The 141,535-nt window shown below is 46.2% G+C and overlaps 35 protein-coding genes across 35 annotated transcripts in view; 13 read left to right on the forward strand and 22 right to left on the reverse strand.

The window, feature by feature from the left end:
- Nucleotides 1–1,769: 1,769 nt before the first annotated feature.
- On the forward strand, nt 1,770–6,359 carry SAMD00019534_089110 (hypothetical protein; the record flags this gene model as incomplete). Its single annotated transcript, XM_012895800.1, has 4 exons — nt 1,770–3,294; nt 3,363–4,154; nt 4,215–5,168; nt 5,254–6,359. 4 exons carry the CDS (start codon nt 1,770–1,772, stop codon nt 6,357–6,359), a joined length of 4,377 nt encoding a protein of 1,458 aa, XP_012751254.1.
- A 692-nt stretch (nt 6,360–7,051) lies between these two features.
- SAMD00019534_089120 (hypothetical protein) lies at nt 7,052–11,705 on the forward strand (the record flags this gene model as incomplete). The annotated part of the gene is made up of 4 exons (XM_012895801.1): nt 7,052–8,489; nt 8,561–9,346; nt 9,498–10,433; nt 10,591–11,705. The coding sequence occupies 4 exons, from the start codon at nt 7,052–7,054 to the stop codon at nt 11,703–11,705; spliced, it is 4,275 nt and encodes a 1,424-aa protein (XP_012751255.1).
- A 573-nt stretch (nt 11,706–12,278) lies between these two features.
- On the forward strand, nt 12,279–17,019 carry SAMD00019534_089130 (hypothetical protein; the record flags this gene model as incomplete). The annotated part of the gene is made up of 4 exons (XM_012895802.1): nt 12,279–12,330; nt 12,417–14,030; nt 14,120–15,847; nt 15,917–17,019. 4 exons carry the CDS (start codon nt 12,279–12,281, stop codon nt 17,017–17,019), a joined length of 4,497 nt encoding a protein of 1,498 aa, XP_012751256.1.
- A 138-nt stretch (nt 17,020–17,157) lies between these two features.
- On the reverse strand, nt 17,158–19,124 carry SAMD00019534_089140 (hypothetical protein; the record flags this gene model as incomplete). Its single annotated transcript, XM_012895803.1, has 6 exons — nt 17,158–17,361; nt 17,448–17,740; nt 17,858–17,915; nt 17,981–18,196; nt 18,317–18,725; nt 18,787–19,124. Coding segments are annotated over 6 exons (1,518 nt in total), but the record flags the coding sequence as incomplete, so codon positions are not given.
- A 679-nt stretch (nt 19,125–19,803) lies between these two features.
- SAMD00019534_089150 (hypothetical protein) lies at nt 19,804–20,614 on the reverse strand (the record flags this gene model as incomplete). The annotated part of the gene is made up of 3 exons (XM_012895804.1): nt 19,804–20,267; nt 20,384–20,461; nt 20,548–20,614. 3 exons carry the CDS (start codon nt 20,612–20,614, stop codon nt 19,804–19,806), a joined length of 609 nt encoding a protein of 202 aa, XP_012751258.1.
- A 1,360-nt stretch (nt 20,615–21,974) lies between these two features.
- On the forward strand, nt 21,975–23,473 carry SAMD00019534_089160 (hypothetical protein; the record flags this gene model as incomplete). The annotated part of the gene is made up of 2 exons (XM_012895805.1): nt 21,975–23,119; nt 23,197–23,473. The coding sequence occupies 2 exons, from the start codon at nt 21,975–21,977 to the stop codon at nt 23,471–23,473; spliced, it is 1,422 nt and encodes a 473-aa protein (XP_012751259.1).
- A 290-nt stretch (nt 23,474–23,763) lies between these two features.
- SAMD00019534_089170 (hypothetical protein) lies at nt 23,764–25,754 on the reverse strand (the record flags this gene model as incomplete). The annotated part of the gene is made up of 5 exons (XM_012895806.1): nt 23,764–23,948; nt 24,022–24,434; nt 24,509–25,359; nt 25,477–25,553; nt 25,631–25,754. 5 exons carry the CDS (start codon nt 25,752–25,754, stop codon nt 23,764–23,766), a joined length of 1,650 nt encoding a protein of 549 aa, XP_012751260.1.
- A 792-nt stretch (nt 25,755–26,546) lies between these two features.
- On the reverse strand, nt 26,547–28,498 carry SAMD00019534_089180 (hypothetical protein; the record flags this gene model as incomplete). The annotated part of the gene is made up of 3 exons (XM_012895807.1): nt 26,547–26,975; nt 27,107–27,375; nt 27,508–28,498. The coding sequence occupies 3 exons, from the start codon at nt 28,496–28,498 to the stop codon at nt 26,547–26,549; spliced, it is 1,689 nt and encodes a 562-aa protein (XP_012751261.1).
- Nucleotides 28,499–28,648: 150 nt separating this feature from the next.
- Nucleotides 28,649–30,463, reverse strand: SAMD00019534_089190 (hypothetical protein; the record flags this gene model as incomplete). The annotated part of the gene is made up of 3 exons (XM_012895808.1): nt 28,649–29,341; nt 29,396–29,755; nt 29,843–30,463. The coding sequence occupies 3 exons, from the start codon at nt 30,461–30,463 to the stop codon at nt 28,649–28,651; spliced, it is 1,674 nt and encodes a 557-aa protein (XP_012751262.1).
- A 106-nt stretch (nt 30,464–30,569) lies between these two features.
- SAMD00019534_089200 (hypothetical protein) lies at nt 30,570–33,649 on the reverse strand (the record flags this gene model as incomplete). Its single annotated transcript, XM_012895809.1, has 3 exons — nt 30,570–30,585; nt 30,665–33,338; nt 33,412–33,649. The coding sequence occupies 3 exons, from the start codon at nt 33,647–33,649 to the stop codon at nt 30,570–30,572; spliced, it is 2,928 nt and encodes a 975-aa protein (XP_012751263.1).
- Nucleotides 33,650–36,727: 3,078 nt separating this feature from the next.
- On the forward strand, nt 36,728–38,387 carry SAMD00019534_089210 (hypothetical protein; the record flags this gene model as incomplete). Its single annotated transcript, XM_012895810.1, has 2 exons — nt 36,728–36,991; nt 37,056–38,387. The coding sequence occupies 2 exons, from the start codon at nt 36,728–36,730 to the stop codon at nt 38,385–38,387; spliced, it is 1,596 nt and encodes a 531-aa protein (XP_012751264.1).
- Nucleotides 38,388–38,727: 340 nt separating this feature from the next.
- On the reverse strand, nt 38,728–39,108 carry SAMD00019534_089220 (hypothetical protein; the record flags this gene model as incomplete). The annotated part of the gene is made up of 1 exon (XM_012895811.1): nt 38,728–39,108. One exon carries the CDS (start codon nt 39,106–39,108, stop codon nt 38,728–38,730), a length of 381 nt encoding a protein of 126 aa, XP_012751265.1.
- An 18-nt stretch (nt 39,109–39,126) lies between these two features.
- SAMD00019534_089230 (hypothetical protein) lies at nt 39,127–39,303 on the reverse strand (the record flags this gene model as incomplete). Its single annotated transcript, XM_012895812.1, has 1 exon — nt 39,127–39,303. One exon carries the CDS (start codon nt 39,301–39,303, stop codon nt 39,127–39,129), a length of 177 nt encoding a protein of 58 aa, XP_012751266.1.
- A 1,290-nt stretch (nt 39,304–40,593) lies between these two features.
- On the forward strand, nt 40,594–43,306 carry SAMD00019534_089240 (hypothetical protein; the record flags this gene model as incomplete). Its single annotated transcript, XM_012895813.1, has 7 exons — nt 40,594–40,669; nt 40,724–40,924; nt 40,996–41,082; nt 41,159–41,705; nt 41,770–42,179; nt 42,255–42,844; nt 42,917–43,306. 7 exons carry the CDS (start codon nt 40,594–40,596, stop codon nt 43,304–43,306), a joined length of 2,301 nt encoding a protein of 766 aa, XP_012751267.1.
- A 109-nt stretch (nt 43,307–43,415) lies between these two features.
- On the reverse strand, nt 43,416–45,452 carry SAMD00019534_089250 (hypothetical protein; the record flags this gene model as incomplete). Its single annotated transcript, XM_012895814.1, has 1 exon — nt 43,416–45,452. The coding sequence occupies one exon, from the start codon at nt 45,450–45,452 to the stop codon at nt 43,416–43,418; it is 2,037 nt and encodes a 678-aa protein (XP_012751268.1).
- Nucleotides 45,453–48,787: 3,335 nt separating this feature from the next.
- SAMD00019534_089260 (hypothetical protein) lies at nt 48,788–51,325 on the forward strand (the record flags this gene model as incomplete). The annotated part of the gene is made up of 3 exons (XM_012895815.1): nt 48,788–49,938; nt 50,018–50,114; nt 50,183–51,325. 3 exons carry the CDS (start codon nt 48,788–48,790, stop codon nt 51,323–51,325), a joined length of 2,391 nt encoding a protein of 796 aa, XP_012751269.1.
- A 999-nt stretch (nt 51,326–52,324) lies between these two features.
- Nucleotides 52,325–53,275, reverse strand: SAMD00019534_089270 (hypothetical protein; the record flags this gene model as incomplete). The annotated part of the gene is made up of 1 exon (XM_012895816.1): nt 52,325–53,275. One exon carries the CDS (start codon nt 53,273–53,275, stop codon nt 52,325–52,327), a length of 951 nt encoding a protein of 316 aa, XP_012751270.1.
- Nucleotides 53,276–54,498: 1,223 nt separating this feature from the next.
- On the forward strand, nt 54,499–55,932 carry SAMD00019534_089280 (hypothetical protein; the record flags this gene model as incomplete). The annotated part of the gene is made up of 1 exon (XM_012895817.1): nt 54,499–55,932. The coding sequence occupies one exon, from the start codon at nt 54,499–54,501 to the stop codon at nt 55,930–55,932; it is 1,434 nt and encodes a 477-aa protein (XP_012751271.1).
- A 1,561-nt stretch (nt 55,933–57,493) lies between these two features.
- SAMD00019534_089290 (hypothetical protein) lies at nt 57,494–59,116 on the reverse strand (the record flags this gene model as incomplete). The annotated part of the gene is made up of 4 exons (XM_012895818.1): nt 57,494–57,790; nt 57,878–58,056; nt 58,244–58,825; nt 58,930–59,116. 4 exons carry the CDS (start codon nt 59,114–59,116, stop codon nt 57,494–57,496), a joined length of 1,245 nt encoding a protein of 414 aa, XP_012751272.1.
- Nucleotides 59,117–59,892: 776 nt separating this feature from the next.
- Nucleotides 59,893–60,899, forward strand: SAMD00019534_089300 (hypothetical protein; the record flags this gene model as incomplete). The annotated part of the gene is made up of 2 exons (XM_012895819.1): nt 59,893–60,814; nt 60,889–60,899. The coding sequence occupies 2 exons, from the start codon at nt 59,893–59,895 to the stop codon at nt 60,897–60,899; spliced, it is 933 nt and encodes a 310-aa protein (XP_012751273.1).
- A 3,489-nt stretch (nt 60,900–64,388) lies between these two features.
- Nucleotides 64,389–74,787, forward strand: SAMD00019534_089310 (hypothetical protein; the record flags this gene model as incomplete). Its single annotated transcript, XM_012895820.1, has 6 exons — nt 64,389–64,430; nt 64,509–64,607; nt 64,693–64,992; nt 65,063–65,269; nt 65,352–74,617; nt 74,685–74,787. 6 exons carry the CDS (start codon nt 64,389–64,391, stop codon nt 74,785–74,787), a joined length of 10,017 nt encoding a protein of 3,338 aa, XP_012751274.1.
- Nucleotides 74,788–74,992: 205 nt separating this feature from the next.
- SAMD00019534_089320 (hypothetical protein) lies at nt 74,993–75,775 on the reverse strand (the record flags this gene model as incomplete). Its single annotated transcript, XM_012895821.1, has 1 exon — nt 74,993–75,775. One exon carries the CDS (start codon nt 75,773–75,775, stop codon nt 74,993–74,995), a length of 783 nt encoding a protein of 260 aa, XP_012751275.1.
- A 255-nt stretch (nt 75,776–76,030) lies between these two features.
- On the reverse strand, nt 76,031–77,567 carry SAMD00019534_089330 (hypothetical protein; the record flags this gene model as incomplete). The annotated part of the gene is made up of 3 exons (XM_012895822.1): nt 76,031–76,405; nt 76,475–76,770; nt 76,829–77,567. 3 exons carry the CDS (start codon nt 77,565–77,567, stop codon nt 76,031–76,033), a joined length of 1,410 nt encoding a protein of 469 aa, XP_012751276.1.
- An 858-nt stretch (nt 77,568–78,425) lies between these two features.
- SAMD00019534_089340 (hypothetical protein) lies at nt 78,426–89,207 on the reverse strand (the record flags this gene model as incomplete). The annotated part of the gene is made up of 6 exons (XM_012895823.1): nt 78,426–78,487; nt 78,647–79,071; nt 79,138–81,246; nt 81,332–87,159; nt 87,245–88,946; nt 89,008–89,207. The coding sequence occupies 6 exons, from the start codon at nt 89,205–89,207 to the stop codon at nt 78,426–78,428; spliced, it is 10,326 nt and encodes a 3,441-aa protein (XP_012751277.1).
- A 1,885-nt stretch (nt 89,208–91,092) lies between these two features.
- SAMD00019534_089350 (hypothetical protein) lies at nt 91,093–91,590 on the reverse strand (the record flags this gene model as incomplete). Its single annotated transcript, XM_012895824.1, has 1 exon — nt 91,093–91,590. The coding sequence occupies one exon, from the start codon at nt 91,588–91,590 to the stop codon at nt 91,093–91,095; it is 498 nt and encodes a 165-aa protein (XP_012751278.1).
- Nucleotides 91,591–91,734: 144 nt separating this feature from the next.
- SAMD00019534_089360 (hypothetical protein) lies at nt 91,735–93,867 on the reverse strand (the record flags this gene model as incomplete). The annotated part of the gene is made up of 2 exons (XM_012895825.1): nt 91,735–92,395; nt 92,540–93,867. The coding sequence occupies 2 exons, from the start codon at nt 93,865–93,867 to the stop codon at nt 91,735–91,737; spliced, it is 1,989 nt and encodes a 662-aa protein (XP_012751279.1).
- Nucleotides 93,868–95,929: 2,062 nt separating this feature from the next.
- Nucleotides 95,930–99,793, reverse strand: SAMD00019534_089370 (hypothetical protein; the record flags this gene model as incomplete). The annotated part of the gene is made up of 2 exons (XM_012895826.1): nt 95,930–99,714; nt 99,778–99,793. 2 exons carry the CDS (start codon nt 99,791–99,793, stop codon nt 95,930–95,932), a joined length of 3,801 nt encoding a protein of 1,266 aa, XP_012751280.1.
- Nucleotides 99,794–100,347: 554 nt separating this feature from the next.
- Nucleotides 100,348–102,955, reverse strand: SAMD00019534_089380 (hypothetical protein; the record flags this gene model as incomplete). Its single annotated transcript, XM_012895827.1, has 6 exons — nt 100,348–100,560; nt 100,639–100,906; nt 100,988–101,490; nt 101,556–101,876; nt 101,947–102,685; nt 102,750–102,955. The coding sequence occupies 6 exons, from the start codon at nt 102,953–102,955 to the stop codon at nt 100,348–100,350; spliced, it is 2,250 nt and encodes a 749-aa protein (XP_012751281.1).
- Nucleotides 102,956–103,322: 367 nt separating this feature from the next.
- Nucleotides 103,323–104,480, reverse strand: SAMD00019534_089390 (hypothetical protein; the record flags this gene model as incomplete). The annotated part of the gene is made up of 1 exon (XM_012895828.1): nt 103,323–104,480. The coding sequence occupies one exon, from the start codon at nt 104,478–104,480 to the stop codon at nt 103,323–103,325; it is 1,158 nt and encodes a 385-aa protein (XP_012751282.1).
- An 838-nt stretch (nt 104,481–105,318) lies between these two features.
- SAMD00019534_089400 (hypothetical protein) lies at nt 105,319–106,422 on the forward strand (the record flags this gene model as incomplete). Its single annotated transcript, XM_012895829.1, has 1 exon — nt 105,319–106,422. The coding sequence occupies one exon, from the start codon at nt 105,319–105,321 to the stop codon at nt 106,420–106,422; it is 1,104 nt and encodes a 367-aa protein (XP_012751283.1).
- An 862-nt stretch (nt 106,423–107,284) lies between these two features.
- SAMD00019534_089410 (hypothetical protein) lies at nt 107,285–109,626 on the reverse strand (the record flags this gene model as incomplete). Its single annotated transcript, XM_012895830.1, has 3 exons — nt 107,285–107,406; nt 107,478–108,585; nt 108,655–109,626. The coding sequence occupies 3 exons, from the start codon at nt 109,624–109,626 to the stop codon at nt 107,285–107,287; spliced, it is 2,202 nt and encodes a 733-aa protein (XP_012751284.1).
- A 3,386-nt stretch (nt 109,627–113,012) lies between these two features.
- On the reverse strand, nt 113,013–116,286 carry SAMD00019534_089420 (hypothetical protein; the record flags this gene model as incomplete). The annotated part of the gene is made up of 3 exons (XM_012895831.1): nt 113,013–113,428; nt 113,510–115,036; nt 115,104–116,286. The coding sequence occupies 3 exons, from the start codon at nt 116,284–116,286 to the stop codon at nt 113,013–113,015; spliced, it is 3,126 nt and encodes a 1,041-aa protein (XP_012751285.1).
- A 1,056-nt stretch (nt 116,287–117,342) lies between these two features.
- On the forward strand, nt 117,343–117,507 carry SAMD00019534_089430 (hypothetical protein; the record flags this gene model as incomplete). The annotated part of the gene is made up of 1 exon (XM_012895832.1): nt 117,343–117,507. The coding sequence occupies one exon, from the start codon at nt 117,343–117,345 to the stop codon at nt 117,505–117,507; it is 165 nt and encodes a 54-aa protein (XP_012751286.1).
- A 1,037-nt stretch (nt 117,508–118,544) lies between these two features.
- SAMD00019534_089440 (hypothetical protein) lies at nt 118,545–130,257 on the reverse strand (the record flags this gene model as incomplete). The annotated part of the gene is made up of 8 exons (XM_012895833.1): nt 118,545–118,729; nt 118,796–119,935; nt 119,997–122,745; nt 122,813–122,931; nt 123,018–125,003; nt 125,072–125,617; nt 125,687–129,305; nt 129,379–130,257. The coding sequence occupies 8 exons, from the start codon at nt 130,255–130,257 to the stop codon at nt 118,545–118,547; spliced, it is 11,223 nt and encodes a 3,740-aa protein (XP_012751287.1).
- Nucleotides 130,258–131,297: 1,040 nt separating this feature from the next.
- The window catches only part of SAMD00019534_089450 (hypothetical protein), a gene marked incomplete at both ends in the record, with an annotated part of 13,182 nt that continues 2,944 nt past the window's right edge, over nt 131,298–141,535 (forward strand). The window contains 11 exons of the mRNA XM_012895834.1: nt 131,298–131,568; nt 131,652–131,951; nt 132,032–132,323; nt 132,408–132,709; nt 132,783–135,013; nt 135,083–136,488; nt 136,566–139,717; nt 139,804–139,902; nt 139,983–141,260; nt 141,347–141,439; nt 141,510–141,535. The exon at nt 141,510–141,535 is cut by the window's right edge and continues 121 nt beyond it. Of these exons, the coding sequence (XP_012751288.1) occupies nt 131,298–131,568; nt 131,652–131,951; nt 132,032–132,323; nt 132,408–132,709; nt 132,783–135,013; nt 135,083–136,488; nt 136,566–139,717; nt 139,804–139,902; nt 139,983–141,260; nt 141,347–141,439; nt 141,510–141,535 (9,450 nt within the window). The remainder of the gene's footprint in view (nt 131,569–131,651; nt 131,952–132,031; nt 132,324–132,407; nt 132,710–132,782; nt 135,014–135,082; nt 136,489–136,565; nt 139,718–139,803; nt 139,903–139,982; nt 141,261–141,346; nt 141,440–141,509) is intronic.

The raw sequence follows: 141,535 nt of genomic DNA on the forward strand, positions 1-141,535 counted from the left end.
TCGCTCGACGATTCCTTGAGTTGATCCCTCTTGGACTACTGGAATAATACTTCACCTGACCACCAACAACATCTGGACAACAATAACATGTTGTTCAAACAACAACAAGAATGTTTATTATTATTGAGAGAATAAGTGTTGACCAAACTGGAATACTCAAAGGTGACGAGTTGTCATTGAAATAGGCAAACCATGCAGTGCCTCCATCGATATTGCAAGTGGAGTTTAGAGCATAGTCATCACCGCTAGCACCGCCATCGACCACCATACATTTCGAGTCATAGTAGTAGGTCGTATTCATTTGGGTACGGTCAACTGATAAAACGGTGTACTGTCCAAACCACCAACTGTAGAAGCACTGATTGGCCGGTTGGACTTCTACAATACTCTCTTCGGTACATTCATCCGACTTGTACCAAGCAATGACAAAGGATGAATCGGGGATGTAGGCATGGCTAGAGCATGTAGATTGTTGATAGTGTGCCATCGAACTAGGATTAGATTGGTTCAGGCATTGGTTGTTTGGCGTTGTGATCGTGATGCTGGGTCCAGTGCAGTTGGCAGCGTCAAAGGATTCTGTGACAAAGTTGTTGTGATCACATGAGCTTATCATGAAACTTGAATTAAATCCAGGAATGGAGACACAAGTTGATTGGGGGTAGATGATCATGCTGGAATACTGTCCCTGGCATGGTGTACCATAGGTAGTCAAGATGACATATTGGCCATGGGTTACCAAAGACAAGGTGAGCACCAGAACAACGATTGCTAATAAATAGATATTCTTATTATTATACATTGTATTTGATGTTGTTGTTTATTGTTGTTGAACATACAGATGTTTCTACATCTTATCTATTTTACTTGATCACCATTGTTGTTGGTTGAATGGTTGACCATCAAATAAACATACTTCACTTCTCTCAACAAGTAAAGAAAAATAGAAAGTCAGGGGTCAAATTTATCTTTGGAGTCTTCAAAGTGTGATTTTGAACTGAAACCATCCTGGTCTAGATCAATGTTCAACGATTGTTCACCTGGCTTTAGACCAAAGTTTACCAAGTTTGGTTCACGCCTGGTAAGTATACTTAGAGGAGGGAGTGAAGTTAGTTAGGGCCTTTGATTACAATCAAGTACACCTATTAAAGTCATGGACCATGACTTGGTTTGATGAAGTGATCATTGTTGGTCTTCGCAATTATAAAACTTTGTACAAAGTTTAATTCAATGATATTATGAAAGTTGAAGAGAATAGTGATGGATAAAACAACGACTAATCTTAACTGGATGGTCATCCTCAGCTTTTAATGTCGCGACATGAATGAGAAAGAAACAAAAATAAACTTATCTTTGATGGCCAAGAATGACCCATTTTTTGAAAGGTCGCTGCCGTTTCACATGATCAGGGAGAGATCAGGGATAAAAAGATCAGGTACGAGTTCAACGATCTATTCTTGATTGTGGTGACACCAACAGTCTGAAGATATTTGATCCCAACAATGGGTCCTCCCTCGAAACAACAATGAAAGTCAGGTCTTATTCGACTTGTCAAACAATCAATTTCAGTCATTCATGTTACAACAATGAATTATATATTAATACTTATTCTCCTGATCGGTTGTAGTAGTCCACTTGTTATCAATGCGAGTATGTAATGTTGGTAGTTGTTTGATTGAGGTTGGAACTATTCCTTACTCCCACCCCACCCACCCAATCACACAGACTCCACAACCAATTTTGGATTCATCAACATTGATGAACTGTACCCGATGTTTAAGGACTTTACCTTTGGTCTCACTTATAATACATCGGATACATGCACAACGGTCACTTTGAAGGATAGTCGTTCAAAGACTTTGTTGGTCGAAGCTTGTTTGGGTGTTGGCACTGGCACACCCTGCAACGCCTCGCTCCAAGATGATGTAGCCAAACTATCATCACCAATCACTGCACTGTGTGATGGTACCAAGGACATGGGTAACTTCTCATATCCAAACCCATATCAATTGGATGTTGCCGATGTCACTCAAACACTATATCTCAACCCGCAGAACGAAGCGTCGGCCATCACATGCACAGGCTACTCATTCTATACTCTAAACAACTACATCAAGTATCAAGGCCTGTACATCATACCCGACCACATCGAAGCGTTCATCGATCAGATCGTGCCCTACGGCGCCGCAGGCAGCCCCACCGCCAAGGGTGCGAAGTACTTCTACGCGCTCACCTGGACCACTCACATGGCTCGCGACCTCGTCAAGTCGTTCACTATCGACCCCCCACCTGCCAAGCCAACACCGGTCCCCAATTGCGAATGGTCCGGCCTCCCACCAACAGTGTTCCCAGGCATCAACTTCACGCTCACGCCATTGAGCATCCCCGGCGAGCCTGCCTACACCATGTTGGACATTACCTACGCCAGCCCATTGGGCAACTTCTTCGTCGAGCAGGGCCTCTTGAATGATTGGGGTTCGGGCCTATTCTACCCTCTCACGCCAGTGATGATCAACAAGCCTGCTAGCGAGCGATACAAGTATCGTCTGTTGCAGACCAACATCTTGGTTGGCTCACCTTGGAATGTGAGCACATCCGATCACTACTACACAGTGACCCCGACACAGTTTGCCAATCCCGATCATACAATGTACACTGACAGCATATCGGTGGCATCGCCCGCCTCTCCCCTTCCCTCAGAGACTAGATATGGACGCGCATTGTTTGTGTACAGAGCCACATTCACAGGCAACTTCCAACAAAAGGTCGTGGAGATACAGGTGTACAACATACAGGGCTCGGACACCATTCGCGTGGCGGTGTTCAAAGAGAACTTCACCAACTTGGCGACATTCAGCGGTTCCTTCTCGTATGACTATGCATGTGCCATGGCGTCGGATGTTGGATGCCACTTCAAGGCTTACGTGGTGACACGAAGTGATGGATCATTCAGCTCCAACTTCCTTGGCGTCAAGGCGTCGACGTCGATCCTCACGCCCGACACCTCACAGAAGCATGTCAGTGCCAACTTCAAAGATCGATCACTCGTCAATGTTATGTCATTCACCGAGGTTTCGATAACAGAGGAGTTGCCCAACGTATACCTGGATGTGAGACCTGAAGGACTTCAACGATTCTTCACCAACAACTACTACTATCCATCATTCTACAGTGGCAGCCTCAAATATGCAACCTTCTCCGTTCCCTTCACCTTCCCCACCGACACGCCCACATGCTCGTTTGAGTTGGACCGTGACGGAGACTTGATGCTCACCAACAGTACCCGAGACCTAACAAGTATGTCCATCCTCACTCAATCACTCAATCAATCATTCTAACTTTGTACGCACACCCAACATAAATAGTGATCGACCTTACTCCACCTTTGGTCCACGTTTCATTGTTGCCACCAACGACATATGTACCAGTCTATAGACTACAGGTGACCGTCAATGACCAGATTGGAATTGGCGACAACACGTGCAAGATAACAGTTGGCGGATATACTGATTCAAGGTATCGTGGTGATTACTACACAATCAACTCAAGTAATCGTGTTGCAGGCAATCATTCGATTGGAACATATATAGTAGACATCAACTACTCTTTGGCACACTACTGTCATGCCCCTCTCACCATCGATTGTGCTGATATCAATGGCAACATGATGAGAACAACTTCAAATGATTATTGCTTGGACAGGCCATGTAATGCTTTGACCGGAGTGTTCTCGGGCCTTCCATCATGCGATGCATTGACCACTCCACCAGTATACTTTAGTACACTGAGCTACCTCGGTCACTCAATCAATGGAGATGGCACAGTTGGCATCACAGCCATAGTGTCTGACGCCAACAAGTTCAACAACGCCACACTATGCATGTTTGATGACTTGGACAACAAGATACCAAGTGCCAATCAATCATGTATCCAACTCAATCTACTCAATACGATTGATGTCAATGTTGGAAGCTACGTCTTAACAGGTGTGATCACTCTGGCACCGGCTCAATCAACCAAGACCTACTACTTCCGTGTCACCTACAGCATTGATCCAGCACAACCATCAATCATCCTATCATCACGTGACATCACACTCATTGCATCCCAACTCTCACAAGGATATCCAAACAATCAAATGACCATCAGGAACATTGGTAAGTATACCCGAGCCCTGGAATTGCTCCATCCATCACTCACTGACCCATAATCTAAAGACTTCCAACCACTTCCAGTTGATGTAACTGTCAAGATTGTCGAGGATCAGTCATATGATTTGACAATTCAGTTGAATAGATTACCCGCGGGTAATCCATTGACCAATGTCAAGAATATAACGGTGGCCGTACATGATGACTTTGCAGTGAGGCCACGTACAAACTATACATGGATCAATGACAAGGTGTCACCGGGTACAACAGCAATGCCATTGAACATGACAATAGTCAAGTCATGGGGCAGTAGGATGTTGGCCTACATCTCATCAATGTGTGATTACAACAACAACTGTGAACAATATCCAATGTATGGATACTACGACTACATCAACCTCACCAAGACACAAGCAAGCATCTCTGGCAACCCTCTGAGCGACACTTCAATCATGTTTGGTAATGGCATTGGCAGTGGCAGAGTCACGATTGACGCGTCAAGGATGACACAGACTCCATTCAACTTCACCTTCACCACGACCAACCCCATGGACTGTTTGACAGCCAGTCCCATCTTGGTAGTCTCGGAGATGGGCTCACAGGACTGCTTCGACTTCCACCCCGATCACTGCACCTACTATGGCAACAACACATTCATGTTCAACGGAACAATGACATTACCATTTGCCTGGGGTGTTAGAGGTGTGACCGTGTCTGTTTGGAATATTGTCGATCACTTTGGCCACACGACTGGATTCAGAGTTGTTGATCCTGCTCCCACTATAGTGATTAGTGCGTCCTATCATGTGGACAGTGCAGTGATTGATTATTATTATAAAACTATCAATATCACTGGTGTTGGACTTGGTGGAAGTGAATACACTGTTAAGGACCAGGAGTACACTGCATCATATCAAGATTCCAACACAGCCATCATAGAATTCGGTCAACTTAAGCCAGACCTTGACAAGGACAACTACATCGTAATCAGTGGAACCAGTTACCTCCTCGACTTCTTCTGTGAGTATCAATCAATCTATTAGTGCACTGAATGATCATGATATATGATCTACCGTGATTACTAACTAACATCAATCAATCATAGATTGTGACTCATCAAACTGTAAACATGGAAAGTGTATTGAGAACACTTGCCAATGTGATCCCGATTGGAGAGGTGAGGACTGCTCGATCAGTAGGCTGTACACATGCCCAAACAATTGCAGTGGCAATGGTGATTGTGTTGATCAGAACTGCATGTGTCACAATGGATTCGCCGGCCCATCTTGCAATCTCAAAATGGACGAGGTCAAAGTGGACGTGAGCTTCAAGGAAGATTTGACCAATGCCGTCTCAACACTTGGTGTGGCTGGGGATCATGACCCCAAACTCACCAAAGACACCATGTCAGTCTCCTACAGCATATCAATCGCGGCGATACTTGAGCTCAACTACTTGGACCAAGTGGTCAACAACATCACACTCAATTGGACTTTGGCAAACTCGGATTCCAACTCGACCAAGTACACGATCACTAACATGGGCGGTATCCAACACGCATCCAACACAATCACATTGACAATTGACAAGTATTTGGATGGTGGACAGACGGTGTGGGCCAACAAGACACTCAAGTTCCAGCCCAACACAATCAAGTACACGGTCAACTTTGATGGATACAACTTCACCAGTCAACTCAACTATATCCAGATCATATTCCAGACAGTGTCGATGGGTGATTGTACCCAACTTCAGAATGATACGGAAATCTCTTGGGGCAGATCATCACGTGACGACATGCACTACTTCATACTGCCACAGCATCAGATGCAATGTTATGGACGATTCCCAACATCAGTGATATCAGACGATCGCGTAGTATCCATATCAAACAAGATTGTGTCTGTTGGCGAGCCATTGCGCGTGGCCACCTCAGTGCCATTCTTCAAGAGGTCAGCGGCAATCGATCCGGACTTCTCCGTATTGGTATTATACAGCCAGGCCAACAGCAATGGTAATGGCATGTGTGAAGCCAGTGGCGGGCCCAAGCCTTACATCATCCCACTCATAGTTGTCGGATGTGTATTATGCCTCGTGATCATATGTTTAGCATTATTCTTCAAGTTGAAGAAGAACATGTACATCCGACAAAAGATACACAAGATGAGGGCCAAGCGCACCTTTGGCTCCAACAAACTGGATAGAATGTAAGACCAGTCTAGGCTAGCCATAGACGAAACAGTAACAAGTAACCTTTGGTTCATTGATTAATGAACAGGTTGATTAGCGCACCCTTTGTTTGTTATTTTGTGGGCCTCCTTGTACCCCTTCAACACAAATTTTTTGATCAAAACTCATAAGTTTGGGTGTTTTTTCGATGATTCGTTGCAAATCGGTGCAACTTTCGAGGGGGTTGGGCCTTGATCATGATCAAAGATCGGTGTAGGGTCACGTCACATTATCATACCCATTAGTCTATTGATGGTGAGATAAATGGGACAGACGTATTGAATAACAAAGTGATAGATCACCGGCGCCGAATGATCGTTCATTCATTCAATCAGACAAACATTCAAACATTGTCTTACAAGACAATTAATCAATCAAATAATGAAGACAAATCATCTGTCATTGTTATTGATATCATTATCATTGACACTATTTATTAGTGTCACTTGGTCTCAGACTCCAAGTATGAATCATGTGATCATCATTCCTGGCTCACTCACTACCACCACTCACTCACTAACAATCAATCGAATCAATCATAACCTACAGACATTTACTTTACAAATGTTGAGAATTTATATCCTTTGTTATCATTCCCCGATGGAATTGTATTAAAGTATTCTTTGTTGGATATATGCGATAACTTCACATTGTTTGATGTGCTCAACAATGTAATGGACGTACCAGTGGTCAGTGGCTGCCTGACAGGTACCTGCACTCCAATTCCCGCCAATTATCTGGCAAAACTCGAACCTCCTTTGACCGCCTGGTGCAACGGCTCCAAGCTCCTGCTTGACATAATCAACTACACCTCGCCCTACAATTACAAACAACCAAACGTAGTCGACTCTGGCAACTACAGTCCTTGGGACAGCTCCAAGATTGAGTTTGGCACTCCCATGTGCAGATCATTCTTCACGGTCACGCTGGAGGCCGACATGCGCTACCAAGGCATCTACGAGGGTGTCTCCGATGGTCCACGCGCTGGAACAACCACGCCACTTGTCTACATTGGCGGGCAATCAGCTCCAACGATCAAAGGCTCGATGTACTATCTAAATATTGAGCATGGACCAGTGTATCAGAGTGTATTGGTCGAGAGTTTCTCAACCGGAAACGACTTTGTCCGACCCAACATGATCAATCCATGTCCGGCAGCCCAGCCACTCGTGCTGCTCCCATCCAACGCGGACTCCAACCTGCTGATCATCAACAAGGAGCCATACACTCTGATCGACTTCACTCATACCAAACAGATCGATTCATTCTACATGGGCGACTCTCGCACACCGATAAAGGTGGTGCCAATGTGGTCTGGCGCGATAAATCACACGACTTACCACTACCAAGCACTGTTCCCCATCACCTACCCATACAACCAGCCATTCGTGGTCAACACTAGTCTTCATTTCTTGACGTACAACTCGCCCATGTCCCAACCAATGAGCAACTCCACGACGATCTTCACTGACAACATCCATATGGCCACTCTCAATGCACCATTGTACGCACGTCTTGGCAAGGTCTGCACAATGTTGGTGTACTCGATCACTTTCATAAATGGATTCCATGACCAAGTTGAAGAGATATGGATCAAGTTGCCTGCTGGTCGCATTGCCTCATTCAAAGAGTCATTCGCAGGCAAAGGCTCTTACACTAGCCCTTTCCTCCTCGAAGACGACTGCCTTCTTACAAGTTGTGTTCTCACATCATATGTCATCACATACACTGGCGAGGTCTACTTCTCCTCCTTTAGCATCACCAAAGGTGACACGATGATGATGGACACAGGAATAATCCAAAGATCGATTGGCTCAACGGTCCAGACAAAGATGGGAGGCAAGGTGATCATACCATCACTTCTCGTAAACAAATGGAGTCTTGGCGATAATCTACCATCAGAGTCATTGGCCATCCCTGTACCAAATGGATTGCTACCAGTCAACAGTTTGATATCAAAGTGCTTGGAATATCCAGCATTCTTCAGTGGCTATCTCCAGTTTGGCACGTTCACACCAGCCTTCAGTTTCCCATCAGACACACCAACATGTAACTACGCATTCGCAGGTGGCAACTCAAGAGTCTACGACATCCCCTCTCATAACATTAGCAGTAAGTCTGATTGATCACACACATGGAATCATACCGTCCCATAAATTAACATTCACCACTCTTCAACACAGACTTGGACCTCACGAGCCCTTTGGTCCACGTTACAATGTTGACTCCTTCGGTTGGCACTGACAGGTATCGACTGTTGATCACTGTGAAGGATGAAGTTGGAATTGGCGAGAACACTTGTAATGTCACAGTTGGCGAGAGAGACAATGCCCTAACTGTCTACGCGCTGAACTCTGGATCAAGGGCATCAGGCGATCATTCGGTTGGCACTTATCTAGTTGATATCGACTACTCTGAAGCACACTTCTGTCATTCGCCTATTACAATCATGTGCACGGACATCAGAGGCTACACAACATACGCCAAGTCCAACGAGTACTGTGTAGACAGACCTTGCAACGACCTTACCAAGATCTTTAGCAACTTGCCCTCATGCGAGTCGACTGTCACCCCCATCTACCGCAGCCGTCTAACATACTTTGGTTACGTATTCATAGTTGAGACAACAATTCAAGTCAATGCAATGTTGTCTGGCGCATTCAAGTTCAACAATGCCACAGTGTGTATGTTTGATGACATGGACAACAACATGCCAAGCAAGAATATGTCATGTGTTCAATTACATCAGACTGGATTGATGATCAAGACTGGATTGGTCATACTCTCGGCCAACATTACATTCCCAGCACTCAGTGTCACCAAGAACTACTACTTCCGTCTACAATACAGCATCGACTCCACTCAGCCCACCCTCACACTCTCATCAAGTGACATAGCCTACTTTAGCCAAGTAACTGCTACCGACGCACAGTCCTATTCCAACAACCAAGTGACCATCAGGAACATTGGTAAGTTACAACAACTCAAACATCCACTCAATCATGGAACCATTCCCAATCATTCAATCACTCCAACCAGCCCAACTATCACTCAAACGTTCTTGGAACCATTCCAATCACTCAATCAACCATACTGACATCACTCAATCAATCAATCTAGGATACAAGCCATTGCCAGTTGATATCATAGTGAACATTATTGAGAATGACGCGACTTCTGACCTCACAGTGCAGTTGACAAAGACAGTTATCAACCCATCGGACAACATCAAGAACATCACAATCGTCGTCTTTGACAACTTCTTGCCACAACCAAAATACAACAACACATGGTACTACAACTCCACTCAGCTGCCCTTCAACCTGACCAGGATCGTAACGTCCGGCTCGCAACTATTGGCCTACGTGTCGTCCATGTGTGACAACAACGAGAACTGCGAGTACTACCCCATGTTTGGATACTTTGCTAACATCAACATCTCTATGTCTGGCACCACCGTGATCAACGACAATGTACTGACCAACCCCTCGATCAAGTTTGGCAACATGGCAATCGATGTCTCCAAGCCCCACCGCTACTCCAACTACAGCATCTCATTCACTAGCGCCACCACTATCCAATGTGGTGCCTACTACCCCATCCTGTTCCTCACCGAACTGGGCTCGCTGGACGACCTGCAGTTCCCAGCCTCGTCATGTTTCTCCAATGGCAATGCCCTCACTTTCAATGGATCCCTAACAGTGCCCTACTCCTGGGGTCTGCGCGGGGTCGTCGCCTCGGTGTGGAACGTTGTGGACAGGTATGGATACACGACTGGTGTGATCTTTGACTCGCCGGTGCCCACATTCACAATAGACACGGTAACCAGAGTGGACCATGCTGTTTTGGACTATTACTACAAGACCATCAATATCACTGGTGCTGGATTCGTCGGTGCAGACTTCACACTCAATGATCAATTGATACCGTTCACACCATCATACCCTGATCTCAACACTGCCATCATACCATTCAATGACGCCATCTTCAAACCATACCTTGACAAGTACAACTATGTCAAGATCAATGGAGTGCCATTCCTCCTTGACTTCTTCTGTATGTATCATTCCAATCACTCGCGTCTGATCATATATCTTGATCATAGATTATTCAGTGCACTCATATATCTTGATCATATATCTATATCATATCTTGATCACCCAATCAATCAATCGACCATCTAACTCACACTCACTCAATCCATCAATTATAGATTGTGTCTCATTCGATTGCAGCGGACATGGAACATGTATCGAGGACACATGTCGTTGTGATCCAGCATGGGTTGGTGTAGATTGTTCTATCAGCAGGAATTATACTTGTCCAAACAATTGCAGTGGCAATGGTGATTGTGTTGATCAGAACTGCATGTGTCACAATGGCTACGCAGGTCCAACATGTAACCTGCACATCGATGAAGTCAAAGCGGACATGAACTTCAAGGAAGAACCATCCACAGCCACAACAATATTGGGTGTTTCCAACGAGGCCAATGACACCAAGCTCACACCAGACTCGATGTCCGTATCCTACAATATATCGATTGTGGCCATTCAAGAGATGAGCTATAATGACTCGGTGGCCAACAACATCATACTCAATTGGAAGTTGGCATCGACCACGTCCAACTCGACCAAGTACACTATTTCAAACATGGGAGGTATCCAAGATCCATCAAACACAATCACATTGACAATTGACAAGTTCATGGATGGTGGACAGACCACGTGGGCCAACAATGTGCTCAACTTCCAACCTAACACAATCAAGTACACAGTGAGATTTGATGGATATAACTTCACCAGTCAGCTCAACTACATCCAGATCATATTCGAGACAGTGTCGACAGGTGATTGTGTCCAACGACAGAATGAGAACATCACTTGGGGAGCAGCATCACTTCAAGATATGCACTACTTTGTCATCCCACAACATCAGATGCAATGTTACGGCAGATTCCCAACATCGGTTATCTCAGATGGTCGCATTTTGTCCATTTCAAACAAGATTATCTCGGCCGCGGAGCCAGTGCAGATCGCCACAGCCGTACCATACTTCAAGAAGTCGGCGGCGATCGATCCGGACTTCTCAGTGTTGATCTCATACAATCAAGCTAATGGCAATGCTGGACAATGTGACATCATTGGGCCAAAGGATGGAATGAAGCCATATGTCATCCCACTGATCGTCGTTGGCTGTGTGATCTTTGTGGCTATCGTTGGACTGGCAGTGTTCATCAAACTGAAGAAGAGTTTCTTTGTCCGCCACACCCTACACAAGATGAGATCCAAGAACAACTTTAGTTCTAACAAGTTGGACAATTTATAATCCACTCCCATCACAAATCAGGAATCATTCCACTCACTCAATCAATCAATCAATCACTCGGTCCCCCCCTGGTTGGACACAACATTTTATTATAGTTATAATTAAAAACATGATATCCTGGTGTACTTATTAGGTAATATATGTATTCATTTATTCTTTGAAGTTAGGTGTTTTGAAGGGGCAAAGCATGTTAGCCCTTTAAAAAAAAAAGACGTCTTGTGGTGTGATTTTGATCGATCAAAAAAGGTTTGGACCATGACCTTAAAGTACACCCTACTTCTAGGTTAGATATTGATGAGACAGATCGGAATTGTTTCTGACCTAACCGTATTGTAGTGAACGAACACATGCACACGCTAAGACATAAACATACATCATTGCAACACACACAACATCAATAGGTCTTACTTATTGGACTTACTTTCATACTTTCTTATTTGTAAATAATAATAGATATATATAAATATATATCTTGATAATCACCATCCATCGATTGTTTGATTGGTTGATTGATCAACATACATACTTTCAATTATGAAGAGGTTCATAACATTATGTGTGCTTGTTGTCCTGATGTTGACACCAAACATTCTTGCAGGTTTAACTCCAGTACCAGGTGGCGGAGGTAAGTTATGACATCGAGAAAGGCCGAACAAGTCCACTCATCACATACTCACACACACTCAATCAAACACACGTGATCAACCACAGGCGTCACACCTATAACACCAGTCAACTTTTTGGACATTGAGTCTTTGTACCCGATGCTTCATGATCCTGCCACGCTGAACTTGACAAACACTGGACTGGAAAGATGTGACTCAATATTGCTTAATGACACATATAACTTTAGTTACAAGGCTGTCAATTGTATATCTGGAACTTGCGATCCAATCATAAGGTCGATCGTCAGCCAGTTCACTCCACCAATACTACCATTATGCAATGGTACCACAACAATGGAGAACATCACCTATGTCAGCAAGTTCAACACAGACATGAAGGAATTCTCTATTGTGGCAACACAACAAACTACATGGAATGATTCCCTGGTGGAGACCTATGCCCCCACCTGCCACGTCTTCATGACCACCATCCTGAGCGCAGACATTCGCTACCAGGGCATATACGAGTATGTCCCGTCCGGCCCCATCGAAGTGAAGGCCAAATACAGCCTCTCAAACAGCCTGTTGTCATTGCCCACCCCTGGCTCCGGCTCTGGCTCCAGCCCCAGGTCACGCGGCACCAAGTTCTTCCACAACATCGAACACTTGTACAGCTACCCCAGTGGCGACATTGGCTACAGGAGTCAGCTGGTCCAGACCTTCCCAATGGGCGGCAAGTCAGCCATCCCATTCCCCATCACCCAGTGTCCGGCCCCACCAGTCCCAACGCCATTCGCCAACAACGCCGACTCGTACATCATCGACATCGACCAGGAGCCCTACTCCTTGTTGGGCTTTGGATATACCAAACCGCTGGGATCATTCCGCATTGACACCGTGCCCAAGGACATTGTGCCCCTGTGGTCTGGCGCCACCAATCACTCAAAATACATCTACGCCGCACTCGTGCCCAGCTCATTCAGCAAGCCCACTTTCTCAGTCAGCACATGCCTGCACTACACAAACATGACCAACAATAACCCGGCACCCACAGACAACAGTGGCGCCAACTTTGTCGACAAGATAACGCCCACGCTGGGCAACGCCGACCCCTTGCGCACCTACCCCAGCCTGCGCGGAGCCGGCAACACGCTGTTTGTGTACTCGGTCAACTTCACGGCGGGCTTTGAGAAACAGGTGGCCGAGATCCAGATCTACGACGAGCTCAAGGCCCGCATGATAGTGTCGTTCAAGGAGTCGTTCGACAGCTCGTTCACCCGCGCCTTTTCCTGGCCCTATGACTGCTACCTGAACATCGGCTCGTGTTCATTCTACTCCATGGTCTTCACAACGGGTCGCCAGGTGTTCAGGTCCGCCTCCGTCCTGATGGTGATACCACCCCAGCACACAGTCACCTTCCCATCCATCTCCAATGGCTTCGTGACAAAGTTGAACAACCTTATATTGCCAGATTTGTCAATGACTGGTGTGATGATCAATGAGCAACCAGTCACTCAACAACTCACCGTTGGCATTACATCACTGTTTGGAAATATTGTTGCCACGAAGGATCTCCAATACCCAGACTACTTCTCTGGATCACTCAAGCAAGTGACCTTCAAGCCACCCTTCACCTTCCCATCAGACATGCCCACCGCTGACTTTAACATCAACGGTGCCAATCAACAAGTCTACTCAACACCAAACCGAGATATTGCAAGTATGTTAGTTATCTGATCAAGTGATCACTCACATACTCACACGCCCAATGGAATAATTCCACCCCCACCCAACCCCGACCCCACACAGACCTGGACCTCACGTCACCATTTGTCCGCGTCAAGATGCTTCCACCATCGTCCTCGATCAAGAAGTATAGATTGTTGGTGACAATGAATGATGATGTTGGAATTGGAGAGAATACTTGTAGCGTGACAGTTGGCGATGTGGCTAATAATGGTGCCGTGTACTGGATCAACTCTGGATCAAGGGCATCAGGCAATCACTCAGTTGGCACCTACATCATACCCATTGAGTACTCGGAGGCACACTTCTGCCACTCACCAATCACTCTTACCTGTGCTGATATCCGTGGCACCACCCTGTCTGCCAAGTCCAATGAGTATTGTGGCAACGCGCCCTGCAATGACATCACGCAGATCTTTAGCGACATCCCGACTTGCAATCCATCCGTGACGCCCGTGTACCGTACCCGTCTGTCATACTTTGGCTACTCATTCAATGGCAGCGACTCTATCAACATCAACGTAGTCGTGTCTGGCACCAGTACATTCAATAGCGGCACAGTGTGTCTGTTTGAGGACTTTGACAACAAGATACCCACCAACGGCACTGGCTCTGGTGGTGACACTCAATCATGTACAACACTCCAAAGATCTTCCATTGTATTAAATCCTGGAACGATCGTGCTCAGAGGCACAATCATAATTCCCCGACTCAATGTGACCAAGACCTACTTCTTTGGTCTGCAGTACAGCATCGATCAAGCACAGCCCACGATCACATTGTCATCGCGCGAGATTGCCTATTTTGGAAACAATGTGGCACAAGGACTCCAAACCTATGCAAACAATCGCGTCACAATCAGAAACGTAGGATACCAGCCATTCCCAACCGACGTCATTGTGAACATTATCCAAGAGGCAGCGCCAGGCACAATCACCATCCAGGTTAGCAAGCAGGATACCGGTCGCGTGGACCGTCTCAAGAACGCGACGTTTGTGATCCGCGACGACTTCAACCCTCAGCCCCTCGAGGTTGTCTCAGTGACCTACAATCCACAAACAATACTGCCCTACAACGTGACCACGCTGGTCACATGGGGCAACAACGTCCATGTCTACGTGTCGTCCATGTGTGACTTTAACGATAACTGCGAGGAATATCCCCTGTTTGGATACTTCGCCTTCATCAAGATCACGGCGACCCGTCCCGATGTCGTGATAGCCAACACGCTGAACAATCCATCGATCAGATTCAGCAACATGACGATCGATGTCTTTGCGGAACAGGCGGTCAAGTTCAACGTATCGCTCGCGCCAACCAACACCATGGAGTGCTCTCTCAACCCAATCCTATACATCACAGAGATTGGATCGTTGGACTTCATTAAGTTCAAGGTGAGCGACTGCAACAAGGTTGGCGGCACATTCTTCTACACTGGAGAAATGAAGTTGCCACGCTCTTGGGGTCTGCGTGGCATCACGGCCTCTTTCTGGAACGTTGTTGACAAGTATGGTTACACGACTGGATTCCACAGTGGTGAGGTTATGCCAACGATCATTATGGGACAAGTTGTTCATGTGGACGAGTCTGTATTGGATTATTATTACAAGACAATCAATATCACTGGAGAGGGATTGGTCGGTGCTCAGTTTATGCTCAACAATCAGCTGGTTACACCAACATTCCCTGATCCCAACACTGCCATCATCCCATTCGGTGCCTTCCAGCCCTTCCTTGACAAAGACAACCACATCACCATCAATAACGTCGAATACGTCCTTGACTTCTTCTGTGAGTATCAATCAAATGATAATATATCTTGATTGATTGATCAATCGTACTAACGTCCCACAATCATAGACTGTGACTCATTCGATTGTAGTGGACATGGTACATGTATTGAGGAAACATGTCATTGCAACTTACCATGGAGCGGTGAGGATTGTTCGATCAACAAGAACTACACATGCCCAGAGAACTGTAATGGTAATGGTGATTGTGTTGATCAGAACTGCATGTGCCATAATGGTCACGCAGGTCCAACTTGTAAACTAGACTTGGAGGAGGTCGATGTGGACATGGACTACAACGAAGATATGTCCACGGCCATCCTGGGCGTGTCCAAGGTCAATGACACAAAGCTCACCCAAGACACAAAGTCCGTTTCCTACAACATATCCATTGTTGCCATTCAAGAGATGAGCTATGATGACTCGGTGGCCAACAACATCACATTGGATTGGAAGTTGGCATCGACCACTGCCAACTCGACCAAGTACACAATCACCAACATGAAGGGACAACACGCATCCAACACAATCACATTGACAATTGACAAGTTCATGGCGGGTGGACAGACGGTGTGGGCCAACAAGACACTCAACTTCCAGCCCAACACAATCAAGTACACAGTGAGCTTTGATGGATATAACTTCACCAGTCAGCTCAACTACATCCAGATCATATTCCAGACAGTGTCCATGGGTGAATGTACCCAACAACAGAATGAGAACATCACATGGGGTGCAGCATCACTTCAAGACATGCATTACTTTGTCATCCCACAACATCAGATGCAATGCTATGGCAGATTCCCAACATCTGTCATCTCAGATGGTCGTGTGATGTCCATCTCCAACAAGATTATCTCTGCCGCGGAGCCCGTGCAGATCGCCACCGCCGTGCCATTCTTCAAGAAGTCGGCCGCGATTGATCCAGACTTCTCCGTGTTGGTGTCATACAATCAAGCCAATAGCAATGCCGGCAAGTGCTCTGGAAAGAGTGATGACGGCAGGAAACCCTACGTCATCCCACTGATCGTCGTTGGCTGTGTGATCTTCGTAGCAGTCGTAGGAGTTGTACTATACATGGCATTGAAGAGGAACATCTATGTGCGCCACAGACTGCACTTGATGCGTACCAAGAGTAACCTTGGCTCCACCAAACGACTGGACAAACTGTAGAACATCCCAACCAAATCCCCTACCCCAACACCAACTTGGAACCCTTCCACCACACCCGATCGATTACTCCAACCAACCAACCAATCAATCAATTGAATCTTGGTATTTTTGACACATTATTTTAATGCCGACTTACACAGCAAAGGACTTTCTCCTTGATTTAAAGATTAAATAGAGTACTATACATGCAGCAAAGGCATTACAGAAGGCACTGAGTAGGAATGAATGGAAGAAGCATTGCTCGCCAAAGCACTGATCATTAGTCTCGTCAGCCTTTGAATCATACAACTCTCCACTAATGTATCCAAATGTCAATGATCCAGCCGCAGAGGCAATGGCCAACTAGAATGAATGATTGATTGATTGAGTGAGTGTTGTGTTAGCGGTGGTGCTATGGGATAGTCCCGCCATCACATAGGATCACTTACCAATCCAAAGTTAAGTCCAAAGTTGCGAACACCAAAGCGAAGACTGGTGAGTAGGACCATGGTGGAGACTAGACCACCGTAGCCAATACCGGTGAATATGGTGGCCACAATGTAGAGTGAATCGGTGTGGAAGGCATAGAACATGTGAGTGATTGATATTATGGTGGCTGAAAAGAATAGGAACCAGAACCTTGATATCTTCCTTGAGAATAAATCAGACATCAGACCAAATGTAGATCTTCCAGTGAGGTTGCAAGCTGCAAACACAATCACCAAGTCAGTTCGTAAGTTCTCTGGATGATTGATTTGACAATGTGAGTAAGTTGTCCATGATTGGAAAGTCACTTGATCGTCCAAATGGTCACGTGACCATTGTTAATCACTTCAAGTGACTGGTTGGCAATGTTTACCTTTCTTATTTAAAGACTTGCCAACTGATCCAATGTTGTTGAGGAACATCAAGCCACACTAAATAAGTTGATGGAAGTGGTTAGTCGATGGTCCAAGCAATGCTCGGAAGACGATATACATACTCCTGCAACAAAGAAGTAGATGGTGAACATCAACCAGAATTCTGAAGTCTTTAGAAGGTTACGTCCACTTATGTCTCGCTTGCCATCAAGATAGTTTGGACTGTTGGCATCGTCAGTTGTGTCCTCTTTCAGTATTGGTGACTCCTCTACATCCTCCTTTGTCAATAGATTATAGTTTGTATTATTGGTACCTGAAGTAGATGCTGTCAAGTCCTCCTTTGCACCCTACGTTATATGGAATAAATTAGTAAGTGTCACGTGATCAGATAATTGTGTCACGTGATCAGATAATAGTGTCACGTGATCCAGCAAAATGATAAAGATAATGATAGTTACAATGTATCGAAGAAGGAATGCACCTAGGAATGAGACGATGGAACAGAGAATGGAGAGGAAGAGAATGTATCCTTGGACATCCTTGTGAACGCCAAATGTGTTGCGATAGATGATGCCAAACATGCCGGAAGATGTGGCAAACAGACCGACAAGGCCACCACTGATCTTGCCACGGTGTTTCAATGAGAAGTTGTGGATGTTGGAGATGATTGCCGCTGTGAATGAGGCATGTGATGCCTGACCCACCATGAACAAGAAGAAGCTGAGCAAGTATGGGTTGGAGGGGAAACGGTCCACCAGCATAAGATAGAAGCCAAAGTATCCAATGATGTAGTAGACTGCTGCGATCAATGAAGTATAGAAAGGGCCATATAAATCAAACAAGTATCCGACTGTGACTCCAAGGTATCTTTGGGTGATGGCAAGGGTTAGGGTAGGCGAGGGTTAAGGGGAAGGGCGAGGCAACATACATTCCAACATCTCCAAGAGATATTGAGGTGTTGATTTCGGTTTGATCAAAGTGTAGTTGAGTCTTGACGTTGTTGGAGATGACACTGAAGCCATAGAGTGTGCCTGATATCAGCATGGTCAGGATGCCCCAACCCAATGTAATGTATCGCATCTTGTTATCATTGTCACGAAAGATAGGCGGACGATAGAACATCTTGGCATGAAGCTGCTCTGACGCTGCAGATGTCTCGACCAATGGCTCCAACGCAGGTGTTGTCTCATCAGTCCACCCACCAGTTGACTGCTCGAGCACTACTCCACCAACATCACCACTATCAGTGTCTTCATTATGATGTGAATGATCAGAAGTCAATGACACTTCAACATCATCGTCATCTCCACCAGGTGTGCTGCTCTCTCTTTCGATTGGAGTGACCATCGTCGTGTGTCCTGCTGTTGCTGTTGCTGTTGCTGAACTTGGTTGTTGGTATTATTATAACTTATGATGTTGTGGACAGACTGAATGATGATGAGTTGTGTTGTGAGAGCGAGAGAGAGTCTGTGAGTGGGACTGCCCCTGATTATCGGGTGTGACTGTTCGTCACAAATTATTATTATTTCAATTCAATTTCAGAGATATTGAGCTGATGACCCCCAACCGATCAATCAAAACGATCAAACTAGCTAGCTGTAACTCCCCCACAACACTAATGATCAAAAACTCTCTATGTCTGTGTTCCGAACCATCAATCATCTAAATTCACTATGTTCTGCTAAGGCTATGTATGATCCTCTGTGAATCAATCTTGGCCACCTAAGGACTTTCGTTTGAAGTCTATCGAGGATGATGGCCACTAAAATAGTTGTTTCCTAACCAATCAATCATTCTTCATTTTATCGAGTTGTATTATACATGTGCATGTTGTATCCATTTGCAGTCAGACAGACCTGCGTCGACTTGATTGATGTTGTTGATGCTGATGCTGATGTTGATGCTGCAGAAGATGACCATGTAGTTGATGGGTCTGTCCAGACCATTACTTGATGTTACGCATGATACGACGACAGTCATTGGAACGTATTTCGTTGAGCGCTGACTCTAGTTCGTTACAGAGATGCTTGAGATTGTTTGGATCGGTCTGCAAGAGGTGCTCTTTCTTGTCCTCTGTGCCACCGGACTGCGTCGTCAGCTTGAGCAGGTAGATTGGATTGATGGTCTGTCCGCGCAAACTTCTGTTGGCCACCTGCACATCGAGACGCCACTCGAGGTTGGCGTAGTGATCAAAGTGTGGATAGAGCTCCTGCAGGATCTCTCTGATCTCTGTCCTGTTCTCCAAGTAGACCTCTTTCAGATGGTCGACAAGCTCGTCGGCGTACTTTAGTGCGCTGAGTGAGTCTCTAAAGTCTGCGTCTGTGAGCAAGAATCTTGAACACTCAACAAACAAGTGTGACAGTCCCTTCACGACGTTCTCGACCGTATCGGGTGTTGCTCCTAACTTCTCTGTAAGTTGATTATGTGGTGGGTGATGGTGATGTTGTTGTCGTTTATCCCGATAAGGTAAGTATGTGTGATTGATCCCATGTCCATGGCTATTCACTCATGATTCGTATACATACTTGAAGCTGCAATGTATAGTTTCTTATTATCACCTTTACGAATGAACTCTAAAGAGATGTTACAGAACTCCTTGACAACTATGATACATATCAAATGGTAAGTATGTTGATATGATTGATTGATTGAACGATCCAATGATATTGCTGAATCGCCTCACACTCACCATCGAGTTCAATTGTCTTTAAGAATTGTAGATCATGTCTATGATTGTTATCAAGTACTATAATCATTTTATATGTGTATATGTATATGTATATGTATATGTATAAGAAAAATTCAAAGTAAGTATTACAAGTTCAAAAATGAGGAACAAGATACTTTCAAAAGTTCTTGCTTAGCACTCTCCCAGCTTGAATAATCAATCACTTTTTCCAAAAAACTCAATGTTAGAGATAAAGACAGATACTAGTATACAAATAATAATAACCAGAGTATTATACTTGTTGAAGTAATGTAATGGTCAACAAAGAGAATACGTCAAACAAACCAGACAACAATCCAATATCGAACTACATTTGTGTTCATCCACTCACTTGTTTGTGCGATTGATAATTTGTTGTGATACATCTACAAGATTATCAAATTATCAATTCAAGGACCTAACTTGTTGATGTTGTTGTTGTTGCTATTGTTATTGTCGACAAGTACCCAGAGTGAGTGGTTACTCACTGACATGGTATTTGAACATCATCATATTCTTGATGTGACAAGAATAATGAAGATAGATTAAGGTAAGTTATAAATTACCACCTCTCTTTATCTTTATAATAATATAATAATTATTGATTGCGAGCTATAAACAGCCAAAGACAATTCCAGATTATTCACTCCTTACTTTATTCATTCATTCATTCCTAATGGATTCCACTCGGTCCATTATCCCCATTAAACCTAACAAATCTAGAGGTAAAACGACGTCGTGATTGTTTTTTTGGTAATGATGATGTTGTTGTAATAATGAACAACTTACTTTTTTTGGATACAAGTAATAACCGCGTGAGTAGTTTGAAACGATCTACCACTCGACATCCACAAAACTAAGTCACACACTTCCACACACTGTTCTTGCTGATTCTAGTGTCGTCACCCAAATCGACAGCAGATATTTTTGTGCATGCCATTGGATCTTTGGTGTCTGTACAAGGCGTGGGGTGCGTGTCAATGCAGAATGATGTCGTGACTAAGGGTGTGTGTGAATGCTAGCGTCAAAGGTACAAGTCCTTGTTGTCTTGTACTGCAGACCATGGACAATGTGTCTGGCATATTGACAACCTTGTTGTTGATTGAGTGCACAAGGTGAATGAGAAGGTTGAGGTCATGGTCCGGCACCAATGACGCAGTACAAGGTCACGATTCATATAAACTTGGCAATAATAATACTCCAACGCTCATTCTCTTTATCCCTTAACAGTCAGGTGGTTACCATTATCTCTCTCTCTCTCTTCTACTACCTCCATGCAATCAAGTTGACACTCATTCATACTATATCAATCTCTTTATTATTTATATATATTATATGTATAAACATTGATCGATCGATCAATCAATCAATCAATCAATCAATCAATCAATCAAAAGATGGTGATGATGATGAGGAATGCAAAGACAAAGAATAATACATATGGAAAGCTTGTTATAATATTGTTGACAGCATGCGTTGTCAGTTTATTGTTCATGTTTCATTTGAACACGAGTTGTGATGTACAGTCACAGCAGCAGCAACAACAACAACGTGTAGATATAGACAAATCGTTGGAGACAGGTGCAGGTGCGAATCAACAACATACACAACTGGCTTCAACTCCAAATAACAACAACAATGATATAGTAGTACCTGGCATCAACTCAATGAAACAACCTACACCAAAGTCTTCGGACCATCCAGATGGGCCACTGGTGGCCAGCGATGCCTTCCAGACCTTCCTCACATTCTTGTACTATCATACAGAGTACACCAACGTGACACCAACCTCACCATCCAAGCACCAGTATGGAGAGTACGTGCGTACAATCACCCTGCCCGAGCCAGGTTTCGAGCATCCCGCCGTGATGGAGGTGGACAAGATCAAGGCGCTCATTGACAAGGTGCCCGAGAAGGATAAGGACCGCAACAATTCGCTCAACTTTTTGGAACGTCGCCGACTCGAGTCGGACGTCGTGCGCGAGTTCTACGAGTTTGAGGGCCGCATGTTCTCTTTGGAGCGCGCCAGAGAGGAGCTGAAACTATACAACACAATGCCATTCTTCGAGACTCCAATCCAGCCTCGACTGCCCAAGCCCATGATGTCGGGGCCATACCTCTTCCTGCACGTGCCCAAGACTGGCGGCAACTCTGTTCTTCACCTTTTCCGTCTGACATTCGCCAAGAAGGCTGTGCAGCAATGGGTCCACCCAGGCCACAACGAGAAGCATTTGATCCGCGGTGCCAAGGCCGTCGTGGGCCACTTCAACTATGGTCTGCATACTTATCTTGATCAGCCAGACCGCGACACTGCCAACTACATGACAATGCTGAGGGATCCAGTCGAGAGAGTCATATCACATTATTATTATCATCGCGAGAAGATACAGGACGAGGGTCATGCCCTGGCCATGAAGTTAAAGTTTGAGGAATGGCTGGAACAATCCCCAAGAGGTGCCAACGAGCAAACCAGAGTACTCTCTGGCATGTCCACCGAAGCCGAGAAGAATGTCTCAATGGAATCATTCAGGATGGCATTATATCATTTGAGAAAGTAAGTACTGGATGGAACTATTCCAATCACTTGACCACATACTCACACTCCAATCAATCAATCAATCAATCTAATAGGATGAAGTTCGTTGGAATCACAGAGAAGTTCAAAGAGTCAATTGTGATGATGAAGTATTATTGTGGCTTGGGAGCAATGAAGGAGGTAAAGATCAATAATAGAAAGAAGAAGCAACCTGATGTACCAGCGGATGTGATCGAGTTGATCAAGAAGAAGAACTGGATGGACATTTACCTCTACGAAGAGGCCTTGAAGATGTTTGATCGACAGACAGAGATAATAGGTGAACAACGTATCAAGGATGAGATCAACAATCCAACCCTGTGGCGTAGATAACATCACAAACATTGGATATTGATGGGATGGATGTGATAGATGGATGTACTTGGAGAATTCATTTGACTCCAAGTTGACTCGAGTCTGTCTGTCTGTCTTTCCGTCGCCTGGCAAGCCTACAATAAATGGATGTCCAACCCAATCAAAGGACACATGTATATCATATACCAAGGGTACGCTGGGGAAATGTTCACTCGTTCATTCATTCATTTTAGGATGGATGGAGATGATGTGGATGGTTTGATTGAGTTTTGTATGTATGTATGGTTGTTGACGCAGGTTTGGATGGATTAGACAACGGTGGCGTCCAATACATTGGAAAGGATGATATCTTGTACAGAGCTGAACACCTTCTCGAAGGACTTGGTGTCAGTGGCGCATGTGAAGTGAGAGTAAACGAACTTGCTAGACTGTTTCCTCTTGCTCAGGAACAAGTTCTTGATATAATTTGATGCTCGCTCATATGTTTGGTCCTCTGGATATGTGTGGAGATGAAGTTAGTTCATATCCATGTTTGATTGATTGAGTGGAGTGATTGATGATCATACCTTTGTATTCTGGGAAACATGTTTGCATTGATATACGCTTGAGCTTCTCTTGGAAGAGATCGATCTTATTCAGGAAGAGGATCACTGATGAGTTGGGGAATGAGGCGTCGTTGCACACTTGGTCAAAGAGTGTGAGTGACTCTTGGAGACGGTTGGCTGATCCGTCTTCGACCAACATCTGGTCGTACTCATTGATGGCCGCCACGTATACAATGGCAGTGACATCCTCAAAGAAGTGTATCCACTTCTTTCGCTCGCCACGCTGTCCTCCAACATCCACAATCTTGAACATCACATCTGCCACCTTAAAGTCTGTCTCTATCACTCCAGTTGTCTGGCTCCTCGAGCTCAATATATCAAAGCTAGTTGGTGTGTAGTCTGCCTTGATCAATCTTGACAACTCATTCAAATAGCTATATGATTGATGGAGTTTGAATAATGAGTTAGCATTTGAGTTTGAGTGAGTGGGATGATTCCGGCTACATACTATTTAACTGAATCATTGATATGGTATCTCTGGGCCTTGATAATAACATCTGTTTGTACAATAGAGTCGGACCATATCTTGTTGATTAGTTCGCTGATGTGTGTGGGGATACCCTTGTCCTCGACAAGGGAGGCATTGGCCTCGAAGCTGGTGCTCAGTTGTCCCAACTCGGATGAGGAAGCAGCAGCGTCGTTCAGGTTGAAGCTGGTATTGGGAGAGATTGATGTTGATGATATTGATGATGATGAGCTGGTGAGCTTTGGTGTATTCATGGGTGAGTGATTGTTGCTAAGACGCAGTGAGGGGCGCGACGCTTGGTACACTTGGAACCAGCTGGCAAACTGCTCAATGGCAGCGCGGGTCTCTGGCGCCACCTGGATGCCATGCTCCTGGATCGTGTGCACGAGGATGGCCATGCCATCAATCACATTGCGATGTACCAGTCTGCGGTAGAAGTCCTTCTCCTCGTCCGTGAAGCCCTTGGAGTGCAGGATCTTCATCTGCTTGACGACAGTGGACTTGCCCGACTCGCCAGTGCCCAGCAACAACAGCTTGATAATGGGCACGCGACTCTTATGTCTCATGTCGTCCTGGATCATCTTTTCGATCTGCTTGTGCTTGGCCAGCTTGGACTCGTCGGTCTCCTCTGCGTAGGAGGCGGCCTCCTTGATCGACTCGATCCACTGCACCTGCTGATCCTTTGTTCCCGCAGATATAATCCATGACTTGCCCTCGAATGTCTCAATATTGAAGCAATACTCTCTTGGATTATTGTTCTTTGTGTGTACATACTCTGCACAACGGCAGTTATAAAGTGGTATCTTTCCTCTTGGTGAGTTGGTTGATTCTTTCTGTTATATGTGTTGTCGATGTGATTGTGTTAGTGAGTGTGGTGTATGGGTGATTGATTGATTGGAATCATTCCAGTGGGGTGGAATATTTTGTCCAAATTGGGAATGATCACCTACACTCTCATCAACATAGTACTCAATATAGTTGGATCCTATCTTTAGGACGAATAATCTGAGTTTCCAATTCTTGATCACTATATGATAGATTGAATGATTGATTGATTAGTGTCAGTGGAACCAATCCAATCAAACTTATGATTATCAATATTACCATGTCCTTTCTTTGACAAGTATCCTCTAAGTATTGTTCCCTTGGCTGTGCTAAACTGTGATGGTGATGAAGCAGCCACAGCAGTGGCCAATGAATTACTACTATTATTTGGACTAGTTGACATTGTAAATCTATCTATCTCAATCTTATCTCTATCAAAAGTAATATATATTATAATATTATTATTAGTTATAGGATATGACTTTGACCTTTTGTTAATTGTGAGATGGGAAATGCAACACAACTTGATGATGATGGGAGATGGGATGGGGGGACTGACAAGACTCGCAACACCTGTGATTGGCGATGACTTTCGGATGACCAAAGATCGTGGATGGTGAGTGGGGAGGGGAGGGAGTAATGTAATGAGGTGACAGCGACCCTTGGTACCTGCGACCCTGCTTGAGCTTGTTGGCTTGATAGTTGTAAGGATACTTGATTGATTAGAATAATAGCCCTGGCTAACTAACCTTGGCTGTCTTTCCTAAGACATATCTCTCAATCATTCATTCAATCAATCAATCACACACTAGCAATCCAATCACACAATCACACAATCACACCTGATTGCCTAAAGGACCGCAAAAAAACGACAATCAAAAATAATATCATCGACCTGACTTGGACCAACTTTGTGGTTATCGTGTGTGGGAACCCTTGATGGGCGCGAGTATCTACCCGATTTGCATTACAATCACATCTGTGTTGAGTGGGCCAGCCGTGTGGGCTCATCCGCATTAATCTTGGGTTGGACGGGGGCATGTGACGCGGACTGGCCTGATTGATGTGACGTTGACGACACATTCATTGGCAAAAGGGAATGGCGTGCGTGAATGAATGAATCATGTGCCAGTCAAGTAGGGAAGGGTTGGACAATGTCGCAGACAGTATTATTAATTGTTGCAAAGTTAACTAACTACTTTCTCGATGCTTTGCTGGTACTTGTGTCTTTCTTCTTCTTTGATGAAATCTCGGTTTGTTGATGATGATGGTTGATGTTGTTGTTCATGGTGTTGGTGTTGGTGTTGGTCGTGCTACCACCATTGCTTGCGCTGGATACGCCCTTGGACACCACCACCGCTGAAGAGTTGTGGTTGTCCAGGACCATTTGCTTGTCTGCCAAGGAGTACAGGTCAATCCCAACTTCCATGCCCTCCAAGATCACCGACAGCATCCTATCGTCGTACACCGTATCGCCTCTCATCTTGTCAATGTCGTCACCAAACTCATTCGTCAATCTTTCAATGAAGAAGTCACGGAATGTCTTGTTCGTCATCTGATTATGTTGCATTGCATTCAATTGATTCACATTGTTGACACCACCATTGGCATCATCTTCCAGTCTCTGTTATGTGTACCATATTGTTTGAATGGAATGAGTCAGTAATGGTTTATGGGCATGGGATGGGACCTGTCCCAGCCAGGCCAAAGGCCAGGCAAGATCAAAGATCTCGGCGCCCAATCAATCAATCTTACGTTGGTATGTTGTTTTAGGAGTAGTTGATCGGCTGCATTGGCAGACGCTTGATTGATCTTGCAGATATCCTTCCAAAGTGTGAGATCACTGTAGGACATGTCACCAAAGGACAGTTGTTGTAATAGATGTGATAGTGGCATCCTTTCATTCTGGTGATGTGACAACACTCTACGCATCAGTAGCAGTACCTTTGTCGACAGTGATGCCGTCCTCTCCAAGAACTTATTCTTCTCCTCTGTTGTCTTCTTGTTGACTCTATTCTTTGTGGCTATGTAATGTCGCGCGAGTGGAAGTGTGTTTGGGTGAGTGGCGTGCGGCAAATGAGTGGCGCGTGGGAGTGGCGTGCGGCGAATGAGTGGCGGCCGCCACACCCCCACCACGCGATCGGCAAGGTACTTACGATATTCGAGGTTCTCAACTCGGTTGAGTAACTTGGTGACATCATCTAGATCGGATATATATTGGACAGGGTTGAACTTCTTGGGCTTGGTCTGCTTGATTAGCTCCTCTTCATTGATGATCACTGGCTCTTTCTCCTCTTCAGAGTCTGATAGTTTATCGAATCTTTGTTTGTCGTCGTCTTCATCATCATCATCGCTATCTTTATCGTCATCATCTTCATCGCTATCTTGTTCGTTATCGCTGTCTTTCTTGTTCTTGTTTGATGGCTTCTCCTGCACCTTCTTCACCTCCTTCTTCTCCTCCTTCTCATCCTCTGAGGATGATGATGTTGTGTCCATTTTCTCGTCACTGTCTTCTTGTTTGCTCGTGCTTGTCTTTGTCTTTGTCTTTGTCTCTACCATCTTCTCTGGCTCTGATTCTGACTCTGACTCGGATTTGTCGGATTCCGACTCTGACTTTGGCGACTCCACTGTCTTCTTCTTGTTCTTCTTGGTGTCCTCCTCTGACTCTGACTCGGACTCTGATTCAGACTCCTCCAACACAGCCACAACCTTCTTTGGTGTGGACGACACTGCAGCCTTCACTGGCACCGCCACCTCCTCCTCTGATGATGAGCTTGATGATGATTCGTCTTCTGACTCGACCTTCTTCTTTGTTGCTGGTGCTGACTTGACAACAGCAGCCTTCTTCTTATTCTTTGCAGATTCGTCCTCTGATGAGGATGATGATGATGAAGATGATGACTCATCCTTTGTTCTCTTTAATTGTTTCTTCTTTGGCTTGACATCACTCTCAGATGATGATGACGAAGATGACGATGATTTACGTTGTTTCCTCTTCAAATCATTCTTTGCCTTTGTCTTTGACTCTGACTCACTTCCACTACTACTACTATCGCTACTGCTTATACTGCCGCTACTTATACTGCTGCTGTCATCCTCCTCCTCATTCACAACAACATCCTTATTCTTCTTCTTTGTCTCAACCATGTTGTACAATATCTCTATCTTGCTTTACAACAATCAAATGAATGAAACTTCGAAAAGAAGAAAAAACGAACGAATCGATTGTTTTGTTTGTTTGATTGCGTGTGTGAGTGTGGTTGCGAGGGTATGTCTGTGAGGGCATAGACCACTAACTCACTCCATCAAGAATACAAGGTCATTCTTGGTGAGCAGTTGGCTATCTTTCTCTTTGGCAAGCTTCCAATCACCACCTTCGATTTGAGACTTGGTCTTGCTCATTTGGACAACGCGCTCTTCAATGGTGTTCTTGATGATGAAGCGATGAATGAAACATTCGCGTTCTTGACCAAATCGATGTGTTCTGTTGACCGCTTGTGCCTCCACTCCAGGGTTCAACAATGGTTCAACAATGAATACATGTGTGGCCTCAATGATGTTGAGTCCATTGGCTCCCTTGTTGATTGGTAGCAGTAACACCTTGATGGTGGGCTCCTTCTTGAAGCGACTGATCGCGTCTTGGAACCTGCTGTTGCCACTGGACTTGTTACCTTTGTTGCCTTTGCTTGACTTATCGCCACGTTCGAATAGTATACCATTCTCTTGTAGGGCTCTGGCGATCAGCTCCAACACATCAGACCACTGTGAAAAGATGATGGTCTTGTCATCTGGAGTGTCCTTGGCAATCTGCATCAATGCTGTCAATATGGCTTCGATCTTTGTTCCATACGAGCCCTTGATACTCATATTCGGCACTGAACTCTCAATCGCTTCAATATATGATATCTCCTCAATGTTGACTCGCACCCTACACACAGGACACTGCATTGTCTTTGCATTGGGCGTGCGCTCAATCATGTACATTACACACTGGGATGGCATGTTAGTATGGATAGTCGACCATGTGCTTGTGCGTGTGCTTACCTCATAACAGAATGAATGTCCACACATCAGTACAACTACTTCTTCTCCCAAGGCTTCTTGGCAAATTACACAAATGGGTGCCTCTTGGTCGGATGAGGATTGTTCTGGAATTGGTCTGATTGATGATGAGCTTGGTTCATCGTCATTGGTCTCCATCATCGTAGTGGATGTAGGTGTAGTCGTGGTCGTGGTCGTTGTGGTCGTGGTTGTGGTTGTGGAAGTAGTCGATGTTGTATCTTGGTCTTTGTTCGAGTCATCCTCCACCATTGATGACGAACATGTTGGCAATTCCAATGCTGTGGCATTCTTCTTCTTTGCCTTGGAAAGGTTTGTAATATAAGAGAGCTGAGTATAGAATTTCTGGAATGAGTTGGGAGAGGGCAAGGATGAGGGTAACGGTTGGGGTTAGGGTAAGGACAAAGGTTTTGATGTTGCATTAGGACATACTCTATAGTTCTCCGATGCCTTCTTTCTCTCGTTGGTGAACCTCTCGATGAATGGACCTACTTCCAGTGGACGAAGTATGAACATTTGTTGATGCGGCGCAATGATCTCGCCTGGATAGCACTCTCTGATTCGGATGATTGCTGAATCAATCTCATCGAATGAGTTGAGGTAGTCCTTTGACGATGACCACAAGTCCCTCGCACATTTGAGTTCCTTCTTCATGTGCTTGATGGTCTTGATGTGATGACCACCCTCGCTGGCTATACCATCATCGAGTGGACGTACCATCTGCATGATGATCTTGAGTGCCATCTCCACCTCAGACTCTACAATGTTCGTTGTCTTCTTGCCAGCGCTCGCCAAGAAGGCGTCCTGTGCGATAACTGATGTGACGTCATGTTTGTCGTCCTCGTCCATGTCCACATCGTTGTCCCCCTCATCATCTCCATCGTCCAGTGATTGAAGCGCCAACACTTGATCCATCCGTTCACGCTCTGACTTGTGTTTGATCGAGAATAGCTTCTCCTGGTAGTCAATCAGAGACTCGTTGGCCTTGCAATGTCCACATTGAGGACCCTTCCTAAGGCGTCGATCCCTGCAATAGGCGCAGTTTGTCGACATCTCAACGTCCTGTGATGTGAATGATGATGAGAGCGGGGTGAGTGCGCTCAAGAACTTAGCGCGCTCACGGAACATTGCGTAGATAKATGTGACGATAGGATGTAGATCAGTCCTGATGGCTCCTTGAACTTGTTGAGGAGAATGTGTTGGTTGTGCTGGAAGACATGTGGCTGCGACAACTCGTTGGTGATCTTGTCAAACAGGTCTGCGCGCTGGCCCTTGTCCACGATCAGTTGAATGGCCGCTGTCCACCACTCACGTCCACGCGTGCTGCTGTCAAACTCCTTGAGCAGCTCCACTGTGGCCTCATTCTCATTCTTGAATACCAGGTCGTCCTTGACCATGTGCGACTTCTTTCGCTCTTGATACGCCAGTTTGATGGCCTCTGCCTCGGCGGCAAAGTCATCATCGCGCAACGCCCTGGCCGTGAGCTTGCCCTGCTTGACCAAGTAGTCCAGGTTGTGTAAGACATGCAGCTGCTGGTACCATTCGGGTTTGAAGTACTGAGTGTTGGACTCAATCATTGATAAGGACTCGCGATAGAGTGTGGCAGCGAGGTTATGATCGCCCTTGATGAGGTGTCCTGCCGCCAGACAGTTGATCGTGTGCACCAGCTCCTTCTGGGCGTTCTTGCACTCGAGCGATGCGTTCTCAATCAGTCGCTCGAGCAACTGGTCCATAGTCATGGTGTTCCTCGAGATGCTCTGGACGCCGCGACTGCCAACCTGCGGATGCTGGCACGTCTGTCTCAGGACAAGCAGTGGCTGCAGGATCTTCTGGATCACCTGAGGTGAGGTGTGGGTCGCGTTGGGGTTGCGACTGAACACCTTGTTGAAGAGTGTGCGCGCTGCTTCCGAACACTCATGAGCCTTGCGTCGATAGTACAATCGCTCGACGACACTGAATGTGAGCAACTTGGTGTCGCGATCGTATTGTGGCGGTATTTTGAGTTCGTTCGCCACCATGCTCTTGGTTGTGCGCACCATGAGCTGCTGAAGAAGTTCGATGAGGTAGTCGATGGTGCCCCGATCGCCACGATTGAACTTTGATTCGATGCAGTGACTCCACCAGAAGCGATCAGAGAATGGCGTGAGGCGCAGGAATTGGACCAGGGCAAAGAGGTCGCTGAGTCCGCGCTGGATGGGCGTGCCTGATAGGCCCCAGCGATGTCTACATTGTAGAGATACAGCCATCTGGAGATACTTGGAGTTGGTTGACTCGACCATCTGCACCTCGTCCAAGCATATTCTCCACCACACAAGACACGCAAGCGGAGTCTTTGGCGTCTCAACGCGGACATAGCGAAGGCGGTTCTGTGTGCGTGTAGGGTTGATGCAATGCAGTTCGCCAGAGAGCACGTCGTAGGTGGTCAGTACAATGTCGTACGAAGCCAGTTCGTGTGGCGTAACGTTGTCCTTGTAGATGCCGTGATACTCTAGCACGGTGAGGCCGTTCGTATGTTTCTTGATCTCGTCCAGCCATTGCGAGTAGATGGGTGTTGGTGTCACGATGAGCGTGGTCTTGGACTCGATAAGTGTGTCGCGGTACCACATTGGTCGCAGCTCGCTCTGTATCCTCTCGCGTTCCTCCTCCTCCCTCAGTTGCTCCTTTTCCGCAACCATCGCATTGTACCTCTTTCGATTGGCGTCCGTGCAGAATGTGCAGAAGTAGTGGTCGTTGGTCACGCGGTATTGTCGTCCCACGCATGCCACACTCTGCCATCGTGCGCAAGTCGTGCATTGCACCCAGATGCCCTTGTCGTGCGAATCCTCATCTTTGCCACATTTGCAAGCCACGACCTCTCCGGCATCGTTGACGTACTCCTTGATGGGAGGAGGAGTTGGGATGAACTCAACGTCCATCACTTCGAGCTTGGGCTTGGTGCCCGCGTTCAGGACACGCGGTGCCGGGTCTTTCTTGGCATTGGCGACCAAGAGTGTGAGTAGTTGTACAGTCTTGCCAATGCCTGGCTCGTCCGCCAGGATGCCACCTGGCACCTCCAACGATGTGTTTGACACGATGGGCTCGTGCGACAGTCGGCCAACGTACTCATTGTAGCAGAACTCCTTGTTGTTGATTGAGATTGACTTCCAGAGTGGATGAAGTTTCGAGCCTACGCGGTTGATTGTCATGGTGGGCTTGATCTCCCTGTCATACATCCACTTGACTGTCCGCAGCTGATACTGCTTGAGCTCTGATATCACCTTGCCTTGAAACATGTCTGTGGGCATTGTCTGTGCACCAGGGCGCAGTCCAACCTTGTTATAAATGATCTTTGGGTCGAACACAAATGGAGTTGATGTTGTGCCACTGTTGCTGTTGTTGTTGTTGTTGTTGTTGTTGTCATTGCTTGAGAACAGAGATGGATAGGGGAATGTGAATGAAGTGTCATCTGATGACGATGATGTACCAATCTGATTGAGTGACTGTGATGTGTTGTTGTCATCGTCCTCTTCGATGATGGCGGCATCATCACCATTACCACCATCAACATCATTGATGTTGAGGAAGTAGTTGAACAATGTTTTGATACACTTGTTGTACTTGTACTGGAATATCATTGATTCCTCATGTTGTTGTTGTTGGTCCGTCTGTTTGTCCTCTGACTGTGACGATGATACAACTTGTTCAAATGCATCATTGGTAATATATATTTGAATTGAAAGATTGAGTCCAGTGTTGTTGTTGTTGCTAGTGTCACATGTGATCATGAATAGTTTAACATAGCCAATTGAGTGAAGATAGAGGAGATCAGATATCACAGCACGAGGGCATTGTAGAGTACATTCAAGCAACTTCTGATTGAGATGATTGCATATGAAGCCCGAAGCAGGGTCAATATCAACATTGTTCACAAACAGATACAGTCCACTGTCTAAATGAGAATGACAATTGACCCAATGAGTTAGTATCTGCACTCACTCACTCAATGAATCAATAATACATACATTGAGTAAGTGATGTGGCAGCACTAAGTGATATGTGACCAATGGGTATGTCAATGTTGGGAGTGAATGCAGTGTTGTTGAGCGAGGCTTCTTGGATTGAGTTGAAGACATTGACAAGACTTCCATTGATGAATCCATTCTTTTTGTTTGATATTCTATACTTTTGAGTCAATGGTAGTATTGATGGAACCTCCACTGACTCCATCGTTGATGTAATATTCTCATCATCTTCGCACATTGGTTGTTGTTGCTCCACACTCACCTCATCATTATCATGATGACCAAGTTTAATTCTCTTATTCATTTCATCATCAAGTTCATGTTGATCAATGAGAGATTGTGATGTTGTTGATGTAGTTGATGTTGTTGGTGTTGTGGATGTATTTATCTCGCTCCATGTATTATTTACTAATTGTTTAGTTGATAATTTAACTGGTTTACTTGATTTTCTTTTATTTATTCTATTATTATCATTATTAATATTATTATTATTGTTTTTGTCCTCCATGGATTAGTATAGTATTAATATTAGTATTTTTATTATTATTAATTATTTGTTTCAAGTAGTTGGGAGCAAACCAAAATGAATCAAATGACCCTCCTTCCATCCATTATCCATCCACACACATATTGATTCGAGAATGATTCTAGACGAAGTTCATTTCATCAAGCCCTCATTTCACAACCCAAACGCTAACATAAGTTACCCTACCCTTGTCCTTCCTTACCCACCACGCACTAATCTACATTGTTCTAGAACAATATATATTATGGCTAGCGAAAGGCATTTAGATATGATGACGTTTACCTGGTGCTCGGGTCTACCCTCTTAAGAGATATATTGAGAGTGGCGCGTTCCCAAAGGGCATCGAGATGTTGCAGAGAGTGGCGCGTTCTCGTTCTCCATAGTACATTCAGCATCAACCAACAAGCAGTGGGACCCGCAAGCAAGGATGGCGTTACCGAGACTGGTGCAGCGTGACGAGGATGGTCAACAATTGATTCATCGCGCTGATCCTTGACAGGTTGGTGATCGGGAAGGAGCTTGTCTGGGACTGGGACATCAATCATCTTATCAGACATCACAACGCCACTGTTCACCTACATCTTGTCGCAGAGACGTCACATGTTCAGCCACCCCACGTTCTGATCAACGCCTGCTGCTCGGGCAACTAGTATGTCGTCGAGCAGCTTCTTGAGCACGAGAGCCAGGGCCATGCCTCTGACTACCGCAGCACCCAATCGAACATTGCCAGGTTGCTAATCAAACATGGCTACAACGACTGGCACTCGCTTCCTCATCGTTGGTGATCTTGTCAAACAAATCTGGGAAGTTACGTTACCTTGTGCAACAACAAGACATCTTGACTTACTTACTTACTCAATCTGGTGCACCACAAACATGGTTCGAGCACGCCCTTGGCTTGGCTTGGCATGGTCGGACGGTAATGTCGAAAAGTAATACTTAAGTGAGGGAACTCGAGCGAGAGAGAGAGAGAGAACTGTTTGAAGACATGTCTCATATCTAATATCTTCACAACCCTGGTAAGGGTGCGCGTCTGGACACCAAGATTGGCAAGTAGCTCCGACTGCTAACGGACAAGCCTATACCATTGGTGCGAGGGTGTTGGTGACCAACCATGCCATTTGCCAAGGGAACAGGTCTTTATCTATCTTCTTCGCAGATATATGTCAAGATTGGTTTGATTAATGAAGGCAAGTAATGTTGAACAAGGAATGGATGAAGAGGGAGAGGTGCGCTATTGATGGTCTGATAATCTCATTGCCAAGGTGACATCTACAGATACAGATAGGAGGTGGTGATGGTCAACAACTAAACCCATGGTTGTCATTAAGTGACAAGCCCATCCCGACCCCATCCCCGTCACATCAACGCCCTTCAATCAAATCAAAATCCATCCACCCATCAATCAATCCAATCACACGCACACACAGACATGACCTCTCTTGATTTTGATATCCAAGTCCATCGCGGCTGTCCAAAAACAGAGAGTTGTTCGCGATGACTTGCCAGGGATGGGATAGATGGTTGGCATCTATGTAGACCTAGTCCAGATCGCATGGGTATAGGCCCGCACACTCGTCAAAGGGTCACTCCCTTTGATCATTGATGGATGCGGATACAGCACCTCGAGGCAACACGGACCATCCATTCACTCTATGGCTTTGACTCGCTATCAAATCGACACAACGATATGGGGGAATCCGCCTCGCTATGTTGATTGCATTAATAGTGGTCCAGATACCAATCTCGAGGCATCGATGCCTTTGCAAAAAACGAAACGAAAAGCGGGGTTGTTGCCCTTCCGTCCGCGAAAAGCCTCGTGTACAGGCCTGCGGGTGGTGGGGGGTGATCAGCGAATGGGAGCGAGGAGTATGTGGAGATTGACATCTTGATTGATGCAAACACAATCAGATACATCTGTGGTTGTTCATCCATCCAGTGAACTTTGCGCATTAGCCTATTGGTCGCCTGTTTGATCTGCCCCGACCAGCCAGTCAGTCAGTCAGTCTGTACCTTACTTAGTTACTCGCAGCCCAACGAGGAGATATCTGGAATGTCATAGACAGAGTTTAAAGTTTGATTGATTCCAAGTCGGGGCACGAGGCATGTCTGGTCAGCGCCAAGATCCACACTTGTTGTAAGTGTGGCACACACAAATGCCTCCTTGTTGGCTAGCTTGCTTGGTCAATGAACATGAGAAGGTGCGAGCAGTGAGCAGGTCAGCACAAGGCACGGCAAGGCACGGCATGGCCTTCACCTATTCAAAGCAACAAGTACTGCTCATTCTCATTTTTGCAACCTCGATCAATCAATTCATCTTCCTCCTCCATCTCTCTGATCATTCAACACCTCTGTGTGTGTGTGTGTGTGTTCTTGGTTGTTCTTGTTGTCTTGTCGTTGTAGACACATGTCCACAAGCGGTGCAGTACAGTCCACCTCAGCACGCCATCATTGATCGCTATCACCATCACTCCACACGCCATCCATCAATCCAGCTGCCTGTCTGTCTGCCGGTCTACCTGGCATCCATCTACTACCACTTGATCCAATTCAAACTCAACTTACAACAATCATTCCATCAATATTAACATCAATCAGCTGATACACACTTGACCGGTCACCTGACACTATCACCTGACATCTTTTATTCCATCAACGTATACCTAACGGCCAACAAACAACTTATACATATACATTTAACTACGGCAAACGTAATCTCCTCACGTTGACCAAGTTATGGATGGAATATTGTCAGTTATAACATCTCAATCAACTTCATCGCCATCCAACATGGATGGCAACAGCAACAGCAATGCACGTCCAATATCTCCCACATCAACAACATCAACAAGTACAACAAACAATAAGAAGAAGAGAGATTGGAGCTCAGGCTCGCAGTCTCCGCCAACAAATGTCCAGTCTACACAACAACTGGGCATAGATGATCAAAACAGCAACAACAGCAGTTCAACCAAGAAGTTGAAAGATTCAATACACTCCTCTCCTTCCAGGAGTGTATCTCCCGACTATCCTCCTCCTCCACCTAGACAACATGTATGTTATGGTTCATTCGTTGGAACTTAAGTCCACGCTCACACACTAACACCTGACCTCGTAGTCCATGAGCAAGCTCAACTTACTATTGGACTCAGTGGAGAGCGCGCCTGTGGCTGTGCCAGGATTGAGTCCAAGCAGCAGCGGGCGCACATCTATGAAGACGCCGCGTGAGCTTGGCCAATCAACGCCATCGTCCACAGTCGGCCTGTACAGTCTACTCTCACAGCCATCGAACGACAAGAAGGATTCATCCAAATATGACATGCCAAACCTTTTCATCACAAAGCAGCAGCAACAGCAACAGCAACAGCAACAGCAGCAGCAGCAACAGCAGATAAAGAATAGCCACTCATCATCCTCCCTCCTCCCATCACCATCCACCGTACCTCCCACCTCCTCCCTCTCCACATCCTCCTCCTCACTTGTACATAGCTCTGCTCGTGTCTCCACGAGCAGTCACGACGACGACAACACACCAATATACATCACCAAGAGGGAGTTCAACGAACTGCGCGAGGAGCTGCAGTCCCTCAGGTCCAAGGTGGCGACGCTCAGCAGCTCACCCCCCAGCACCGTATCTCCGCGGTCCGGCGCCATCACGGCCACCGGCTCCAAGGGCAGTGGTAGCACCAGCTCGCCACCCCAGTCGCCGCTGCTGCAGTCCACCGTGCAGGAGTGTGTAACTCGCGAGTGGATACGCTTCAACAACGAGTTCCAGGCAGGCTACAACGACCAGGCGCGCAAGATTGACGGCGCTCTCAAGTTCATCTTGGAGTTCAGCACCAAGAACGAGTCGTACATGATTGGCATTGAGGAACGCATCCACCTGCTCACCCAACGTATGATGGATTTCGAGAAGTTCCTGATGATGCCCAAGCATCCGGGCTCGTCCGTCGACTACCCCATCTCGCCCATCATGCACCCGGCCAAGTACCCACCCGGCATGGGCGGCCACCCCTCGCACGAGACCTCGTCACCAATGTACTTCATCGATCACTCCCCAAGACACCCTCCACAGTACCATCAGCAGCCGCCACACCTCTCGCTCAGCGGCAAGGAGCCAGCCAGCCAACCACAGCCACAGCAACCATCAACGGCAGGTGGTTCCAAGGGCGGACCGACTCTCGCCAAGGGTGGACCGACCGAGTCGCCCAGCCTGACCAGCCAGAAGAAGGTGGTTCAGCAGCGTCTGCAGCAGAGACTGGATGCGCAGCAACAGGCTCAACAACAAGCCCAGCCACCACAACTCTCGCCGACCAACCCTCCCTTGAAGCATCCACCGCCCCCTCACGTGCCCAATATGTACCAAGCCTACGAAGGACCATTCGAGGGCCGACCCTCCTACTACTACCCCAACGGACATCCTGCCTATCCTTATCCCTACACCTTCTAGAACAATCATCAGTCCGTCCATCCATCCACCAACCAATCTTCCGCCGCGAGGCTCCATGTAGAAGTGCAATGTAATATAGCCACTCATCATCCATTATCTGTTTCCTGTCTTATATCTTGTCTTTAATGTTTTGTTTGAAAGGGTGTATCCATGTCTACTTGGATGGTGGCGGCATTGATTTGGATTACTTTGAATGCATTGTGTATAAGGGTATCAATCCAACAAGCACTGGCAATCAGTTTAGCTTGGTTGGACGTCATTACTATTCACAATTGCAATCATTCATCCATCATCAAATATGCCTATTCCCAGAGTTATCCGGATGACATCCATTCATTCATTACTTGTTTGACTTGTATCTCTTTGTTAGGTATTCTCTTAACTCCTCGGGTATGAATTGGAAAGGTCCAGGACCACCAACATAGGAGAACTTGTTGTTCTCGAGGACGTAGAGACGCTCGGGCACAGCATCGTAGACTTGATTGAAGTTGTCGTCGATCAGATCAACCAGATAGGGAATGGTCACATTGGGACTGTACTCTTGGAGCGCCTTCACAATGGTCAGTCTCTCCTCCATTGTCTTTGGTTGTTTGTAACATGTGCTGATCGAGTCGCCACCAATGACCCAACCGTCGGCAGGATGCATCTCTGCCAGGTACACGATGTAAAAGTCGATGTCGAAGCCCTTGAACTCTTCGTAGATCTCTTGGAACAAGGGCATCTTATCGCGGAATGGGGGTCAAGTGTAGCTTCCGCAGAACAGAACGACGGGTCGGCCATTACGCTGCAACAGGTCATAGATCGACACGTTGCCAGTGGTGTACACCTCCTTCTTGCCATCGCCGGTGCTAAACTCTAGTAGATTGGCATCGGGACATTGATCTCCTTCATTGAGCACAGGCTTTGTTCTACCCATATGAGTTATGATGTGATTCCATTTAGATGGTTGCCAAAAGTTACTCAAGAACACATTGGCCAACTCCCATTTACTTGGATGGAATCCTTTCTTGTATCTTTCGTCAACAGTGTCGAATGCATTGCAACTGCCACTTGTACATGTTGAGTTGTTGTTGTTGTTAGTTCCTCCTTTATCTTCATCCATTGTTTGTTTGTTTGTTTGTTGAGATAGATATTATCTCAATCTCTATCTCCAACTATAATTACTTGTTGAAACAAAGGATTGAATGAGTTGAATGAATGTGAATGAATGAGTGTGAGTTATTATTATCCCAACCAATTTGTTCCTTCAAACCCACCACATCCTTTCAGATCTCACACATCATCAAGCACTGTTCATTCAATCAAAACAATCTGTTTTATTTGATTGTGAAAGTGTCTGTGCTACCAAGTTGGTGGGTTTGATAGTTTGATGGATTGATTGAATAAATGAATGAATAGTCGATGGAGTCAATGATGATTGAACATAGTTATCTGTTTGGTCATGGTCAAGTTGATATCTCCCCACTTTCACCAATTAAACATTTTTTTTTTGACAAAATCATTCCAAAAATAAATCAATTGACTTTGATGACGGGGTGGTTCCAAATCCATCTAACAGCCCAGGATCAAGACGAAGGTTTTTGTTTGACACTTCTGACAGCCCAATAATTCTCTCACTAGCTCAATTTAATTTAAAATCATTATTTTGACACTAAATGTGGTCTAAAATCACCAGTGTTCACACGCTTGGTGAATCTGGTGAAAACATGTCACTCAGCCTGACTGACACCAACCATTGTACATCCATCCATTCATTCACACCTACTTTATCTTTATCTTTATTTATCTCTCTCTCTCTATCTTTGTTGTATCTTTACATTTCTACTTTGTATCTGTTTGACATATTATATCAATCAATCAATCAATCATTCACTATACATCTTAATCGATCGATCAAACAAATCGATCAATCAAATTAAAAAGAGTGATGAATAGGAGCGGAGATAACTTGGACCCGATCAACATTAATAATAATAATAATAGTAATAATATACAACCTTTCAATGATTCAGATTCAAACACTTCATCATCTTCACCCGGTTCTCCACTGCCATCTGTAGTGATTGATGAACTACGTGGAGGACCAGGTGGTGGTATAATACTCAACAATAACAACAATGACAACAACAATGAAGACCTTGGCATTGAGATGGAGGACAAGTCTCAATTATACGTTGATCGTGACCATGTATTCCAATCTCCATTAATGTCACCCTACGATGAGGTTGTCCTCAATGAGACCGCGCCATCCCTTAACCAATACCTTTCTGAATCAGCCAAAGGTATGTATGATCATGATCATGAATGACCTGTACATCAATCATCGTCTAACCCAGCCCTCGCCCTCGCCCTCACCCTTACCCTAGCATCCGAGTTCATTTCCAAGGCACTTGACATTATTGAGCACAGAAATGCCGAAGAGAGGAAGCAATGGGAGGCTGCCAACCTGGATTTCTATACCAAGCTCTATGAGAAGCACTTCAATGGAGAGAATGTGACAGAGATCAAGTCTTTGCTCTACACCACATGGTCTCAGGGTATGTCCTCCAGCTCTATCCCATCCATCCCGTCCACACACCCATTAACATACATTCAATCAATCATACAGAGGTGGAAGATCATTACGCAAACTATGTCGGTACCGAAGGTTATGAAGTAATCAAGTATCTTAGATTGGCATACCAAGCATTGTGCGGTAAGTACTCATCCTTGAATGATTGATTGATCAGTGGCCATTGACATGCTTGCTAACCTTTGGTGCACATATGTAGAGGGTGACACGAGACCAACTTTGACCCAATCTTCAATCACAACAAAGGAGAGAGGCGCCAAGAAGAAGGGAAAGGCAGTGGATGGAATGGATATTAATGCCAGCGGAAAACCACCAAAGCCTCCAGTGTCCCAGGTGATCAAGAAGTTCTTAAGACGCAAGTTTACGATCATCGAGCTAATCACCACCTACAAGAAGGAGTTCCTCAAGAATGACATCAGTGTGGGAATATCATCGGGCACGATGATCATTCCCCAGTCGATGGCCTATGCCATGCTGGCTGGCCTGCCACCCATCCTTGGTCTGTACACCGCCTTCGTCCCATCATTCGTATATTGCTTCTTTGGCAGCTCCAAGCATTTGGCTGTCGGACCACTTGCCCTCATGTCCATCATGGTGGGAGCGGCCGTCCAAGGTCAGAACCCAACCGATGAGCAATACGTCCCCTACGCAAACCTCCTCGCCGTAATGGTGGGAATCAACTACCTCATTATGGGCTTCCTACAACTCGGATATCTAATCAACTTCCTTTCCAGACCTGTCCTAAGGTATGTTCATGTTTGATTGATTGAATGATCAACATACTCACTCATACTCCTCGCGCTATTATAGTGGATTCACATCGGCAGCAGCGATCATCATTATACTAAGCCAGACTAATTTCTTGTTTGGTATCAAGGGTGGCAATCAAGAGTACGCATGGAAGTATGTGTTGGAGATTATCAAGAATCTACCCGATACCAATTGGATATCTGTTGTTCTTGCCATAATCTGTTTCGCTTTGCTCTACATCTTTAAGAATCATTTCAAGATGATTCCAAAGACTACCATCCCTATCCCTGCACCATTGATCCTTGTAGTACTTGGCCTACTGGCATCATACTTTATCGACTTGGAGGGCAAGGGATTGTCCGTGGTCGGTCCCATCCCATCAAGCTTGCCAACACCCTTTGGCCAGTTCAAGTACTTTGACACCAACGTAGCCCTATCACTCTACAAAGAGGCTATAATCATACCAATTAGTAAGGTTACACTGCGATACCATTGATCAATGTGGTAGTCACAGACATACTAACAATCATTCAATCAATCAATAGTTGGATTGATCGAGACGGTCAGTGCTGCCAAGGCCGCTGCCAACAAATGTAAATACGAACTAAGCTTGAATAGCGAGCTGATTGGACTTGGCATGGCCAATTTGTTTGGTTGGGTGTTCCAAGCCTACCCATGCGCAGGTGCCTTTGGAAGAACCTCGCTGCACGTATCGTCTGGCGCCAAGACCCAGCTGACCACAATCATCTCAGTGGTGGTCGTCGGCCTCACTCTGCTCTTCTTGACTCCAGTGTTCTACTACCTTCCCAAGGTCGTCCTGGCTGCCATCGTCATCTTTGCAGTCATGCAACTGATCGATTTGGGCGAGATTCAACTTTTGTGGAGGATCAACAAGATTGACATGATGCTGTTGTTGGTCGCCTTTTGGACAACGATCGTCTTGGGAGTCCAGGCCGGTATCTCCACAGCAGTGGTACTCTCACTCATTCTTGTAATCTACCAGAGCTCGCGGCCCAACACATATATCTGTGGACGTATCCCTGGAACCACAACCTACAACGATATCGAGCTTTACCCAGAGGCCATCACCGAGAACAACGTGGTCGTCTACCGATTCGATGCACCCATTCTCTTTGTAAGTTGGTTGTGATTGATTGATTGATGACAACCGAATCACCACACAGACTAACCATCCACATCAATATAGGTCAACGCTTACTACCTTCGTAAGCAATTGAAGAAGATTTATAAGAACGAGGACGAGACAAAGAACCCGAATGTTTCGGCGATCGTTCTGGATTGCTCATCAGTATCATACATCGATTCGACTGGTATCAAGTATCTGAGGGAGTTGAACAGGGAGCTGAACGACTGTCAGATACCATTGGCATTCGCCGACGTCAGAGCCAATGTTGTGGAGCTTCTCAAGATCTCTGGAGTGTATCGCGATCTTGGAGGTGACCACTTCTTTGTGCGAGTGCACGACGCTGTGATGACTGCGCGAACTCTAATCATTCGTCCACTCGTCGAGCCAAAGCAAGGTCTCAGCCTAACATGCTTCAAGAAGCGTGATGGTCAATACACAGAGTTGTATTAACATCATAATCATTCAATAAATATTACATCGACGACGACACGATACTGGATACTGCTTCAAAATACACTTTATTTTGTTGATGTCCAATGAGTCTACAATGCTACACTAGTTAGGCTAGGCCACTGCCGAGGGCTCCAGCTTCAGCCTGGAACTGGGATGCTCCTCGACGCTGCCAAAGGTATTCCTGGGACAGTGATCGCTTCCTGCCAACCAGCACCGCATCCAACTCTGTTGAGTTGCCAGGAGTGCCGGCTGAGCCGTAGATGTTGTTGGACACGGGTGGCTTCAACTCCATCGAATACCTTCGCGGATAGAATTGGTCGGGGATGAGTGGCAGCGAGATATCGCCCAGAGGACTGGCGCCCAGATCTCCCAGGAACGTGGTGCTGTTCTTGCGGTCAAACAGGAAGCTGTTCTTGCGCTCCGGTGTCACGATGCTGTTCTTGCGCGAGTCCTGCATGAAGAAGTTGGAGTAGGGATTGCTGTTCTTGCGGTCCTCTGTCCACGGTTCGAAGTAGTCAAAGGGTGTCAGACTGAAGTGCGGCTTTCCATTCATGCCGCCGCTACTCAGTGGCTGTTGTTGTTGCTGTTGTGAGTTGTTGTGTTGTGAGTGGATGGCGATAGAGGGTGAAGAAGTGTTGTGTAAAATGTTGTTCTTGTCAAGAACATCGTCTGATGATGATGATGAAGACGATGACGATGACGATGATGGTGGGCCAAGTAATCTGGAACCAGCGCCACTGGATGATGGCTCGATTGTGATGGAGTACTCGGGCACCTTGATGTTGCCAGGTGCCTGTGAAACAAGATTCAGGGGTATCGAGACGTTGTGATGAAGAGATGGCTGAGGCGGTGTCTGTGATGACTGTCCATCGTTGCTGCCGCTGGCAATCGGTTTGATGTTGATCGATGGAATGTTGTATTGTGGTGGTGGTAGGATGCTCTCTTTGCTTGTGGATGCCATCTCCTCAGTACTCTTACATAGTTGTTGTTCATGGCTGATGCCACTGCTGCTGCCACTACTGCTACTGCTGCTGCTGCTGATGCTGCTGCTGCTGTTGACGCGTGGTTGTAACTTTGGTGTTATGTTGCTCGATGGCGGAGATGGTGTTACCCTCGACTCCTTGCCCTGGCCTATATGTGTTGGACTATCTACAGAATGTTGTTGTTGTTGTTGTTGTTGTGGTTGTTTGTCTTTGGCAGCAGCTGTTGTCTGTTGTTTACTCTTGCCATCCTTCTTCTTTTCCTTCTCGCGATCGCTCCTCTTTGGTGCACTGTCATTGTTGTTGTTGTTGCTCTTCTTCTCTTTGGCCGACGAAGAACGCTCACTCTTTGGCGTCGATCGATCATAGTCGCTGGAGGGCGATGATGTGGACGAAGAGTGTCTGGAGCTGGCCGACAGGAATCGCTGTGGTATGTTTGGTGTGAAGACGATCATTGGCATTGGCGACGCCGATGATGGCGGCGGGATCTCACTATGTGAGACGATCTGCGTGTTGGGATGATACTGAAACAGTGTCTTGTAGAACTGCGCCACGATCCTTTGCATGTGTGACAGGCCTTCGTACTGACTGTCGTCGTCAGAGTTGTAGGTGTGTCCAGCAGCTTCGTCTACAAAGCTAGGTTCAACAGCAACATTCTTTTGTTGTTGTTGTTGCTGCTGTTGTTGTTGTTGCTGTTGTTGAAGTTGCTGTTGCTGTTGTTGTTGCTGTTGCTGCTGTTGATGTGCCGCGGTCATCATGTGAGGTGGTTGTTGGGAATAGTATGGCGCAGAGTGCTGTGACGTGTGCAATAGATAGGGGTTGCGGTGAAGTGCTGCTCCCTGTGGCGGTAGATGAAGATGTGAAGCGGCGGCAGGCGATGGATAATAAGGTATTGCCGGGGGTTGTTGAGGCGGCCCAGCAGGGTATGATGCTGTTATACAATATGGCTGGGTGGGCGACATGCCCGGCGGTAGCTGCATGCCATGTTGCTGCTGCTGTTGTGGCTGAGGCGCCATATAATAGTGATGTGGATGTTGATGTTGCTCCATTTCCAGAGGTTGTTGTTGTTGATGATGTACAGGTATGTGCTGCTGCTGTTGTTGCTGCTGTTGCTGAAGATGTTGCTGATGTTGAATATGTAGCTGCTGTTGCTGCTGTAGCATTGATGCGGTCGATGCCTCGTGATGCTGTTGCTGCTGTAGCTGTTGTTGATGTACTAATGGATGAGTTTCATTAGGATAGCCGTATAAATAATATGGCGGTGGATAATAATATGGTGATGATGTTGTTGATGCTGGATGTGGAGGTGGCGAAGCTGAAGTTGTTGGTGCCGCCGCAGTTGCCCCTGCTGGCGATGTGAACAACGAGTTGTGATATCCTAAGGAGTAAGGTGATTTGCTTCGAGAGATTGAATGATTATGATGATGGTCTAAGGCCAATGATGATGATTCTCCTCCAGCAGGTGATTGATATTGTTGTTGTTGATTGTCCTTGTTATTATTAACTAATCTGTTTGGAATATAATGATACTGCAGTAACCAAATGAATGTTTGATTGTTTGATTGATTGACAAGGATAAAGAGGTTGGAGTGAGTGAGTGAAGGTGAAGGTGAAGATGATGGTGAAGTGTGAGGGATAGGATGGGGATTGAGAAAGAGAGAGGTGATGGGTAGAGTTAGTCAGGGATAAGTTCAGCCCATTATATGTCATATGCGACCAATCTTGGATAAGATGTCACTATTATCCCATCCAATCATTCATCCAGTCCAGCCAGCCATACTTCCTCCTCATTCATATCATTCATATCATTTCATTCACTTCACATCCATACATCCAAAGCACAATGATGCCGTATATGCATATCATTTTACTTGGGTGCGAAAGTGATATAGTGAGTGATCACGTGATTGAATGAATGAATGAGTGGAGTAGTAGAGTGTTGTGTATGTGTGATGCATGTATAGAACAGACATCCAACCTCATAAACACTCGCGCGCGCGCTGTTTTAATATATGACTGCTGACCGTCTTACTGGATGGGATGGCTGACTGGATAGTTAGGTCAGGTCAATCCGGGGATTGACCTAACTAAACTCTAACTCAATCCAATCCAATATGCTCACACACACACACACATATCCATCGCATTTAAGTTTAAAAAGTAGGTACGTACACTATTGTAATCTAGATTGCTACCGATGCTGCTGCTGTTGTTGCTGCTACCTGTTGTTGTTCTATCGATGCTGTTGTTATTGTTGTTATTGTTGTTGTTATTGTTGTTGTTATTGTTCTTTGTTGATGTATGTGTAGTTGTAGTTGTAGTAGTAGTAGGAGTTGTTGTTGTTGTTTGTGGTGTTGGAGAATGAATCATGGTGAGAGGCATAAGGAGGTGCAGTGCAGCCGATGGAGGAGCAGCTGCTTGCTTGCTGGCTGGATGGCTGGCAAGGTGTCAACAACAGTTGGTGTCTTCTCCCACACTCTCTCATTTAAAAAACACAATTTTGGTTGTGTTTGTTTCTTCTTGTATCTCTATGTGTGTGTGTTGGTTGGTCAGACCTTTGTGTATGTGTGTGTGTGTGTGAACGTGTGGGTGTGTGTGGATTGAGGGGGTGTTTGTCAACCAATTACTGTTGCTCTTATGGTTTGTCTTGTGTTGTTTGTTGTTGTTGGTGTTGTCGTGTTGTAGAATGTGGGTGGTTGATTGTGTGTGCCGTGAATGAATGAATGAATGAGTAAGGTACGACCAAACGTCACTCTCTCTCTCTATCTCTCCACTAAATCTCTATCTCTTTCCAACACTCTTGTCTTATTGTTTTGTTTGTTTTGTTTGTTTGTTTATGTCTCTCTCTCTAAGTGAGAGCCTGTATGTGTGTGTGTTTGTTGAATTGTCAAATGGGGAGGCATGTGATGACAAATTAAAAAGGAGAGACTTTATTCATTCATTCTTGCTGTTGTGTGTGGTTCGAACATTCACTCTCTCTCGGTGCCAAGTGACATCCACCTGACCTGATGTGCCTGATGATTCTGATTGATTTGTATCAATCAAATCAATCACCTGACCATTAAACAACATCACCAGAATACATATCGAGCCACCTCTGATTTCTTTTGTTTTTTTTTTGGAGCAGTGATTTGATTTTTGTCCTTGGCTAGGGTTGGATGGACCTGCAAACAAAACCTCATCACCATCAGGGTAACACCAAAAATATTATATAATATAATATATTTAACTAGATAGGTAAAAAATAATATCCATGTCTTTGTAGACTTCCATCCTGGTTGGGCTTGATGATGTTTCAACTTTGCAGCTTCAACATTAATTTATAATGTGTCCAATTAATTCTAAATATCAAAGTCATTAAAATAATATAAATCTTAATCTTAATCAATATCCGGGTTTTATTTTCCTTTAATCATTCAATAAATCAATCATTTATTAAACAATCAATCAACATAAAGTTGGAGAATTAATAAAGGTTTGGAATACTTCCTTGATGAAGTAATCAATATGGAATTAAACCAGACAGACATCAGTGTTTTGATCAAAAAAGGGAAGTTGGAGTTGAATTAAATATAAAAATAGATAAAAAGATTTGTTTACACACCTTTCCCTGTTGTGGGGGTTCAAACCCACTCAAACAAACAAACACACACACAAACATTATTATTTCTTTTATTTGATGAACAAGTTGACTTCAGAAGTTGACCATTCATTAAATAATAATATAATATATAATATAACATTTATATCATCAATATATAAAACAAGAAGAGAGATTAGTAGATTGTAGATTGTAGATCAGATAATCATACTTTAGTATACATTCATTCATTCATTCATTTCATTCAATCATTCAATCATACAATCAATTACAATCATATAATCAATCAATCAAACAAACAAACAATCAATGGATAATAGCTTCCAAGGAGAGGATATCAATGATATCAATGATATCACTGATATGCTTGACTATGCAGTGGACTCATCGTTGGCATGCGATGATTCAATCTTCCATTCAAGTTGTGAGGATATTGGTACCTTTGGTCATACATCGATCATAGACTCACAGCTACTACCTCAACAACAACAACTATTGGAAGATACCTATATCAGTCAACCAGTAGATGTAACATCATCCTCTTCATCATCATCATCACATCATCAACTACATCATCAACATCAACATCCACAACAACAACAACAGACATCATTATATAGTATGAGTATGGATCAACTTCAATTGCCACTACATCATCAACATCAACATACTCAACAACATCATCAACTACCTCAACATCATCAAATACCTCAACAACAACATCAACAACATTATAACAACAACAATAATAATAATAATATTAATAATGGATCGACTCAATCATCATCATCATCACAATCATATACATCATCATGTGAGGATATAATCAATCAAGTTACATTATCATCTATTGATCCAACTACGACACCTGCAGCACTGACAAGTTATATATTGTCAATGGTTCAGAAGCTCAATGTACAGTATTACAACACATTATGTCAGAGCCCAATGCAACTGGACCGTCTGATAATGTCGCGCCTACACACCGAGATGAATGCCATTCACTCTCTGATGAACGAAATTGTCGGCCAGTACAACCGACAGCCCACGACCGAGTGGGAGGGGCAGTACCGGTGGCATCAGCGACACTACGTCACACTACTACGACTCTTTCAGCAGTACCTTCAGAGTGGCATGCAGCAGACACATTCACAGTCATCATCGTCATCTTTATCATCATCATCATCGTTTGGCCATGGCCATGGCACTGGCACTGAGCATCCATCGCCCAACACATCATATATCACCGCAAGCTCCATCTCTCCATTTGTAGGTCTGTTGGCATCTTCATCAATCAATGCACAGCTGCCGGCAGCTGGTGTGGCGGCAGCGTCATCCATCGATCCCCTATTCAAGGGTAGCACCAACAACAACAGTGGCAGCAGCACTAGTAGTAGTAGTAGCAGTAGTAGCAGTAGCAAGAAGAAGAAGAAGACATCACATGCTGCGCAGGACAAGTCGAAGGAGAGTAAATCAAAGGTGGACAAGAAGGAGCGTGAGAAGAAGGAGAAGAAAGAGAAGAAGGACAAGTCAAAGGAGTCAAAGGGGACACCAGACAAGAAGGACAAGGATAAGGATAAGGACAAGGAGAAGGAGAAAGGGAAAGAGAAGAAGGAGAAGGAGAAGAAAGAGAAAAAAGAGAAGAAGGAGAAAAAGGAGAAGAAGGAGAAGAAGGCTGACACTTCAAAGATTGCTGCGTCGACGCAGCCAGCCCCAACAACAAGTAGCAGCTCCACTACACAGACACAAACACAAACACAAACACAGACAACACAGACACAGACAAGACTGACAACCAGTGACTTGCTCGAGGGTCAGGCCAAGCCAACCCTCGAGCAGTATCTGGCAGGTCGCAACCTTACCGATGCAACATCCTCCACGTCGTTGACAATCGATCAGTCCACATGGAAGGATGAGAAGGGCGGCCTGTCCGCGACGGACAAAGTATCAGTATTTCTCAAAGAGCTAGGTGCCTGCTCATCCTGGGCAACCATTCGCGAATACCTCCTCGTGCTCGATGGCAAGATCAGCAATTCATGCAAGAAGAAGTATGCTATGAGATTGATTGATTGATTGATGAAGTCCATACATGATACTAACAGCTCCACTCATTCAATCACATTCAAGGCTTCTCGAGGAAGGAGGTATCAATCGACTACATACATGTTTGAAGTATGCCAATGAGACTGTCACAATCCCACGTGACATCATCTTGATATTGAAGGTAGGTATTCATTATGATGATGTCCACTCAATTGGACGCGCTCACTAATAACCTGCACATAACCATAGTCTCTTCAAGGCTTGCCAGCAACATTGACACATCTTCAGGGTGGAGGAACAATTGGAAAGACTGTTCGTGGATTCAAGACACATGTCAATGCAAATGTGAAGGACTTGGCTAGCGAGCTGGAGAGGTCGTGGCTGGGCTTGGTCAAGAAGGACTCAAAGCAGAAGCCTTCGACATCGGATGAGGAGAACACAAAGAAGAGGTCACGTGACACTTCATCGACAAACACCAACAGCAGTAACTCAAACACCACTCCCACCAAGTCCACATCATCAAAGGATGGAGTCATTGAAGATGTATATCTGAGCAAGATATCAAAAAAGACAAAGGTCACGAACAGTTCATCAAAGACGACGCCCACCAAGTCTACACCACCTGCATCCTCTCCCCCATTGACATCAAAGCAGAATGCCTTGGCATCCAATTCGAAGCAGCACTCTGCCAGTGTATCAATCTTGGACATGACGACTGGCCTCGATCGACCTGTGCTCAACCTGGACTCATCGCCATCAAAGACCAATGGACGACACACAAAGCTGCTCAAGTCGCCAAGGAGTCGGCCCATGGTGCCCTGGCACCAACCTGCCATCCTGGACAAGGACGACCTTGGCTACCTGTTTCGGCCGGGTCTGGAGAGCACTGAAGCGAGGACACAGGTGGATAGGGAACAACAGGTAATTCGTGCGACATACGCAACGACCAGCATGATCCCCGACACACCAATGGAGCCTGACATCATTGAGGAGTACGACGAGTCAAAGGTACCCGAGTACTTTGACGACAAGAATGTCAATGGCAGTGACACTGTCATCAGTGGCGGCGGCACCAATGGTGGTGGCGGCGGCGGTGGCGGTGGTGTTGTGTCCAACATCGATGAGCTCATCTCCTCCATGCCTGGATTCGCTGGTGTGGTCATCAACAACAACTTCCCATTGCCAATGCAGCAGCAACAACAGCATATCCAATTACAACAACAACAACAACAACAGCTACTACATCAACAGCATCAAATGCAACAACAACAACCATACAACAACAACTTTGATAACAACATGGCATATGGCGGAGGAGGCTACAACAATGGCAGTCCAATGGTTGGCTATGGAATGATGGTTAACCAATTCAATAACTATGGTTATAACTAGTGCGAGCCTTGTCGACAAGGAGACATGTATATTTGACATAGACAGCAACAACAGGATAATCAGGCAATCACTTTCGATCGATCGAATGATGATTTATTGATTGATTGATTGAGCGAGCGAGCATTTAGTACAGTAACTACCAAACAATCAAACAAACACATATTAAATACCCATCCATGTGTACTTGTGTACATGGATGGGAATGTGGCAGAGGTAATATCCTTCCACATGGCGACTACTATATATATATATTGCCAGCTAGCTAGTTGGCAATGGAGAGTGGCTACCACCAGAACCAATAGGATGGCGTGTTAGAAGTCTGTTGAACTGCAAGGCCTGGTTGAGAACTATAGATTGCCCGGCTGACATTTGACAAGTCATTGGATGAGGTCTGGCCACCATTATTATTTTGGTTAATATTGGATAATGATCCAAGTTGTGAAATGGTTCCTATGTGTGATTTATTGATTGATTGATTGATTAGTTATCAATCTTAGGATGACAGGTGCTATCCAATACTTACTCATAATAGTCATATTGTATATTTGATTGTTTGTTTAATTGATTGATTGATTGATAGATTAAATGATTTCCATTTCTGGTCATTTATATACATGTGGAGTGGTGGACTCTATTTCTTTGATCTGATCATTTAATCAATCACATAATCAAACAAACAATCATCTATTAATTAATTTAAACATGATTCACCAGAGATATAGATCAACAAGACCCATGTATGGTATTGCTTCGAGGTTTGTAAGAGGAGGTTAAGATACTGGATGACCGAGGCAAGGTCACAAGTCTGGAGTGACCTCGACTGTTTGGTTTGACCCTTGGTCAATCGAGGGTCCACACCCCACACTCGTGTCACACACTCAATCAATCACAAGTGATGTGTCAAGGTCACATGATCACCAAACACACACACTCGGACACACATGAACAAACCTGGAAACATGAGTGAATGAATGGAAGGAAGGAAAGAATGAAGGAATGTTATTGTAATAACTTTGCCTTGTGAGGGGAGTTGGTAAGCCATTGACGGAAGCTGAGGAATGGTCGTTGACAGACTTGTTCCACTACTTCGGGGTAGGCTTCTAGATGGTAGATGTAAAGTCCTTCACTCAGACCTTGGAACATGGATTGCACAGACTTCATATACTCGACGTATTGGTCGTCGTTGTCAGGGTTGGCCAGCGCCGACGTGGCCATCGAAAAGAATTGCTCGGGCTTGAGTGATACGGCTGGTATGGGCTTGTCCACGACCTCGCTGGCTATCGCCGCCATGTCTTCTAAAGACAATGACTCTGTAGACAGACGGTATCGCTTGCCCGCGTGATCGGCAGGGGCTAACAACACACGGGCCGCAACAGCTGCAATGTCCTCACGTGCTATCCATCCACATTTGAGTGCGGCGGGCAAGAAGTACTGTATCTTGCCAATCGACACGACTCCGTTGTATCCATCAAAGTTGATGCGAAGATGAGTCCAGGTGAGGTGCTGTGACTGTGACTCGATGTACTGTTCCGACTGACGGTTCCACTCCTCGTGTGCGGGGATGTCCGAGGCGGGCAACTCGCCATTGTGTATGCCTGCGTGCAGGATGTGCTTGACGCCCAGTCGGATGGCCAGGTCGACCCAGACCTTGCGCTGCGCGACGACCGCGCAAGTGAAGGGTGTGAGCAGGAACAGTGTGGTGCAGCCTTGCATCGCCGTCTCCAAGCTTGCGACGTCCTTCCACTTGGTCAAGCAGGGCTTGACGTATGAAGGGTGTGGTGGGTTGGCCAGAGCATTGGCCAACTCAGTCTCTGTATGATAGCCAGCTCTAATCTCCAAGTTCTCTGGCGTGGCGTCCTTTCCAATGATCGACACCAACTCTGTGATAATGAAAGCGCCTACAAGACCAACTGCATCCGATATAAGTATTGTATTCTTTGCTGATGACATGACTTTGAATATCTGTAAAATGAATGATTGAATGATTGAAATGAAAATGAATGATGTAACGACGTTTTGATGGGGTCTAGTAGTTCCCCCAGGACAGGTCCAGTGGTCCCCTGGGACCACATTGTAGATGACCTAATTAGGATCCGTCATGGAGTATGAATGCCTGCACCAAGATATTAACAAGATGTATCAGTTATAGTCTCAGGTTGAGAACTTGTCCATTGTTTGATGTCTCGGTAGAATGTGATGATGGACAATGGTGTGTTGCTGTAGTCATCTTTGGGCCATCGGAGGTTAAGGATATCGGATACTAAGTATTTGGCAAATTGGAGAGAGTTGGCCATTGGTCCCCAATGAGTATCATTGTTGCATTTTTCTTTGATGAACCAACCAAAGGCAGTCTCCGCCCATTCTACGCTAAGTTTAGAAGAGACCTTGCCCAAAGGTACAGACTTTAAAAGATGAGGAGATGGAGGATTCTTATTGTAGTGATGGCCAGCGTATTGTACTCGGATATCATCTTGGGTTTCATCTGATGACTTCCTGAGTACCAAGTGTACCATCTTACCAACTGGGTTGGCAAAGTCAGTAGTCTCTCCAATCCAGTCGATTACAATGGCATAGTGGAAAAGTGGATGATTGTTGTCAGCAGGGTGATCGAGCGAGTACTTGAACACCAATAGGTATGCTTGCTTTGCCTTGGATTGATCAATTACAGCAAAAGGCGAATGAGGAATAGAGAAATGTAGTTCTCTAAAGCTTGCCATGTACTTGGTTTGGTTATTAAGATATTCTAATCTATCGATTGTTTCAATGATGTTACCCATAATATATATATTATGTTGTTTGTATGTTAGAATGTAAAAGTATGAGATGGGACTTCAACATTATGATGTACTTGAACAACAACTAGTTGTACATGTATAACTTGTGTCTTTGAGTGACCTCTGACATCTCAACTTGAATCTGGAAGTGTTACCCCTCATTGGCTTGACTTCAACAACAAAGTTTAATCAAATAACTTAACTCAATCAATCAAACAGATACACACAGCAATGACAATGACAATAATATGTAGTACACATAACTTGAGGACTGAGTTTATGTGCTTTGAATGTAAGCAGCTGGCATGTCCTTTGTGTATGGTGAAGAGTCATAATGGTCACAAGTTGGACCATGTCATTGGTATTAGACAATGCATTGTAAAGAGGGATTATCAATCAATGTGGTGTACACCAAGATTGGATCAGTTGTGGAGTACACTGCAACAGTGTGCCAAGTCATACCAATCGTTACAACAGACTCATGGCGAGATCACTGCACATTTTGAACAGTTGATCAAGGTCATCATTGCACAGGAGCATAGGATCAAGACGCCCATCAATGATCAGATGTCACAGATACAATCGACGATCAACTCGATCATGAGCGAGATCAAGGACATCACTCATATTGTAAACAACTTCAAACAACAACAACATGATCAAACTCGAGAAGATGATGATGATGATGCCAAGGATGTCACAGATTTGGTCCAATCAATCAGTTCATTTACATCAATCAATCAATTCATGTTCGCTCATGCATTGTTGAACGACGAGACTCAGTCTGGAACCATCCCACCTTCAGTCATGAATGATGATGACCTCCTGTTGATGATCAGTCGTCACTTCCAACAAATGCAACTGACACCTCAAAATGATGGAACGACGATGTCGCCTGATATACCATGGCATGTGAATGCCGATGTGACCAAGCTCAACAATATCAAGAAACAGATCGAGTCTTGCTTTGCGCTAATCTCACCAGCACATGCAGCGTCAATGGCCAACGTAAAGCATGAGATGGATGGCTACATCATGTCATTGAGGTGCGATGAGGTCTCACTGTACTCACTCGAGGCGGCCAAATGGACGACGATCAAGAGTGCCTTCAAGCGATCTCTCAACGGCGTGACGACGTCTGTTGTCTACGCGCGTGGAAGCGTCTATGTGTTTGGCGGTCGCAAGTCCCAGACTTCATACTCGCGCTACTCACTCTCAGAGAAGCAGTGCTACCAGGCCGAGATGACCGGCATCAGCGGGAGCAGCATGATATCCGTATGCTACGACGGCGACAAACACATCTACCTTGTTGGCGGCTACGACGAGGACAATGGCCAGGTGCTGGACCGTGTGGACAGCTTCAACATTGACACGCAGGAGTTCAAGCAGGTGGGCCATCTGCCTGTGGGCGTGACGATGACATGCACATACTTCCACGACGACCGTGTGCATGTACAGGCGTCTGGACGCCTGTTGTCATTCGACGCGCACACTGGCAACACCGATGTACTCCTGCCCGATATGGGCACCGACAGCTTCGATCCATGCTGCTTTGATGGCGTGGACAACATGTATATTCTGGCCAAGGACTCTTTGATCAAGTTTACACTGTCGAACAAACAATCGATCAAGTTGGCCAAATGTCCAATCGATCGTCCACAAGGTGATATACACAGGATCATCTATGATACCAGAATCTCCAGCATCATGTACCTTGGAGGCACTGGAAAGAACTATCAATACTCAATCAAAGATGAACAATGGGTCCAAATACCTGATAATGATCATGTTGGTGATCGTTGTTGGTTTGGTGCATGTTTGATTCGTGATTGATAATCACTCTATCATTGAAAATATGGTCTGTGGATACCTTGTGCGCTACTTTGTCGTTCCTTCACATTACGTTGTGATATCATACTTTATTTCTTTAAATACATTTAAATACATATTTATACTATCTTAATTCTCTTTGGCATCCTCTGCAACGCTTGGAACTCTTAACTACCTCGAAGGGGAAAGGGACCTTGATGGGCTAGACTGGGGTGGCGAGCCCATATATGAGATTATGTACTTTGATTGTAAGCAACTGGCATGTACTTTGTGAATGGTCATGTGGACCCTTTAGCCACGGTTGCTCTCCACTGGGCTGCCGATTTTCTTGCCCTTGCAGGGGAGTCACTTGCAGTAGTAGTGAAACTCGGGGATTGGGGATTGAAGGATCTGTTCCTAATACATTGTTGTTCCCATTTGTGTTTATACTTGTTAATATCTACATCACCAATAACGGCAACATTGACAATATTTGAGGAGGTCTTTCCATAGTAAGGGAGTGCCCACCAGAAGCCATCTTGCAAGTTTCTGCCAATGATTGGATATTTATCTATCGGATCGAAATGGGCCGCAAGGAAATCCAGGTCTTGGTAGTCAAGAGGGGCCATTAGGAAATGGTGTTGAAGTGAAGAAGCTAAGGGAGCAGATCCAATCCAGAAGAGATAACCAGGGAATAGATGGGGACTATTCTCAAATGTGATCCTGTCTGCGTACCAACGCTTGGGGTTTGTAGGATAACAGGTGGATGGCCCCAATCGAATTTCTTTCTCTTCATTTGGAAAGGAACTAACGACGAACCACACCACCTTGATATCGAGATCCACTAGACGTCGATCATAGAAAGGATTATTTGAGTGAGTGGCTCGAAGGAATCCACTCTCCTTGATCTGGTCCATTGACTCAGTGCAGTGGTAGAATCCCGGTGACTCCTTCATCATCATCTGGTGATTGAACAGTCTGAGAACATCTTCATATTTACTGTATGTGTAATTGGACTTGGGAGGTGAGGTGTCGACTGTTGATGTGATGGCTGGGTCATTATTGTTGCTATTGAACTCATCTTTGTTGTTGGAGACCGTCTTATCAGTCTCCTCAACCCACTTGATGTTGGCAACTGTCTGGTCTGCATACGAATGCCTAGGCGAGGCTGCTTGCATCTTGGTTGTCTCAATAACAGACTCTGATTCGGACTTCTTGGTGGCGGTTGAATCTCCTAAGTCACTTTCTCGGACCTGGTTCACTCGACAATAGGACAATTATATATATTATTATTTGTTAATTTATCTTTGATCCTGTTGGGGAGAATGACGATCAATCAACTCATTCATCTCGGTACAAGTACAAAAAAAAACATGTAAAACCATTAAAAAAAAAAGGTGGCAAAGGACTCATCCAGAGAAGGGAACCCTAGCCCTAATACCAAAACAGAATAAGTAATGTAATAAATAATGGGAGTGTTTATTGATTGATTCATTGGTTGTAATAAATAGATATATGAACAGTGACCATCATTGATTGATGGGATTGGTGTTGAGGTGGAGTAGCCAGCCAGCAAACCGACTGATTAATAACCTTCCTCTTCATCATCAGGGATAGAGTTATATATGGCCCTGACGATCTCGAGGATCTTGTTGAACGATGGTCTGCTCTTGGGGTCTGTCGAGCAACAGGCCACCGTGAGCTTGGCGAATGCCGATGGACAGTCGGGCGGCACCTTGTTCAAGAACAGCTGCGACTCAAAGGCAAACATCTTTTGAGGCTTCCTCTCATCTGGCACAGCATTAGTGATCAACTCCACCAACACAATGCCATAAGAGAATACATCCACCTTGTAATCATAGTCCTGGCCCATGAATATCTCCTGTATAATATGATTGATTAATTGATTGAGTTAGGGAGGTGAGTGAGTGGAATGGTTCCAGGGGGTTGGCAAGGGTCAAAAACTTACAGGGGCCATCCATCGATCACTACCAACAAAGGTCAATCTCTTGTTGACGGTATCCTCAAAGACACGGGCCAGACCCAGGTCGCAGAGCTTGGCTCGGTAGTTCTCTGTCAACAAGATGTTTTGACTCTTGAGGTCACGATGCAGGATACCACGTGCCTGGAGGTAGGTACAGGCTTGGGCTACATCAAGGGCAATGCCAAGTTTCTGGCGCCAAGTGAGTGGAATGTCGCCAAAGATCAGCGCGTCAAAGAGGTCACCGCGCTTCATATACTCGGTAATGATGTAGATCTCCTCGTTGTGCGTAGTGGCGCCGAGGAATTGAACGATGTTGGGGTGGCGCACCTCCYTTGAGAATCTGGAGCTCACGCTCAATCATGATCTTGGTGTCCTCCGAACACTCGAGGATTCTCTTGATCGCGCATGGTGTGCCCAGGTAGGTGCCGAGTGACACCTCACCATACTTGCCCGTGCCAATCACGTCCTCCAAGGCCAACTCCTTGAACTCAATGTGCCACATGTCCTTCTGGACGTGATGTGATGGTGTTGATGGAGTGGGTGGTGTGACAGGGGCGACATGTGCCAAGACTGGCATCTGTTGTTGCTGAACATGTTGTATCTGTTGCTGTGGCTGTGGTTGTACTTGTTGTGATTGAATGGGTGAGCGATTGACGTTGTTGTTGAAGGCTGGGATTGGTTGGACAACAGGCTTTGGGGCAGCGGGTGGTGGGGTGATGGCTGGCGCAGGAACAGGTGCCAGCTTGGGTGCCACCTGTTGCTGTGGTTGAACTGGTGCAATGACTGGCGCTGGTTTGAAAGCTGACTGTGGGGCAGCAGCATTGACAGCCTCAAAGTAGGCCTTCGAAGGCAAAGTCGAGTATTTACCAAGGTTAATGGCGCCTCTAGCCTTTGCAGGTCTGTTGTTAATCGATAACATAGATATTGGTTCCTCTAATAATATTTGATTGATTGATTGAGTGAGTGAGTCAGTGAGTGTGTAGGGGAGGGGCTGGAATTATTCCAGTCTAAGGCCAAGGTTCAATATTGATACATACCTGATGTTACTGACGGTGAAGAGAACTGTTGTTCACCAGCTTTGCCAACTATTTCCAACTCAGTGGCCTTCTTCCAATTACGTCTCGCACCAAAGTTGACGTACCATCCACCGACATTGTTGCCCTTCTCCACAACACCAAGTGCGCCAGTTCCAAGTTCTCTAACTTGTGCTCCTATCTCCATCATATAAACAAATAAATAATATATAATAAATAAATAAATAAATATACAGATACAAAGTAAAATATATATATATTATATTTACAAATAAATAATATTTATGTTTGATTGATTGATTGCTTGATTGATGAAGATGTTGATGATGTATCATACACAAGGTTAATCCTTGACTCTTGAACAGAATGATTAAAGGAGGAAGTAGAAAGAGGATATGTTGAGGGGTATGGGTGCGAGGATGGCTGGTCAATGGGTATTTGGCCAACAACATCAATGGAAATTTGCTGATGTGCGAGAGAACCAATAAAGAGCCACCCATCATCAACTTTGATCAAAATATCTTGTTTTGATCGCTCAGATGGCCTAACCCCATCTTAACATTTGCATCAAACATGATGAACTTCTGACTATGTTAAGAGAGATAATAATACTGAATGACTTAATGTTTGTTTGACTGAGAGATTGAAACATTGATTGATTGATTGACACTTGATGAAGAGGCTCAAGTTGGGCCAACAACATCATTTTGCAAAGTGACTTTCCAAGTTGTTGCTTTCGCCACAACCCCTTGTTCGTTCAAGTTCAAGTCCAGTTAACTTCCAACATTCAATCATCAACATAAACACATAACTTGATCAAGAGATATACATATATATAATATGATTAGTAATATATTTGATTTGGATAGTATTGTACCTCCTCCAACACCTCAACAACAGGATGATGAGAGTAGACTTAAATATATGAATGATTGTCATACTTCATTCACCAATTTGACTCAAAAGATGACTGTACTATCAAACATTAAAGAGACACTTGATGACATTGCAACAGACACTGGACTCAACTCTGATGATCCTGCTCTGCCAACATTGAACATCCTTCGGATATTGTTCTCAAAGGAGAGATTGAACAAGTTGGAGTACATGACACGCCAGACATCCAAATTCAGGTTGGCTTTCGTTGGTCCCTCTGGCTCGGGCAAGACCACATTGATCAACACTCTATTAGGTACCCAATTGCCCATTGTGTCAGCAACTCGTATCACCGTACTACGCTACGCCCCCCTTGCCGAAGCATCAATCAGACTCTTCAAGCTCCTTCCGGGTGATTCAAAAGAGTGCGAGGATGAACCTGTTGTAAGTCTAGCCACAGTGACCAACGCAAGGCAAGCGACCAAGATGGCCGATCCATATCTTCGTTGTCCGCTTGAGGATGGTGCCAGCGATGGTATGATTGAGTGGATGCAGAAGGTTGTGGTGATCAGCTATCCCATACCCATGCTTGAGAGCGGTCTGGAGGTGCACGACATTCCAGGCTCAAAGCTAGATAACCTAAAAGAGATGCGGTCCAACTTCTTCTCGGTTGTCCGTCCCAACGCCGCTGTCTTTTGCTACGCCAACCCAGCATTCTCAGACGCTGAGGTATACTCATATCAAGACTTTGTCGACAACATGCAAGTCAAGTTTGGTGATGGGTTCAATGCGGACTCACATCTCTTCATGGCAAACACCAAGTTCAATGTGGCAGCCTACAAGAACAGTCATCACATTGAACACATCAATGATGTGACTGATGAACAACTGATCAATGAGGAGATTACGATCTATCAACACTTGAAGGAACGTTCAGTGTTGGATGGATGGGCCAGGCCAGAACAGTTCTCAATGGTCAACTCAATGGACTACTTGGCATCCAAGAGTGGCAGTAAGAGGGTGTTTGGAAGGTTCGTCGAGCGCCTTACCAGGTGGACCATCTCAATCAGACACTCAATCATTAAGTTCATACTTGATGAGATTATTGAACTGTGCCAACGGTTCTACGCATTGGTCATTCCAAACAGGAGTGTAAGAGAGTCCTCGTCATCGTCTCCATTGGACTTTTCGAAACAGGTGAACCAATTTCTAAACGATCTGGAGACTCAAATCAAAGAAACATGTATGATGTTCCCCAAACTACTGCTTGAACAAGGTGAAGCATCCAAACAGGCAGCAATGAAGGCAGCAGTCGATATAGTTCTCGAACATTATGAAAAGCAAGTAGGTGGAACCTTTAGGCCACTTGAAACCCTACGTGTCAATGCGAGTTCCCGACTCGAGGTAGTTGGAGCATTCATGTCCAAGATCTCACCTTGGTACTTTGAAAACATAACAAATCCAGTGATCAATTCAATTCGTGAGCGATTGGACACCCAATGCAAACAAACCATTCAAACACTGAAGAACCAATACATATTGGAACTATTTAAAGATCACTCATTGGAGAGATTTACAACGGACATTGGAAATCTGCTTCAATCTGTTCATATTCGACTTGGGACACATTTATCGAGTGAATATTATTTTAGTTTAGTCGAGCCATTATTAATTATCGATGACAAGTTCAAGATGAAGACAATGGAAGGTATACTAAAGTACAGTTTAGTTGATTGGCGATCCCTTGAAAGAATATTCGTTCCTATCCAGGATTTCATGAAAGAGTTGATAGTGCCCATCTCAAGATATACAAGATTCCTCAATCGTTTACAATCCCGAGATGATCTGTCTGACCTTCCCCACAAGGTTGGCATTCTACATATCAAAGCATTGGCCAATCAATTCAAACTTAACAACCCAACACTACAAGTCACCGACTTATCAAACATCGCTTCAAACCAAACATCTGAGCAACAAACATTCACAGGAGTATTCGGTGGCCATCAAGTCTTCATCAAACAGTTCGCACACAGGGTCCCAACCACCCCCGAGCAGTTGTCCTTCTTCCAAGAGGCATACTACACATCATTGCCAGTGGCAAACAACCTACCTCTTCTGGGCGTGTATCACGACACATACAGCACTCAATTGGTTTATCAAAGACATGACACCGACCTCAGGAGTTACCTCGTCAACAATCCCATAACATACCATAAAGGACTCTTGATCGCCCTACAAGTTGCCAAGGCCATCGATGAGATACATTCATCTGGAATCATTCATAATGACATCAGGTTGGAGAATATTTTTGTAGTCGATCAAGACTTGACCATCAAGCTTGGCAACATTGGTTGTCCAAACAAGACTATTGCAATCAAAGTGCCTAGACACGACCTTTCCAACTTTGGAATGGTGTTGGTCATGATTTCAAATCAAGTCACATTGAAGGATACACCAAGGACCAGTCAAATGGAGAACACAGTGTTGGAATGGAATAAGTATATCTTGAAGTTTAACGAAGATATTCGAGTGTTTGATGAGCGATTGTCTCAGCTCAACAACAATTCCAAAGATGGACATCCGACTCCAACCCAATTGATCAGTGATCAATTGAGGTCAAGTGCAAGTGGAGGTAATATTAGATCAAGCCAATCACCAACAACTTCATCAATCAATCAAATAACCAAGTTGGGTGGAGTTGAGTGGAGTATGATCACAACCAAGTTTGGTGATATTATCCGTGATCTTGAAGAGCGGATAGCCTTGTTCCAAGTGCTGGATGGTCAACCTTTGGTTGATTTGTTAATTGAAGATTAATAATAAAATAGTTCAATCATTACATGTGAACACAAAGGATTGATGAAGAATTTGTAATCGTATCAAAGTTGTAGGAATGATACCCAATAATAAATAAAATAAATATTTTTTGGGTTGGTCAATATTGGAACAACTTACACATGATCTAGAACACTCAGACTTTGAGATATTGAGAGAGTGGTGTTGTCGTTTCCGGTCTACATTATTGATCTCGGGAGGGAGGGGGATCATGAAAGTATAAGTAGAGAATGAAGAGTATCACGATCATTATTGAATCAACAAAGATAATATGAATAGAAAATTATTATTATTAATATTAAATATATTTATATTTATTAATATTAGTTTTGAGATATCCAATGCCTCAAGAATTATTCCTGGATCACTACCTTTTTTCTATTGGTTAAGGTCAACTGGAAAATTATGTCCAAGGGATCCATGCCCATCATGGAGGATTGATCGGGTCAATCTTGAAGCAAGTGGTCATAACTTTGTTGAAGTGCACTAATTGAAGTTTGAATCGAATATCAACTCCACAGAGTTATTTGAAGCAGATGAAGATGATCGTATTGTTAAAGGTACTTGGCGCGTCGACATGGTTGATAATGAACGAGTGGTCGAGTTTTCAGTTCGTCAAGCCTACACAAAGATGGACATTGATCAAGAACCCATTCTCCCTGGAAATCTTAAATACTTGTTCTAGTAAGTCTTAATCAAAAAAAAGATAATCAATCCCATTTTAATTAATTAATTAATTAATTAATTATTTCTATTTATTTAGTTCTAAAACTTCACCAGAAGAGTATGAATTGGAAATGGTAAACAATGAGAATGTTAATGGAATAATTTCATATCCATTTTATAATCCTTACTTGGACAATCCGTATATTAATAAAATATGGTTGGAACATAAACTTGGAAAATCATTATTGAATTATAGATAATTGTACAAGCATCAATGGACACTTCACCAGATGGCACTCCAAGAATACTATCAATCTTTATCAATTTAGAAGACCCTCCACTTGACTATGGTAATGTACCAATTTGTACTTTACCAGCACTTCACAAACTTAGTGAACTAGCACAGGTTTTCAATCGTACTCAGGAGAGATGTGTAGTATGGGATGGATATGTGATGGCTGGAGAATGTATCCTCACCAAACCAGTATGTCCAAAAGGATACTACCTAGTATCAATTCCATCTAAACCCCTAGGATGTCCAAGACACTACTGTGATCCTGATTTCCTCAGACATACCTGGTATGATGAAAATAAGTAAATAACTTACTTACTTAAAATGATTGATATGTTCGAACTTTAATTGATTGATCGAAGTTCACAAGTTGGAGGTTCGCAATAAAGCTCCACAAAGGAAATTAAAAAATTAATTAAAATTTGATTGGTGGGGGTTGTTTGTTTGTTCAAGATGGAGTAGTGAGTTTGAATGGATGATGATGGGTGTGAGGTGAATGAAGTGTTGTAGAGGGACACGTACACACTCGTAAATTAACTTTGAACACAGTGAAAGAGATAAAGAGATAGAGATAGAGATAGAGATATAGATAAGAAGTATAGATACTATCTTATCATCCTTATATATATTATATATTCATATTGTACATACTTTAATCAATCAAATCAAATCAATCAATCATAGCATATCATATAACTGGTCTTGTGATTGTATTATTGTTGTTGTTGTTATTTTAGAAGAAAAGAGATAGAGAGATTGATAGGTTGATTGATTGATCGAGATCACAAGAGAAATGAAGACAAGACAACAACATGTGGCAAAGACCTACAAAGTAGTATGTATCTCAATTGATTGAATGATTGAATGAATGAGATAACTAACAACATTGATCAACAACAACAACAACATATAGGAGTCGGGCCAGAAACAGTTGATCGAACTACTCTTGAATGCTCCCGAAGATAGGATGTTTCAGTATATCATGCCAATCCAAGAATGGCCATTTGATATTGTAAGTTCAATCAATCAATCAACCGATCAATGAATGATCATGTGTTCATTCACTCACTAACTCAATCATTATACAATCACAACAGGATGACATCAGTCATTGGAATGACCTGTTAGAGCGCTTTCAAGATATAACTCATCGAATCATTCATAAATATACACCTCCGTCCATTAGTGAGCTCATGCAACAGCAGCAACAGAGTGCCCACAACAAGAATGCGTCACAGCCACATGGACCTCCCTCATCCTATATTCCCGTTCTGATGCCACTGCCCGAGCAGGCCGCCGAGTTCAAAGTCGACAAAGACAACCTGATGCAGTTGCTCAAGTTCCTCAAGTTGTTGCTCTCCAATTGCAACAACAGTCATCTCTTCCACTCATCCGAGGTATGTTATATGTTTGATTGATTGATTGAATTACACATACTAACTAATACTTGAACGTACATAACAACAGGAACTACTTCAACTATTCTCATTCAATGACTATGACGTCAACAGTGAGATATTGAAGATACTATATATACTTTTGTCGGTGCCGAAATACATCAGAGAGAACGAATACTTTATCCACAATCATTTGAATCCTAGACTGAAGGTCTTTGCTACAGGCTTCCCCGAGAATCATCTCGACCTCCTCTCCTGCTGTTCCAACGAGCTTGTTGTAAGTCCTCGCTCACTCCCTCACTCCTCCTCGCAATCATTCAACCATACTTACTCACTCAATCAATCAATCAAACATATAGATACCATCATCTGTTACAAGCTTTAATGTAGAGTTCTATGAACGTACGGACAATATTGGTACATACGCCACAGCCATTGACAATGCGAGTAAGATATCTGTGAGACTGGACAACGTCGACAGCAACCCTGACTCGGCGTTTGATATTGCCTACAAGGGCCTGTTTGCCAAGTACTCATTGTTTGAGGAGGATCAGTTCCACATCTTCTATCGCATCTCGCTGGCCAAGCAGTTTGGCGTGGTGGAGCAGCGCCACAAGTGGCTGCAGATGCGTCTGATGTCCATCAACGCGCTCTATCACACCACCGAGCAGGCCTACCACACACAGATCATGGTGGAGGAGCCCGACTTTGTAAACGAGCTGCTGGAGCTGCTCCGACGACACATGGTCGTGCCACAGGACGTGCTGGTCGCGGCCGTCTACGCACTCTCTTCCATCTCACCTTCGTTCCTCAACGGTGTGCTGTCCAACACACTCAACTCGGCTCTGTCGCAGGGCTTCTTCCAGTCGATCGTGCGCAAGTGTGTGGCCGTCATCACAGGCAAGGTGCCCGCCGAGCACCCATTCAGCGTCAACTTTATCAAGTCAATATTCAACCTATTGTTCACCATCTCCTCGCTGAACAAGGCGATCTTGCACAATTCGGGCATCTTCCAGTCGCTGCTGCCCATGCTCAAGCTGCACACCACGGTGGTCAGCACGATCAACTTCCAGCTGGCGACGTACCGCATCGTCGAGATGATGCTCTTCTTCAAGACACTTAACATTGAGATCTTTGGCGAGTCAGACAACTTGCGCGAGTTCATTCAGGGTCTCGGCAATGAGATTGACTACATGATCGCACATCCATACGTCGTCGACAAGAAGGAGGACATGGTGGTCGAGTGCAGCATCGCTCGGCCCACCTATGGCGTCGACAAGCATCGCTTCAAGAAGCCACCATTTGCCATCAGCAGCAGCAGCACCGCGCCAGCGTGGAAACCCAAGCAACAGTTGGGTGGCGCATTCGACGAGACTCAAGTGGACAAGCGACTTTTCGAGGCCAACTACCCACTGCTGGTGACCAACAGGAAGATGTCACTGGTGGTTGAGATGTTGCACACGCTGATACCAATTGTCAGCTCGAACGGTGTGCCAAGGACCATACTCAATCAGATCATCGACGGCTCCATCGCCGGACTGAAGCGTATCTTTGAGAACCACAGCAGCTTCTCGCCAATGATCCTGCTGCAGGCCATCATGCTGCCGACTCGCCTCATCCAGAATGAGCCGACCTGCTTCACGGCGCTGCAGAGCAGCGGCCTGATCGGTGCGCTGTTTGACTACATCACCAACAACGAGCTGCCCAGCGAACTGATCTTTGTGATCACCAACGTGCTCAACTCATTCTGTCTGAACTCGGCGTTCAAGCAGGTGTTGCTCGATTCACACTTCCTCGAGAAGTACATATCAGTGTTCTCCAACCCCAAGTACTCGATCAACAATCGCACATCCAGTCCAGTGGCCGTAGGCCTGGTCGAACTCATCCGCCACCACAACGAGATGCGCCCAATCATCATTGACTCGTTTGTCAAGTTGCTCGATGATGTCCTCGCTCTGGACTTTGAGGGGGACAAGACCACGGTCAAGACCGTGTGTACTACAGTCGTCAGCCTGCTGACCGTGTTCTTCCGTGACGGCAGCGCCGTCGACAATGAGCGTGCGTTCATCCAGAAGGGCGGTCTTGACAAGCTGGTACAGATCTTCTCTCACCCAAGCTGTCCTACCAAGAGCTTTGTTGTCTTCAAGGAGCTTAGCGTGAACAACACATCGGCTGTTCTAAAGGAGATCATCAAGCAACTCAATCTGCAGTTTGGCGAGTTGGACCAGCTGTGCGGCTGGCGCACATCGCGTATAGTGCGCGATTGGGTCGAGCAGGAGGTGCAGAACAAGGACAAGATTCATCGCTCGATCCGCATCATTGGCTCATTGGTACAGATACTCACTAGTCTCATCCGCGACCATCCCGAGGACATTCCCATCTCTGTCCTGGACGAGTGGGCTGTTGAGGCCGGCATTGCTGCCAGCTCCTCACTCAGCGCGCTCCAACGCGCACTCTATTGGGAGATGGTCATTGGAAACAATTCACTGTTATCGGCTCCCATCTCAAAGCGATCGGCACTATCACCCAAGCAACCTGTTGCCGTGGTCGCCGAGCCACCCGCGCCCGTCGCTGCCGCTGGCGGTGATGTTGAGATGTCCACCGCTTCTTCTTCATCATCTTCGTCCGTCACCAATGTCACTGAGCAACACGAATTCCTGTTCAACAGCCAGATCGCAGACTTGGAGTATCTGTCGCACTACTTTGTCGACTGCCTCAATCCCCAGAACAAGCGCGAGTCACTCACCGAGGCCAAGTCTGAGGTGTTCATCAAGAACATCGCCACCAACCTGTTCAATTGGCTTGCATGGCGCCCAGAGGATGACGACCCTTCCCTGGGTCTGTGCACCAAGTACACCGGTCACGTGATGGAGGAGATCTCCAAACTGTTGTTTGCCCACCTCATCAACAGCCTGCACAGCCTGGGTTTCTACGAGAAGTTCTTTGCCATTGTACATGAACTGCTGGCGCAATACCAAGGCGAGTCAAGCGATCTACACACACCACTCACAAACTGTGGCCGCATCATCAATGTCACTGTTCACGCTCTGACACTCAAGGCTCAGACCGCGCCAGTCAAGTTGATGGCCGAGCGCGTGCTGCCCACAGTGCTGGGCGAGGTGGCCAAGATCTGGGGCATGCCCCAATTGGCCCAGTACCCTCTGAAAAAGGACGTGCTCGAGGCGATCTACAACTTTTTGAACAAGCCAGAGGACCAGCCACTCGTAGAGAGACGGCCGGCCAAGCCAGCGCCGCAAGTGTTTGTACCAAGCGAGGCGGCTGTGTCTCTCCTGCAGGACATGGGCTTCCTCCGTGAGCACATCGTCAAGGGCATGAAGACCCTACAATCAAACAACGTGGAGCAGGTCACAGACTGGATGTTGAACCATCCATATGTCCCAGAGGACGAGCCACCCAAGGCCACCGAGGCCGCACAGCCAGCAGTGGCAACACCACCAGCACCCAAAGAGAAGGAAAAGACGTCCCTCGAGACATTGGCGCTCGAGATCAAGCCGACATTGTTGGAGCGATCGCTCTCGTTGCTGACTGGCAGCGTTGTCGAGGACTTGCCACTATGTGAGAGTGTCTACCGAATGCTGGTCTTTATCACCAAGGATTGTAAGACACCAGAGGCCAAGGAGATGATTGTCGACCGCCTTATGAAGGAGGTTCAGCTTGCCTTTGGAGACTTCTCGATCGCAAACGCCAAGCAGCTCGTGGCCTACTTCAAGATTACCCAGCGCCTGAACGAACTACCCGACGTCCACGGCATGTACATAGACAAGGGCTTCCTGATGATTCTCGTTGGCTACCTCGCAGACCTACTGCATAACAAGTCAACAGTCATCTTCCCCACCACCACCATCAGCGACGACAACAACAACAACAACAATGCGGATACACAACAGCAATGGCAGAGCTATTTGAACAGCTTGTTGCTGCTAATCATTGACATGGTCAGACTTGGCTCGATCAAGCCCAACACGTTTGAATTTGACGAGGAATTCAAGAAGGACGAGTCTGTGGACCCCGAGCTCAACATGCTTCTGGACAGCTGCATCAGCCTGCTCAAGGTGCCGCCATCGATCATCGATCTGACCCTGCTGCGGCTGACCAAGGAGCTGACAAAGAGACACGCGCTTGCCCTCCAATTCCTCGAGGAGGACGGTCTCACCCTTCTCTTTGCCAAGGTTTACGCCCCAAGCAACATTCGTGATGCGCAGCCAATCGCCAACGCCATTGTTCGACAGATATTGGAGGACAAGGGCACTATGCTCAGGGCCGACCATACATTGATCAAGAACACACTTGGCTCAAACAGGAGCACCAAGGGCATGGCCACAAAGACATTCTTGACCTCGTTAGCCAAGAACGTTGCACAGAACCCCGTGGTGTTCTTGCGTGCCAGTGCTGACCTGTGCCGTCTGAGCCAGAGCAGTACCCTGGCGCTGGCAAAGACCCCAACGATCACAACCACCGACAGCTACGATGCCACCCACATCTTTAAGGTGTCCGAATTTTTGATCAAGGCACTGCTGGCCAAGGACTCGGTTCCTACACCAGCTCCAACCACAACAACAGGCGGCGAGCAAAAGAGACAGAGCACAATGAGCACATCGCGAGCTGCGGCCAAGGCAAAATTTGACAACAAGGTGCAGCTTGAAGTAAACGAGTCCAAGACATTGTACACCAAGGCCAGCATCTTGAACTTGTTGGAGGAGCTCAATATCAACAATAGTGTATTCCTTCAAAACGTTCTGACATATCCCGAGGAGGACATCTTGCAGTATACCATGGACAACTTCTTGGTACCCGCGCCTAGTGACGGCCCCGCCATGCACACGCACCACGCCTCAATTCGCTTCATCCTCTCGCTGTTTGGCAGCCAGATTGGCCGTAACCTAGTGATTGATTTCATCTCGAGAGACCTGACCAAGGCAAAGGGCGAGTACATTCTCACGCACGACAAGGCCGTCCAGAATCGTATCGTTTACCTCGTCAACCTCGTGGCGGTCATTCTCAACCTGCAACCACATGCGTACACCAACGAGCTGTACCGCCTGATGGTCGAGCATGACATGATCAACCTGCTGCTAGAGGTGTTGGGTGCCATCGACATGAGCACCAACAACGCGTCGGTCATGGTGATCACCATGCTGCAGACAATCGGTCATCTTACCAAGTACGCATCCAACCCCGACAAGGACAAGGAGAAGGACGAGGGTCGCCTCAACATCTTTGAGCTTCCCCTGTCCAACTTTGACATCTACCTGAGGAACAGTCGCGACGCGATGTATGCCAACCCCCCATCATCTCGCAATGGCCAAGAGGAGAACGAATGGCATTCGATGGGCAACACCTTCCTCCACAGCCTTAGCTCATCAATGCTGGGCGACCGACTTGCACTGAATCAGCGCGTGGTGCAGCAACCGGGCGGTGACTATGATGACGACTCTGACGACAGCGACGACATGGATATCGATGGCCAGGACGACGACGAAGAGGACGACGACGAAGAGATGGACCAGGAGGACGACGAGGAAATCCCCGACGACGAGGAGGACGAAGAGATCGACGACGACATCTTTGACGGCGAAGAGTTTGCCGAGTTCCAAGACAACATACTGGGGCTCAACGTCAACGATGCCCGAATGCTGTCCAATATCATCGACCCTGGCGTGCTTAACCAGCTACTGCAGATGAACAACGCTCTGCAGATGCCCCCACACTTTGATATCAACAATCTGCCTCGACCAAGAGGTGTCCAGCTCCAGTACCCTATGTTCCCACAACAGCCCAACGCCGGTGTTGGCGTCAACATGAATGTGGTGCGCGAGCAGGACGACGTCAACTACGCACTCTCGTTCGAGCCGGATCTGATAAAGATCCTGTCCAAAATCACAAAGGAAGAGGAGGCTGCGCTCAAGCTCAAGGAGAAGGAGCTCAAGGCTAAGGAGAAGGCGTTGAAGCAGCAACAACAACAAGCATCGTCAGAGGCTTCGTCATCATCGATGCCACCCGCAACGGAGTCGACACAGGCCACTTCAACATCGAGTCCACAACTTCAGAGTAGCAACTCACAGGTGCCAATGGTGGTCGAGACAAGCAACTCAACCACGACACCGACGTTACAACCAATGCAATCGCCCCAAGTATCATCAGTATCGTCCCCATCGACTTCAGTGTCATCATCTGCATCATCAATGCCATCTTCCATCTCGCAGTCACCACTCTTGTTCAATCCAGACATCGATCTCAATGTATGGAGGAACAACATGGATATCAATCAGATTGCGACCAACATTGTACAGCCACCAACCATCCCTACCAATGAGCAACAGCAACAGGATGCACCGCAATCACCAGCTGTAGTAGCAGCCGAGACAACCAACAATCAAGATGTTGATATGCATGAGGCAGAGGCAGAGGAGGAGGACGAGCCACAGTCTTCATCATCGTCTACGACCACAACGACAACCACCTCTACTACGACCACTTCTGAACCTGCCGCACCCCCTGCACCTGCCCCTTCAGCACCTCCAGTAGTCGCACCACAGCAGCCAGTCCAAGTTGATCTTGGCATTGACCCAACCTTCTTGGCTGAGCTCCCCGCTGAGCTTAGAGCAGAGGTCATCTCGGCCCAACTGGGAACGATCTATCAGACCGAGAACAGACCAGATATTGTGATCAACCCAGCCAGCATGGCTGTGCTGCCAGAGGAGATACGCAATCAGGTATTGGAGCAGCAGAGAGTGATCTCTCAGCGTTACAGAGCTGCCCCACCACCCGCCGACATCTCACACGCACAGGAGATGGACAACGCGTCGTTCCTGGCCACTCTCCCACCAGACTTGCGTGAGGAGGTGTTGATGAGCCAGCCCGAGGCATTCTTATCGACCCTCCCACCCGAGTTGCATGCCGAGGCCGTTCGTCTGCGTGAGCGTGATCGTTTCGAACTGCGCAATGCATTCGAGCGCAATGTCTATCTGCCGCGTGGCACTGCCATGAAGAATGCACCGTTGCCAAAGCCTAAGGCGTCACTCAATCAGAGTGGTGAGTTGATAAAGAAGGAGAACTTGATACCCTTGCTCAAGATACTCTACCTCGACCAGCCATGGAATCGTCAGCAGTTCTACGCCATCCTACAACAGATCTGCTCATTCACAGACAACAGGAACCAGCTGCTCCAGTATCTGTTCCAGATACTCACGGCGTGTGAGCGTCCCAACCTGCACCGTGGCGCCGTCAAAGACAACTTCTCGCCCCTGGACGACCCGTGCCACCCAACACTCAAGTTCAAGCACTTTAGGACGTTCGAGGAGGCTGATCACCCGCCCCTGCTGGTCATCCGTCGCATCTTGGACATTCTCCAGAATCTGATCTCCAACAACAGCAACACAGTACAGTGGGTTTGCACTGAGCAAACGATGCCACTGCCACCCTCCAAGAAGGGAAAGGAGAAGGGCGATGCCAACGAGACATTCATGCCATTGTGGCGTCTGTGTTCACTCGTCTCCAATAAGGACATCGTCAGGAAGTCCTCGCATCTTGAGAAGCTGGTCACCATCTTCCTGTCCGTGCTGGACACGGTCAAGGAGGTGCCGACCTTCCCCAAGCAGTTCATCGACAGCTTCATCGATGCCATGTTTGTGAGCGGCGACAATAAGGTGGCACTCCTACTTGTACATATTGGAACGACCGAACAGAACAGGGCCTCGACACTAGATGAGCTTACCTCCACGGCCAAGAAGCTTGTTCACAAGGTGATCCACAACCTCAACAGTCTAAAGTCATCGTTCAAGGAGTCTTCAGGAGGAGTGTCGCCGTCTCTCATCGTGTCACTGTTGCCCAACTCGACCAATGAGCAGAACCTGCTTCAAACACTCCAGACCATGTCCTTGATATTGGCGCCCAAGAAGGAGGTCCCTCCAGCTGCTGCTGCTGCTCCACAAGCTGCCGCGCCACAAGCTGCTGCGCCACAGGCTGTTGTAGCACCACAGGCTCCTCCAGCAGATGCAGTTGTCGAACCAGCAGTCAATCAACCAGACCAAATGGTCATCGAGCCACAAGAATCTGTTTCCACCACCACCACTACGACTACTACCACAACAACGACATCATCGTCAACATCATCGAAAGCTGAACCAAAGATCACGACTATTGGCGAGCACTTCAAGTACAACCCAGAGTTTGAGACATTGTGGGATGCAATCAAGTCATTCCTCACGTATATCAACGCGACTGAGAAGCACGATCAGCCAGAGCCAAACAAACCCAAGCAGCTTACAAAGAAGAAGAATTCCAGCGTACCCATGTCCAACTTGGTGCTGCCACTCATCGAGATATACTTCCATTTGAACTCGCCCAACCCAGAGAAGCTCAATGTCAACACAGTGCCCTCGTCGCCAAGTCTGACCGGACTGAAGCTGTCATCACAGGGCACCAACACACCGCCAGCCGCCGACTACCAGACGATGCGATTCTTTGAGTTTGTCGAGCAGAACAAGAACCTGATCAACGACCTTGTGCGCCAGGACAACTCCCTACTCAGTGGCTCGTGCAAGATCCTGGTGAAGCTGCCTCGTTTCCTGGACTTTGACAACAAGCGAACATATTTTAGACAGTTCTTCCAATCAAAGAAGGATCGTGCCAACTCAATCCGACTCAAGATTCGCAGGAACCACATCTTTGAGGACTCGTACACACAGCTGCGCATGCGCCCTGCCGATGAGTTCAAGGGCAAGCTGCACATCCAGTTCTCAGGCGAGGAGGGCATTGACGTGGGTGGTCTGCTGCGTGAGTGGTACCTGGTGCTCTCCAGAGAGATGTTCAACCCAGGCTACGCCCTGTTCAAGACATCCGCGGACAATGTCACCTTCCAGCCCAACCCCGAGTCATACATCAACCCGGACCATCTGTCCTACTTCAAGTTCATTGGACGCATCATTGGCAAGGCGCTCTACGACGGACAGATGCTCGACGCCTTCTTCACGCGTAGCTTCTATAAGCACATGTTGGGTCTGCCCATCACCGTGACCGACATGGAGGCGATCGACCCCACCTACCACAAGAACCTCATCTGGATTCTCAACAACGACATCACCAATGTGCTCGACCTGACCTTCTCGACTGAGATCGATATCTTTGACTCGACACGCGTCATTGAGCTCAAGCCGGATGGCGCCAACATCCAGGTGACTGAGGACAATAAGATGGAGTATGTGCGATTGGTGGCCAACGTACGAATGACCAACTCGATCAAGGAGCAGATTGCCAGCTTCCTGGAGGGCTTCCACGAGCTCATCCCCAAGACATTGATCAGCATCTTCAACGAGCTCGAGCTCGAGCTGCTCATCTCTGGTCTCCCAGAGATCGACATTGACGACCTGCGCGCCAACACAGAGTACAGCGGATACACGGCTGAGTCGTCTCAGATCAATTGGTTCTGGAGTGTTGTACAGAACCTAAGCAACGAGGAGAAGGCCTTGCTACTTCAGTTTGTCACTGGTACTTCAAAGGTGCCACTTGATGGATTCAAGGCATTGATAGGCATGACAGGTCTACAGCGATTCCAGATACACAGGATCAGAGGAAATGCTCATAGATTACCTACTGCTCATACTTGGTAAGTTTGTTGATTGATTGAATGATTGACCATGATGATAGTATCTAACATTATTTATTCTTTATAGCTTTAATCAAATAGATCTGCCCGAATATGATTCAGCGGAACAACTGGAGAAGATGCTCAAGATTGCCATTAGCGAGAACTCTGAAGGATTTGGATTCCATTGATTTAATAATATTATTAAACTTATATATATTTTATTAAATCCAGGTTTGCTTTATTGGATGAATGGAATAATATACATATAATATATTTAAACGAACCATCATATTCATAAAAATCATTGGATCACTCCTCAATCCATTGGGGAATATTATTCTTATATTATAATAATATAAATTTTTATTCGAATAAATGTTTAGTACTACAACTTTATCTCATATGTGGGACACCCTTGGTAAAGATCTGAGAGAACTGGCTCCATTCCCATTGACTTCCTTGATAGAACCAAAGGATCAAGCACCAAATGAGAAGTAACAAGACCATGTAGTGTCTCATGCTGATGGACATCTCTCTGCCTACAGAATCAGTTTTGTCAAACCGATTTGGGATAGCCGCGGGGAAAAAGTACTTCTTGAGGTTATGAAAGTACACCGAGAACAAGAAGTAGGTCACCTGGAACTGAAGATTAATAGAGTAGAACGTCAGGAGCAATCCAAGGAGCATGGCCGACATGTTGCTATGGTCCAGCAAGTGGTCATTCATAATGGTTCTAAGACTGAACATTGAATAGATGATTCCGGAGACAAAGAGACCTAGTTCGATGACGTTCACAACAAACACCAACTTAGTTTGGAGTGAACTAGGTTTCCAACTGGGTTTTCCAAGCTTGGACTTGGAGACCAGAATAAAGGAAGAAATGACCAATGGCCAGAGAGCAAACCAGTTCTGTTGACCTCGCCAGATGTACAGATCAGACACACCCGCCCAGCTTTGAACAATGTTGGTCATAATCCATTGTACCAGCATGATTACTAGGCACCCTGTCATCATCACCTGAGTGTTAAAGACGAAAGGAAGCCTCAAAGTAAACAGGAGCCAGAGGGGCATCACTTCGAGCCAGTAGATGGCTGTGACCGGACCAGTGAACCAATAGGAGACATTGACGACCCTTACCAAGAAGGCACTGACCTCAAATGCTTTCATGGCCAACATGAAGCATAACAGTACAAGGTAGATGGCGCCTGTTAAACCGACAAAGATCCACTGAGCATGGATCACCCAATACACCAGGAAGGTGCACAGAGATGGAAAGACAATAAACAGGAAGATACTGGCAATACCTGTAGTCGCGAACTCCAGAGCCCAAAGCTGGATTGCTCCGGCTGCCCAACGAGCTGGGGCCTCACCATAACGTTCGGGCTCCTTAGCAGATCCAATACAAGGCAGTGTGGAATGTAGGCGGAGCATTCACCATTCTTTTGGGAACCAATGGCTTGACTCGGTATCCTCAATGAAAGTTAGTTTCTTGAGCTCAAAGTCTCCATCGAGGCGCCATAAGGCATTGGTACCACAGCTTGTGACTGTTCCAATTTGGTCTCTCATTGGATTCATGTAGAGGTAGTTGTTGAAGTTGTTTCGATCGAAAGTGTCACTCTCGGCATTGACCATTGGAAAGTACTGCATAACTTGAACAAATCGAAGGGTAGAGGAATGTTTTTTTCCAAACTCTGGAACTGTGGCTCTCCAGAACTTTGGACCTACCATATGACGGGCGTCAAAGATGGCCAAGTAGGCATTCGATAGTTGTTTATGGTGTTGGGCAACTGCATGGAGACCAGCCGCCTTTCCAGTGATTGATAGGTCATTATTCTTGACAATAATGACCCTAACATTGATACCATTTCCACATACGTTCTTCCATAGAGTAGAGTTTGTAATAGTATCCACTTCGAAAAAGTTGTATCCATTATCATCTGCTCCATTGACGTTGAAATTGTTATTTGGAGGATTTTTGACGTTCCATTGATCGATGAGGTTGCCGATGGTATCATTGATGTTTGAAGGAAGAATGTCTTCCATTTCTTTATCAGTTGGACTGAATGGGACATTGCAAAGTAATTTCCAGAGGCTGCGGGTGTCCAAACGAGGATTGCTCATGAGATGATAGAACTGTCTGACAAAGCCTTGGAAGTTGAGCATCCCTACCACTATTGTCTAGGATGTAGTGTGTGATAGTTGTGTTTTCTCTATTTTTGTAGGGAATACCAGAGAAGGAATGTGCCACTCCAAAGATGTTCCGGAAGAAGTGGAATGGTCCTTCAGAGCACAACACTGACACTGCAGCATAATTGCAAAGTCTCTTCCTTCCTTTCCACTTCGGTAATGGAGGTCGATTCAAAGGAATGACTTCTTCCGTCACATTGGGGTGCCAGAGAGCCATGAACCTTTGAAGGGCTGCTCCAAATGGCGAGAAATGTTGGACCATGAAAGAGATTAAACTCATAAAGGATAGGTATAAGAAAGTAATGGAGGCGGCGCCACTGGACAACGTGTTTGAATCCTGGACTACATCAGTGCATGAAGATTCAGAGTCTTCAGAGTTGGAGCAGGGGATACTGTTTGACGAGAGCAAGAGGGTGTTGTTGATCACGTTGTTGCTTAGGCAGTAAGGTGGTGTCTTGACCAAGGAGGAGCAAGTTCCACCACAATAACTTCCAAGGGCAAGACAGTATCCATCGAAAGGAGGTCCACGCATTTGTTGGCCCTGGGTGAACTCGACACCCTCTCTTGGAAGACAAGCGACAATGTAGATGCGACCAGCTTCTCCATAGCATCCTCCGTCAATTTCCCAAGTCTGGGTCAACGATGTTAGAGGTTCATCAGAGGTGGCCGCCACATACCAATGGTTCTCATTTGGGAAATTTGTAGAAGCAAAGATCACTGGTTTGGTACCTGAGGTCGGGGCAGTTACTAGATTTGAAGTCACCTCCAAAACGAAAGTCATCTGGTCCTTGCAAGGTAGTGCATTTGGAGCTGATTTGGTTGGAGACTGTAAGCATTTGAGGCATGGGCATATGGCCTTGGTTTCGGTGGGTATGGTAACGATATCATTGATCCAAAGTGGAGCAAAGAAGATCAGGAATATGTAGCAGAAGAAGTACACAAGTAGGGAACAACTTCCAGCCCTTTTGGTCCTATAACTTTTGAACACAATGTCATTGTGTTCGGATTGATCTAAATATTTTAATTGAAGGTCAATATGGTCGTATCAATTATGTTTTGATCAATATAAATAAATAATTAATTTACCTTTTGAAGCCATCATATATTGTTGTTATTTATTATTTGATGATCCAGTATCTTATACTTCAACTTCTGAATTGATCACCTTTAAATATTGTCATCTTTTGGACCAACTTTATACACTGGAAATTTCAAAGTTTCATTGATCTCGGTCAAATCTTATTCGGATTTTAAACTCAATCACACCTGAAGAATCAAGAACAACAACTTTTGAAGTGCAAGTTTGACGACTTTGGAAGTAAAAGTCGATCAAAATGCGCCTGGTTCGATCCAGATATTTATTTTTGTTTCTTATGATATGTGAAAAGTAAAATTTTATTTCATTGAGTTGGCACTGACCTTCCATCAACTTCAGTTTTCCAAGTTTCATTCTAACTTATTATTATACTTTTGGCGTTACTTTTTTGATTTTGATTGGATTCTGGAAGACTTTCAAAAGATAAACGCTCCAGAGTGTGAGCAATGGTTCAGAGTGGGAAGGCCCTTTCATAGAAGGGCTATTTCTCTTCCAAACAGTATCCCTGAAACACAAGATTAAAGATATACACTATCTTCAGGATCACATTGAACCAATTGGTGCATCCAAAGATGAGTGACGCTTGAGGCTGTGGCGAACTCCAACTTCCAAGTCGATGTATGTATCGATTTATTAATTTGATCTAATTAATTGAGATATAATTATCTCTAGATGTTGAATGGTATTAATCGAAAGACATCCTGCCATTGAATGTTTGTTCCACCAGGCAAGACAAGTGTTCATATCAACTTTGGACTCCACACCCTCCGACATCTCTGTGAAGACTTGTGCCCATTCCTCTTGAATGTTCTGGATAACCATCTGTTCCACTCTTCCAGCGATCAACTTTGCCATCCTTGCGTTGGCTGTGTAGCTTGTTGTTGCTGCCGAGTTTTTGTTGTTGTTGTTGTTAACATCTGGAGATTGATGATGTTGTTGTGGATCAAATGATACTGAACATGTACTCCAAAATGATGTCCACAGTTGATGAGTGCATTGACACTTTGAGTACTTGTTGGCTGTGTGACTACCATCGATCATATATTGAATGATCGTCTCAAACTCGTTGCTGCGACAAGTTGATCGTATCTTGTCCATTAGCTCGTAGAACATGTTGAGTATATCATCAGTTTGATCACCCAGCAGTTTCTTCACTCTTGCCTCTGATACAGCCTTGCATGATCTAGTCCTTGATTGATCAAGTACCTCGTTGATGTTGAGCATGTGTTTCGCCGCTTGAATGGCACCAACATACTCTCTATTGAGTCCACTCTCCAAACAGATGATGCGGGATGATCCTGGCTGTCCTTGTCGTCCTGCTCGTCCAACACCTTGGTTCTCCACTCTACTGTTGCTTGGGTAGAATCCAACGATCACATGCAATCCACCTGCCTTTAGTGACTCTGCTGTCAGCTTGATGTCTGTTCCTCGACCAGCTGTGTTGGTCGCAACTGTTACGCGACCAGGCTCACCAGCATGGGTAACCACATAGTCCTCGTCCTCTTGTTGGAACTCATTGAGTAGCTGAGCATGTATGTCACCAGCTCTGAGCAATGGTATGAATTTTTGGCTGTCCTCGATAGTGGGCAGGAGTACGAGGACGGGTCTGCCCTTTGCCACGGCAAAGAACTGCACCTCCTGGCATACTGCGTTCTGGAAGTCGGTCACAGTGTTGCACAGCTGCATCGGAAGTGATTCGCGCTCTGAAGGACGGTAGCTCACCACGTTAAAGCTGTCAACGTTGTAAACCTGTCTGAGCTCATTACGTTCGAACTGGTCACCACACGTGCCTGTGAGACCAAAGAGACATTCATATCGCTTAAAGTATGATGGATGAGAGATAGCTGTGGCCGTGAGGCTGCCCCGTGCGGCAGGGAGATCATGCTTGACCTCTAGGAACTCGTGAAGGCCACCACAATGTCTGCATCCAAAGAATAGTCGACCAGTGTTCTCCTTGTCCACAATGACCACCGTCTTCTTGCCTGATGCCCTGTCCTCCACAAGTGTTGTCACAGCATAGTCATGATCCTCCTTGAGCTCGAATGACTTGAGTGCGTGTATCAACAACTGTTTGACCTTTGCTTCACTCAATGCTTGTGCCCATTCAATCGCTCGGTTGATACCTTGGGCATCGAATGGTAGCTTGTGGGCAGCATCCACCATCACCTGTCTTGCCTTGATCACATGATTGTTGGTCACTGGGATGGTGACATGGGCGTGTGCATAGAGTGAGAGTGGCTTGAAGATGAAGCTGTGATCGGTTGACATGGTGATGGCCAGACGTGCAGAGCTGAGTGAAGTGTCAATGACTGAGATCACTTGGGTGCAGTACGGGAACACGCCAAACTGGTACAGAATGAGCCAACGCAGCCTGGCAAGCATTTCAGCAGCGATGTCTGGCGCATTAATGAGTGGGCGAGAATGTCTGGGCACCTTTGTCGCCAGCTCTTTAAGGCGATCAATCAATGTTTGTTGAGGATCTTTGTCCATCGATTGCTGCAACTGAACAATCTTGAGATAGATTCGGTGGGTCGTGTCCATATCCAGTTTTGAAAGAGGATATTGGTTGTGATCGATGTTGGTGAATCGATTCCAGAACTCGGTGAACTCTTTCTGTTTGAGCTTGCCCTCAATATCCTTGCTCTGGTGACTGGACAACAATTTGGTGATGCTGTCAAAGTTGTTGGAACTGTTCCAGATGGTTGTGCGGGGTATTGATCTGGCCCACGGTGACAGGAGCTGTTGGATCAAACTGAGCATGGCCTGGATTGATTGAGCGCCTGTAAGGGTCATATTGCGATCGACTGTGATCATTGATTGAATGAATGATGGAATAGAGAAATGACCGATTACTCTACAAAGTGATGGAGTGAGTGAGATGATCTGATCAATGTGGCCAGCTGCCTCCATGTCACCATTAATCAATATATCTTGGTAGTCGTCCAACAACAGAGTGTTCAGGTACTTGATCAATGATGTCTTGCAACTTGTTGGTAGTTCGTGGATTGGGTCCATTGCGAGGAGACGTCGAAGGCTGGCCAGTAGCTGAACGATGAATGATGGATGCGTGTGGTTGAATTCCAGCAGGCTCATGCGAGCAAACACATCAAGTATGAGTGCAGAGCACAAACAATCATTCTGCACATGTCTGGCGTTGTGTGAGGCGGACGTGGCCAGGACTGTCTGGCATGTGACGAGATGACTGTCTTTGACGGCGTGTCGGACCAGGTACTCGATGTGATCGTTGGCGCGGGGGTAGTAGGTCGAGAACTGCGGCCTGGAAATGTCTGAGTCGGCCTTGTTTGTTGAGTGAATCAATAGCCAATTGTAGGTTGCGACGTCCACTCTTGAGTTGGAACGACAACTGGATGTGTCGAGGTGGTCGCGAGAGATAGGCGATGGAGTCAATGCCATGATCTTCGATCAGGGTTGTAAGAGAGTCGACAAACTTTGTGAACGAGGCCACGGCATCAATGACGTTGTCATGGTCAAGATGGAATCGATGTGTTGCTGTGAAGTGGACCAAGAACCAATCAAACAATGTCTTGTTCCTGGGATGCAGATCCAAGATACGGGACAACAGTGTGACGAACTTGCTGTCAAAGAGTGGGCCGATGAATGCCCATGACATGCCAATTGCTTTGTCGAATGATTTGAGCAACCCGTCATGGGATGGAGCGCTCGACATGGCTGTGAAACACTTGTGAAGATCAATGATGGCAGTCTTTGGCAAACTGTCCACATTGCACGCGAACTGATTGAGTTTGCCTATGAACTCTGGACTGAGCTTGTCAAGACACAGTCTCCAGAATGATCGTACGTCATTGTCATTGACGCGAGCGATATCGAATGTTTGTGATCGAGAAGTGATCAGCTCAAGTGGTCCTGTAAATGTTGATTGATCGTTCTTTGTTGAATGGACATTCATCCATCGAATGTTGATAATGTCAACACTCTTGATGCGAGTGAAACCGAGAAGCTTGGCCACCGCGTCCATGCTATGACCTTGCACTCGTGGGTCCATTATCCTAGTCTTGCCCAACATATCCATGAACACCTTCAACTCTGGATGCTTGTGTGCGAGGAGGTCTGGTTTGATTGATCGATCACCAAAGATTATCAACAACTTGCACAAGTACTCGACGGTCGACCATGGCAACTTGGTGTTGCTATTGATGAATGATGTGATGAGCTCGAGTGCATACTGTCCACTGATCACGCACTTGGGATACACTTGCATCAGACATAATGAAGTTGGGATGTGTCCTCCGTGAAGTGCCAGCTGCAGGGCAGAGCGACCGCCAGCCGACCGCTCATTATGTCCGAGCAGCGAAGAGTAGCTCTCTTCAGGGTTGTCATTGTAATGAATGATACGCAGCAGCGTGATGATGAACTTGGTATTACCAAGTGATGCGGCCAACTGGATTGGCGTGAATTGATCGACTTGTCTGGCGAGTCCAAGGTTCACACCAATGTCCACCAACAATCCAGTGATTCGATGACAGTTGAACTGTGCGGCAATGTGCAATGCGTTCATTGTGCTGGCTGGGTCGACGGTCAGTAGGTCGTGGGCGCTCTCCAGGGCGCCAATCATACTTGGGTCATCAGCCTTCACAACAGTCTGCCACAAGCTATCGATTGGAGAATGGACGAACGAAGTAAGCAAGTCGATCAGTCCGATCCTGTTACATTTGATCGCGTTCTCCAGTGGGGTGACGGTGCTGCCTGGTTCCTCAGCCATTCCAATCTCATCAATCACCTTGATCATGGTGCCACGACTAGCATTGGCGAGCACAGGAAGACTGATCGTTGACGATAGGTTCTCCAAATAGATAGTCTTGATCTTCTTTGTACTCCTAAGTTGATGCACTGGTGACGTGTCCGAGTCCGAGTCCTTGGGTCCCTTGAAGATCGGTTCAATCAACCTTCGATGTGTGATCATTGACATGAGGTTGGTGGTGTTGTCTCCATTACATGCCCATTTGATTGATTGGGCAGCATCCTGTTGACCGCCTAACTGGAGCAGGTTGTGGACGTATTGATGCAGGCTTGGACTACAAACAATGCGATCGAGGATGTAGATACCCTTGTTGGTGGGAGTTGATATTATTGCTCGCGAGTATGGCAACAGGGCATCGATGATCTCCCTTGGTCGCTCGTTGGTCCTGTCGAATGCGTAGTACAACGCTGATGCGCCGTTGATGTTGAGCCGGGTGGCATCAGCGCGACTGTACAACAATGCTTTGACGGCTGAGATGTTGCCGGAGGCCGCGGCACTCATGAGTGGCGTACCGAGATACTCGTCAACACTATCAACCCACTGTGCGAACCTCTTGTAGTAGCGACTGGAAGGGTTGAGCCAGTGTGCGACCCACGTTGATGATGATCGACTGCTGGCACTGTGCAACATCAAGATGTCCATTGATTCAGAGGGGCGTGCAAAGAACTCGTCGTCCGCTGTGTTACCGCCCAAGTCATATCCGAATGAGTTTGCGAGGCACTCCAGGGGCTTGAGTCGGTTGGGCTGGTCCTTGAATTCCTTGAACAATCCTTGAAGCTTTGCTGGTGGCAGGTATGGCAGCAACAACTCCCAAAAGGTCATTCTGGACAGTGTCCCGGTAGTTGCGTCATCATCAACATTGACGATGTGGCCGAGACATGACAAGGGCGCCTTTTGATTGAACATGTGAGTGAGTGTGTCCTGATCCAGGCTGTCGTAGAGTATTGATAACTTGGCAATGATGCTGCCTACACCACTACACAAGAGGAAGATGAGTCCATTGTCCAGAGGACTACATCCTTTGCTCACGAGGTATTTAAATGTCCTGCCACAGTGATGGGAGAGTGCATGATGTAGCAGTGGCAGTGATGGCGCTGTGCCCTCGTGGTCCAATGGGAATCTGATCTGATCGAGATTATGTTCCACCGCCATGGTAGTGAGAATTTGGAGTGCCTTTGAATCATCCTTCATCGTGAATGCCTTGCCCAATGATTTGATCAGCTTTGGACTGATCGTCTGGAACTGGGGTATAGGTACATGAAGGTGTTCTGGCGGCGATTGGCCATCAACCTTGGACAAAAGTGTCCAACAACGGGATGCCTCCATGAATGAACAATATCCATATATTGAGGCGTCTGATGGAATGTTCTTTGATGACAATGACACGAGTGAATATGTTTGAACAGGGTCAAGGTCAACATGCTTGATGAATATGTCCAACATTTGTTCATTATCAGTGTTGATGGCTGTGAATGCTGCCAATGCAAAATGGTCCACGGTGAAGGGCCATTGGCTGAGATGACGTGCCATCACCATGTTGTTGGACTGCACAGCTTCGATCAACAATGACGATGGAGGTAACACCAGCAAAGGATGGTTAGGCTGGCCAATCTGCGGGCGCAATGCGTTGAGTGCCAGCGTCATCTCCTCGACCAACACCTTTTTGGCCAATATTCTGCGAGCATCGTGCTGCAACGCCATGCGGTAGATGTGGAGGTACAATGTCTGGCGTAAGGTCTGATGCTTGGTCTCCTTGACATTGTCGTTGGGCGTGACACGTGATTGATCAAGTACATGATTGAGCGCAGTGGCATAGGCACGAATCGATTTGACATTGTCCATCATGATGGCAGCGTCGAGGAAAGACAATGGTGACTTTAAGTTGAGTGCGGGGACCAGTTGCAGACCATGACTCTGGAGCTGAGGTAGCAGTGTGTGTTGCCCAGTGGCCAGGATGACAATGAGTGTCGTGTTGCCAAAGGGGTCCAATGCTCGGTTGAGATCGCCAGCACACCATGTTGTGGAAATGGCATTGATCATTCGAGGCGAGCGACTTAGCAAAGCGTAGTACAACAAGTATGTGCCATTCTCTGGTTGAACAACGTATGGTACTGATTGATTGATTGGTGCGCTGATCAGATGATGGATCATCAAGTCCAAGCATTCAACACTGCCATTGTAGGCGGCCAGCTCCAGAATGGTCAACGTGCGACTAACTAACTCGTTGGGCAAGATGGTATTGAAGCGAGGCCAGTGGAGATCTGGTGGGGGTATCGACTCCATCCATTTGGACAAGATGCCCACATGGTTGGCCTTGACCCCTGCCTCGATATACTCATCGATTGAGTACGGTCTCATTCTCTTTGTAAGGTAATCGATCATCTGATGATCCTTCTGCAACAAAGCCCACGCAAAGTATGAGTAGAATGTGTTTGGAAGCATGATGTGTGGCTCCACAGTGCAACCAACCAGCTCGAGGAGAGTGGTGTGACAATGGAGTATGATGAGGTCCAGCAGCGACATGCCCTCCTTGTCTTTGTGATCCCAACTCTCTTGGCCGAGTGCAATCAATCTATGAGCAATGTCCGTGTATCCGCGGGATACTGCCAGCATGGTGGCGGTTGAGCCCTTCGAGTTGACAAAGGTCTTGTGGCGGGATGACTGTACACTTTGACTGACGATATCATTGTCATTGCCATCCAGACGAGTGTTGGCCGTGTGCCCACACTTGTCGAGTATGAGTCTGGCCAACTCTGGTTGTGATGTCTCCAATGCCAAGATGAGGGGCGTGGACCCATTGAGTTGTTGTATACCACATGAGTATCCAACATCAATGAGCAAGTCCACAACATTGTATGATCGATACTCGACTGCAACATGTAGTGCTGTGCCCTGTGATGGCAGCAGACGATCAATGTGCTCGGCCAGCAGTCCTGAATCAAACAATCTCTTTAGGAATGATGTTTGATTGAGTGATGCCGCCACTTCAATTGGAGAGTAACCATCTGATTTCCTCGCGATGGACAACGACGCGTCATTATGAGCAAGAAGGAATGCGATCTCCTCTTGGTCAGTCTCCAGCGCGACATGTAGACATGTGTTCTCATCATTTAGTTGTAGGTGGGTGTCTACTTGGTTTGTTTGGATTGAGTTGATGAGCTTGATGGCAATATGTTCGTGTCCTTCGAGAATGGCGGAGTACAGGGGGAATATCTTGTCATTGTCCTGAAGCTGTGCGTTGGCGCCATGTCTCAGGAGTACCTGCACACACTCCAGATTGTTCTTGAGGACAGCGCATGCCAACGCCGTCAATCCGCTCTGGTTGCGGGCGTCAATGTGAGTGGACTTGGTCGCCTCGACCATCAATGCCAATGCCTGGTGATGACCCCTTGTCGCTGCTATGTGCATGAATGTGTTGCCGGCCTCGTCTAAATGAGTGAGCAGTTCAGGGTTCTTGCAGCATTGTTTGAGATGATATAACTCTGACACCTTGCGGTCAAAGTCTGGCGACATGACCCAGAGTCGGAAAGCCACAGGATCAGAGGGTAGGACCATGTCTCTATATTTGTCATCGACTAGATCGTCGTCACCCATGTCGATCACTGTCTCGGGCCCATCCCATGGCACAATGTCGAGTGTGATGGCGTTCATTCGGACTGAACCGGGCGACACCTTGGACAAGAGAGCGTGGTCGATTTGAGTCCAGATGTGTTGGTGATCCATAGTAGTCTCGTTGACAAATGTTGCCAACTCTTGGCATTGCTCTTGGTTGAGTGACTTGAATGAGGTCACCTTCTGTTGAGTAAATGTGAGTCCGCATCCACCCCACACTCTATGCTTATCGACGCCAGAGTCAAGGTACTCCTGATTGGCAATGTCAAACTTTGATGCATAGATGTTGCCAAGTGGTGGTGGAGGTGGGGGCGATTGAGTGTCCAAAGCTGGAGAATGAGGACTCGCACCCTTCTTCTTCGAGGCCGTATCGGCCAAGTGAAGTCGTTGCTGGATTGAGTCCACTTCACCACCAATTGTTGAGAACAGGTCTGTGTCATCTCCATCCAGAGCTTCCAGTAGATCATCGGGCTTGGTGCACAACTTAAATGTACCGTCGGCAAGAAGCATATCATACTTGAACTGTGCTTCCACTCGATCACACCTCTCGCTCGAAAATATGCTGTAGAAGTCATCGAACAGTTCTTCGATCGTCAACTCATCCTTGTCCATGTGCATCTCCAAGAACTCTGCACAATTTGGTTCGAGCTTGGCATTGGCGCGGCAGACTGAGGCAAGGTCGAACACCGAAACAGTGTGTTTGGTGGGGTCGGCCATGCATCCCGAACACGACCCTGACTTGTGGATATCCATTATTGAGTCAAAGACCTTCATCATTGAACTAATTGTATCATCCAATCCAAGACCAGCCTTCCTCATCTCCTCAATGAACATGCCAACAACTGGATGAGGGTCCAACCTCTTACTCAACTCGAGTGATGGTAACTAATGATTGATTGATTGATTGAGTGAATGAGTGAGTGATGGTTAGGGTTTGATGGAGACGGTATGGAGGTCGAAGAAAACTTACAAACTTATTGATGTCAGGATTGAACTCGCTTGACTTGGGCAAGGGCGCTGAGTGCTGATGGTTGGGATTGAGCTCCTCCAATTGCTTGAGGAATGGATGGATGCGGGCCAAGATATGACCCATGTATATGTTGCTAAAGATTCTACTCTCTGTTGCCAATATCATCATAAACTTCTTGGTCAGTTCTCTGACGTATGGTGCCAGGTCAATGAGTTGGCGAGCGTCAATATCCAGATTGTTCAATTGTTCGTTGAGTAACCTATTGATGATAGTTGACACGACTGTTGACATGGCCGCAACATCTCCATCACCATCGCCAAAGAATGAACGTTTGAAGTACTCTGTCAAAGTCATCAATGATTGATTGTCGGCGGCGATCTCCTTGGAAACAGACTTAACAATCAATGTGACTGTCTTCTCCTGGTAGGAACGAACGGGGAGAGGTGGCAGCAGACCAGGAGTGCGCTTGCCCACGGCCTTCCACAATACCTTGGACAGGTCGGGTATCTGTCCATTGGCCTTGAGTGTGTGGAGATAGGACGAGAGGAATGAGATCAGACTGAGCATCGAGAAGTACTTGCGACAGGGCTGAAGCTGGGGTAACTGTACGTGGATAGCATTGGCAGCTTCAGAGTACAGCTCGTTCTGGACATTAAAGCCGTGTGGCATACCACCAAACACGGCTGCGTACGCGGTGAGGAACTGTTGGTAGATGGGCGTGGGCTCCATCGTGTAGGCCACCTTGAAGTCGCCATCCATCAGCCAAACGCCGTCGACACACTGCGCCGACTTCTCCTCGGCTAGGATACGGAACGACGTCTGATACAACAGACCCTTCTCCTCTTTGATCTTGTTGTATACCTTGCGCAACACTTGTACGGCTTCACCATTGGCTGTGCCCTCGGCCTGTCTCATCTGGCCCTCAAGCTTGTCGATCGCAGCTTGGCCCTCGATGCCCATCTCAAAAGCACGTTCTCTGAGTGATCGATAGTGTACGCGGTCTTTGAGATCGGTCCACTGACCAACATTCAACTCTCGCTTGATGTCCACCATGAACGCGCGGAGCACTTCTTCCTGGAGTGTACGTTGAAGGCCATCATCCCGATCCCACTCATCGACATTCTCCTCGAGCATGAAGCCACCATTGAGGAAGCCCTTCATGTAGTAGTCCAGTATGAGGATGACGTGGCCCACCAAGGTGTTGGCGTAGGCCGGGTGTATGACTGGGAACATCGTACCATCATTGTTGAAGTGCAACGAGAAGAAGGGCATGGTGTCGTGGTAGTAGACACCATCGATCAGCTCGGTGAGTATCTGATGGAACTCGTCGGCCGATACCGAGTCTGCGATTGGACGAATCTTGATGTGATCGGGCGCGAGGATGACGTGAGAGGGCCGTGTGACAAAGGCCATGTTGTCAGCCCAGCCTGTGAACAGTCCAGCAGTGACAGCCACGCCACCAATGCTCTTTGATGCGCCATGTCCGCGAGTCTCTGCAAAGTGCTGATGAAAAGTCTTGTTCGGATTAGATCCCTTGTAGCTATTGATCAAGTTCAACTTGACCAACTGCTGAGCGAACTTCTCAATCGATCCTTCGTCATCAATAGTGATTGACTGTTTGTTGTTGATGTTGTTGTTTTGGTTGTTGTTGTTGTTGTTGTTGCCACCACCACCACCGCCACCACCTCCATTGCCACTGCCACTTCGATCGCCGCGGTAGGTACTGCCTCGCAGCACTGTGCATCTCTTTGAAGCGCATTAACCTCTCTTGAGGGTCCCTGATGGTCAACAACTTGTCGAGTGCCTCCTTCCACAGACGGTTGTAGACAGGGTGCGCCTGATGCACGAGAGTCCGAGTCGTGAAGGTATCGGACTTGTCACCAACCTGATTAGGCATCAACTTGATGTTGGCGAATTGATTGATGAACCTGTCGTTGACGTCGAATTGGGCATTGGGCCACATCGCTTGCGCAACCATTGTTACCGCCGGATGGTTCTTGAATGTCTTTGGACATATGTGATGGGCATCGACTCGAGACCAATTCATCCAACGTCCATTCTTGAGTTCTCTCAGAAACCTCGGTATTCTTCGATATAATACATCTTTAAATAGTGAACCTTTATAAACATAATGAGGATCATCATACTCTTTACCCCTATCGTTCGTTCGTTAAATTCAATCAAACAAGTTAATAAATAATTATTCGAAATAAACTCGAGACTTATTAACTTACTCTTCAGACATGGTGCACTACTGTTACTCTGTGATTGATTGATTGAATGTATTATTATTAATTTATAAATATATGAATGATTAGAATCGTTTCATTGATTGAATGATTGATTTATTATGTTATTATTTACATTATTGGATTGTCGATCCATCCTTACGAGATAATAATTCTAATGAGGAATCAATGAGCAAACTTGTATGATCAAGTTGATTGTCCAGAAGTGTCCATAAGATATTTTTTTTGATCAAAGGACGAGTGGGGGCGGCATAGATTGAATCACCTCCCACCCATTTTAGGTAAAGTAGGGTCAACAATAGTCAACAACATTTTATAAAACTGGAAATCCAAGTTGATCACTTTAGATACATCAGTGACTTATTGACTGGATGACTAGACATTCGAATGTTCCGAAGGATCGGGATGAACTTCTGGCCATTGGATTTATTGATGGAGTGTATCCCCCTCTACTTCGTTAGGTGATGAGCGAGAGCGATTGATCAACGTATACGTTGAGGTCCTGCTGATCCATCGTTCTTCTTTATTTGCGAACGTTGATGTTGGTGATGTTGTTAAAGTATGTGACGAGATGGAGTTGTCCATGTCTGATAGATAGGTCGAGAGTGTACTCGATGAGAGACTCTGGCATATCAAGGGTGTCGAACACAAGCTGCACACAGCTGTACCAGTTGTTGAGGACGCACTTTGCCAATGCATTCGAATATGAATTTCACTGCCGATCAGCACCTCCTGTTTAAGCATCTCCCGTCTCAAGTGCTGTGTGTCGTGTGCCAATTGTCGGTCATACTGGATGATCATGCCGTCTGGTGACGCCCAAATGACAAGGGATCGCGGATCAAGCTACCAATGGCATTGAACGAGCAGGCTCGAATTGGCGCATCGAGAGGAGGAATTCAAAGACCAGAGTGTGACCACCTCTACAGGCGCCAGAGTAGGCTGCGGATGTGCAGCCTTCGGTCCGGTTGTTGTAGAGGTAAGTGACAACATCCAAATGTCCATTGGAAGATGCAACGTCCATTGCCTCTGTGGATGTCGCCACTTTTTTTCGATGTGTTGTCGATACTCCACTGTCTCCAAAGTGCCGGATCGGGAGGCACTGACGATTGTATGATTGATGTCCCAACGGTGTGGATAGTTGCGGAGAAGATAGCGAACAAAACACAGGTTTCCATTGCCCAGTCCCATGTTGGTTGTGTTTGTGTTTGAGAAGAAGACGAAGAATGTCGAGCCTGCCATCTCTGGACACACCATCAAAGGCATACTCTGAGTAGAGTTGTACATTTGGATACTTGTCACACAGGGGCTGTACCAGCTCATAGCATCGGCGAATCTCGTCGATTGGATAGGATACTGCTTTGGCCGATCGGTAATAAGGCTTGATGATGTCGCTGTCCAGTAGTCCTTGAAATAAATCGAGCTTGGTGTTGGCATCTTTCAAATCAAAGAGTGACCAACACATGCATTTGGCCAGGTCGTCCAAAGTGAAGTGATGTCGCTCTGGCATGCACTCCATGATGGCTGTTCTGACATGGGGGTTGAGCAAGTATTTTAGATTGTAGTCACTGTCTGGATCGACGACGAGTGCATTGGGATGATTCAGAAGAAAGGAGCGAACCAGCGATGCAGTGGTGGTTGGAGAAATGAGGAAGAGTTGCCAATGCAATTAAGTATATCCTCATATCTGAAATTGTATAGTTGCTGATGTTGTTGTAAATTATCGTCCAAGAATTGAAACAACTCAAAGTTTCCAGCTAGAATTAGACATTCGCGTGATCTAGTGGCATCGAATCTGATGTATGGATGGGAGATCAGGCGTTGGATGAGTTCCCTCGATTGTATCGATGGAGCAATCTTTTCGATCTCCATCTTCTGGTAGTCGTCGTGGTGATCCAACAGGAACGAGACAATCTCCAAATGGCCAAGCTTTAGTGCAAGGGGAATTAAATTTGGTCTAACAGTGAATGGCTCGCCAAGCTGGGCACAATGAACATGGACATACTGAACCAGTTGATAGTCTCCATTTTGCACGGCGGTGCGGACAATGTCGCCAGGAGCAAAGTCAAAGTTGTGGCTCCTTACCTTCTTGAATTCCATCATCATAATATTCGTTGGGCAGCAAGCGCAACTGATTGTTTTGCAGACAGAGATCAAGTTGGCGAGGGTAGGATAAGGGTAGGGTAAGGGTAGGATATCTGATACATATTTACGCATATAAATAATACAGTTGGAGGTTTATTATTACAGCTTGACACTTAGAAGGTATGAAACAGCATTGTTATGTTGTAGTAGTACTACAAGTGGCAGGATGAAACAGTTGGTGATGAAGAAGAAGGCCACGTCTGGCTTTCTCTTCCATACACGGTATCCTTGACGCACGAGATCAATGCGATATACTCTCTTCAATATCACTCGGAACACGATCAGTTGCACGAATGATGAGACAATCGAGGCAGTGGCATACACCAACGTCAGGTTGTAGGCGTCGGCATCCAGCGAGTCGATGGTCTGGTAGAACTTCTTGTTGGGCCCAAAGTAGATCACGAGCGAGAAGACGATGTAGCTGAAGCCTGCCAGTGATCGCGCCACACAGTTGAAGAAGAAGAGCTCGAGTGAGACGGTGCGGTCCAGCTCGCCACTCTGTCCCAATATGTTGTAGACCATGTAGCCCTTGTATGGCTTGTCGCTAAAGATGCTGTACACTGACTCAAACATGCGGATGAGCAGTGAGCGCACTGATGATGTGTCGGCAACCACCTGCAATGTCAGACTGATTGCTTCAACAATCAGATACAGCAAGATCATGTACCAACTGCCAACATGTGGGAACACCATCGAGAAGAAACAGTGAGAGCTGAGCTCAAGCCAGAAGAGGAACAATATTCTACCATCCTGAAATACTCTGTATGATTGGAATTGAATGTTTGATTGAATGAGTGTGAGTGAGTGATTGATTGATTGATATATATGGCCAAGATCTAAGATCAGATCTAAGATATATGATCAACATATATGATCAAGATATATATGAGTGAGGAAGACTTACCTGATTGGAATGTAGGGCAGGTGGAAACGCATGCGATGGAATGAGAGACGGAAGATAAGTTTGTAGAGGACGATGAGGACTTGGAAACCGACGATGAGGAGTGATTGGAAGAGGTTGGATGTAACTGAATAGAAAGCCAAGAGGAAGAGATGGAAGAAACAGTAGCCAAATGGTCCGAGGAACAATGTTGACGCCACAACCCAGAAACGGAAGAGGAATGTTGTCTTGGGAGTTTGCGTGGCAGACTGCTCCTTGACCGTGATCTCGAACGCTGCTGCTGCCGCCTTGTTGATGGCAGCCTGCGCCATGTCTGATGATGAGATTGATGAAGAGGATGATGTCGAGTTGGACGATGCCGCCGACTTGTCCGACAAGCCGATCGAGTCAGTTGAGCTGTGCTGCGATGAGATTGATACATTGTCCAAAGAGGTGGCCGAATCTGATATTATGGGCGATGATTGGGTGGCTGTGAGCTGTGGCATGGGGATGGCCTTGGGATCATCCCACTGGATGGTGGGGCGACGGAAGGGGTTGCGACGGAGATGTGCAGGCATGGACGCCCAGACGATCAGGTAGATCAGTGGCACGCCAAATCCAAACGAAACGATGATCCACTCAAAGGGCACAGGGAAGATGTGGCCGGCCATCGACAACACGTGCACACCGATCTGGATGGACACCCAGACAAAGGCGAACAGGAACAGGATGACGTTGGCATTCTCGGGCACACGCGACAGGTTCAGGAAGCAGTAGGTCAGCGAGAAGAAGACGGCAAAGCAAAACACCGCCACAATAGGGATGTACACCAATAAGTACGTCAGGTTGTTGATGCTCAGGTAGTTGGTCTGTTGGTAGAGTGGACACACGACCACCAGGGCCATGATCAAGTAGGCGATGATTATACTTGGCAGGGGGTTCCTCAGGAAGCCAAACAACTTTGACTTTACATTCTGTTGTTCAAACAAGTGATAGTACAATGCCTTGCCCATGCCATCCTTATCCAAGAATACATTGTCTGTTGTTGATGTAGTTGGTGATATTTGAGCATTTGTTGTAAGAGTTGATTGAGTGACTGTGTCGGCACCATCATGTGACGGGGCTTGAGCATGGATTGGGGTTGAGGATGTAATTGAGTTTGAGTTTGAGTCTGAGTTCGCGTGTTCAGTTTGTAAAAGTGGAGGTGGAGATGATGCTTCGGGGACATAGGGCGTGGTCAACGAGACCTCTTGCAATGATGATGTACGTGGTGCCATTGTAGGTGGACTAAGTGTTGGTATATATGGTGCCGACATTGACAGTGGCGACGTAGGCGTTGACTTGTCGTCCATGATTATTTTGATTGATCAAGTATATATTTGTATAATTATGTATTTAAATATAATATATATATATATTCAATAATTATATATATATACTTTTAGTAACTAGTTAACTAACTAACTAACTAAATAACTTGAGGAAGGCACCTATGAAGAATGATCAAGTCAAGTAAGCAGGCTTGGTTGACGATTGGATTTAGGACCGGTAAGGTTTGAGGAATGATATTATTATAAGGTAGGATGGTTGGATGGATCACTAAGTACTTGTGTGCACAACAACACGATGTGATTGATGATGATACTGATCAATAAGTGATTTAGAACTGAGAGTAAGTGTGTTGTGTGAATGAATGAATGAGTGTGTGATTGAGTGAAAGAGTATGAATGAAATGTGTGTTGGAATGTGGCTGGCGGAGAATGGACGTGATGGGCGTTGGAGAGTGGCAAGTGTCGGGTGATTGAATGGACAATAGTAAGTATACTCGGGAGAATGAGATGGGTGATGGATATATATGTTGTAGAACCAGAGTGTGATAGTTCCGGCTTGGGTTTCTTTCTTTGTTTGATTGTTTGTCTGACTGATTGATTGTTATGATTGATTGATGGTCGACAAACCCGGTTTGTCAAATGATGATCATGTAATGTATTATATAACTGTGTGATTGGTGACTCTGTCAGAGAATGGGTGAGGTGGCACTGCTTGGTATATGTGTGTATGTAACTAGTGGGCTTGAGATATATGCAGAGAGAACTGAAACAGGACCAGGAATGGACTGGAAATGACTCTCATTCAATCACCTCACTCACTCACTCTCCCATTCAAGCTGCCCAAACCTACCAAACCAACCTGGCATGCATCATACATCATCCATCCATCCTACCTTAAATAAACAAAACAAACAACAAAAAAACAAAGTACAAAGTAAGCAAGCGGATAACCGTCCATCATCAAACCAATGTACATTACATTACATTACATCCATTTAAATGAATTAATATTAATAATGAAGCTGCTGATCAAAGGTGATTGATTGATAGATTGCAATCAGTCAGTATTACGCCCCAACACATCGAGATGGTACTTATATTGTGTGTGTGTGCTGCCCATCTATGAGCCATCAAGCTTGTGGGCAACATATTGTTGATGTTGATTGATTGGTTGTGTGAATGAATGAATGAGTGTGTTGTGTTGAGTAGCTTGGGGAGCGTGGCTGCAGTTCACACAACACTTCCACACTTCCATACAAGCAAGTATAAGTATACCTGTTACTGTTGGATGGATCATTCATTATAAGTTGATCTTGATCACACATGATCAAATTAACAATCCAAGTGTGTGTGATTGATTATGTGTGTGGTGTGTGTATAAATCTGAAACGACAATGCATGTGGGTGATGCAACAGGCAATCAATCAATCAATCAATCACTTACTTTTTTTACCTTATAAGTCGACTCTCTGTTTGGGGATAGGCAAACAACAACAGGTTGGGTGATGTTGACAATATAGTATGTATGTTTGTATGTGTGTATGTGTGTTATATATATCTAGTTTATGTGTATATGTATGAATATGATAGATTGATTGATTGAATGTAGATTGGCAAAGGCGTGTCGAGATGATTAATCAGGAGCGAGCATTATCTGCCCATTACCAAAGGACATTTTGAAAGCTTTATGCTTGTTGGTGGGTCCTAGTTGGCCTTTGCGTGGCCCATTTATATAAATCAGTCGAAAGTTGGCCCAGCCCTCGCGCCCATAACCCCATGTTTAGACCAAAGTCGGCTGATGTAATGCGCGAACATCATATGATTGGCCCAACCAATCACCCATCATCCGGTGATCATTCCGTCTGGTGACAAACTTAGCGACGAATGAATAATTGAATGAATGGATGGATGACACACTTCAAAGTGAATGTATGAGTTGATGGGCATTCACTCATTCATTTCAAACAAACTGACTGTTGGGTTGGTGAACGTAACGAACGAACTTTCGTTTACTTTAAATTAGCGAACATCAATCGATCACTCGCGAGTTGTCAATCGCATCAATCAATCGTGGACAGACTGTCTATTGTTGGCCAACTGTTCCATTGGGTATGGCTAGTGAAGTTGATGACGTTGGTGTTGATGAGGTAACTGCAGGAGATGTTGATGACGTTGATGATGATGTTGATGTAGATGTTGAAGTCAGAGATGCTGTTGTGTTGGCCAAAGTCTCCTCAGAGTTGTTGCGCGCTGCACCAAGACTAATACCATGACCATGTCCACTGGGTGAAAGTATCTCTTTCCTGCCTTGCAGGAAGCTTGGACGTGGCTGTCGACCAGAGCCCACGTGCAGACCACTCTTGATGATGCTCTGACGAATGGCCTCGCGTGAGTTGATGTAGGCTGATGGTGGCAGCGTGACGCCCAGTCGACCAATGCCATCGTGCAGCGCCTTGGCCACCTGGAGCTCAGCCGCCGTCGGTGTGTTGTCATTCCTCATGTACTGTGTCAGCTGCAGGTTGCAGATCTCGGCAAAGCCTTCCTCGAGTAGTTGTTGGGTGGTCTTTGGTTGTTTGCTCGACGTCTCGCTCGTCGCGGTCGTCGCTGATGTTGACGCGTCGCTGGCAATGTCTTGGGAGGCTGGTGGAGGTGTTGCTACAAGTGGCGTCGAGTCGGAGAAGTCCTGCTTCGCCGGCGATGCCATCGCTGATGATGTGTGTTGAAGTTCATTTACAGGTAAGACGATGTTGTCGAGGAATGAGAGATCAACGCCATGATTCTTGAATGAGCTGGCCAGTTGCTTGACCGAGTCGGCGCTGAGCAGACTCTCCACAGCTGGACTGTTGCTGTTGCTGTTGCTGTTGTCCTTGACGCTCCTCAGCACAGTCCTGCGCATCAGTCCGTCGATGTGCGACTTGAGCTGCTCATCCTGCTCCAACTTGCCCTTGCTTAGCAGGCTTGTCATCTGTTTGTTGAGATATGATAGGCAGTCTTGTGAAAATGAGTTGGCCAGTGAGTTGGCGGCCTTGGCCGATGATGTTGCTGCTGCGCCATTGGCGACGGACGACTTCTCGGGGCCAACGTAGAGGAAGTTTGGCAAACCATTCAATGTGACTGGTCTGTCGATACCATACTCCCTCTTGATCTCCACAATCCTCTGTTCATTGATCCATTGAGACGTGGTGTCCATTGGTTGTGTCTCCTGTTGTTGTGACTGTGGCTGTTGCTGTTGCTGCTCAGTCATCATCGTTGTATGTTGGTTCGTATCAATCTCCATTGCATCCTCTGCTGTAGGATGTGTGGCGATTGGGGCAAACTCTGTTGTGGCCTCGGTTGTTGTGGTGGTGGTGGCCTCAGTCGTTGTTGTGGTGGACTCATTGGTGGCCTCAGTTGTTGTTGTTGTTGTGGCCTCAGTCATGGTAGTGGTAGTTTCGGGCGTCTCTGTAGTTGTTGATGTTATCGATGATGTCATTGTGTTGTTGTTGTTGTTGTTGTTGTCATCCATCTTCGCCTCTGTTGTTGCTTGTCCCTCATAAGTGTCCTCATTTGACTCCTCTTCACCCTCACCCTCGCCTTCGCTTGACTCCTCTTCATCATCATCCTCCTCCTCTTGTTGCTGTTGTTGTTGTTGTTGTTGCTGATGATGATACTGATATTGCTGTTGCTGTTGTTCTTGTATCTGTCTCTGTAGCCTGTAGTACTGCTCGCGCTTCTCCTTCTCAATCCTGAGGTACTCCTGGTAGCTGGTGGTCTTGGCCAGGAACTTGGGATACAGCTCGTCCGTGATCACACTATAGGCGCCATGGACCGCGTCCGTCCTGCTCTTATCTTTGGGAATGTACATGCTATAGGTGTGCGGGCCGGCAATGTTGTGCGGCGACACCAATATGTCCTTGCCCTCACTGATCGACTTGGTCACGGCGAACGAGGACTTGAGCGTTGGCGGTATCGATTGGGTGTGTGTGTTGGCCTCGGACGTGCCCACCTTGACGTACTTCCTCTTGGGCAGTGACACGTTGGTCGACTGGGGCAGGGTGTACTGGTCGGCCGTCATTGAGAACATGTGCGAGCCAGGGTGGTCATGATGCGCGGGCGGCATCAGATGGAGATGGGGCGGAGCCTGTGGCATGGCAAATGGTGCCATGCCCTGGGTGTTGTACACGACGGGCGTGGATGGCGCTGCGTAGACCTGTGAGTTGCGCATTTGAGGCGCATTGTTCTGTTGAACCAAGCCAGGCTTGCTCTTTGTCCTGGTCATTGGCGAGATCTTGGTCGCTGAGACTGACAGCGACTTGCTCTGCTCCTCCTTGGCCTCGTTGGCTGCGGCCGAGTGATGGCCTCTTGAGTGGCGAGTGGGCGTGGGTTGGGGCGATGGGCTGGGGTCGGCGCTCGCGCGACGCTCGCGCTCACGGAGAGTAGCGGCGGATGGCTTGGCGGTGACGGGGCCCGTGAGCATGGGCTTGCCTGCGGGCGAGGTGCCTTGCTCGGCGCTGGCGGGGAGACCGGCAGCCGACGGCACTTTGTTGGCGTAGGACTGGATCAGCACGCGGCCCGCAGTCAGCAACTTCCTGGCCTCCTTGAAGAAGGTCGAGTCCGACTCGTTGTACAGCATGCAGTTCTCGCAGATCAATGTGAAGTCGTACAGCACCTGGTCCAGCGACAAGTACTTGCCGGCCGTATTGCGATTCTTCATCGTCTTGAAGTCCATTGGCTCCTTGATATAGGTGAAGTAGTTGGGCGCAATGTCCTCGGTGACGGGCTCCATGAAGAACATATTCACGTCCTTCTTCATCAACAAATGTATGATGATGTTGACAGTCTTCTTCATGCTCGCCACATGCTCGCTCGATACTGTCGCGGGATCAATGTAAGGGAATCCAGGCCTCTTCACTGGCTCGGCTGTCTGTTGTTGCGGTTGTTGTTGTGATTGTGTCTCACTCTCTGGTGCTGCTGTTGCAGTTGTCGCGGCAGTCTTTGCAATCTTTGGTTGAAGCAAGTCCTTCTTGATTCTGATTGTCGTCAGCTTGTTCTGTGGTGATGTGACAGTCGCCGTAGTCGTTGTAGTTGTCGATGTAGTCTCGGTGGGAGCATGATCAGACGTTGACGAAGACGACGATGTTGTCTCCATTGGGGTCGCTGGCGCCTCCTCCACCGACTTTCTGGGCCATCTTCCACGACCTTTCTTTGGGGTGTCTGCTGGTGGGGCTGGTGTGGACGCAGCCGCAGCAGGGGCAGGCGCGACAGCCTCGGTTGTTGGAGTGACTGCAGCAGCAGTCACCTCAGTCTTCTTCTCAGGCAACCTGATCGTCAACTTTAGATTGCTCTTGCTGAGTGGCGGTGTGGGCAGGGCAGGGGATTCGTCGATGCTCACATGCTCGTCCTCAACGTCATCGCTCTCATCATGTTTGATAGTCTTTTCGCGAGACGAGGCGGGTGAGTTCCTGCGTCTATTGAGTGAGGGTGGCGTCTTCTCGATGGCAGCGGCCCTCAATCGCTTTGTCGACGGCGATGGTGTGGTCGCGGTCGCATTCGCATTCGCAGCGGCGCTGGTATCCTCCGCCGTCTTCCTCTTCTTGTCGTCTGTGGTTGGGGTGCCCTTTGGCGGGATGACTATCACCCTCCTGGGCGTGACCGATGCCGCTGCAGCAGGTGTCTTTGCCGTTGGGCTAGTCGGAGATAGTGGTGGTTGCTGTTGCTGTTGCTGTTGCTGTTGCTGTGGTGAACCCTTTGCATAAACAAAGTCCTTGTTTTGTGGTGTTGCCGATGATCTCCTCGGTCTATGTGTAACAGATGATCCCTGATCACCATCTATAACACTCTGTTGCTGTTGTTCAGGTTCCTCCTTTGTTGGAGTTGACACTGCAGACCCTTTTTGATTGATTGAATGAGTTAGTACATCATTGAATGAGTATGTTCAGATACACAACATACCTCTTGATCGTGTCATCATTAAGTATATATGTTGTATGTATCTGTCTGTATATCTGTATATCTGTGTATATGTATATGTATCTGTATCTGTTTGAGTAAAGTAATATATATGTATTTCTTGGGTCAATGAATGTCGTGTGTGATTAATTAATTTAAGACACGTTAGGGGCGCGCGTGTGTATATTCAAATGAATAACTTCTGATCGATCAGAATGACTTTGAGTTGAGTTGAGTTGTCAGACGATGAGTCGTGCCTACTTATTTGAGTGAGTGTTTGCGCTCAAATGAATGAAAGTGAACTAATTTATGAGTTCGTGAGGGAGTGAGGTGAATGAAAGAGAATAGAGAGTGTCGTTGACTCACACACATCTCATTGTCCGTTGAATTCAAAAAAAGAAAAATAAATTTGAATTTCAACCCTCAACCCTCGACCTAACCCTTGCCCTCGCATTGTTGATTGACTTGGCATGATTGGTTGATGGATGGGTGGATACTTTATTGTTGTGACGGATTGGATACAATTGAGAGAGTATGATGTGTGGCTCTCATTGGATCTTGAGAACTCTTTGTTTAGGATTGAACAGCAAACTTCTTCAAATGCTCCAAGAATACATGTAGGTTTACATCATCAGTGAACACAATCTCACCCTTGGTTGGATCCTGTGGCGTGTTGCTAACATGAGTCAAGTTGGGATCGATCGTTGCCAACAGGAAACGTGCCTCACCCGAATGTTGATCACAATCAATGTAGCGAGGGTATGGGAATCTATCTTTTAGGATGGCCTGTTGATGTGTTATGTATATGATGCGTTAGTTACCTTGCCTTGCCTTGCCTTGCATTACATTGTCAATGAAACATACATTAGCATCGTCCTTTGGAGCTTGGAGGAGAGCCTTAAAGTTGGCGTATTGTGGGTTCTTGTCGTAGCCCTCCTTTCTCCACTTGGCAACGGTCTCACCGTGGAAGATGAGAACGTGGAAGAAGGTGTCGAGCAGGAGTATTGTGTCACTGGTGATGCTAGTTGCTGACAGGGCAACAGGCTCTGGTGCACCATTGAACGAGTACTTCTCCAACGTTGGCTGAATCATAACCAGTGTGTTTGAAACGTTCTCTCTGTTCAACATAAATCTGTATAATGATTGATCGATTGATTGATTGGCGGCATGTTAGAGGAGATGCCAATGCCTTCTCAGTGTCGATACTACATACCTATAAAATGATGACTCGTCTGGACTGTTGTTAAAGGCTTGCAGGAAGTTGGAACGACGCAGATGGAACATGAAGTGAGGATAGATGGCAAAGTTCTGTGCAAGCTTGAAGGAGCGTGGGTCGTCCTTTCTAAAGTCAGCGTACTTTGACACGAGACGGATCAGCATCTTGTCGAGCCAACGAGTGATGTCGGGCAGCTCCTCAGTCTCGGCCTTGTAGACGGCAAGACGCGCCATCAGGGCGGCGGAGGTCTCCTGATCGAATCCGTTGGCCAGCAGGTTGACCGAGGCGTTGGCATCGGTCCAGTCACGACGCACGGTCGTCACACGCATGATCCTCTTGCCCTGAGTGTTCTGGTAGGTCGTGATGAACTGAATCAGACCCGGCTGGTCGGCGGGGATTGCGTTGGTGTGCTGGTTGGCGATCTCAAAGTAGAACGCGAATGTGCTGTTCTGGTCCAGGCCACATATCTTCCAGCTTGATGTACCTCCAATGCCAATTTCCTGTTTGATTGATTGATCGGTAAGTATGTGGACAGTGTCACGTGGATCAATGATTGAACACTTACATTCTCGCTGACGTTTGGTGATGAGACTGTGAGTGAGGACAGATGTCCAATGGCACCGCACACCTTGAGGTAACGTGAGGTGGACACTTGGATGTCGGCGTTGTAACCCATGTTGAACTGATGATCAGTGTCACGAGTGAAGATCTTCTGGAAGGACTGCTGGAACATTGGATGGAAGAAACCATCGGCCAACACCATGAAACCTCCCGTCATCTTGACCATCTCCCTCATCTCATACAGACCAACCTGGTCCAATGAGCAAGAGAATATATCAATGACGTGTCCAGAGCTGACTGCCTGTTCTGCGATACCCTTGTAATGCTGTGATGTGATGTGTTGAGATTAGTGAATGATTGATTGATTGAATGATGGTCAGTCCGTCGACACATACCAGGTAAGCCTTTGATGAATGCTTTGCCTTGTTCTTGACAATGTCGTGATGAGAACGGAGTGGCTCGGCCAAATCCTCGCTGACGACAAGTCCGAGTCCAACGGTGGCAGGTCCTCCAATGAAGGCCATGATACGCGCTCCAGTGTTTGGTGCGATCGCCTGCAAGAGGGAAGCGGCAACAGAGAATGCAGTGCCAGTGGCACGCTGTGGACGCTTGTCGTTTGGCACACGACATGGGTCCTTCTGGATCTCCTCAAGGATCGAGGTCAGGTTGAACTCGCACTCGCCAACGGGCACCAGGAATCGCTTGGACACCAGGTTGAAGGTCTCTGGTGAGCCCAGCTTCTCAATGAGCGTGGCGGCCTTGAAGGCGGCCGTGGCGTTGCCTCGGAACACGTAGGACTTGGGACAGGCGGTGAAGCCCAGCTCGTAGAGCTGCACCATCGAGCCGAATGTGATGAGGCCGACGTACGAGTCCTGTGGCAGTAGCGACAGCGACATGGTCAGCGAGTCGGTCAGCGCCTGGAGCTCGTCGTCCTGCAGACACGTGTCGACGATGTACAAGTAGATTGGTGGAGATGTCTCCTTGGTTGGCAGCATATATTCAATCGTCGTTGACTGTGGTAGCAGCTCAGTCGGTCTGCTCGTATCTGTAATACATCCATTATAATGTGGAGGGAACTGATTATGTTGCAAACAGAATGGGCATACCCATGTTCTATACGGTGGTACTACAGTGCTGTATGTAATGAGGAGTCAGTCCATGTTCAATCAATCAATCATGTACACATAACAACACATACCAGTATGGGTTCAAGACTGCAGTGCATAGACCTTTGCAGTGTAGGGGTGGGTAGGGCAATTGAACAATCTCTGTGCTCTGCTTCATTGGTGTGTACATGCAACCCAATGGAACAAGTAGTTTACGTGTAGCCTCTACACGAGATGTTGGCCAGATGTTCCATGAGAATCTGACTCCATCCTTATCCTCAGCCTGATCGAAATTCATTCTCTACTCTATCTTTGTATTCAATGACTATGTCAAATCGTGTCTCAATGAGTGTCAATGTATCTGTCTCTATATTATCTACTTAATAATAGTAAGTAAGTTATATGTATATATAAATGTATATTTGGTATAAGTAAGTGATTGATTGAATGAATGAATGAGCATAAGTGTGAACAAGCTCAACTTGATGAGCCCACCCCTCAAGGAGTCATCAAAGTTGATGATTCAGCACACTTTGAAAAACTTTATTGAAATTGAAGTTCATTCGTCTTTTGATTGATTGACTATGACGCCCACAAATGATCTGGAATCATCCCAGAGCCAGAATGATCAGTTTACAACAGTGAAGGAATAGAATCATCCACATTTATTCATCGGACTCAAGAGCCTCACCTTCGTCAGCTCCATCGACTACGTCATCTTCATGAGCTGCAGTGTCGTTGGTGGTGGTGGATGATGAACCACGCATCTTCTCCAATGCATGACATACTCCAACTAGTTCGCAAACGTCATCGTTGGAAAGACTGCCTTTATACTTGTCCAAATCTGCTTTGGACTTGGTCTTCTTGACACCTGCGTCAAATGCTTTGATACAGTTGCCAATCGATGCGATCGTGGACTTGGTGACGTCCTTGATTTCCTGTGCCTTCATGCCCTGTTTGTAGAGCGCTGTGTTCATGTAGTGCTTGCCCTTCTTGACCTTGTCTGGCATGCGGATATAACGGTAGTCGCGACCAAAGTAGTACTCCTTGTCCTTGCGGTACAGCTTCATCGTGAGGCCGACACGGCCGGACGCGATGGGCTTCTGGACGACGGGCTTCTTGAGTGCGGCGTGGTCGCGCATCACCAGATGCATGTGTTTGTTGTCGCCGGGAAGTAGAGAGGTGCCGTGCTTGGCGACGAATGCGTCGATGGTGGCCTCGCCCGCAACCTTGAGCAGGTGGTCCACGCACAGGGAGGGGCCGTCGATGAGCACCGGCTTGTTGTCGACGCGCTCGATGCCTCTGATCAGGATTCCGGCAAAGGCGGTGCCGTCGCCAAACGTCATGTCCAGACCCTTGTACGAGGCGGTCTTGTACGCGCCACCATTCTGGCGATGGAAGTACCACGTGCACATCTTTTGCTGGTTGACGTCGCCGTGTGCGTACTGGTCGACGTGGTTGTAGCCCTTGAAGTAGTACTCGATCTCGTTGAGCATGTGTGGCACGCCGCCCACCATCAGCACAACATCGTTCAGCAGTCTGTTGGCCATCGTATCAAACACAGCATGGAACTCATGCTCTGTCAACTTGTCAATGTTGTCAATGTGAAATATATCCATTATCCTCTTTGATTCATCGTCAGCGTCTGTCTTGGCTGACTTCTTCTTTGAGTTTGTTGTAGTTGTAGTTGATGTAGTTGAAGTTGTTGATGTTGTGGCGGTGTCATCATCATCATCTTGCTCTTCTTCATCTTCATTGACTTGATCAACTACCTCCTCTTCAGATTCAACTTCCTCTTCTTCTCTCTTTGTTCTCTTTGGCATTATTGTTATTATCTATATATATATTTAAGTTGTACAAGCACAAGTATACTTGATTAATGACTCTTTCGTCCACATCATTCATTCATTCATCTTTGACATCACAGCTTATCTTGGAAACGAAGAAAAGAGATATTTATTGGAAATTCAAAATTAACAAGATTGAGTGTTTTGCGCGGGTGTTCACCTTTGAGCTCACTCAATCAAACAACAAGGTGTAATAATAATAAATAAATAATGACACTGTGTTGGTGTCACCTCTCATCCAGTATTGTTAATTCCCCTCAATTGCAACATTCATAACTTACTCATTGCTGTATTGCCATGAGCACACCCAATGAGCAGTAATATGAACGTCGTCGAATGTTTTTGGAAAGTTAATAGCTTTACGTGGCTTATTGAAAATCGAATATGTGTCGTAGTTAAACTAAGAATGAATGATTGAAATGATGAGTATGCTGATGTTGCACGAATGATGGAACACTAAAGTGAATCACTTGCCCCAACCCTAACCCTCACAATGCTTTGCAACACTTTTTCATTTATTCATTTGACTAAAACACACTAGATGCATATATTATCTCTTCCCAACATATTGATTGTTGAATTGATTAGATTGTTGGATGAGGAACAGACATTATCATCTAGATTGGATACTTGGTGTTTGGCTCTATCATGTAAACAACTACACAGTACAACAAACAGTGTTATCAATAACATAATCAAACGTGAACAAGATGTAATCAATAATAATAATAACGATAGAATCACTCGTGAGCTACTACTACAGAAACAATTAGGAGAATTCTTTGAAGCATTTGACAGAGGCAATGACAAAGTCATGAAGATATCAGAGATGCCTCTCCCAGCCATACCTCTACTTGACACACGACCACCATCACCACCGGTGACATCGATGAGGCTGGATAAATGTTCGTACTTTGATAATGATCCAATCTCATCATTGCCGCCATCAATTACTGAGCTAACACTTGGTCATCGCTTCAATGGATCGATTCGCGGATTGGCACTTTTATCGTCACTGGAATCACTCATAATAATTTGCCCGCTCAAACATAGCTTGGTCGGGGTACTGCCAGCATCGCTCACTCACCTGTCCTTGTTTGGCCACTTTAAATATCAAGATGAGCACGTTGTTGAGTCGTTTGCCAATGCCTCACAATCACTGCCACGCAGTCTTATCACGCTCAACATTGGCAATTGGTTTAATCGTCCTCTTCAATCGCTGCCACACGCTCTGACCTCGCTCACCTTTGGCGATCACTTCAATAGTCCACTCCCTAACCCACTACCACGATCATTGATTACGCTGAAGTTTGGCCAAGACTTTAACCAGCCCCTCGACCAAGAGCTCCCTCACTCAATCACATCGCTACACTTTGGCTACTGCTTCAATCAGGTGATTGAACCACTCCCCGCATCACTAACATCGTTGCGTCTGGGAGATATAAATGGACACTATAGTCATTCATTCAAGCTCCCTTTGCCCAAGTCACTTACCGCACTTTGGATGAGCAGCTGGACAACGGTAACATCAGGCGACATCAAGACACTCACATCCTCCAGTATATCAGTCTGCCAAGACATCGACCGCATTGTCTCAAGTGGTGGCATGGCCTATCCCGAGAACTTGGTTATCGAGCATCTTACACAGGGACATATTCAAGAGTTTGGAGAACGCCAATTTCAAATGCAGTTGGAGTCACTGACTGTGGAGGAATTTACATATAGACGACGACCAGTCGCGGCGCTGATCAACCTCCTCCCCAATGCCAGGACATATCATCTGTCTACAAGAAATGAGCTTAAAGGAATTACCGAATCACATTGTTGTCGAAGGATTGACAAAGATACAGTACTATGTTGCCATAGCCTGTTGGACTCTATGCACTTCCACAAGCTTACACTTGAGACATATCAATAAATGTTAGAGAGAGGATTTATTGATTTGATTGATTTGATTGATTGCTTTGATTGAGTGATTGGAATAGTTCCTTCTTCATTATACCCAAACCAACAAAGTTAGGATGATCATTATTGGAATATAATGATTGAGGGTTAGCTTGGAAGAAGAACCTTCATCATTGTGTTATGATGAATGATCATGTGAAGATGAATGATCATGTGATGATGATGAAGATGAGTCTGGTGGGAAATAGACCAGTGGAATGGTGTTGGAATCTCTTCCCAAAGGAGAAAGGTACACTGATCCACTTGTGGTAGTTGATTGGCAACTGTAGACATTGATATCAATAATACTGATTGTCGAGTATTGAGTGTTTCCAATATTGATCAATAACAACTCCAATAGATTTGGCATTGTTGTTGGATTGGTGTTGCCCCTGTCATAGAAAGTCGGGACTTTGGTGGGTAATGGTGTGGAGCGACACTGACATCATCTTTATTTGATTGAACATAATACTAAACAGAAAGGAAGAGTGATAGGACGGTGATGAAAGTTGTAAAGATATGATTGAGAGACAACTTTGATGAGGAGCTGGAGTTAAGTGTTGACGAGGAGTCATGTGATGTCGTAGTCGATGTTGATGTCGATGTCGATGTCCAAGCCGATGTCGATGTCGATGTCGAGTCGATGTCGTGGTCGATGTTGAGGAGTCATGTGATGTGGACGACGATGATGATGGAGTTGGAGTTGGATCATTGCAGACCAGAGGAATGGAGTTGGAGACCCTGCCAAGCAATGATACAGATACAGTTCCAGAGGTGACGCTTGCTTGACAACTGTAGAGATCGTTACCAATCATTCTAATTGACTCACATTGAGTCTATCCAACTTTGATCGACAACAACTCCAATAAATTGGGTATAACTGTTTGATCGCATGAAAGAGCTGCTGTCACATTCACCTGAGTACCATTGGACACGGCCACCCACAACGTTGGATTAGCTGTTTGAATGATTAATTGATCTAATGTTAGTGTATGAGGGGAGTGGATGGAATAGTTCCATGATACATACCATGATAGTATATCTGGGTGAGGTTGGTCATTCCATTCCTGTAGTTGAATCTGTTGCATTTGGCCAGACAGTCTCCACATTGGGTTAGATTACATATGGTGATGTTGGATCCGAAACTACCACCAGTGCATTTGGTCTTGGGATAGAATGATCCAAATTGAATGTATTGACTTTGGATGTTTGATCCAACTATCGTTGCCATCGATTGCTCATTGATTGTTAAATTCTCCAGTGTTGGCTTTAGAATGCGGATGGTAATATTGTTGGAAACAATGGCGTTGAAGGCCACCAATTGAATATTATAAATGGTCTCATCATATGAGTTCTTGTTAAACTGTACTATGGTGGTTGACTTGAAATTGGCCGTGAAGATTTCGGGACCATAATAACTACCATTGAAGCAAGAGACCAAAGGCATGTGATCCAATTGAGTGCCTGTGATTAACATAGTACCAAATGACCCAGAGTAGCTGCCGCTCACCTGGGTGTAGGTAATTGTGTCCAAATATGGCAATGGGATTGCTGATGTGAACGATGAATTTTGGTGCATGATGGAGAGTTTGGCTGTCAACGTGGCTGTTTGGCCACCCTGTGTGGCGACCAAGGGCTCGTCCAGGTAGAAGGTGGACCTTGTGGCGCCATTATCCTTGATGTATGCAGGTTGATTGTTTATGGTGAAAGAGTATTTGAATGATTGGCCTTTCACATTAAAAATACTGAGGTGTTTTCCAGAGATGAACAGATTGCCATCGAATGCCAAGTTGGTGATAACAGGCTGCAGATTCAATGTGGAGTCGTTGGAGACAAATCCGGATGCGTATATCTGATACACGCCAGATATGTATGTATCTGGGAATTGGAAGAAGGCGGCGATCGAGGTCTCTGACACGGGATTAATCTTTTGTTTTCCGCTTATAGAGAGGTAGAGGTAGGGCGAGAAGTTGATTCCAATGACCTCCAATGTTGATCCAGTGAGTGGAGTGTTGGTGATCACTGGTTGATAGTCGAATAGGTATTGGTTGGATCTGACACCGAGGTACACGGCGGAGAAGTTGCCCTTGAGGATTAGGTTCCAGCATCTGATCAAGGTGTCATTGACAGTCACGCACTGCAGAGTTTGTTGGGATAGCTATACCTCAGATTCGTACAGAATTGATTGATATAGGTGAGTACCAACAATGTTGAGCTGAGTTTCCGTTGGGGTGTACGAAGGAGTGATTGAGAGGATTGATGGAGCGATAAGGTCGAATTGAACATTGAACGGATCACTTGGTCCGATTGATGAGTCGGTCGTGATCACGACTGGTTGTTCGCCAGGGCTGGCTGGGTTGTTGGTCCAACACAAAACACTACCAAGGTTATTGCTGATCACGGTGCACACTTGTGATCCAACCATCACTGAGCTCGATGCACCCATTGTGAGGTAGCCACCAGTGATTGTGAGTCGGACAGTACCAATCAAAGTATTATTACTAATGGTCACACTCAGGATGTATGGCCTGGCTTTGTAAATGTATGAACCTGAGGACAGACCACTGCACTTCAAAGTGAATTCACCAGTGATTGGTATCCCGATCGGGAGAACAAAGAATGCTTGAGTGGTGGTCGACAGGGGGGTTGCATAGATGACTATGTTGGAGGGTAATGTCACCAAGGTGGAGCCATTGTCAAAGCCCACTCCATCGACCACTAACACATTCTTGACGACCTTGTTGTTTGAGACGGATGGACCATAGTTGAAGTAGATGTAATTGGTCAGCAACTGATTGCCAACCATGTCTGTGCAGTTGATTGGCACCCGGAGTCCTATTCCAGCTGGGATTGGAATTGAATAACAATTAAATGGTCCAGTGATTAACTTGTCGCCAATGGTACAGTTGGCCAACTGAGAGGTACAGTAGGTCTTGTCTTGGGCCACGGGCAGCGAGCCACCGCCCAGGGGCACGCCATTGTTTACATAGATGGATGGTCGAGAGTAGATGTTAAATGAGTTGGAGTTCTCACTGTTATCAGGCGAGAAGTACAAGGTCAAGTTTGATCCTATATTGGAATTCTGTCTTAAGTTGAATGTCAATGTGTTGTCGGAGATCCAGATATGAGTAAGGGCGGTAGGCGAATAGGCAGGTAACACATAATAGATGTTGGACATAAATTTGACATAGTTGGCCACGGTCATTGTCATGGTGCTTGGGTCGTTGGTGTCATTTGGCCGTATGACTCCATCACTGTAGCGTTGTAGTTGGGGGTGAGCTTGCCAAGACCACCAACTAGGTCAATGGAGAGCTGACCTGTTAACACACCCACGCCTTGGGGATAGACTAGCACCATCCGAGTGTTGTCTTGGGGGTCAATGGACACGCCGGTGAATTGATACTTGAAGTTTCTAGAGTTGGTTGAGTAATATTGTGCTTGGATGTTGGTTTTGGAGTTGTTTGAGCGATAGTAGTTGAGGTAGTTTCCGGTGATCGTGAAGTTGCCACCAAGTGTGTTGAGCACTGGTGATAGATCATTGATTAATGGGGTGAGGTTGACGTTGATGAAGTTGGAGATCGATTAGTTGGACACCAGATACAATGGACCATTGCGTGCTGTCAATGGTAGTTGAACAATGATCATTGTTGACGATATTGGTAGAGGTGCAGTTATATTCAATGAACCAAAGATGACCTGAGTCTCAATGTTCATGAAATAGTTGCCATAGATCGTGATCACTGGTTGGCCGTCATGACGGACCGAGCTCAATGTTGGGAACTGGGCATTGCAACTGTGATGGTTTGTGTGTGTGTGTGTGAGTGTGTGGGAGTGAGTGTGAGTGTGAGTGATCAGGTGGTGGGGTGGATGGAATGAATCCAATGATGTTTGATTACATCACCAACCTGGAGTCACATTCACCTGTGCACTATTGGACAACCATCACATGTGGTAATGATGAAGTTGAATCTTCCACCTTGTCATCTAGTTGGTATTATCCAAAATATATAAGTTGACTGATGAGGTATGATCCTGTATCTTGGCAAACGATTGATCATTGATTTATTATTAAGATTGTTTTAAACTAAGAGTATAATTGATAGGAAGATGATGATGAAGGTTGTAAGAATATGATTGAGTGGTAGCTTTGATGAAGAGTTGGGATTGACATAGTCGAGAGATATAGAGTTGGAGTCCCTGCCCAGAAGTGATACTGATACTGATCCAGAGGTGATATTTGTTTGGCAACTGTAGACATCATTACCAATCATTCTGATTGACTCACATTGAGTGTTTCCAATATTGATCGACAATAACTCCAATACATTTGGTAACATTGTTTGATTACATGACAAAGCAGTTGTCACATTCACCTGAGTACCATTGGAGACAGCCAATTTCAACACAGGATTAACTATTTGATTGAATGTTTGATTGATATGAATTTGTTAGTGAGTGAACGAGTACATTTATGTGATTGATGATTGATGGATACATACCATGATAGTATATCTGAAAGAAGTTGGTCATTCCGTTGGCATAGGTGAATGTGTTGCATGTTGCCAGACAGTCTCCACATTGTGATAGATCACATGTTGTGATGGTGGAGTTGAATCCACCACCTTGGCAATTTTTTGGTGTGTAAGTTCCAAATTGAATGAAGTATGTTGAATATGCTGATGCTGGGCCAAAAGATATCTCATAGCTGGGTAGGTTTGATCCATTGATAGTTGCAATCCATTGATCATTGATTGACACACTCTCCAATTTTGGCTTGAGAATGTGAATCTCAATAATATTGCTCATCAATATATACCTACCACCGGGGGAAATATATAATTGAATGTAGAATATAGACTCTGCATGTGCGTTTCCATAATTGTATATCTGTACATGGTTCGGCGATGTGTGGTTGACATAGAGACCTACATAAAACTGATTGTAATTGTCAAAGATTGTGACCTCTGACATATGGTCCAAGGAAGTGCCAGTCAACTCGAATATACCATAAGATGATTCATTGCTTCCATTTACTTGCTTGTAAGTAACAGTATCCAGATAAGGCAATAAGATTGTTGAAGTGAATGTTGCTGCCGACATGTTCATGATAGAGAGAGAGGCTGTCAAAGTGACTGATCGAGTCGTCTCATTTGCCACCACTAGATGAGGTAAGCAGAATGTGGTCCTGGTGGGACCATCTTTTAAGATAATCACATCTTGACCATTGATTATGAGGTAGGGTGTTGACAATGGTTGGCCATTCTGATCGTATGAACTGAGGAATCTTCCAGAGATGAACATGTCACCATCGAATGACATGTTGGTGATCACAGGTTGCAGATACAACATATAGTTGTCGGAAACAAAACCTGATGAACATATCTGGTACCGTCCAGAGTGGAATGAATCTGGAAACTCGAACAAGGCCTGGGTCGAAGTCAAAATCACCGGATTTATCGATTGTGATGGTCCCATACAGAGATAGAGGTTGGGTGAGAAGTTGAAGCCATTGACCTCCAAGTATGTACCGTTGAATATTGGAGCGGCACTGATATTAGCTTGATAGTTGAAGTCCACTTTGATTGAACTGACACCAAGGTAGACTGCGACCAAGCTACCATTGGCTAGTTGGATCGAGCAAATGTTGTTGTTGTTGTTGTCGTTGGGAGTGCTACACTGAATTTGTTGTTGTGGTATTGGTACACCATTGTTGACGATAGTTGATAGATTGAGGTATTGACCAACAATATTGAGTTGAGTTGATGATAGGAAGTATGTTGGATTGATTGAATAGATTTTCGGGGTTCTCAGGTCGAATTGAACAATGAAAGGATCACTGTCGGAAGAAGAGTCGATGGAAATCACAAGGGGTTGAGGGCCAGGGCTAGCAGGGTTGCTAGTCCAACACACGATGGTATCTTGGGTAATATTTGTGACATTACATAGTTGTGAACCTACCTTAACTTCCCTTGTTTCACCCAAAGTGAAGAAGGTTCCAGTGATTGAAAGTTGAACATTTCCAATCAATGGGACTCCATCACTAACAAAATTGGAAAGAGTTACATCCTTGATGATGGGCTTGTCCTGAGCATAACAACTATTATTATTGGATTTTAATTCTTAGTTAGTATTTTGAATTTGTTTGATTGATAGGTACTATTGAGTACTTACCAAGCAATGAATAAAAAAATAATAATTGATCTATATTTGTTTAATAACATTTTTAGAATTAATATTTATATATAATATAGTTTATTATATCTTTGAATATTTTGGTTTAAGTATAACTGTTTATCTTAGGTCATCACTTATTAATATCTTATTATTAAGTTTTAAATCTTTAATTCATTGATGAGGGAACTAAGTCGTCTTATCTTTGGTTTTCAGGTGATAGTGATGGATGTCAAAATGATCCAACTGCAAGATTGGCGCGGGTCAAAATCAGGATGTCCCCCCCCCCAGGGACCTTTTCCGGACAAAGACGAGTGGTTGACAACATTTACTCCTAGATCCACCTTATATGGTTAACCTTATTAACTAGTTTATTGAATATTCAATATATCTCTATGTAAAAAGTACAAGTGATATGAGGATGATGATGACGGTTAGAATATGATTGAGTGGCAACTTTGATGATGAACTCGGTTTAGGATGTGATGACGATGATGACGTTGAGTTGTCATGTGATGACGATGAGTTGTCATGCGATGAAGATGAATTTGAAGATGGATCGATATAGACCAGTGGCAAGGAGTTGGAGCTCCTTCCAAGTAGTGATACTGATACTGATCCGGATGTGAGTGTTGATTGGCAACTATAAACATTGTTATCAAGCATACTGATTGGCACACATTGAGTGTTTCCAATATTGATCGATACCAACTCCAATAGATTGCGTATAGTTGATTGAGTGCATGACAGAGCTGCATTCACAATCACCTGAGTACCATTGGCCACGGCTGCTATCAAAATTGGATCAACTGTTTGATTGATTGAGTGAGTGTGTGAGTGTGAGTGAGTGGAATAGTTCCATGATTGGATCATTGATTACTAATACATACCATGATAGTATACCTGAGAGAATGAGGTCATTTCATTGTCATAGGTGAATGTGTTGCATGTGGCCAGACAGTCTCCGCATTGGGATAGGTCACATGTGGTCATGTTGGAGTTGAATCCGCCACCAGCGCAATTTGTTGGTTGGTATGTTCCAAAACGCATGAGTTGACTGAGGAGGTATGATCCCTTGATAGTTGCAAACGAATGCTCATTGATTGTTACACTGTCCAGTGTTGGCTTTAGAATGTGGATTGAGACATTGTTGCTCCATACTGCGGTGGGATATGTCGTCAACACAAATGTGTAGATGGTCTCGGTCAATGTGAACAATGCGAATGATGCATTCGTTGGTGAGCTGTTTTTGATTGGATATGGTCCATTCTCAGGACCAATGATGAGATTGGGTACGCAGTCCAGGTTGGTGCCGGTAAATATAATGGTGCCACGTGAGAGGGTACTACTACTGGTGTCTATGTTTGGAATGAATGTGACATTGTCCACTTGAGGCAATATGATCGATGCCTGGTACGTTGAGCTGAGCTTTAGGATGGTGAGGTCGACCTGCACTATGGGCGATGATCCATTGGGGAGCGGCACGATAGGTTCATCAAGTGCGAAGTATAGCTTGTTGGTATAGGACACGACGGTATCGATGCTGGCAACAGGTCTCGAGTTGACATTCAACGAATATTGAAGTAGTTGGCGGTCGAACATCATAACGTCCAGGTATTGTCCACTGATGAACAGGCCACCAGTGTCCAATCCTATGTTGGTGATCACCGGTTGAAGGCTCAATACCAATTCAGAGGAGAGGAAGCCTGAGGAGAAGATCTGGTATGGTCCCGATTGGAATTGAGCAGGCAGTTGGAAGATTATCTTGGTGGATGTGGCTGATGTTGGTTGGAAGGTGAATTGGGAAGACGATGTTTGGCGAGTCATGTAGGCGAATGGGGAGATGTTGGTGCCGAGAATGACCAATGTTGATCCTGTCAGTGTTTGATTGCTGATCACGGGTACAAAGTCAAAGGCCAAAGGTATGGACACAATGCCCATTCTCACGACACTCATGCTGCCCTGGGCAGCAGTACCGTTTGGATACTTGATATCACAAATGATCAATGAGTCATTGATGGTGTTGCACATTCCAGGTAGATAGGCTTGATTGTTGGAATTGATCAATATTGATTGACCAAGTCCAGTGCCCTGGACATTGAGTTGAGTGAAGTTTTCGTTGTATGTTGGAGTGATCGATGTGATCGATGGTTGGAACAGGTCGAATTGGACATTGAACGGATCATTGGTGGTGGAGTCGATCGTGATCACAAGTGGGAGTGGACCAGAGCTCTGGGGTGTGCGAGTCCAGCACACAATCACACCGTCATCATTGCTGATTATGGTACACCACTCTGATCCAACCTTGACAGTTGAACCAAAGTTTGATGGTTGTACATTGAGGAATGCACCTTTGATAGTGAGTTGGACATTTCCAATGATTGGAGCAGTTGCTGATGATACAACCGATGATAGTGCTAGACTGGAGATGTATGGTTGTCCTCGGTAATTGAATGGTCCAGCTTGTTGACCACTGCTTCTCACATTGAATGTGCCGGTCATTGGTGCTGTTGGTGGTACCATAAAGTATGATTGAGTGGTCGTCGAGTTGGCCGTGACTTGCACCCATGGTCCATTGGAGAAATGAGGCCCAAGTGTCACCCAATGCAAAGCCCAGTCCATTGACCAGCAAAGTTGAGCCGCCGCCAGAGATGTGGCCATTCGCAACTGATGGACCATAGTTGAAGTGGATGACCTCTGTGAGCAACGGGTTGCCATTCACATCAGTGCAATTGATGGGCACTTGAAGTCCAACACCAGCCGGTATTTGTATGTTTGAGCACTCAAATGGTCCGTTGATCAACTTGCCGGCAACGGTACATGCTCGAAGTTGTGTGAAGCAGGCTGTCTTTGGGTTGTTACTCTGATCTGACACTTGGAGCAGGCCACCAGTCGTTGGCACACCGTTGTACACAGTGATGGATGATCGAGGATAGACAAGGAAGTCGGGACGGTTACTGTTTCCGCCGTCTGGTTGGAACCACATTTTGACCGGACACTCCAGTTGTTTGTTTCCATACCTTGGGATTGGTTGAATGTATGAGAATGTCATTGTATTGTCGTTGATCCATTTCATGTTGAGATTGGCCACACCATTCCAATAGTTCCAGAACTGGATATTGGACAATTGTTGATTATAGTTGGCAATAGTCATGGTTACGGTCCATGGGTCGTTGGGGTCGAGTTGGGCATATGATACCAAGGTTGTGGTGTTGTAGTTGGGAACAAAGACACCAGAGTTGGGCTGGGAGTCGATCACAAAGGTACCCTTCAACAGTCCAATACCGGGCGGATAGGTCAACACAAGTTGAGTGTTGTCATGGTTTTTGCCAACTTCAGGGATGATGAAGGACATCTCAAAGTTGCTGAAGCCGTTCTTTGACACGTATTTGGCAGCGATGTCGGTTCGGATGTTGTCCCAGCGGTAGTAGTTGAGGAAGTATCCGGTGATGGTGATGTTGCCACCGTGGATATCAAGCATAGGTGATGCATTGAAGTATGGGGTCAGGTTGACATAGATATTGTTGGAGGTGGCACCATTGGACACCAAGTACAATGGTCCGTTGCGTGCTGCCAATGGTAATGGGACAACAAGCTGAGTGGACGATACAGGTAGTGGCGCACTAAAGTTCAATGAACCAAAGAAGACCTGAGTCTCAATGTTCATGAAGAAGTTACCAATGATCGTGAGCACAGGTTGACCATCATGGCGATAAGAACTCAATGTTGGGAACTGAGCTTGGCAACTGTGTTTGTGTATGTTTGGAATTGGTTAGAAAGATTGATTGAATGTGTGAGCGAGTGATTGATTGAGTGTTAGGATGGTTCCAGAAAGATTGATTGATTGTGTGAGTTTTATTGATTGATTGATTGATGGAATAGTTCCAGTGTGAGTGAGAGTGAGTTGGAATGAGTTATTGATTGAAGGCAACATTGATTGAGTGATGGAATTGTTCCAGATAATGATTGATTAGGTGATGGGATTGGAGTGACTGATAGTGTGATGGAGTGATTGAGTGAGACTTACCAAAGAGGTGATATCACAAGGATGAGCAATAGAGTATATACTAATAATAAAGAATTGTATTTGTACATTTTGTAAGTATGTTTGTATCGATTGATTACTGATTGACATGTCTCTCTGTTGTACGAATAAGGGGTACAAGTGACCTTTGAGACATACTTGCTTAATGAGGGTACAAGTACGAGGAAAATGATTAAAAACAAACACATATATAACCTACTTACTATAAAAGGATAAACGGAGAACTTGGAAAACATTAGACATGTGTCAAACGTGATTTTGATCACGTGAATGATGCCAAGATGTCAAACAACATGTCCAAACGATCAAAAAAAAAAAAAACGAGACAACCATCATTTTTTAGACGAAGTTCATTCGGTTCATTTAGTAAGCATGTGATAGTGCATGGTCTCCAACCTGCTTCGGCAACAAAGTACTGTATCTTTGTCAATCCTTCGACAACAATGTGTATCGGTCCTTTCTTCCTTATCATTCCTAATTGGTGCCGATAGGTGGTAGGTCCTGGCATTGGGAATCAGTTTGATGAATGCCCCAACAAGTTGTCGACTGTATTGATACAGGTTCACGGTCAATGTCTCCAACGGCATTGGCAACTGGTCGTGTTCTCCAAGGTGTTGATTATTAATAAGACTCGGTTTGAGGCAATCGATGACTACGTTCTTGGGATAGGGCTTGTCCATGTCTCCACCACCACCACTTAATGCAATGCGGTTGATATCTTGCAGCTTTCCAGTACTTGAGAATGTGTACGTCTTGCTCTTTCCCGACGGTGCCTCAAACCAGATGTTCGACCTCAGTGAGGTAAGTGACTTGGGCAAAGGTAACATGAATGAATGTGCATAGTTATCTCCCAGGCTCAACGATGTAAGTGATGCGGGCAGTGGTTCAATCACCCTATTGAAACATTCACCAAAATGTAGCGATGTGATTGAGTCAGGGAGCCTTTGGTCGAAGGGCTGGTTAAAGTCATGGCTAAACCTCAGCGTGACCAATGATCGTGGCAGGGGGAATGAAAGAGGATGATTGAAGCCCATGCCAAAGGTGAGCGAGGTCAGACCCTGCGGCAGTGTTTGAAGAGGATGATTAAACCAATTGCCAAAGTTGAGCGATGTAAGCCCAAGTGGAAGTGTTCGCGATACATTGGCAAACGCCTCAGAAACATGCCCTTCGTAACAAAGGCCATTCAAGGACAGGTGAGTGAGCGATGCTGGCAGTGTCCTGACCAAACTTTCATAGAGCGGGCCATTTAGTGCGAGTGATTTCAGTGACGAAGGAAGTGCTCCGCGGATTGTGCCACGGAAGCCGCTACAGATTGATAACTCGGTAAGTGACGGAGGGAGTATTCCTTGTATTGAATGCTTGTACTTATTCCACCCGATCCTCATTGACAATAATGAAGAGGGTAGTTGACGATGAAATGCAACGTCGCATTTGAACAGTGCCAAAGATGTCACTGATGTTGGCATGTTGTCGTGAAGTACTTTGTGAGCGTTCTCAACATCATATCGATGATATTGCTTACTAGGATGCAGAGAGAGTGAGGTTACTGATGATGGTATGGTAATATTCTGATCATATTCATGAATGATCATTGTAGTTGGATGTACACTCTGTTGTTGTTGTTGCTGTTGTTGTTCAAACACCTCTTGTTTGATAATTTTATTGATAACATTGCTTGTTGTATTTAGTAGTTGTTTACAAGTCAGAGCCAAACACCAAATATCCAATCTAGATAACAATGTCTGTTCCTCATCCAACAATCTAATCAACTCAACATTCAATATGTATGGAAGAGATAATATGTGCATCTTTATGTGTATAAGTCAAATGAACGAATGAACGAATGTTTGGTGAGGGCAAGGGTTCGAAAATGAAATCATTTATTGTGAAGTGATGATTGTTGGCTCGCAGGTTGCAATGATGATTGATGGATAGGTAGTGGAAGAGGTAATGTTGAATGTGATATCAATGTTGGTCATTGCTGGTATTGTGTTGTTGTAGAGATAGAGTTGTCCTGTCAACTGAACAAGTGTGTTGGATGTGAATGATGATACCTCATCATTGGCTTGAGATATGTATAATGTTGTCGTTGAGACATCACTTGTACCATAGTTTGATAGTTGGAAGGTACATTGATGTCTTGTGGCATCGTCTACATCGACAGTACATTGTTCAAAGGTCGACTCGATCACTGTGAGGTTCGCCTCACATGATCGATCGTAGGAGTATGAGTGATTGAACGACTTGGAGATCGATTGAGTGGTGTTGGACATCATCACGATGAGCGTCTTGTTGTCTTGACCATCGTAGGCTGGAATAGTACACCTTGTCGTGTTGACATTGATCACGCTGCAGTTCAATCCAGTTGATGGTGTGGCTGCGTCTGCAATGAAGGTATCGTTCATCGAGAGTCTGTTCCAATAAACATTGCGAATGTCCACGATGGCGCCAATGACAGGGATGCGACTAATGCTATCCAGCAAAGTAGGATCATACAACTCCAAAGTATCCGTTGAGCAATTCAATGTGATCTCATATCGTCTGGTCTCGTTCAGTAGTTCGATCAACATGGTACCCTCCTTGATTACCGACACAAACATGTCTGAGCGTATGCTGAATGCCAAGGACACCATTGATTCGTTGTCGCACCATCCAAGGTTGTTGAATATGGCAGCGGACATCAATCCATAGGGGATGGAGATTGATTGATCAGACGCGGAACCATTCCTCAAGACCTGCAAGGTGTTGGCCGGAAGATCATTGATCACACCAACTGCGAGCTGGACTGGTGTGCTGACGTTGGTCGAGTTCAAGATGGCCATCTGGTAGTTGAGCACTGGGGTCACTGTCGCCGATGTTGTATTGGGGACCAAGTACACGGTCGAGTTGCTTGGTATGTCGATTGAGATGGTCGTTGGTACTGTTCCAATCGGGTATGATCTGGAGATGGCTTGTTCGTTGCCAATCGTAGAGTTGACGATCAAGTTGAGTGTGGTGGTTGGATCGATGATAATTGTTGTATTCGCGTCATCATGCAATCCATTCATGTTGGCGTCGTTGTAGAAGGTGACGTTCATGTCTGCGATGTAGGTGATAGTGATGATCACATTGTCACTTCGAGAGATCTTGCAATATGATGGGAAGTCATATGACACCAATGTATTGGCATCATCCAGAGACACGTTGAAGTTGCTCATGTTGAATGTACCATATTGAAGGGTCATCGATTGATCCAAGTTCGTGTTCAATCTACCAACACATCCAAGTGATGCTGTTCATGTGTTCATTCATGTTAGTATCTACGTATGATTGAGCGAATGGGTTGGACTTACATTTCTGGAAGACTGAGAGATTGATGATCTCGGACTGAGTGACATTGATAATGGTGGGCAATGAAAGGAAGAATGAAGAGTTGGATGGGATGGATACTTGATAGACACCTGGTGACACTGTGGCGAATTGGAAGTAACCTGTGGCATCAGAGTTTGTGACGTAGACATTGGTGTTGTTGGTGTCGGTAGTGTTCATTCCTGTTAAGATAACTGTGATGTTGGCTAATGGAGTACTGGTCGAGGCATTGTTGTTAAAGTCGATGTCATTCAGCACGATACCTGTGATGTTGGGCTGGTAGGTGAGCGTGTATGGTGGTGCCAATGACTTGGCCAACGTCTGATTGAACTCAATTATATAGAACCTCCTGTTGAATGGACCTCCTTTGTACGGTGGTATGGTGCAGTTGATTGTGTACTGATCGAGAAGGTCGCACGTGAGATTGCGGCCATCCAATACATATGTTGGCTGGATGAGGTAGATGTTGGCCAGTGTGATATTGGCGCCGCTCATTGGGACGGGACCGATGAAGTTGAGGAACAGAGGGTCGTGCATCAGCATCGTGTCTATGCCTTCCAGGTCCAGGGTGTAGGCCATCTTGGGAGTGTATGTGATTGTGACCAGGGTCTGCTCGATGTTGGTCGAGTTGTAGAACTGGACAGTCTGGTATTGCGTGGGCTCGAGTGATACGACCGATGAAGTCCACTTGACATTGGCAAAGAGTGACGTCAGGTTGGTCTTTCCGTAGGGTATGGCGATGGTCTCCCTCATCGTGCCTTGGAGCTTGACAAAGTCATAGCCAGGAAGTGGGACGACGGGCAGGCTGACGTAGATTGGTGTGGCGGACTCGGATGGGGTGGCCAGCGGGTCATAGACAGTGGTGACCAACTCATCAGACCTCGGTGGTATGTTGATTGTGATGTTGTTGAGCATTGATGTTTGATTGAATGCATATTGTCTGAAGAACTGAATGATTGTCGTTGAAGGGATGTCCACTAACATGTTCCTGTTGATGCTGCCGATGGTCATGCTCCTCAACCACTTCTTTCCATCAACCATTGAGATGAGTGATAGTGATGCTGTTGTAGGCACATTCACCAAGCTCTCATCGACACTCTCCAATCCATCTCCATTCGAATCAATAAATAATCTAATGTCCAGGAGTGAACTATATTTGATTGTAATGTAGTCCTTGAATATGTTGACTGAGCAATATGATGGGAATTGGAGAGTGGCAATGCTTGAGTTGGTTGCATGGTAGGCTGGGAGGTAGTACACGCCATACTGAAGCTGGACCGCTGGTCCATCCATCTTGTTGATGTTACCAATACATCCATATCCATTCTTTGAATGAACGGCAATGTCAATGCCAATTGTTGAACCCTCGATAGTGATTGGAACTGAGATGTTGTTGATCGGCAGGTAGAAGGAGGTAATGTTGGGGGGGATCACTTGAATGAAGTATGTGCCCAACTCTTGTACTGTGAAGAAGTAGTATCCATTCTTATCAGAGAGTGTTGATTGAGTGGTAGGTCCTCCAACCAGGTTGACTGTAACATTGGCCATGGTCCTATCCTGTTGTGGATCAAATTTGTTGTCAACATTCAAATCATTGAATACTCTTCCACCGATGTATGATGGGAGGCCACTTCCACCTGTTGTCGTTGTCGTGGTGGTAGTTGCCGGGGCGGTAGTAGTTGTCGTGGTCGTGGTGGTAGTTGTGCCTGAGGTTGTGCTAGATGTAGTGCCTGAGGTAGTAGTGCCAGTGGTTGTGCCAGAGGTTGTGGATGTAGACGTGGTCGTTGTTCCTGAGGAAGTAGTCGATGTAGTTGGCGTTGATGTGGTGGAAGTTGTAGAGGAGGAGGTTGACGTGGCGGGGATGTAGGCGATGTTTGATGGGAAGAGATCAACGTTGTTCCATTTGAGTTGGATGGGCTTGATGAGACTACCGCCAAACATTGGTGGGATGCTGAATGTGATGTTCTCGTTTGTTTGTACAACTGTTATCTCAAACTGACCGACAAATGCTTTGAGGTCATCAGTGTTGTACACTTGGGGCAGGACCACTGAACCACCAGTAGAAGGCTGATCGGGCAGGGTCAAGAACTGTGGTGACAGCAACTCAATCGATTGAGTGGCGTCCAATCCCTGAGCCAATGTATGAGTGATCTGTTGTGAATAGAACACAGGCGATGTGTTGCCAAGACCTGTGATCACAACGAGTTGCTTTGAGCTGTCTGTGAGCTCAAGCGTTAGCGGGCTGCCTACGACCTTGAATCCAACATTGACAAAGAATGATGGCTGTAGCTTGCCAAAGGGCAGAGTAAGCTCCTGATTGTCCGCATCGGACACAATCAATGTCAGCGCGGGATTGACGTAGAACACTCCAAACATCATCTCGGTGTAGGTGATCGTGTCAGGATCACTGATTGTGATCTGCTTGTTGTTGATCGTGGCCAATGTCCATGGGTCAACCGACTGCTTGGCATTGAATGTGAGGGTTGCCGATGATGGGAGATTGAGTAACAATGATGTACGAATGAGATCAATGTCATACTCGACTACAAGAGGCACGCCTGCCAATGAAGTGCTGACGACCAGTGTGCCCTCTGTAGGATATGCAACAGTCTCGTCTCCAATATCCATCAATCCATTCATATTGAGATCATAGAACATTGTAACATTGACAGTTGATGAGTACCTAATCACTGCGTCTGTTCCTTGAACAATGAGCTCACAGTAGCCAGGGAACTATATATGAATGATGTTAGTATGATTGATTGACTGAGTGATTGGATGAGTGATGATATGAACGTACGTTATATTTTTTGATCATGGAGAAGCTCCATCCATAGTTGGCCAAGTTGAACACTCCATATTGGAGCACGAGTGCATTGCCTTGTTGATCAGAGATGGTTCCAACACATCCGAATCGAGCTAAAGTGAGTGATTGAATGAATGAGTGATTGGAAGTTAGTTATCGGAATGATTCCATGCCCGACTGATTGATTGAATGAACTTACATTTGTCGAGTACTGAGATATCCTTTTGGATTGTTGATCCATATTGGAGGGTAAAGGTTGAGGACTTGAGCGGGATGATGACAGAGGACAGGAGTGAGATGTCCATGATGAGTGAGTAGGAGGCTATTCCAGTTGGTATATCAAAAACAGTGAATTGGTAGTATCCTGTAGAGTCTGGAGTGTAGCTCTGTTGATAGTTGTACGGTCCGACGAGGTATATGACCAGGCCACCAATGCCATGCTCTCCACTATCCCTGACATTGTTGATGTTGGTATCATTGTAGATGTATCCTGTGATTGTTGCCACTGGGAATGTACCACCTGTTGTTGAACTTGTCGTTGAAGATGTTGTGGTACTGGCTGTTGTTGTTGTGGTGCTTGTTGTAGTGGTTGATATCAAGGGAATGACGGTTGTGGTGTATGGTGGTGTTCCAATTGGTGTTACATCAGTTGTGCCACCGATTGGTGGTATGGTTGGACCAACAATGGGAGGATATGGACCTGTTCCAACATAAGTTGTTGTGGTTGGATGTGGTGAATGATCGTCTGCGCCAGGTCCATCAGGTCCACCTGGGTTGCCACCTGGGTTTCCGCCGGGATTGCCGCCTGGATTGCCACCTGGATTGCCACCTGGATTGCCACCGGGATTGCCGCCTGGGTTTCCACCTGGGTTTCCACCTGGGTTTCCACCTGGATTGCCTCCGGGATTGCCACCTGGATTGCCACCGGGATTTCCACCGGGATTGCCGCCTGGGTTTCCACCTGGATTGCCACCTGGATTGCCACCTGGGTTGCCACCTGGGTTACCACCTGGGTTACCACCTGGATTGCCGCCTGGATTGCCACCTGGATTTCCACCTGGATTGCCGCCTGGGTTGCCACCTGGATTTCCATCAGGGCCGTCATCGTCATTTCTGTGTTCTGAAGAGTCCTCCTTCTTGGTGTGGAGGAAAGTGGATGTTGCTTGCTGACCATGGAATGTGAGCTTGATCACCTTGACACCAGCTGATCCAGGTGGTACCGTGCATGTGACCAATGATGATAATTGAGCAGTGGCACCACTACATGTTGTACCGCCAACAATAACACTTGGGTTGTCGCCCATTAGTCCCAAATCAGTTCCAGTGATCTCGATTGGAGTGCTAGACTCTTGATCAGCAGAGTATGGTGACACCTTGCTAATCACTGGAGCCTTGAATGAGAATGCTGTGTTTGTGTTTGATTCTTGATCGCCCACAGTGACCTTGATTGGGATTGATCGACCGCCTCCACTCTTGGCCATGAATGTGATCTTCTCATTCTCGAGTGTTTGGATTGTGACGTCCTTGTTGTTGAATGACACAGTAGTGGTCGAGTCCTTCTCGACAAAGTTCTTGCCATCCAATGTCAAGAGGTAGCCGCCATCGACGCCGCCAGTCTCGGGGGTGACACGATCAATCTTTGGCGGACCATAATATGTGAACATCACATCCTTGTTGGAGTCTTGTGAATCGACTGTGACCAACACCTCCTTATCACCTTCGCTGGATGATGTTGGCGTGTTGCACTGGATCTCGCCATCTTCAGTCTTGACCAGCGTGCATGACACGCCACCGATCTTGACCTTAGGGTTGTCACCAAAGTTCTTGCCCTTGATCGTGACCAGAGTGTTCTTTGATGTTCTGCCACGATCGGGGTCGATCGAGTCAATGTGAGGTGCCTCGTAGGAGAAGTATTGGTTGGTATTCTCCAGAAATTGCTTGCCAACCTTGACGGTGATGGGCTTGTCGCGTCCTGTTCCCTTGGGTGTGTGACAGATCAGCGATAGATGATCGGTCCAAGTGATCTGTGTGCAATCCTTTCCATCAATCTGTACGTTGTTCTCGTCCTTCTTTGAAGTGATCGAAGTATCCTTGCCCAATGACTCTGGTATGAAGTTGTTGCCTTGGATTGTAATATCGCCGCCAACAGTTGGTGACGTATACTTCTGATTGTCCAGCTTAGGTGCTAATGTTTATGGCGAGTTAGTGATTGACCGAGTGGAATGATACCATTGAGTGAGTGATTGGACATACGATTGTAGGACATGGTGATGTTCTTCTCAGGGGTCTGGCCACCAATGGTGATGTTCAATGGGACATCCTTGCCAATGCCTGGTGGAGCTGTACACTTGATATCTTGCTCGGACATCCATTGAGGGGATGAGCATTCCTTGTCATTGACGGTCACCTTGCTGTCAGCAGGGTCGACACCCTCCGGTACAAGGTTGTCACCTTTGATCTCAACCTGTTGGCCATTGGTATCACTGTTGGTGCAGCTCTCAAGTGAAGGACGCTTGTAGGACATGGTAGATGAACACTTCTCGTTTGGCTTGTCGGTAACACATGCCTGTCCACCAACAAACACTTCAACAGTATGATTGGCACCAATACCTGGCTTCACTGTACATGATATCTGTGATGAGTTGGTCCACTTGATCTCCGAGCAAAGTTCATTCTTCACCGTAACATTGCTATAATCAACTGTACCTGGTTCGATATCCTTTGGAATAAAGTTCTTTCCATCAATACTGATCTCGCCTCCACTTGTTGGGAGCATGGATACATTGTTGACTTGAGGAGCTAATGTGATTGATTGATTGATTGAGTTAGTATGTGTTATCAATCAATCAACCGTGCATATGAACTTACCATGATAGCTGAAGTAGTAGAGTGATGAATCGTTGTTGGTCATTGGTTGAAGTCCTATTGTGACGTTGATGAGGTGTTTGGCACCAATACCAGCGGGTATGGTCATGTTGATGAGTGTCGAGTTGGTGAACTGAGTGTTGTTCAACAGTCGATCACCAAGCATTACGAATGTGTAGTTGAGTGGGCCAGAGATGTCGACGTCTAACTTGCTATCAGCTGGATTATCAATATCATAGTACATGATAGTATACTCATTGGGCACAAAGTTGTTGCCTGTTACAATGGCTGAGTATCCACCATCAGTGTTGGTGTTGCCAGCGCTTTCCATTGATGTACCATTGATGGTAGGTGGGAGGTATGAGATGGTCTCGGTGGCGACATTGGACCTGACTTTCTCAAGCTCGACAGTGACAAACAATTGATTGGGTCCACCAATGCCCGGAGGGAGCTCGCAGCGCAGACAGTCAAAGTCGATGGTCGAGCGGAAGGATGGTTTGAATGCGATGTAAGGGTCGAACGGTGTGTCTGGAATTTGTACAGTTGGCGCGTCGATCGTGTTGCCATTATCATCAATGTACTGCTTGTCCATGTAACAGCTGTCCGAGTCATCAATACATTCCACAGGCATTTGATCATAGATGAATACAAAGGGCATCTCATCAATGACTGGGCCGAGGTCAGTGCCAGCCACCCAGAATGAGCCGCCAATGGCAGTGGGCATTGGCTCTTGGACGACTTGCAGGATGAATGGATCCTTGTACTTGTAGAGCTGGGTGCTGGGATCGGATGTTTGGCCGTTCGCCGAGAGTGTGACTTTGTTGGCGCCATTTCCATTGGGTACAACACATTCGACCTCTGTGTCGAGTGTGATCATCTTGGTCGACAAGCAGGGATCAATGTCAATCCACGCCTCGATGTTTGATAGTCCATTGATTGCATCGCCAAAGTATTTGCCTATGATCGTGAGTATGTCTCCGCCACTTAGTGATTGTGCGGGGCCGACAAACGATGTGACGATTGGTGCTATGTAGTCGACTGTGAATTTCTGGCTGTTGACACTGAGTTGGTTGGCAACCGTCACTGTTAGTTCTTGTTTTACTCCGGCTCCACCTGATGTAGTGTACACGATCACACCTCCACTGCCTCCGAGTATATTTGTTGGCACCATGCTCAATCCCTCTTTGACAACAATGGTGTCGACTGCCTTGGATGTGAGCGAGAAGAAGTTGGTTCCAAAGATTGAGATGATACTGCCAAATGGCTTGAGGGGTTTGTCCGACATCTCAACGCGCTCGATCACTGGTGCATCGTAGGTGAACTGAGGAAGCGGGTTGCTAGGGACCGGGAGAGTGCTGCCTGGATTGGAGACGGTGATGGACTGCACGCCAACGTTGGATGGGACTTGGCAAACCAGTGTCTCTCTGCCCTCGGGTATGGGCTGGGCGGGCGTGTACTGGATCAATGTGCAGTCCATGCCACCAACCTGAACGCGGGCATTGGCTAGCTTCCATCCAGTGATGGTCATTGTGTTTGATTGTGTTGGTATTGTTGGAGAGGTGAATCCAACAACATTGTCAACGACTGGGTCTGAGTTACATAAAGATAGTGCCGAGGCCAGGAGGTAGGTGGAGTATGTCTGCGTGTCAAATCCACATAGCTGGCCATTGTAAGTGGCGACGACGATGCCCGTTGATGATGAGGTGTCGACTGCATCTCCAACAAAGTACAATATCATCTCTTCATAGATGATAAAGTCATTGGCAATGTTGACCAAGTATTGAAGCATCGAGGTGACAACCACAAGTGTGTTGGGGTCGGTGACTGTCGAAGTGGTCTCGCGGCCCAGTCCGGTGAGGCAGAAGAGTGGGTCAAAGATCTCGATGAGTGCTTGGAGGTGGAGATCTGACTTGAACATCGACTGGAAGGCATTGCGCATGCTCGGGGTGTAGAAGAAGCCAAAAGCATGATTGTTGTAGAGGAGTGACAGGTCGGGGTCGGTTGCCCAGCTCAACACAGCCTTCTCAAGTAGTGAGTGACCAACTCGATCAAGTTGAGTCAGGCACACGCCAAAGGACAAAAGGTAATCGTTGATCGTCGGGTCGGTTGATGGGAGAGCGACTGGAGCGCAGGGTGTGGTTGGGGGCAAAAGGGCCTGATCACATGACTTGAGATTATTGAACTGGACAACTTGGTCAACATGTCCCATTGTCACCTCGTAGAGGTATGTGGTCGGGTCGATTGTCTGAGCGACAGCGCCACCAAGCTCGCTGGCAAGGTCCTTAAAGGATGCTGAAGGGTTGGCGAGTGAGGCCTTGATTGCGGCGTCCAGTATGGCAGCGAGGGGGATCGTGAATCCACGATTATCATCAAATGCGTAGAGGTTACTGAATTGTGCATTGCCAATCACATTGTCATTGTCACCATCCATCAGATCCCAGATCGCTGCGGTGATCCATCCAGGCGAGGCCATTGCATTCAAACGTGTGGTGAGGTCAGAGTTGAAGTGCTCAATGTTTGTTGGCGAGGCGTAGCAAGAGTCGAACTGAACTGCCTGGCCAGATGGGGAGATGGCCTGGCGGAATAGTGCTCCGACTGCGGCGACCAGGCCGGTGATGAAGGCGCGCGAAGGGTCAGTGTCGAGTACTTGGGCAAATGGCACTGTCATGGGCTGGTAATTGATGGCCGAGTTGCCACGCGCAAGAAGAGAGTATGCAAACACTTCGGCAACTTGCTCAACGCACAGCTTCTGCAAGTTGATGTGGACGTCGGTATTGGCGCCAATGGTGGCGCGAGTGCGGTCTTGTGACAGCGTGATGGTGATGTCATTGAACAGGTAGTCGGGCAGAGCATACTCCTCACGAGCAAGCTTCACAAACATTTGGAATAGTTTGTAGACCATCAGGATGGGGTCCACCTCGGCCACGAAGGCAACATTGTCTCGTGGCGTCAGTGGCATCGATAAGAGATTGCCCTGTGAATCCTCAACACGCAGCTTGTTGACTGTATCCTCGAGGAAGCATGTGATGGACAGTTGGTAACCAGTTGTGATTGATTTCTCTAAAGATACCAAACCGATGGAGTCCGAGACGTATGAGTACTGTTCGCCAATGTTGTCGAGACATGATTGATCACATGATGGCAGTTGTTGTTGTTGCTGGCCACTCTTTGGAATTGGTAACACCTGGACCTTAGTGTTGTGGAGGAGACCATCGGTCTGACCCAAGTATGGCTGGCCGAACGTGGTGACATCGATGTCGTACATCAGTCGGCCGTGGAAGTAGGTGTCCTTGACTGTGGACACAGTCTGGCTTGGACATGCGGCATACGACGAGCATGGAGTTGAGATGATGGTGACTGACGAGAGGTAAAGGAGGGTGGCCAAATCATTGATAGCCGAGTGATCTTGAAGACAGACAATAATACATCCACCTTCGATTGGAGAACAAGTTGAGTCTTGAATACATATTGATCGATCAGCTGTGATGGCCACATGACTCTGGTCGATCTCAGAGCTCCATTGGCGTGACACTGGAGGGATCTTGAACTTATCCGCAAAGCCACTGGGCAGTCGAGTCTCAACGACGCCAGATGCGCCAGTAGGGAGAGCATATCCAGTCCTCTATTTGTTTGATTGAGTGACATAGTAAGTGAATGATCGAGTGATTGATTGATTGTGCGCGTGTGGTACATACTGGGATAGTGAGAAGGGACACGGGAGAGATGAGACCTTGGGTCCAGAAGTCGTTGAGGTAGGCAGAGAAGAGGGATACTTGGCTTGGGTCGTGGTAGGCAAGAGTCTGGCTGGATGATGGTGGACTGGATTGGAAGTATGAAAGTAAGTTGATGGCGTTGGCAGTCTGACTCTGGACGCTGGCATAGACATTGGGCGAGGCACCAGCAAGTACAGGTAGTACACTGGCAACATTGGAGAATGAATGGCAGACGAATGTGTGGGCGTATGAGAGGCGCAGGTCGTCCTGGACCGAGTCAGGCGATGCAACGTGGAAGTCTGTTGGGAACCATTTAGCATCAGGTGCCTTGGTTGGCGTCATTATGCCCTTGGATGTGGCGCTCAACAAGGGGAATCCTTCCTTGGAGTGCTTAATGTGGAAGCCTGCATTGGATGAGCCGCTGGCCACAACGATACCTCGAGGTCCATGACGTCTGCGACTGTGTGATGTTTCAGAATGATCGCGAGCGTTCAACGAGGGATAGAGCTGCCCAGACTGGTCGCCCTTGTAGGGCAGATCGCTGTAGGCGAGGTGAGATAGGTCGGCTGCTGACGATGTTGTTGAGTCAAGTTGCGACAATGTCGCGGCCAGACAGCTCGATTGTGAGGTGATGTCAGTTGATGATGGTACTGTGATTGATTTGCCATTGCTATCAACATAGATGTATGAGTTGGTAAAAGGAAGTAGCTTGACGAACCACCAATCTACAGGCTGTCCAGCATTGGACATGCAAGATGGTGGTGTCGTGGCGGCAAGCGCTCCCATTGTATTAGCCAATGCCACTACCAGCAATATGAGTGCTGGCAACAGCCGCAGCACAAAGAGTGTGCGTATTGACATCTTTCTTTCTTTCGTTCGTTATCTTAGATTGATTGATTGATTGATTGATTGTTAGATTGAATGAATGATGATAGTACATTTTAGATTGAGTGAATAACGAGTTTGATAACCTCGACTGTTGGACGGCGGAGTGGCTGGCCACTACCAATCGGGTAGCATATATGAATGCTAAACCCTTGTCGCTTGCCCATTCCAATGGGTGTATCTTTGCGCTCTCGTCTCTTGATCTTTGCATCCATTCGGTTGGGTCTACCGAGTTCCCCTGGTACACTTATCCATAATTGGTATCATCATTGATGTGATTGATGTCATTGATGTGATGTGGATGGAGATATAAGAATCAAAAGATATAATTATAACCTTGATGATAAAGATCCGTGTTGTGATGAGTGAATGAAATGAGGGAAACAGGTGAAGCTCGCATTATTCAAGACACTTGTCTAATTTTTAATGTGACGTTTAGCTGAAACGAATCAAAATTACTATTTTTGGTTAAAGTATCTTCATTCACTTCGGCCGCCGCGTTCACACAACCTCACTCAAAGATATCCACTCACTTCGTCTTTGTCTCAAACAGACATAATGTTTAACATACACGACGAGGTATTGGACAATGAATGGGCAAGGCGAGGGATTGGACACAACACACAGGCTTGTGGATTGTTTGACGTTGATTGGATTACAATTATGGACTCGACACTACAGTAACTCATGCATGACATCTATCCCAGCCATGCATCCCAGGTCAACTAAGACCGAGTCTTGAGCTGTTAGATATGTCAAGCGAGCGAGCGAGTCGAGATGAATCGAATCGTATCGAAGTCGAAGGAAGGACGAAGCATACTCAATCAACTCAACTCAAGCCAACCCCTATCAATCAATCAATCAATCAATCAATCAATCAATCAATCCTACTACAGTCACACAATCAATCATACAATACGTAAGACCTACACGATTAGACAATAGTAATGAGGAGGAGGACACACCAAGTGCCACTCTTACTACTACTCCTAGTATGCTGGCTATCGCCTGGAGCGATGGCAGCGCCAACAATGACAAGGTTGTCACCGGATTGGGCGCCACCAATGGGTGGAACAACATTCAAGGTGATAGGCACAGGCTTTGAACCACACAACATCATCCTTGCCCAGATAGACACGGTGGCAACAACATGTACTTACAATAGTGCCACTGAGCTGACATGCAAAGCACCTGAGAGCGTACGAGGTGCAGCGACCAATCTCCCCTTCCAACTCGAGATTGACAACCAAGTCGTTTCTCAATCCAACATTAAGTTCCGATACGTCTGTAAGTCAATCAATCAATCAATCGCCCAATGGAATCATTCAACTCACTCACTCACTCACCCAATCAATCTATTAATGATACAGCCCCGATCGTCCATGAGTTTGATGAACAGTATGTCACTCCAGGCCAGAGGTTCACAGTGATTGGCGAATACTTCTTTGGGCTTCCACCAATTAATGGACTGATCATTGGAACGTTTGGGACCACGCCATTAATCGAGTTCAGATGTGTGTTTGAATCGGTCAATACGATTGTCTGTACCATGCCTGCTACCTTTGGCTTCAAGCTCAACAAGTTCTATTTGGCCGATCTGGTACCCAACATGCTCGTCTTCTATGTGGAGACTGCTCGCATTCAACCAACTGCCAAGATTGCCCTGTTCAGTATGTACCATCCACGGATGTGATGTCATCGATCACACAAGCACCAATCCACTAATCAATCAATCAATCAATTTGAATAGAACCATTTATTACTCAGATTCGCAAGAGTAATGCTGTTGGTCAAACGAGGGAGGTTAGATTCATTGGTCCAATGCTCCCAAAGAATGAGATAGCTGATCTCAGTCGGTTCCAGGTCTTTATGCAATCTGGAAACACAATTCCATGTACCCATATTATGATTGAGGATGATCAAAAAGCAAATAATATGCTTACCTGTACCTTTGAGTTCCCTCCCAACACCATCTTCCCCGTCATCCTAAAGCCCATAGTATTGCTCAACGGCCAGCCATTGCCGATTGGTCAACAAAATACGTATGTACTCCATCCATTGATTGATTGAATGAATGACTAACATTCCATTTCATTCCATTCCATTCCGCTCCACCTCCACTCAAGTGATGGATTCATACCTTTACCAAACAATGAACAATTGACTTTGAGATATGAAGCATTGGACATCAAGATTGAACCATCGTCACAGTGGCAGGGACAGGATATAGCAATCTCTGTTGCAGACATTAATTCGATTGGCCATTTCAAGGTTGGTGCCAGTCCTTGGTTTAGTCTCAAACCAAATATGATAAAAAATGGAAAGATCTACATCACAATGCCTACCACTACCTTCCCCTACATCGACTTCCAACTCAGATACAAGGCACCTCCTCAAGCTGAGACCAACATTGTCCGTGTACCCGTCCGTATGTAATCAATCATCAATCAATCACTCATGGATTGCAATCACTAACTTCAATCAATCAATCAATCATATAGTCAACACTCAGTTGACATTGTCACATACCCAGGGCTTGGCAAGTGGTGGATACACTGTCACTGCGACCTTTGGCAGCATGCCCGGTCCACAGGATTTAGCCATCAAGTATTATATTGATGACAAAGACACAGACTCTGTTAATCTATTTATGACTCGCAACTCAGCTACATCAAACGTGTACACAATACCTGCTGCCAATGACTTTGATTTCAAAGGTCGCGCATCAGCCCAGTACAAAGTCTTCATACGCTACAACAGCCAGTTGTTTGAATCCAGTGCCACATTCGCCTACACTTGGCCTTGGATTGGACAAGCATTGCCAGCCAATCCCCTGACCTTGGCCAACTTTGAGCTTGTTGGCACAGGGTTCACATCGACATCACTCGTTGTGATCACGTACAATTGGAGAGGTGCGATTCAGACCATCAGGCCTCCATTCATCCTCAACAGCGACACATCCATCATGGTGACCACGCCCGAGTTCAACACTGATGAGCTAGACAGTGTCCGAATCGAGGTTGTTTTGGACAATGGCATCAAGTCCAACCAGTGGTTGGTGCCCTACGTCTCGCCACAAGTGATGGCCATCTCACCAGAGTATGGACGAGCCCAATCATCCATGCCTGTCACCATCTATGGCTTTGGCTTTGGCACCACAACAGCAGGTCTCACAGTCGAGTTGACTACGGCCACAACAATCCCACCAACCATCATCCCTTGCGCTGTACTCAATGTCGCGGCTAATACAAACAACAACATTCGTGGCAATCAGATGATCACTTGCATCAAGCCAGCGACAAATGTCCAGGCTCAATTCAATGTGTTGGTCACACGCAACACATTCCCAAGTCGCGAGACGGTGACGTTCAAGACTCACGGCCTCACATGCCTGGGCTACAAGGGCAAGCCCGTCGACTGGTTCCTCGTCAAGAAGCTTGGCTCCAGGTCTGGCGATCCCAAAAAGAAAGATGATATGTACAATGGTCACTTCTATGTGGACAGCACAATGGCGTTGGGCGACCAGATCATTCTCCCAGAGCGATACGACGCCCGCGATGGTGGCATCGCCCAGACCTTCATGCAACACCACAACTACCCCTACATCTTCTTCAGCGATCAACAGAGGAAGAGGGATACCCCCTCAGCAACAGGCACGCATAAAATCGATACACCTGATAACGGACATGTCAAGGGCGGTCTGATGTGGGATGTCTCCGGTGGAGTAGTTACCGACTCCATCCACATGATGCACTCACAGTCTTCCTTCCCCATGCTCATTTCAGACGATGGCACAGCCATCCCGCCGCGGTCCACATACGCCACGCCCGACAACACCCCGAACACTCTTGAATGGTTTGGTGAATCCATGGTCGTTGGCAACTACTTCTTCTGCTACCGTCCCAACGATATTAATGACGCCGCGCAGTACTTCCTCAACACCGACGCCATCTCCGCGAGATATCCTGGCTCCCACCCGTTCCAAACCACCTGGTTACCTTCTGCGCCCCCCTCTGCCCTGAGTCACTTGCTCACATCAGTGACAAGCCATACCGTCACACGCTATGGAGTCACAAAGATGAACGAGATCAGCGCGGGGTGCCTGGCCAACTCGTGGCGGACCGACCTGAACAACTACTGCTACTTCTCACGAACGGTCTTCAACAACAACCTTGGCACAACAACGACATATTTCTCCAAGACAAGAATCAACTACGTTATCAACACAGCTATTACCACGCCTGCCACACTCTTGCCACAGTCTCTCTACTCTCGTTTCGTCATCATGACCAACAAGAATACGGTCTCCACTGGCACGCATGCACCAAAAAGCGATGACACCCGATTTGGCGGTATCGACATCTGGGAGGTGATGGCCAACAGCTTGGGCCGAACAATGTTTGTGCAGACCTGGATCAAGCTGCAGGGCTCAAGACGTATGCTTGGCGCCAATGGCATCATCAACGTCGAGATCATTGGGATTCCAGATCGCGCAAGGATATCTGGCGACACGAATATCAAGCTGAGCACTGGACAACAGGATCACACAAAGATGGCATGGAGCGCATTCCCCGCGGACAATGGGCCAAAGGTTGGTCAAGACAACATGTTCTGTTTTGGCGACTCCAACAGACACAACAAACAAGGTAGACGTGGTGCTGGCGCCTTCTGTTTCCAGAACGAAATGCTCGTCAAGATGTTCCACAGCTTCGTCCTCACCTACACCTCCTTTGTAAGTTACTTCCACTCAATCAATCAATCAAACAATCAAGTATACTGACTCACTCAATCAACCATGCAGGTGGATTATAATGAGATACCTGATCAGTTACCAATGGTCTCCACCAATATGAACAATGCTATTCAATTTATGGATGGCGGTGCACCTGTCCAGATGAGGTTGCCCGGTGGAGCATTGACGCCTATCTATATCACAAACAGGAATCCGACCAAGACCAATACCGTGGACCACTACAGACCCGGTGAAGTGATCAACTACGTGTCGGGCGGCCCACACACCAGGACTGTGCCCACACCAGTTCTATGCCCAAACAATGTGGCACCGCCACTACTCAACAACGACCCTGAATGCTCCCTTCTCATCACTCATGGTGGCCACGCCATTGGCGTTGACAACCTGCCCATCAAGATCAGAGCCCCATACATTGCCATGCTGCCGCCCAACAAGATCCCCATGTCAACCAACATCAACAGCATCCCTGGCAGCGAGGTCGTCTTTTCCCATTTGGAGAGTGCCAACCCCTTCATCCAGGGAAAGTTCGGTATCCAACTTGGCCTGGAACTGGCCAACTATGTCGTCTACTATTGCGATGACCCAGCACCAATCACCGCGATCCAGTGCCAGCGAGCCGGATTCAATCTGTTGACGACGGACAAAACCATCGCACTTCGCTTCTTCCGCACAATGCCAGCAACAAACGAGATCGTGTTGCCCGAGTTGACGGTCTACCCGCTCGACTATCAGATGCCACCCCCGCCTGTGACCTACCCGGCAGCCGTGGGCACATTCAAGTCTCTTCAGCCGTTCTACAAGCTGGGCCATGGCTTTGCCTACATCGCCTACGAGGGCACTGAGGACAAGGCAGCGATCTGCGCCAACCCGCCATGCACGTTGGACAACTCATATGTGTCCGAGACAAGATTGATCTACCTCTGCTACAAGGTGGCATCAATGTCCAGCGCGCCAGGCATCAAGGTATTCGATGGCTTGACAATCGACAAATGTCCGGGCAACAACAACAATGACAAGTCGTTGCCGACTGAGGCCGCGATCATCAAGTTCATCGGCAGGATCAGGAGATATGTCATCGCCGATAACAGGATGAAGAAGCTCTTCCCTGCGTCAGTGCTGCCGCCAGTGATCAGTGTTCGAGAAGACCCCATGGCCAACAACAGATATAGCTCGCCCAACATTGTCCTCCAGAAACTCAACGTGTTGTGTCAAGATGAGTTGGCCTACCTCATGGCGCTGCACTTGGTAGACCTCCACACCGCGTACAAGATGGTACATCCGTTCGTACATTTGGACTCGACCACACCCGATTGGACTAATGGTGTTGCACTGGCCATCTCCAAGATACTCCTGGAGTTCGTTAATCCCCCAGTGCACCCATCACACAAAGGAAAAGTTGACACATGCTTCCAACCAACCATCACCATTCAATCATACAATGACAATGACGTTGCGTAAGTATTCCATCCAAGTCCATGTCCCTCAGACTCTAACTCAAACTCATCAATCATTCAATCAATCAATCATACAGTACTCTTCCAACATATGTTCGTGTTGCTATGGCGGTATACAAGTTGGCACAGTCCGGACTAGTCAAGTCTCCAATGGACTTCTTAAATCATTTCTTCCCAATTCTTCATAGTCGCAACTCACTCCAGATCAAGACACCCCACGATCTCTTTGGAGATATACCATTGACACTAGAACTCAACAAAATAATCTACACTCTCAACAACAACAACAACAATCTCCTCATGTCCAAGTCCAATCTCCGTAGTCTGGCATCATCGGCACTCAAGTCCATCGGCACATCACTACCAATAGAGCCAATAACCGACACATTCAATCAAGATGGCCAACCAACAATCGATGAACTGGCCGATGAAGACACACTCTCAGACCATTACATGTCAATTACCGCGTTGAATGATCAAGAGTATGCCGAATTGGCCATCAGTTTGGACAAGTGGGTAACGATCAAACAGAAGAATATGGCCATGGAAGTGTTGTTGTCCACCGAGGAGTTGACCGCCACATACCAATATGCACTCACATACCTCGATCATGTCGCTTCCATCGAGCTCAGCTCAGCCTATCCATTGTGTGAGCAGATTGCTGATGACGGAACCAGCACGTACCAGGTGTGCTACCCTCAGACCATCAGCTCACTCACGTCAATCATTGAGTTCATCATTCGCTCGCCATCAACTGTGACTCAGACACATGGTGATATGGTCTACTACTTCTCGCCAAAGGCCGACCAGACACTGCCAGCACTGTTGCCAACTCAATATGATGGCTTGGTGATCGCCACACTCAACTCAAAGATCTGTGATGTGTTGCCAATCAGTAATGTCAACTTCCAAGGACTGGCCACAGCAACATCAGAATCATTGTGTGAACAAGCTGGCCCTATCATCAGCTCAGTTTCAAAACAAACAGGATCAAGTGTTGGTGGCCAGAAGATCACAATTTATGGCACATCATTCAATGCGGATCATGTTGTAGCAATTGGAGAGACATTGTGCAGTCAAACAACATACTTGGTCTTGTCCTCTGGTGATCGCGCACTTGAATGTACCGTTCCACCTGGTGTGGGCTCACACCATCAGGTGTATATCGTCACTGCAGATGGATCATACGTCCAAGACAGTGTGTTCCTCTTCTCATACGACTCGCCGTCAATCTCCTCGGTGTCCTATGCTTCTGGACTCACACACATCGTTGGCAAGAACTTTGGAAATCCAACCATCATCTCTGCCGACACTGACTACGCCATCGACGTGTCATTGGACGGTGTTGACTGTCCCATCACTCAGTTTGATGACTCCAACATTGCTTGCAACTCTCAATATATGTATGGCGATCGTTTGGTCCAGGTCACAGTTGGCAACTCAGTGTTCAGCACCACGACCAAGCTTCAGGCCACCCTTCTCAATCAAACACAAGTGACATTCACCAACAACGCACCAGTGATCACATCACTCCGTCCAAGTCAAAGCCAGGCTGGAGACGTGATACAAGTGATTGGAAGTGGTTTGATTGGATCTGATCTATCACAAGCATACTCATTGATAGAGTCTAGCAAGGTAGCCACACTTGGTGACTCATTCTCAACCGAGGCCACTGTCCAAGTGCCCCTCTACTCACAGTACGCCAGCAGTCCACTGTTGATGCAGGTTGAGAACACCGTGAGCAACATAATCACATTCAATCTTCGTGCTCCATCAATCACATCATTCACACCCAATCAGTTGCCAACCACTGGTGGTGTGTTATTGATCACTGGATCAGGATTTGGAATGGTTCCAGAGGCATTGGACTTTGTTCATCTTGGTCCATACTCATTGATCTGCACGCCATTCTTGAAATTCATTGAATGTACCGTGCCACCTGGTGTAGGAGCATCCCTCACACTGACTGTCTCTGTGTCTGGACAGACTGCCACGACCACCTCAACATTCTCATTCAACGCGCCAACCATCACCAATGTCCAAGTCAACGTTGCCGACTCCATTCTGATGATTGATGGCAGCAACTTTATCCAACCTCCAACGACAGTATCATCTCAGGACACGTTTGTGACGCTCACATCATCAGTGTTGGGAGAGACACTCACATGCACATCACCCAACTTTGTCAGCCAGTCACAGATCACTTGCACTGTCAACAACTTTATCGACCTGTCCACTGTCCAAGTGAGCATTGGTGGACAATTGTCCAATGTGTGGACGCTCACCACATCACTCCAAGGCACCATAATCATTGTGGACAACACAAATACTCAGGTTGGAACAGTCAGTGACGTCAACTTGGTGTTGACTAAGTCCGGCTCCAGCACGCCACTCACTACGACATCCTCGTCATCTGGCTCATACTCATTCCCCAACATTCTCCCAGGCACATACACCATGACCATAACAAGCAACAATCCGTCAATCATGCTACCATTGACTACTATAAACGTTGTAGTACAGGTGCCTTCAACAACCAAGAATATCTACGGATTGAACAAGGTATCTGACTGCAATGGTGTGTTGAACTCTGGCTCAAACACTCTCAATGTTCAACTTGGAACACTCTATCTCGATGACTTTGGATGGTGCTCATCCACAGGTAGTTGCGCGATGAAGGTCAGCAGTGAGACATTGCCACAAGGATGCGTGGCAACATACCTTCCCAACAATGTCGTGACGATCACAGCACGATTAGTGGCCAATGTCAAGGTGTACCTCGACTCACAGATCACTGGTGTTGCCTCTGCCACACCATACACCAACGTTCAAGTTGTTGCCAACCAGGTGACATACGCTGTAGACGCGACCACTGGCATTGCCGCAGTCACACTACCATTGGGCAACTCAATGATCCACATCAAGACATTGGACAACAACTTCATATCGTTGATCAATGATGTTACAGTATCGATGAGTTTGGCCACACCAGTGATCGATCTGAGCTTTGGAGTCTATGAGTACAAGTGGTACGCAACACATCCACCAGTCGTATTCACTCGTCCACAGAGCACCAGTACACTATCACTACCAATTGGCTCATGGTTGGAGAGCTTCCTCAACAACCTCGGATGGTCTGCCAAGACAATCATCAGTGACGTCCCGCCTCCAATGTATGACATTGAGGTCTACAGAGGATCACAACCATTCATCAACATAGTTGACTTGTGTAAGTTTGAGTATTTTGTTTGTGATTGATTGATAAATCATTGGACATGGAACTAATCCACCCCCACCAATCATCACACTCAACAGACATGTTTAGCAATCTTCCAAGCAAGATGGTATGTCGTGGACAGACCATTAGCGTGCCCAATCGCTACCCTGTTAATCCACCCACTATCCACCTGTCAGGTATGTGTCTGATCAGTCACTGGAACTATTCCAATCACTCAATCAATCAATCAAATACTAACCACTCGACTCACTCACAGTCCCAGACAAATCAGTGATAGTAGGCTGCTCAGTGGATGCTGGTGGGCTGACTCTTAGTTGCAGATTCCCTGGTCCATTGGACACCACATCACAGGAACATGAGATAATGTTGATATGGAGAGGTCGTATACCAGTCTTGTCCAGAAACTACTATTACTCATATACCAGGTCATCTATCCAAGGTCAAGTGTACGTCGACGCCAATACGAATGGAGTGTATGACTCGGGTGAGACACTGCTCCAAGGTGTGCCTGTGACTCTTAACCCACTGAACTTGAAGACCACCACCTCCAACACCGGTGTCTATGAGTTCAACTATGATGCTGGCACAACACCAGTCACATCCTTCAGCATCAGTGTTGACATGAGCGCATTCACTCAATACTATGATCCACTGTCCTCTCATGGATTGTCAAGTACTGCATGTGGCACAACTCTCAACATTCCAGTGTTGAACACTGGTCCCTCAGCATGCCAGGTCACACTCAAGTCTGGCACCAACACGCTCTCGATCCGCACGCCACTGATCGACCTCACGCCATATGGCTGGTGCGCCACAGGTGGTACATGCTCCAACCCAATCACATCGATTGACAACCCATCAACATGTGCGCCATCACTCGCCACCAACAACATGTTCTCGCTCATACCCGGCACACCCTACTCATTCAAGTTCATAACTGATCAGTTCTTGACTGGAAACGCCGCCAACACGCTGCCAGCATTGGATGTCACGTCCAACATCAAGATCACAATATCCACCACCACGCCCTCGCCCGCCAACGTCAAGTACTCATTCATCTACTCGCCCATCGGCAACACACTCAATTTCAACCTGCCAGTTGGATCCACCGTGGTCTCGATCGTCTCGCTTGTCCCATCACTCGTCCCCCTGCTCAATGATGCCCGCATCTCAGTTGATACTGCCGCACAGCCAGTTGTAGAGCTACCACTCCGCTTCTACACATGGGACTACGATGCCAACCACGGCCCTGCCAAGCTATATGAAAACAAGCTATACGAAGGCCAATACCTCGCCTTGCCATTGGGCCCTATCGACAGCAGGGCGATCACCAATCTACTTGGCACAATTGATGGAGCGATCAGACTACCGCCTGGTGTGAGGATCAGCATGTCTTCATCCTGCAACTCTGGTGGATACTATGGATTCCCCGTCATGTATGACATTGGAGGCGACGTCAACCTTTTCCGTGAAAAGTTCTGCGCCAAACCCTTTGACGTATTCTACTACTATACGATGGACCTCACTGATGCCAGTAAGTTCTCTCTCCCACCCATTGGGACTATTCCACACAATCACATACTAACTTAATCAATCAATCAATCAATCAATCTATCAAAGATATGTTTGACAATGTACAACCATCATGTCTTGGATCCACTTTTATCCTCCCCAACCGTTACATCAACTATGTCCCTGAGCTAAAACTTGATGGTAAGTCTACTACCTCTCACTCCCGCGACAATAGAATGAACTAACAAATGAAATGATCCCAATCATACAGGTTACTCTGGACCCACTGTACCATGT

The sequence above is a fragment of the Acytostelium subglobosum genome, assembly GCF_000787575.1.
Source record: "Acytostelium subglobosum LB1 DNA, scaffold: scaffold20, whole genome shotgun sequence".
Lineage (NCBI taxonomy): Eukaryota > Evosea > Eumycetozoa > Acytosteliales > Acytosteliaceae > Acytostelium > Acytostelium subglobosum.